This window comes from Rhinolophus sinicus, linkage group LG09, assembly GCF_036562045.2.
Source record: "Rhinolophus sinicus isolate RSC01 linkage group LG09, ASM3656204v1, whole genome shotgun sequence".
NCBI classification, from domain to species: Eukaryota; Metazoa; Chordata; class Mammalia; order Chiroptera; family Rhinolophidae; genus Rhinolophus; species Rhinolophus sinicus.
In genome coordinates this window covers 56,554,379-56,667,711 of record NC_133758.1, presented here as the reverse complement: position 1 = coordinate 56,667,711, position 113,333 = coordinate 56,554,379, and the positions used below count along the sequence as shown (strand labels likewise).

General features: G+C 38.4%; 1 protein-coding gene and 2 pseudogenes across 6 annotated transcripts; 2 read left to right on the top strand and 1 right to left on the bottom strand.

Annotated features, from left to right (window-relative positions):
- Nucleotides 1-337: 337 nt before the first annotated feature.
- On the top strand, nucleotides 338-461 carry LOC141567025 (U2 spliceosomal RNA; annotated as a pseudogene).
- Nucleotides 462-15,289: 14,828 nt separating this feature from the next.
- On the top strand, nucleotides 15,290-98,736 carry TXNRD3 (thioredoxin reductase 3). 6 transcript variants are annotated; one of them, XR_012498834.1, is made up of 16 exons: nucleotides 15,290-15,420; nucleotides 36,057-36,117; nucleotides 37,964-38,073; nucleotides 39,801-39,905; nucleotides 40,160-40,232; nucleotides 41,700-41,819; nucleotides 50,301-50,443; nucleotides 51,884-51,999; nucleotides 53,176-53,401; nucleotides 54,608-54,700; nucleotides 73,439-73,515; nucleotides 75,417-75,573; nucleotides 79,819-79,926; nucleotides 83,649-83,744; nucleotides 89,958-90,076; nucleotides 92,478-92,599. XR_012498834.1 is itself a non-coding variant. In XM_074340460.1 (16 exons), exons 1-16 carry the CDS (start codon nucleotides 15,382-15,384, stop codon nucleotides 92,873-92,875), a joined length of 1,722 nt encoding a protein of 573 aa, XP_074196561.1. In that variant the 5' UTR covers nucleotides 15,290-15,381; the 3' UTR covers nucleotides 92,876-98,736. The 6 variants fall into 6 exon arrangements, 5 of the variants coding, with proteins under 5 accessions (XP_074196561.1, XP_074196564.1, XP_074196565.1 ...); XM_074340460.1 differs by lacking the exon at nucleotides 89,958-90,076 and adding an exon at nucleotides 92,813-98,736 and having other exon boundaries at nucleotides 92,478-92,612; XM_074340465.1 differs by lacking the exons at nucleotides 15,290-15,420; nucleotides 89,958-90,076 and adding exons at nucleotides 15,478-15,638; nucleotides 92,813-98,736 and having other exon boundaries at nucleotides 92,478-92,612.
- Nucleotides 31,176-32,042, bottom strand: LOC109439159 (nucleophosmin; annotated as a pseudogene).
- Nucleotides 98,737-113,333: the final 14,597 nt, after the last annotated feature.

Here is a 113,333-nt window from a genome sequence, read left to right as displayed (position 1 = left end):
GGATCATTACACTAATACAAACCATGGTACAGCATACCTTCTTGTACTTGTGTCTTTGTGCACAAGTGCACGTGTTTATGAAGAATAGATTCCTAGAAGTGGAACTGCAAGTTCAAACCTTTAATACTACTACGTTGCACTGTATAAATACTCCTATCTGTCATTGATGTATGAGAATGTTCATTTTCCCCACACTTTTGCCAGCACTGGGTGTTACAATTTAGTTTTTGCCAGTGTGATAGAGGGGAAAAAAAATGTTTTTGTTTTAACTTTAATTGCAATTGCCTGAATATTATATCTGAAGTTAAGCATCTTCAAATATATTTGTTGCTCATTGACCAATTCTCAGCCTTTCGGCTAAGATCAAGTGTAGTATCTGTTCTTATCAGCTTAATTATTTGGTTCAATTTGATATTTCTTTTATTTGTGAATTACTTTTTCATGTATTTTGCCCACTTTGCTTTGTTTTCGTGGGGTTTTTTGATCTTTTTGTTATTCATTTGTAGGAATTCTGTATATGCTCTCGCTGTTACTCCTCTTTTTTAGACGCTGTATTTTCTTCTAGTCCACCACTTGTATCTTCACTTGATTTACATTATTTGTAACAAACTGGTTTTCACTTTTTTGTGCAGATCTCTAATTCAGGCCCTTTTTTGGCGTGTAGATTTTAGGTATTAGTAAGAAAGTATTTCCTACGAAGATTGTAAAATTGGTATCCTTTTTGTATACCTTTTAAAATAATTTATAATCTATTTTTGATTATGCTATGAGATTATACTATATAGGGTATTTTTTACATAGATAGCCAATCCCCCCCTTATCATTTATTGAATATTTCATTGTTTTGCCCACCACTGAATTTAAAAAGTCGACTTCATGGTAAACTATTTTCCAGATGTACACAATATACTTCTGGGTTTGTTTCTTTATTCTTTGGCTATTTCTATGGCAATTCACCACTGATTTAACTGCTATAATTTTATATTTGGATTACTGACAAGGGAAGTTACCCCTTGTTGTTTTTCTTTTTTCAAATTTTCTTGACTACCTCTAGAAATTTCCCTTCCAGGGAGGAAAAAAATCATCTTGTCGTGTATCATTAACAGTCTTACTGAGATTTCAATTGGGATTCCATTGAATTTATAGATTAATTTATGGGAGAACTGATACATCTAACTTTTACGGAAGGCCATTCAGTAAATGTTGGTAGCTTTCTTTACATAGTTCTTAGGAATTTTTATTGGGCTAATTTCTAGATATTTTATGAAATTTGTTGCTTTTAAGAACGAGTTCATTTTTCATTTCATTTTCTAATTGGTTTCTGCTAACACGTAATTAAGCTATTGATTTTTCCATGCTGATCTTATATCTGACTACACTGCTAAACTCTCTTATTGGGTTGTCAATTGACTTGAGAATTTTCTAGGTACATGATCAAATGGTCTACAAATAATCTCAGTTTGTCCCTTTTTTCCAATATTAATACCATTTTTCCCTCATATTATAGTATTGGCTAGAATCTCAAATAAAAATGTCGAATAGAGCAATAATAGTAATATTGTTTCCTTTTATTTCATTATCAAGTATGATGACTACTGTAGAGTTCCAATGCCTTTTGTCATATTAAGAAACTAATTTGTTAGAAGTGTGTGTTTTTTTATCATGAAAGTATGTAGTATGTATGTTGAATATTTTGAAAAGTGTTTTTGTTCTCTATGAAAATAATTATGTGGTTTTTCTTGTGTTCTAGTAAAAGTGATTTAAATGGTAGATTTTTTTTTCTAAAGTTGAACACATACTGAGATGTCTTTTAATATACTGCCAAATTTAATTTGGTAATTTTAAAAAAATAACTCAATTTAATTTTAAAAGATAACACTATAAAAATGGTTGTTCATCTTAATTTAAACTTAAAATCAAGGAGAACATTCAATTAATAAAATCGTATCATTTGCTTATTTTCAGGGAGGGAAATAGAGAAGAAAAAAGATAAAAACAAAAATGGAAAAAAGACACTCACAGAAACATCTGGACACAAAGAAAGAAAAAATATAAAAACTAAAGAAAAAAGACAGATTATAGAAGAAACGCTAAGAAACTCACAGAGAAACATATTCAGAAGAGATAATCCAGAAAAGATGAAAAATAGATAGATGCATAGACAATCACAGAAAGAGGGCAAGAGGGAAGAAGAGGGAGACAGTGGGAAGGAGAGGGGGAGAGAAAGGGAGCTGGGGGAGAGAGAGAGGGATTGAGAGGGAGAGGCACGTGAAGAGGGAAAAATACATTGCGAATGAAACAAATACAGAATGATTCTTAGACAGAGAGTGACTTTGTTGGGCAACACCCCATCCTGTGTATGGCCCTTCAGGTTTCTATTCTACACAGTATTTTATTTAAGAGTGTTGTATCTATGTTTATGAGGAAGCTTGATTGGCATATCGTAGCTTTATTTTCCTGAACCGTCCTCTTTTATCTCTTGAAATACTATTTCACTGATCAACTGCATTTTTCTTTTGTATTTCATTACTTTCTATTTTAGTGTTAATTCAATTATTGTACTTTCTTGGAATTTTAAATGTTTTTTTAATAGTTTCTTGAATTGAAAGTTTATTTATCTTCACACTTTTTTTGTTTTCTAATAAATGCATGTAAGCCATACATTTTCCTTTGAGTATTGCTTTGTCAGCAAAACACAGATTTTGTGATATGATGCTTCTGTTATTGTTCAGACAGAAATAATTTGTATATTACATATTTTTATTTTAATTCAAGAGCTATTAAAACATTTTTGTTAACTTTTAACTTTATTGCATTTCAATCAGGGACTATGGCCTAAATAATAGCAGCTTTATGGAATTTATTATCATTTCCTTTATAGCCTTGCACAAGGTCAGTTTTCAGAATTTATTATGTACCATATTTTGCCACATTTTTTTTGCCCAAATTTGTGAGGGAAAAATAAGGATGTGCATTATGCGTGGGTATTTAATTCCATATCTACATAAATGTTTTAAATTTTTTAATTTATGTTATGAGTTAAAAGTGTAACTCTAGAAATCAATAACAATATCTGTATGCAAAGTAATACCCTGGAATATGATAATCGGTTTTGTTGAACTTACCATGAACTTGCAACGACAAAGAGTTCTTGCCCTTCTTTTATGCATAAATATCATAAATTTGTTAACAGTACATAAAAATTCTTGTACCTTGTATCTGTTCTTGTGTTTTGTAATTATTTGTTATATAACATTTCCTCTATTATTCTTGGAAAATTTCCTCCCTTCCATTCTCTCTATGCTCTTTTTCTAGAACTCCTATTTGATAGCTTTTGCAATTTTCCTATCTTCCTTTTCCCCTTTTATTTCATGCTTTCTATTTCTTTGTACTTTTATGGTAATTCCTCAGGTTTTCTAGATTACCAATTTGATCTTCAGCTATATTCTTTCCATTTTCAGCCCACCTATTAAGCTTTTGATTTTCCTAATTTAGCAATTGAGAGCAACTGAGTTTTTCATATCCTTATTTTTCTATGCGGGCAATATCTTTGTGCATCTCTCTGAAGACATTATTTGTATTATATACTTATTAAAAATTCCTGCCCTACTTTATCTATTAAATCTGATTCCTCAGATATATATATATATATATATATATATATATATATATATATATATATATATATATTTGTTTTTGTTGATGGAATTTGGTGACTCTCTTTCACAATGTTATGATTTAGAGAATATGACGGAAGACTTTCTCATTACTTACATTCATATTCTCAGATCATCTCACAAATTTGCAAACAGATCTGAGCAGTTAGCCACACTGGTGCTCCCATGGAAATTGATCAAAGGGGTTCACTTTGCTGTGTCTAGGGAGAATAGTGGCAGCCTTCAAGGCCTACATAACTTTCCTCTTCCACCCTCCTTTCTCTTCCCCTTCCCAGGCACCCATTCCCATTGCTCCAAAATGGTTGTTCCTTTATAAACTGGTTTAGTGGGCCCCATTAGGGAACTAGTTATTGGATCCTTGGGAGTCAAACTATGTTGAGGTATCATCTGGGGGTGGCGGGAGGGGGAGAAAGAGGAGGAGGAGAAAGCCAGGAAATGTGAAAAGTGTCAAGGGTTGATCCAAGAAAACAAGATCAGTTGAGCAATCCAATATGCAGAAGTGATCAAAAAGGTAAAACTGAGACTGGGTGAAGAATTAGCATGGACATAGGTGAATGTGGCAAGCAGGTGAGGACATCTTCCCCAGGTGGTTCCTATGGATGCTGTTGAGTGTTCATGGCTGACCTTGCAGGGCCATTGGGGGGCTGAGAGTGGATGGGTTGTGCTGGTCCAAAGGTTCTTGGTTGGATGGATGATACTTCTAGCCTCAGCCCCACTCCTACAAGACGGGTCCTGGAATCCCACTTGTTGGACTCCCAAATCTTCCCTTTTCTGCTTTTTATAAGAATCAAGCTTTGTGTCTTTTGTTGCTATGTGACTGGGATAAATACAGAATAATCCCAAACTTACAGACTTTGTAAATGGAGAAAACTTAAGATCTTCCTCCGAGCCCAGCCTTGATATCTCTGCAATTTCAGTCTCATGTGTGTTATAAACATTTTGTCTGCCAAACGTAAGAAATTCACCCATCCTCTCTGGTTGCTTGAGCTTTCTTCCCTGAGTCTATAGATATCCTTCATCATAACTTGACAACAGAGAGGTGTTTTGAGGTGCTTAATAGGTTTTCTATTCTATAGGTTGGCTACCCATTACTATCATTTGTCAGATTCATAAAGCAGCAGTACGTACACATCCCTATTGGTTGGTTTTATTTAGACACTAATTCTTGTTTTTGTGTGTGTGTGTGTGTTTGTTTTTAGAAGCCATTAGAAAAGGAAGAAAGGCAAAGGCAGGGAAGAGCACCCTCATACCTCTTCTCAGAAAACTCTTACCACAGTTTAAGGACACGAAGCAGAAATAATGCTGCAAGATACATAAATAAAGAAATAAAACCTATGAGGATTCTAACAATCAACAATTATTGTTCTCCCAAATTAGATACTGGAACTTACAGAAACTAGTCGCCTCTTCAATAACTATTACTCTGCATCTTTAACCAGCAGATGACACACCTATGGCTGAGGAATAAATAAATTCTTGTCATGAAATGATTCCTGCAAGTGAATAGGAATGAAATTGGAGAGGCCAACATGCTGGCTCCAGTCTTATGAGGCTGTTACCTAGTCCCTGGAAAAGAAGGGAAAAAGTGGAGACTCTCTAAGATGGAGTCCTAGGTGATTTCTCCCCTCCCAGGAATACAGTCAGCTCTGTCACCTAGTCATATCCATACGACAGCCATTCCAGTGAAATGGGGTGGCTTCATTTAGATATTTCACAGATGGGAAGCAGCTAAGACCGCAGCAGAAAAGATGCGGCCTCAAACAAATCATCAACCCCGTTCCCTCTTTCCCTCTGAACACTTTCTACAACCAATGAGCATCACTCCAGCTCCTATATGCTGAAAGGACACACATGCATTCAAGGAGAGAGGGCCTGAGATGGAAGAAGGGGCTGAGACCAAAGTGATGATGTGCAAACCGCACCATTAAAGTCCCTCTACCTGCACCCTCACTATGGTTGGCTTGCTGCTGTTTCACTTCATTCCTACCACTCGTGTATAAGCCATGTGCCAGCATGTACTCAGCACGGATGATACAGTGGTGAACACCTGGCGTGATCCCTGCACTTGGGGAGCTTCCAATTTGCAGGGTTAGGTGCCAGACATGAATCTGAAAATCACACCAATATAGCATTACAAACTCTGGTGAGTGCAAGGGCTCTGAGAACTTATAACATTCTGGACCGGTAGGAAAGTGTGCTCCCAAGCTATATGTAAAGGGGAAGTACAACGGGTCTTGGGCCTGGCACCCAGAGGTCACGATGCCTCCCTGCCCAGGCCTCTGGGAAGAGAGGCCATCTCATGCTGGTGGCCTCTGGTTCTGGGATCCTATACTGCCTCCAGCAGGCATCGTTCTCCTTACCTCCCCAACCCCTCTCACTTTAACTCACCTCCGTCCACTGTCTCTCCTGCCTCCTCCACCCCAATCCCTCCTTACTTCAATTCTGAATCTCCCTTGGCCACTGTCATGCAGGGTGTCATGTGGTGTTTCTGGTCCCGCTCCCCACATAAGAATTCAGGACATGGTAAGGCCAAAAAGGAACACGTAGGATTGTGAGGCGAGACCCTATAAGGGTGGAGTGTGGGGACAGAGCCAGGAGAGCAGTTTCCAGGCTCTCGGCCTCATGTGGAAAGGTGCTGGCTCAGGTAGTAAATGGTCATCAACTGTGATTGGATGGCCATCAGCTGTGGCTATTTGGCCGTCAGCTGTAATCAGTGAGACATTGGCCACTAATATAACTGCCATGGCTATGCTAGCAGAAAATGGGGGCTAGCAAGAAGATGGTGGCTGAGCTAGCAAGAGGGGTTGCAGTTAGCACGGCGGATTGCAGCTAGCAAGTGGGGTTGGTTGGCAGAGAGAAGTGGATGGCAGGTTGTGAATAGTGTGGTTCCTGCTTCCTGTGTCTCCAACCCAGCCGCCAGCAAGAATATAGTGGTATGACTCCCCTATGTATGGTTCCGTGGGTGTTCCTTTTTGGCCTCACCATATCCTGCATTCTTATGGGGGGAGCGGGAGCTTAGACCCACATGACACCCTGCATGACAGCTAGAGATTCTGCATCTCAGGTTTGGAACCTTGCTGCCCAAATTGTTCAAGAACCCCACAGGCTATACAGAGGCAGCAACTCCCACCTAGGCTCCAGGTTGAATGCACAGCAAAGGAAAAGATTACAGGCAGGAAACTGTGGCTGGCATGGCCTGGGCAAGCCACCCTCAAGCCAGACTCGGAGAGAATTATCCTCTGGGTCTGTGGCCACCCTTTCTTGCAGGGAGACCTCAGGGATGTCACACCATCTCTACGAAGGGGGTCTCGTTCCAATAAAAGGAGAGCTCAGAGTCCCTAACCCCTTTTCCTAGCAGTCTAGTGGATTCTTTATGAATCTGCCATCATCTCCTCCCTGGCTTTGTATATTAAGGACTCTTTGGAAGCGTAGACATTTCTAAGCCAAAGAAAGTAAAGGTCTGTTTACACCCTTTCTCAAAAAAAAAAAAAGCAGTGCCGACTTGCTGTCCATTTATATAACTTAAGGAAACTCAAAAGGTAAGGCAACTCTGTTACCAGATGACTTAAGATCTCCATTCATAAACAGAGGAGCAGCTGCATAATTTTAAGTTTCTGCCTGAGCGGTCACTTCCATTACCCTCAAAACCTCCATGGTTGGTTTCTGGAAAGGTCAACTACAAGAGAGAAGGGGGGCAGGCAAGCTCTTCCTTTCCTTGAGAGCCTCAGTCTGACCCTCTGCTGCTTCCCTGTGTTGGAGTGGGAGAGTGGGCCTCCCCTTCAATACTCTGCTCCCGGGTTGATGTGAATGCCTCCCTGGCTGTGAAAAACAATGGAGACTGTGGCTGAGTGAGATGGAGGGTGGCTAGAATACCAGGTGTATCTCTTAAAGGGCCCCTGTATGGACTTACTCAGGACAGACTCATTCACTCTGAGCTCCAAGGCTGGGGCAGCAGTTTGAAAGTTGCCCAGGACTACAGCAAAGAACTGAATTGTCTGGCTTCAGAGTAAGGGCTGGAGGAGCAGCTTTTTCCCAGAGAAAAGTGCTGGCAGAAGGTGAACCTACCCCCAACCCAGTGTACAGACACAGGTGGCGCCATATCTGAATCTTCATCAACCTAGCTAACACAATTTGCCCCACCCTGGTGACTCCCTGAGACCCTGCCCCACCTGACTTGCAGGCCCACGCAAGCCACTTCCAGTGGCTTTTCCCTATAGTATCTTGGCTCATGCTGTGCACTTTCTTAAAATCTTTCAAAGGTTCACAAAACCCAAGCAAGCAGCATGCCCAATATCTCTTGTTAAGCAGCCCCAAGCTGGGCACTAGTGGCAGCCAGCCTTGGTTTGCAGCTTAGTCTCTCCCTGTCACCTCCAAGCCCAGCACAATAGGCAACCATCTGCAGATCACTCTGTAACTTATATCAAGTGGCTCCAGCCAGGGCACAGGCAATGGCTGACCTTTTTTCTGCAACAAAGCCCCTCCCAGCAAGCTCTAGTACCAACACATCCAGTGGCAAGCTTCAGACTACGGCAGAGCATCACCCAACCACTTCCACAAAAGACACACCCAAAGGGCACTCTGGGCAGGGATCAGAGCCCTGCTAAAGTGAATTCTGCTCCATAGAATCAGCCCCTTACAACAGCTCCTCCAGTGTAGTCATGCCAGTCCCACAATGAATCAGTCCAAGAGCCAATCCCTCTCATTGACATGCAAACAGCAATCAAGGCTCAACTACAACAGGAGGGCACACACAACCCACACAAGGGACTCTCCTGGAGCACCTGGGTCAGATGACCAGGGAGACTGTGCCACTGGGCTCCACAGTACACCTACTACATAAAGCCACTCTATTAAGACCAAAAGACACAGCAGCTTTATCTAATACATAGAAACAAACATGGGGAGATGGCCAAAATGGGGAAACAAATAAACATGCCCCAAATGAAAGAACAAAACAAAGGTCCAGAAAAAGAACTAAACAGAATGGAGATAAACAATTTACAAGATGCAGAGTTCAAAATACTGTTTATAAGGATGCTCAGTGATCTCAGTGAGAACTTCAACAGAGATAGTAAACATATAAAGATGGAAAACATAAAAAAGAGCCAGTCAAAAGGAAGAATACAATAACTGAAGTAAAGAATACGTTGGAGGGAATCACAGTAGATGAGATGAAGCAGAGAATCGAATCAGAGACTTAGAAGATAAGGTAGCAAAAAATACCCAATCAGAACAGCAAAAATAAAAAACGATCCAGAAAAATGAGGATAGTTTAAGGGGCCTCTGGGATAACATCAAGCGTACCAACATTTGCATCATAGGGACATCAGAAGGGGAAGAGAGAGCAAGGAATTGAAAACCTATTTGAAGAAATAATGACAGAAAACTTTCCTAACCTGGTGATGGAAATAGACATACAAGCTCAGAAAGTACAGACAGTCCCAAACAAAATGAACCCAAAGAGGCCCACACCAAGACACATCATAATTAAAATGGCAAAGGTTAAAGACAAAGAAAAAAGCTTTAAAAGCAGCAAGAGAAAAGCAGCTAGTTACCTACAAGAGAGCTCCCATAAGACTATCACTGATTTCTCAACTGAAACTTTGCAGGCCAGAAGGGAGTGGTAGGAAATAGTCAAAGTGATGAAAAGCAAGGACCTACAACAAAGATTACTCTACCCAGCAAAGCTATCATTTAGAATCAAAGGACAGATAGTTTCCCAGAGAAGAAAAAGCTAAAGAAGTTTATCAACACCAAACCAGTATTACAAGGAATGTTAAAGAGACTTCTTTAAAAAGAAGGGAAAAAAAGATTAAAAATATAAATAATAAAATGGTAATAACTACATATCTATCAACAATTACTTTAAATATACATAGATTAAATGCTCCAATCAAAAGACATAGGGCAGCTGATTGGTTAATAAATCAAGACCCTTACATATGCTGCCTACAAGAAACTCAGTTCAGATTGAAAGATGCACACAGACTGACAGGAAAGGAATGAAAAAAGATATTCCATGAAAATGGAAATAAAAAACAAAAAAACAAAACTGGGGTAGCAATACTTATCCTAGACAAAATAGACTTTAAAACAAAGGCTATAACAAGAGACAAAAAAGGACCCAGTGATCCTACTTCTAGGTATTTATCCAAAGAAACCCAAAACGCTACTTTGAAGGGATATGCCCATCAATATGTTCATTCCAGCATTATTTACAATAGCTAAGATATGCCTCCATATCTGGGTGTCCATCAGTGGATAAATGGATAAAGAAAAGGTGGTACATATATACAATTGAATATTACTCAGCCATAAAAAAAGAATGAAATCTTGTCATCTGAAATCACATGGATGGACCCAGAGGATATTGTGCTGATTGGAGTATGTCAGACAGAGAAAGATAAAAATGCAATATGATTTCACTTATATGTGGAACCTAAAGAACAGCATAAATGAACAAAACAAAACAGAAACAAACTCATAGATACAGAGAACACTTTGATGATTACCAGATGGGAGAGGCTTGGGGGGTATCGGTGAAAAAGGGAAAGGATTAAGAAATACAAATTAGTTGTTACACAGTAGTCATGGGGATGTAGGGTATAGCATAAGGAATATAATCAATAATATTGTAATAACTATGTATGGTGTCAGATGTGTACTAGATTTATCATAGTGATCACTTTGTAAGTTACATAAATGTCTAATCACTGTTATACATCTGAGACTAATATAATATTGTATGTTATCTGTAATTGAAAAGTAAAAATTATTTTAAAAATGGATAAAATAGCAAAAAAATGATATGTATACAAATATCAACAAAAGAAAGTGGATTTGGCCACAGTAATATTTGGAAAAAAACAGAATTTAAGACCTGAAGAGTTATCTAGGACAAAGGAGGATATTTTGTGATAAAGGACATAATCCATAAAGAAATTACAAGTCATGAATTTTTCTGCACCTAAAATCATAATCTTGAAATATTTTTATTTGTTAGAATGCTTTTCATTGCTAATAACAGAAAACACAACTTAAGCTGGCTTAAATAATGAAGTGAATTCATTGGACCACAATAGTCCAGACAGGACAGCTTTGAGGTGAGAGATCTGGTCCAGTGGCTGAATGAAGCTCCCAAAGACTTGATTTCCTTCTTTCTCTCATTCTTGCTATCAGGGCATTTATTTCACCTAAAGCAGTCTCTTCTCATGATCAGAGGATGACTGCTACTAGCATCTGGAGACAATATTTCCTCATTAGCATCTGGTCTGAGGAGTATCTCTCCCTTTAACTACACACACACACACACACACACACACACACACACACACAGGCAAATATCCTGGGCTACACTCTTTGTGGACCAACTTAGGTCATATGATCATGTTTGAATTAGTCCATATAGCCAGAGGAGTTGTCTTAGACTTGACTTACGCACAAATTCCAAAATACTGAAGCAAGGGGGAGGGCATTCTTTAGTTATCTGAGACCATCACAATCCATCCATAGTATGATATCAATTATGTCCCCAAACCCTTGGAAGTGACACGATAGTAGAAGAAATGGGACAAATCCTGGGGAGCCAACCACATGTCCAAAACTTATATGAGCAAATGGAATGAATAATTGATGAATCTATAATCATAGGGGGATATTTTTAACTCATCTCTCTTATGAATTGACAACAAAAATAAATAAGGATGCTATGAGGTGAATTATACAATCATAAGCTTCTACGTTGTATTCAACATACTGAAACTACACATTTTTTTCAAACAGTAAAGGAGCATTGGCAAAAATTAATTGTTGTCACACCATGAAGAGAAGTACATTTCAAAAAGTAAGTATCAGAGAAGTTGTGTTTTTGACCATAACATAATCAACATTTTACAAAACTAGACAGAATATTCTGACAGGGCAAGACCCCAATCTCTCCTGTACGGCAGACTCCAGAGTGGCTAGGGGTCCTAGAGCCTTATGCAGGTTGATAGTACATTCTTCTATCAGCCACCAGACTTTCCAAAAACTCTAGTGGATCATCTGCCAGCAGAGTGAGATACTGATCAAGATATGTTATAGCCCACAGGTAGGGATCTGAAGATCTCATTAGTAGACAATGGCTGGGTGAAGGGGGCACTGGAAAGAGTGGTAATCTCACTCATTTGGAGCATGGTCTGAACCATCTCACTGCTGGTCTGGGTTTGAAAAGTGAACTGGTCCATCCTGTTGGCAACTACACTGACAAAGTACTTGATTAAAATACAGATTTTCTTGAAAATCGTGTCATTGTTCTAAAAGGCCCATTCAGTGAAGCTTTGATGGATTCACTAGATGTAAGGGAATTAGCAGGATGCAGAGTAAACCGAGAAGTACCCAGGAAGTGGTGGAGCTGAAAGAGAAATGTGTTATCCTTTCTCTCAATGACCCAGCTTCTGGCTGAGAAGATTACCAGAAGATGAAGATGTGAGAAGAAGTGGTAATGACCAAGTCACAGTACACAAAGGTTTGTAATAAAAAGGCCTGAATGTGAAGCTCTAGAATTTTGAAAACAGGTTAGATGCATCCTCAGGGCCAAGGAAATGACAGATTTGGCAAAAGGGTATTAAGAACAATAGACCTCCATTGAAGCTGTGGGCAGCCCTTTCTTGCTATAGTATTTTTCATCATAGAGCCAATTGCATAGCAAGATGTTATACTTAGAAAACTGCAAATTCCTTTGAGTAAATGGTTAACATCAGGCCTGGACTGACCTTGGCCTACCTGGGAAAATGACCTCCGGTCTTTCTTCTTTCAGTACCATTTCTTTGGAGATTACAGAGGTAAGATAAATATATAAAGTTGTATCTGTTCTCTTTGCTGTTTCTCCATTATCTGTGGGTCTGTACCTAGACTGGGGAAGCTGTGAGTTGGCATCCAGCCTTGGGCTTACATAACAAGAATAATACATATTTTAAAAATGGTGAGAAACTGAGTTACCCATGTGCATTTTGTCATCTGCAGCAGCTATCCATGTCCTATGTGTGTAAGGGAACATCAGAAGCTGTGTATCTGGTAGCTCCCCAAAGATGAAGCCATGGTGCATGTTGAATATCCTGTCCTCTATCTTTCTATAAAGCTATCTGAACATAATATTAGACTAAAGCTTATTGTGGCTTGTGAATTTGATTGTCAATCTGAATCTGTGACAACCACTGAAGGCACCGCATAAATGCTACTAAAAAGGTACGAGGAAATGAGCAAGTAAGAAATTGTAGATGAAAAGTACACATCACAGAAGAATCAACCCACAACTAGACATTGGAAGAAGTCACACAAGTAGTTCTCTATACTTTCAAAGAAGCTAGAGAAAACATGATGAGACCCTGAGCCAGAATCATCCAGCCAATCTGTTCTCAGATTTCTGACTCATAGGAACTGTGAGATAATAAGTATTTGTTCTTTTCAGCCCAGTTTTTGGGTAACCTGTTTTGGGTAATATTTAACACGTGACACAAGAAGAAAACTGTTCTCAAAATTGTCTACACTCATATTCCATTCCAGAACACAGGAAGCAAAATCCATGAAGTTCAGAGGGAAAGACAGCATGATCCAGGAATTTTAGAGCTAGCTGAGTTGTTCATGTGTCTAACAGATAGACATGCTCAAGAATGTAAAAACTCAGGGCAGACAACAACTGTGATCTTTTCGGAAAAAATATTTGAGATAATTCAAGCCAAACAATGAAGTGATTCAAATTCTAAAATTCGGGAATAAAAAAGACATGGCAAGGAGATTAGTGTTTGACATCAAATCCACTTAAATATCCACATAAAGACTAAATTATTGTGAGAGGTTTAGTGGGACACAGAATACAAAAAATGTTATAAACCTGACAACATATGAGTAAAAATAATATAGTTAATAAAATTCATGAGTAAGAAGAGATAGAAGAAAATGGAAGTGTTCTAATATCTTCATTTTTCTTACCAAGAAGTAAAAACATAGCTGAAACTTATTAAAAATTAATTAGTCTCATTGTTTATAATCATTTTTCTTTAAAAAATCTTGAGAAACTAGTATTTCACTGGGAAAAAATATCTGAATAAATAATTCCTACAATTACAAGTTAGCTTTTTTTCTTAAAATTTAATTTACATTTTACTTTAAAATTAGCGTGATCATATATTAGAAAAGTATAGTTCGCTATACTTCTACGTATTTAAACGTTTACAGAGATATCTGGAAAGATGGTCGTGATACATTAAAAATAATTTCCTTTACTAGACTTTGGGATGATTATTATCTTATATTTAGTTTTATCCTTTCTACTTTTATGTGTTGCTTGAGTGTTTTTTTAAGTAGTGAGCATATATTATTTTAGTTAAATTAATATTTATTTTTAAACAATGAAGAGATAAATGAATTAAAGGTATAACTTAAGAAACAGGAAAACATGAAAAATGAACTCCAAAAAAAACAAAGGCACCAACAAGGCAAAAGCAGTTTCTCGCCACCTGGGGCCTCCCCACAGGTTTCTTGCTGGAGGGAGAACTTCCTTGGCTGAGGAAGCAGAACATGCAAAGACCCTAAGGCCAGGAATGGGTTTGACACATCTGAGGTACAGGGTGGCTGAAGTACAACTATCCGGAGAGAGCATGTCAGGAGATGACACATAAGAGATAGAGGGACTAGACAAGGCCTTCCAGTCTTGTGGTTGAGCCCCTTTCTTTATTCGGGGTTTCATTCAGTGGTTGCAGTTAAGGAGGCCGTAAGTCACGGTGACCAAGTTCAGCCCTGAGATCCTCCACCTACCCACCCACCCAAATAATGGATACAGGATTCCTATCTGGCACAGATGATTTAAGGTCCCATTGTTAGAGGTGCCTCCAGAATTCTATGTATTGGGTAGAGACTGAGAAGTAGCAACCCAGGAAACTCATTTTTAAACTGCATGGCGATAGGGAACGTAGTAATTTTATTTAGTTTGTGAGAAATAAACTTTAAAAAAATAGACATTTTTCCTAAAGATGGCTTTATTTAGTCACAATTTCTATATGATTTAGATATTTATCCTCATTGAAGAATATATATTTAAAGGTGGCTTGTGGGGGCTGATGGAGATTACAAGGCGTGGTGGAAAATCCTTCACAGGGGGCAGTCCTGGGTGGCATCACGGAGACTGGGTGGTCCCGGGATGCGTACACAAAGCAGGGATAGGGTACCCAGCTTTGCACCCACCCCTTTGCCAAGGGTAGGTGATTCCTGCCCAACTGCCGGGCAACGACCTAGTTCGCATGCGCGGGGGCGGGGCGGCGCCGACCGGAGCGAGAGTCTTGCCGACCTGTGGGGGTGCGCGGTGTGCGCAGCGTTTGTGTTTCACCCTTCCAACCACAGTCCCGCTACCGCAGTCCCGGCGCCTCCGCCCGCTTATCCGTGTCTGAGCAGGCCCGGCCCGGCCGGAAGCGACATCGAAAACCTGGCGCAGCCGCCACCACCGACGCCGCCGCCGCCGCCGCCGCCGTCGCGGGCCCAGACGGCGCCAGGGCCAGTGAAGGTGGGCGCCGTACCCCACCGCCGTCTGGGCAGCGTCCGCGGAGTGCCAGTGTCGTCGCCGCCGGGGCGCCGGGCCCGCCTGTGGTTCCCCGGGACCAGCTGCTCGTCTGCTGAGGCCCGCGAGGAGCTACGGCGCCGCCTCCTGGGCCTCATTGAGGACAACCGAGTGATGATCTTCAGCAAGAGTTACTGCCCGCACAGCACGCGGGTAGGCGGGGCAGAGGCGGGGCAGGCGGGGTCCGGGTCCAGGCCCGATTGGGGTGGGGCGGTGGGAGCCTGGGGGAGGCGGGGTCTTCTGGGGCCCTGCTGGTCCTCCCTCCTGCCTCCCCGGACCTCCAGCCCCAGCGCTGCGGGGCTTGCCCTCGGAAGCACAGCTGGGAGGCCGAGCGATCGCTTGGCAGGCCGGGACTCGGACCCGTTCCTAAGGTGGTAACACGAATCCAGGGCCGGGGCCCTTTGCTCAGGCCCTTTGGCACCGCGGGAGAGGCGGCCACAGGCCGGCAGCCCGGAGCAACCCCCACTGCCTATACTTCTCCGACTTGTTTTGGGACTGCGGCCTGTGGGGTAAACCGCTCGTCCACTCCCTCCTGGCTGTTAGCCTGATGTTGGCTTATTTATCAAGATTTTTTCCGGAGGAATAAAAGATATTTCTAAAAAGTTTTGGCCTGAAAAAAGTAGTGCGAGGAGAGGCCACATCTTGGGAGTAGACTAAAGCTGGAGTCAGATCCTATTTCCTAACTGCGTGACCTTGACCAAGTTACAGAACTCCGCAGAACCCTGGCTTCCTCATACTGTGAAATGAACATAACGAAGGGTGTGAGGATGGTACGAGTTAATGGGTAATTTCAGCTATAATGCAAACTACCAGAACTTTGGGGGGCTAACTGGATATCCAGTAGTTTTATGGGCAAATCTGTTCTGAGTTTTAAATAGTACCCACTTAAAAATGAACATTTGGAAGATAGGGACTTTTTTGTGTGTGATAGGGACTCTTAATGTTTTTAGCATTATCAGAAAGTTGAATATGCAAAAGTATAAACTATTGGGTAGGTTCCTGAAATTATAAGCTATGTTTTTCAAATTTGTTTTCAAGTTTACGTTGCCTTATATAGTGTTTCATAAAATATGCATATCATGTATATATATATTTTAAAGGATAAATAAAGAAACTAGTACCCTGGAAGCCTCCTTGGATGTTTCTCTCGCTGATTATATTCTCCTTTCTCCCTCCAGACTTCACCACTATCCAAAATTCCTTGCTTTTCTTTACAGTTTTACCAAATACATGTATGTTCTTAAACAATATTTTGCTCTTTTTGGCCTGTTTTGATACTTTATGTAAGTAGAATCATACGTGTGTATATATAATCTCTTGGAACTTTTTTCTCAACAGTTATGTCTTATAGATTCACGTATGTTAGTTTCTGTAACTGTGGTTCTTTAATTTTCATTACTGTAACATTCCCAAGGATGAATCATTCCACAGTTTATGGATTCTGCTGTTTCTATATTTTGCTCTTAAAAGCAATACAGCTATGCCTATTCTTGCACGTGTCTCCCAGTGCACATATACAAGATTTACTTTAGATACCTTGAAGCTGAAGTCGTAGAGGATGTGTGATTGCTTTCTTAACTAGGTGATGCCAAACTGTTTTTCCAAGTGGTTATACCAGTTTACTCTCCCACTGGCAGTGGATAACAGTTCCTCTTTGCTCCATAACCTTGCCAGCAGTTGATATATTTAATGCCATTTTGGCAATTATGAAATAGTATTTAATTGTGGCTTTAATTTTGCATTTCACTTATGGAAGTTGGACATCTTTTCATATGTTTATGGGTCAATTGAATTTCCTCGTCTATGAAACATTCAGGTCTTTTGCTTTTTTCTCTATTAGGTTGTTTTATTTTTATTCTCATTTGTAGGTGTTCTTTATGTTTTTTGGATACTAATCCTTTGGTTACATGTATTGCAAAATCTCCCAGATTTGGTTTTTGTTTTCATACTCTTTATGGAATCTTTTGGCTAACTGAAGTTTGGAAGTATAATGTAGTTGAATTTATCTTTCTTTTTCTTTTATAGTTTGTGCTTTTTGTCTTATTAAAGAAATCTATTTCTACTCCAAGGTCATAAAGATACTCTCCTGTTTTAGCTCCTGAGAATTTTAGAGTGTGCTTTTCGCACTCACTTTCTTTATTCCACCTGGATTTGATACAGATGATGTGAGCGGGGATCCAGTTCATTTTCTTCTTTATGGCTTATCAGTTGTCCCTGCTTTGTTTATTGAAGAGTTCATCTTTTCCACACTAATTTGAATGCTCTCATATATGCATTGGTCTGTTTCCAGGCTCTGTCTTCTATCTCTATTGTTTAAAATTTGTCCTTTGGAGCTTATAAAAGGTCCAAGAGCTCAGAAGTATGCCTGTCACTGCTGTATCCGTGGGGCCTAGAGTGTGGGCTGGACCATGTAATGTGAGTTGAATGAATAAAATGGTCTTAGATTTGCCGATGCAGAAAATCTTAGGACAAATGTTTTTCACTCTGTGTGTATCAACACTTTCGGTAATGTGGCCACTACTTTGAGTCCCAGTACATAACTGGACAGCCCTTATTTGAATTTTTTAAAAAACTGAGCCAAAATCTGTCTCCCTGAAACATTTACTCACTTTTGGAGGTGAGTGTTGCTCCAGTGTGGACAATTAAGAACCCTGCTTTTAATTGGATGACAGATCTTTCAGTATTTTCCCTGAGCATTTTTCTTGCCTGGCCAAGCAGCTTACTTTCTTATGTGCTCATATCACCTATCTTTACACGTGACTCTTCACTAATTCTATTGTGAAGTAGTTTGACCATGAAACTCTTAAATTTATCACCTCAAATTGGGCACCACATTCCACATATGTCCTTACAGAGCCATGTAGAGAGGTTTGTTTCTTGATTGGACCACTGATGTCATTTAACAAGTGTTACTGGGTGCTTAGTGTTGTAGGGACACAAAAATGAATAAACTGTGGTCTTGCCTCCTAAGAACTAATGGTCTAATTGAGCTGTAACCAACCAGCTTTCAAGTAGAGAAAGAAGTGCCTGTGGAAAACAAGTGCAGTGGGAATGAGAGACAAAAATAATTATTCCTATGGGGGAATCAGAAAAATTTAAGGAACTGATATTTAAGTTGGTCCTTGAGAGATAAATTGTATGTCTGTAGTAAGGAACATAATTTAGCTAAAGAAGTAGTGTAAGCAAAGACAGGAACTGATGCAATAAAAATAGTGGGGTTGATCATAGGGTATATGAAAGGAAATTAGGAGAGTAAATTGGAAATTGGTTAGAAGTTTAATTTCAAAGTCATATTGAGGAGATCTTAAAATACAGTTAAATGTGGACTTAATGATTTAAGCAAAGAAAGCTCATCGCAGACTTTTTTTTTTTTTAAATAAATTTATTGGGGTGACAATTGTTAGTAAAATTACATAGATTTCGGGTGCACAATTCTGTATTACATCATCTATAAATCCCATTGTGTGTTCATCACCCAGAGTCAGTTCTCCTTCTATCACCATATATTCGATCCCCCTTACCCTCATCTCCCACCCCCCACCCCCCGCTCCCCTTACCCTCTGGCAACCACTAAACTATTGTCTGTGTCTATGAGTTTCTGTTTCTCATTTGTTTGTCTTGTTCTTTTGTTGTTTTTGGTTTATATACCACATATCAGTGAAATCACATGGTTCTCTGCTTTTTCTGTCTGACTTGTTTCGCTCAGCATTACTCTCTCAAGATCCATCCATGTTGTCACAAATGTTCCTATATCATCTTTTCTTACTGCTGAATAGTATTCCATTGTGTATATATACCACAACTTCTTTATCCATTCATCTATCGAAGGACATTTTGGTTGTTTCCATGTCTTGGCCACCGTAAACAAAGCTGCAATGAACATTGGAGCACACGTGTCTTTATCTCTAAATGTTTTCAGATTTTTTGGGTAGATACCCAGGAGAGGGATTGCTGGGTCATATGGCAATTCTATTCGTAATTTTTTGAGGAACCTCCACACTGCCTTCCATAACGGCTGCACCAGTCTGCATTCCCACCAACAGTGTATGAGGGTTCCTTTTTCTCCACAGCCTCTCCAACATTTGTTATTATTTGTCTTGTTGATGATAGCCATTCTGACTGGGGTGAGGTGATATCTCATTGTGGTTTTGATTTGCATTTCTCTGATGATTAGTGATGTTGAGCATTTTTTCATATGTCTATTTGCCATTTGTATGTCCTCTTTGGAGAAATGTCTCTTCAAGTCCTCTGCCCATTTTTCAATTGGGTTGTTTGTTTTTTTGTTGTTGAGTTGCATGAGTTCCTTGTATATTCTGGATACTAGCCCCTTATCGGAGGCACTGTTTGCAAAAATCTTCTCCCATTCAGTTGGTGGCCTCTTTATTTTGTCAATGGTTTCTTTTGCTGTGCAGAAGCTTTTAAGTTTCATATAGTCCCATTCGTTTATTTTAGCTTTTACTTCCATTGCCTTTGGAGTCAAGTTCATAAAATGCTCTTTGAACCCAAGGTCCATAAGTTTAGTACCTATGTTTTCTTCTATGCAGTTTATTGTGTCAGGTCTTATGCTTAAGTCTTTGATCCATTTTGAATTAACTTTGGTACATGGTGACAAATAGCAGTCCAGTTTCATTCTTTTGCACGTGGCTATCCAATTCTCCCAGCACCATTTATTGAAGAGGCTGTCTTTGCTCCATTGTATGTTTTAGCTTCTTTGTCAAAAATTATCTGTCCATATTTATGTGGTTTTATTTCTGGGTTCTCAATTCTATTCCATTGGTCTATGTGTCTGTTTTTCTGCCAATACCATGCTGTTTTGATTATTGTAGCCCTGTAGTACAAGCCAAAGTCAGGAAGTGTGATACCTCCATTATTGTTCTTTTTTCTTAAGATTGCTTTGGCTATTCAGGGTCTTTTGTGGTTCCAAACAAATCTGATGACTTTTTGTTCTATTTCTTTAAAATATGCCATTGGGATTTTGATGGGGATTGCATTGAATCTGTATATTGCTTTGGGTAATATGGCCATTTTAACTATGTTGATTCTTCCAATCCATGAGCACGGAATGTCTTTCCATTTCTTTGTGTCTTCTTCAATTTCTTTCAAAAATGTCTTATAGTTTTCAGCATATAGGTCTTTCACATCCTTGGTTAAGTTTATTCCTAGGTATTTTATTCTTTTTGCTGCAATTGCAAAAGGAATTGTTTTTTGTATTTCTTTCTCTGAGATTTCATTGTTAGTATATAGGAAGGCAATGGACTTTTGTGCGTTGCTTTTGTAGCCGTCAACTTTACTGTATTCGTTGATTGTTTCTAATAGCTTTTTGGTGGAGTCTTTAGGGTTTTCTATATATAGCATCATGTCATCTGCAAAGAGTGATAATTTAACTTCTTCATTCCCAATTTGGATGCCTTTTATTTCTTTCTCTTGCCTGATTGCTCTGGCAAGGACTTCCAACACTATGTTGAAAAGCAGAGGTGATAGGGGACATCCCTGTCGTGTTCCTGAACGTAGAGCAAAGGGCTTCAGTTTTTCTCCATTAATTATGAGATTAGCAGAGGGCTTGTCATATATGGCCTTTATTATGTTAAGGTATTTTCCTTCTATACCCATTTTATTAAGTGTTTTAATCATAAATGGATGTTGTATCTTGTCAAATGCTTTTTCTGCATCAATTGATATAATCATATGATTTTTGTCCTTTATTTTGTTTATGTGATGTATCACATTGATGGATTTGCATATGTTGAACCATCCTTGTGCCCCGGGGATGAACCCCACTTGGTCGTGATGAATAATCTTTTTAATGCATTGTTGTATTCGATTTGCTAGAATTTTATTTAGGATTTTTGCATCGGTATTCATTAGAGATATTGGTCTGTAGTTTTTTTTTTTTGTGCTGTCCTTACCAGGTTTTGGTATCAGGGTAATGTTGGCCACATAAAATGAGTTAGGGAGTACTGTCTCTTCTTCAATTTTTGGAAGAGTTTGTGCAGAATTGGTATTAGATCCTCTTTGAAGGTTTGGTAGAATTCACTAGTGAAGCCATCTGGTCCCGGACTTTTGCTTTTGGGAAGGTTTTGGGTGACTGATTCAATTTCGGTACTGGTGATCGGTCTGTTTAGATTTTCCAGTTCTTCATGGTTCAGCCTGGAAGTCTATATGTTTCTAAGAACTTGTCCATTTCTTCTAGGTTGTTGAATTTGGTGGCATATGGTCCTTCATAGTATTCTTGGATGATCCTTTGTATTTCTGTGGTGTCCGTGATAACTTCCCTTTTACGTTTCTGATTTTGTTAATCAGTGTCTTCTCTTTTATCTTAGTAAGTCTAGCCAAGGGTTTGTCAATTTTGTTAATCTTTTCAAAGAACCAGCTCTTTGTCACACTAATTTTTTCTATTGTCTTTTTGTTCTCTATTTCATTTAGTTCTGCTCTAATTTTTGTTATTTCCTTTCTTCTGCTGACCTTGGGTTTTACTTGTTCTTCTTTTTCTAGTTCTTTAAGGTGTAACATGAGGTTATTTATTTGGGAGTTTTCTTGTTTCTTGAGATAGGCCTGTAATGAGATAAATTTCCTCTTAAAACTGCTTTCGCTGCATCCCAAAAATTTTGGTAGGATGTATTTTCATTGTCATTTGTTTCTATGTATCTTTTGATCTCTCCTCTAATTTCTTCTTTGACCCAGTCCTTCTTTAAAAGTATGTTGTTTAATCTCCATGTATTTGTGTTTTTCCGCTTTCTTTTTACAGTTGATATCCAATTTCAAAGCCTTGTGATCAGAGAATATGCATGGTATGATTTCAATCTTCTTAAATTTGTTGAGACTGATTTTATGTCCCAATATATGGTCTATCCTTGAGAATGTTCCATGTACACTAGAAAAGAATGTATAGTCTGATGTTTTAGGATGAAGTGCTCTATAAATGTCAATTATGTCCATTTCATCTAATGTGTCATTTAGGGCTACTATTTCGTTATTTATTTTCTGTTTGGATGATCTATCCATAGCTGTCAATGATGTATTTAAGTCCCCTAGTATAATTGTGTTTTGGTCAATTTCTCCCTTCAGTTCTGTTAGTAGTTGCTTGGTGTATTTTGGTGCTCCCTGATTGGGGGCATAAATATTGATGACTGTTATGTCTTCTTGTTGTACAGTCCCTTCACCATTATGAAATGTCCATCTTTGTCTCTTGTTATCTTTTTCACCTTGAAGTCTGTTTCATCTGATATCATTATGGCTACACCTGATTTTCTCTGGGTACCATTTGCTTGGAGTGTCAATTTCCACCCTTTCACTTTGAGTCTATGCTTGTCCTTGTAGCTGAGATGTGTCTCTTGGAGACAGCATATGGTTGGGTTTAGTTTTTGATCCAATCTGCTACTCTGTGCCTTTTTATTGGTGAGTTCAGTCCATTTACATTTAGGGTGATTATTGATATGTGAGGATTTCCTGTCATTCTATCTTTAGTTTTCTGGTAAGGCTGTGTCTCCATTGTTTCTTTGCCTTTTGTTGTTGTCTATTATTTCTGTGTGGTGGTATTCTATGATGTTTCCTCTGTTTCTTCTTTTATTTCAGTATATATTTCAATTCTGGATTTATTTTGAGTGGTTACCCTTAAGTTTATGTAAAAGAAAGTTTGATATTTAGAGTATTCCATTTTCTTCAGCACGCTTACTTTCTCCATTCCCATATTCGGTTCAGGCCTTTACTTTCCCCTTTTTGAGTTGTGGTTGCCACAAATTGTCCCTGTTGATGGTGGTCGAATAGCCTCCTTTAGTATTTCTTGTAGTGCAGGTCGTGTATTAGAAAATTCCTCAGCTTCTGTATGTCTGGAAAGGTCTTTATTCCTCCTTCATATCTAAAGGATATCTTTGCTGGATATATTATTCTTGGCTCATGGTTTCTCTCTTTCAATAGTTTGAATATTTGGTTCCACTCCTCCTGGCTTGTAGAGTTTCTGCTGAAAAATCTGATGATAATCTAATGGGCTTTCCTTTGTAAGTTACCGTCTTCTTTTCCCTGGCTGCCTTGAGGATTCTTTCTTTGTCGTTGATTTTAGACAGCTTCAATACAATGTGCCTTGGAGAAGGCCTGTTGGGATTGAGGTAACTAGGTGTTCTATTTGCTTCTTGGATTCGAGGGTCCAGTTCTGTCCACAAATTTGGGAAGTTCTCATCGACAATTTGTTTGAATATATTCTCTGTTCCTTCTCTCTTTCTTCTCCTTCTGGTATGCCCATTATTCTTATATTGCTCTTTCTGATGGAGTCAGAAAGTTCTTGTAGAGTTCTTTCATTTCTTTTAAGTCTCAAGTCTCTTTCTTCTTCTATCTGTGTCATTTCCAGGTTTCTATCTTCGATGTCACTGATTCTTTCCTCCATCTGGTCAACTCTACTACCTAAGCTGGTTATTTCATTCTTAATTTCTTCTATTGAGTTCTTAATCTCCAGAAATTCTATTTGGTTCTTATTTAAGATTTCAATCTCTTTCGTAAAATGCTCATGCTGTTCTTTGATTGAGTTTCTGAGTTCCTTTAACTGCCTATCTGTGTTTTCTTGTATCTCGTTGAGTTTTTCAGAACTGCAATCTTGAATTCTCTGTCATTTAAGTCACATATTTCTGTATCTTTAAGTGCCTTCTCTGGAGATTTTTCACTTTCTTTCTGAGCTATCTTGTTGCCTTGGTTATTCATGGCGATTACTGGTTTACTATTTCTCTTCCTAGACATCTACAGGAGTGACTTCTGCAACAGGTTGATAGAAAGCGGTCTTTCTTTTGTTTGCCAGTACTTGTTGGTAGAATGTTTTATTATTTCTCCAACTGCAACTTATTTTTCTTCTCCCACACGGTAGTGCTATGTTTTCTCTGCACTATTCCAACTTCTCACACAATGGGGGGATTCCCTGGGAGACGGGCTTCTCCTCTGTTAATAGTTCGTCTAGGTCACAGGGCGCAGTGTCCCGGTGGGTATGCAGAGAGCTTTTGATGTCCCAAAGCTCTTCCAGTTCCTGATTCAGAGCCCGTATATTTCAGCAGTTCTGTTTACTCCTGCAGGGATCCGCCCAGATAGGTGGGGCCAGGGGCGGGGTGAGCTGTGAGAGGTGGCCCAGAGCAATGGCGGCGACCACCACCACAGCTGGTCCTGCTTCCACAGCTCTGTCCCCTTGCCGGAACTAGTTTGGCTGTGAATTTTTGTTTGCGGTCCACAGTTTTCAAAACAGCGAATTTTCTGTTGTTTTGATCTGACACTGCTACTGTTTCGCTTCTAGCACCGGGCAGGTGGGGGTGGGGCGAGCTCTGGGAGGGGTGGGAGGGGGCGGCTAGTCTCAGTGCCTAAGGCTCCGTTCTCTGCTCGGCAGTGCGGGCTTAAACCACCGTTTTCAGCCTTTTTCCCTCAGTCTTTTCTCCGAGGTCTCTGTCGTGAGCGTTGGGTTCAGCCGTGTTATATGCTGTCCCCTCAGCCCTGTGGGCCATAAGCGGAGCCCTAGCAGTCCGAGTTCTTCCCTCTCCCGCAGCTGCGGTAGTTCCGGGAAGCAGCGAGCTCGGCGCACTGAGCTAGGTCTGCGTCCTGAGCCCGCGCGGCTCCGTATCCGCGCACTTCTCCCTTTCCTCCTCCCTCCACTCGCGCGAATCTCTCACCTGTAGGTGATTTCAGTCGGTAGTGGGCCTCTTCGTCTTGCCTGTCTGCTGTGCAGGGAGTCCTTTGTGGAGTTTTTGTTGTTCGATTCTTTGTAAATTCCAGGGGAGCTTTACAGAGGCTCACCTCACGCCGCCATTTTTCCAGAAGTCCAGACTTTTTTTTTAATTAAAGTTTATTGGGGTGACAATTATTAGCAAAGTTACATAGGTTTCCGGTGTACAATTCTGTCATACATCATCTATATATCACATTGTGTGTTCACGACCCAGAGTCAGTTCTCTTTCTATCACCATATATTTGATCCCTTTTACCCTCATCTACCACTCGCCCACCCCTTTTACCCTCTGGTCACCACTAAACTATTGTCTGTGTCTATGAGTTTTTGTTTCTTCATTTGTTTGTCTTGTTCCTTTGTTGATTTCAGTTTTATATACTACATTATCAGTGAAATCATGTGGTTCTCTACTTTTTCTGTCTGACTTATTTCGCTTCGCATAATAATCTTAAGATCCATCCGTGTTGTCGCAAATGGCACTATTTCATCTTTTATTATGATAGAGTAGTATTCCTTTATGTATATATACCACATCTTCTTTCTCCAATCATCTATCGAAGGACACTTTGGTTGTTTCCTTGCTTGGCCACCATAAATAAAGCTGCAGTGAACATCGGAGCACATACATCTTTACGGATGTGAAGAAAGATCTTCATCCTCCTTCATATCTAAAGGATATCTTTGCTGGATATTATGAGTTATTGGCTAATAATTTTTCTCTTTCAATAGCTTGAATATTTGATTCCACTTCCTCCATGGTTTGTTGAGTTTCTGCTGAAAAAAAATCTGATAATAACCTAATGGGCTTTGCTTTGTAGGTTACTGTCTTCTTTTCCCTGGCTGCCTTGAGGATTCTTTCTTTGTCGTTAATTTTTGACAGCTTCAATACAGTGTGCCTTGGAGAAGGCCTGTTGGGATTGACGCAATTAGGTGTTCTATTTGCTTTTTGGATTCAAGGGTCCAGTTCTTTCCACAAGTTTGGGGAGTTTCTATCAACTCTTTATTTGAATATACTCTCTGTTCTCTTCTCCCTTTCTTCTCCTTTTGGTATAGCCATTATTTTCATATTGCTCTTTCTGAAGGAGTCAAAAAGTTCTTGCAGAGTTCTTTCATTTCTTTTAACTCTCAAGTATCTCTCTTCCATCTGTGTCATTTCCAGATTTCTATCTTGGATTCACTGATTCTTTCCTCCATCTGGTCAGCTCTATTACCTAAGCTGGCTGTTTCATTCTTCATTTCTTTTATGAGTTGTTAATCTCCAGAAATTCTGTTTGGTTTTTTTTGAAAATTTCAATCTGTTTGGTAAATCTTCTTTTTGTTCTTTGGTTGTTTTCTGAGTTCATTAAACTGCCTGTCTGGGTTTTCTCGCATCTCGTTGAACTTTTAAAAATTGCAGTCTTGAATTCTCTGTCATTTAAATCACGTTTCCATGTCTTTAAGTTCATTTTCTGGAAATTTTTCATTTTCTTTCTGAGCTGACTTGTTACCTTAGTTATTCATGGTAATTAATGAATTATTATTTCTCTTCCTAGGCATCTACAGGAATGGGCTCTGTAACGGGTTGTTAGGAAGAGGTCTTTCTTTTGCTTTCCAGTAGGTGTTGGTAGAATGTTTTATTTTCTCTCCGACTGCAGCCTTTTATTCTCTCTCACGCTGTAGTGTTATATTTTCTCTGCACTGTTTTGGCTTCTCACACAATGTCGGGGAGGGGGGTTCCCTGGAAGGTGGTCTTCTCCGTGAGCAGGTCACCTGGGTCTCAGGGCACCACCTCTGTGGGGGGTTATGGAGAGCTTCTGAAGTTTTAAAGCTCTTCCTGCACCAGTTTCAGAGCCTGTGTGTTTCAGCGCTCTGTTTATATCTTCAGGGATCTGTACAGATAGGTGGGGGCAGGGGCAGGGTGGGTTGTGAGAGGTGGCTCTGAGCGATGGCAGCAACCACCAGCACAGCCAATGCTTTACCCAAGGTTCACTCCCCTTTACCAGATCTATTTAGGCCAAGAGTCAGTGGCTGCAGGCCTGCAGTTCTCAGAACTGAACAGTAGCAGTATCAGAACAAAAGAACAGCAAATAACTCTGTTCTTTTGTTCTGATACTGCTACTGTTCAGTTTCTAGCACTGAGAGGGTAGGGAGGGATCAGCTAGGCTCTGTGCCTAGCCTTCCGTCCTCTGCTTGGCAGTAAAACCACCGTTTTCACCCTTCCCTCAGTCTTTGCTCCGAGGTCTCTGCTTTGAACGTCAGGTCAGCCATGTTATATACAGATCCATCAGGCGGGACTGTGGGCCATAAGGGGAGTGCTAGCAGTCCGAATTCTTCCCTGTCCCGTGGCTATAGTAGTTCTGGAATGCAGGGAACTTGGAGCTCCGTCTCTGCACTTCTCCCTTCCCTCCTCCCCTGCGTGCCCAGTTTGCCTACCTTTAGATGATTCCAATTGCACGTCTCTTAGTCTTGCCTGTCTGCTGCACAGGGAGTCCTTTGTGGAATTACAGTTGTTCAATTTGTTGTAAATTCCAGGGGAGATTTCAAGAGGCTTACCTCATGCTGCCATTTCTATGGTGTAATATACTGAGACTGTTGAGAAGAGGAGTGAAAGTGTCTGGTCTGTGATTTGAAATCTGGCAGTAGTATAAAGACTAGATTACATGGGGCGGCAACTAGAGTAGTCAGAAAACTACCGTTAAAGTCAGATATAAAATAATGGCCCAAACTGAATATTGAAGACAATGTCCTGATTTTTTTTTAAACCTCTTCCCCACGTTAATTTTAAACCATGTTTCCCCAATCCTGATTCATACATTTTTGGGTTAAAAATTTATACTTCCATTGATCAGCTTTTTTTCTGTTGTAAAATGAACCTAACTCAGTTTACTGTTTTAACCATTTTAAAGTTCGGTAGCATTAGTACATTTACATTGTTTTGCAACCATCACCACTGTCTATCCACAGAACTCTTTTCATCTTCCCCGTATCCATTGAACAGTATTTCCCCGTTCCCCCTTCCTCAGCCCCTGGAAACCATCATTCTCCTTTCTGTCTCTCTGAATTTGATTGCTTTAGTTGCCTCATATATGTGCAATCATGCAATATTTGTGTGTTTTTTTTGTGATAGGCTTATTTCACTGAGCATAGTGTCCTCTAGGCTTATCTATCTTGTAGCCTGTGTGAGAATTTCTTCCATTTTAAGGCCGAATAATATTCCATTGTATGTATGTATATACTACATGTTCTTTATCCATTCATCCATTCGTGAATACTTAGGTGGCTTCCACCTTTTGGCAATTATGGGTATTGCTGCTGTGAACATGTGTACAGATATCTGTTTGAGGCCGTCTTTTCAATTGTTTTTGGTATATACCTGATGGTGGAATTGCTGTATCGTATGGTATTTTTAATTTTTTGAGGAATCATCATATCGTTTTTCGCAGTGGTCATACTCTTTGAGATTTCCACCAACAGTGCGCAAAAGTCCGTGTTTCTCCACATCCCTGTCAACACTTGTTATTTTGTGTTTTTTGTTTAGATAATAGTTATCCTAAATGGGTATGAAATGGTATCTCTGTAGTTTTATTATTTCCGTGATGGCTAGTGATGGTGAGTATCTTTTCATGTCCTTATTTGCCATTTGTTACTGGCTAATATCTTCCTTACAGAAATGTCATTGCAATTGTTTTGTCAATTTTTTAATTGGGTTATTTTGTTGTTGTTGAGGTTTAGGAGTTCTTTATATATTCTATATATGAATCCCTTATCAGATATGTGATTTGCAAATATTCTATCCAATTCTGGGGTTGCTTTTTTATTCAGTTGATGCTTTTTATTCAGTTGATAATTCAGTTTCCTTTGATGCTCAAAAGTTTTTAATTTTTATGATGTCCAACTTGTCTGTTTTCTTTGTTACTTGTGCCTTTGGTGTCATATCAAAAAAGTCATTGCCAAATCCAATGTTGTGAAGTTTTGGCCTATTTTCTTCTTAGAGTTTTATAGTTTTAGCTCCCACCTTTACATATATGATCCATTTTGAGTTAATTTTTGTATATGGTATTGGCTAAGGATTTAAATTGAGTTCTCTGTATGTGGATATCCATCCAGTTTTGTCATCACCATTTGTTGAAAAGACTGTCCTTTCCCCATTGGCCTTGGCATCATTGTCCAAAGTCATTTGACCTGATATGTGAGGCTTTATTTCTGGGCTCTCTGTTCTCTTCAATTGATCTATGTCTATCTTTATGCCAGTACCACCCTGTTTGCTCTGTTGCAAGTTCTGAAATTGGGAAATGTGAGACCTCCAACTTTGTTCTTCTTTTGCAAGATTTTTGGCTGTTCGGGTTCTCTTGAGATTCCATATGAATTTTAGGATGGGTTTTTCTATTCAAAATTTGTTTTGAGGATTCTAATAGAGATTACAATGAATCTGTAGATCGCTTTGAGTAATAATTGGCATTTTAACAATATTAAGTCTTCTAATCCATGACCACGGGGTTTTCTTTCCACTTATTTGTATCTTCTTTAATTCTTTCAGCAACATTTTGTAGTTTTTCAGTGTACAAATCTTTGCCTCCTTGTTAAGTTTATTTTTAAATATTCTTCTTCATGCTATTGTAAGTAGAATTCTTCTCTTCTTTTTTTTTTATTTATTCATTGTTAGTAGAAAAGTAACTGATTTTTGTTTATTCATTTTGTATCTTACAACTTTGCTGAATTTGTTTATTAGTTAACAATCTTAGGGTTTTATACATAGCGTCACGTTAGCAGTGAACAGAGGTAATTTTACTTCTTTTCCAACTTGGAAGTGCCTTTCCAATTTGGATGCCTTTCTTTTCTTATCTTGCCTTAATTCTCTGGCTAGGACTTCCAGTCCTATGTTGAACAGAAATAGTGAAAGTGGGCATCTTTATCTTGTTCTTAATCTTGGAGAAGACCCTTTCACCATCAAGTATGATGTTAGTTGTCGGCTTTTCGTATTTGGTCTTTAGTGTTTTGAGGAGTTTACTTCTGTTCTTAGTTTGTTGAGTGTTTTTAATGAAAGATGTTGAAGTTTCTTAAAAAAAATGAAAGATGTTGAATTTTCTTTTTCTGCATGCATTGAGATAATCATAGGGTTTTTCTCCCCCCTTCATTCTGTTAATGTGGTATATTACATTATGTTTGTATGTTAAACACCCTTACATTTTAGGGATAAATCCCACTTGGTCATTGCGTATGATAATTTTAATATGCTGTTGAATTTGTATTGCTAGTGTTTTATTGTGGATTTTTATGTCATATTCATCAGAGATATTGGTCGGTAGATTTCTTGCAGTATCTTTGGCTGGCTTTGGTTCAGGGTAATGATAGTCTCATAGGGTGAGTTTAGAAGTGTTCACTCTTCAATTTTTTTGGAAGAGTTTGAGGAGGATTGGTGTTCATTCTTCGTTATATGTTTGGTAGAATTGACTAGTGAAGCCATCTGGTCCTGGACTTTTTTTGTTGGGAGGCTTTTGATTACTGATTCAGTCTCCTTACTAGTTATAGGTTGATTCACATTCTCTATTCATGATTCAGTCTTAGTGGGTTGTGTGTTTCTAGGAATTTATACATTTCATCTGGATTATGCACTTCGTTACCGTACAGTTGTTCATAATACTCCTATAATCCTTTTTATTTATGTAAAAACAGTAGTAATGGTCGCTCTTTCATTTCTGGTTTTAGTTATTTGAGTCTTCTTTATTTTTTTCTTAGTCAGTATGGGTAGATTTTTTCCAAAGAAGCAACTCTTGGTTTTGTTGATTTTCTGTATGATTTTTCTGTTCTCTATTTTGTTCATTTGTGCCCTAGTCTTTATTTCCTCTCTATTGCTAGCTTTGAGTTTAGTTATGTTCTCTTTCTAGTTCCTTAAGGTGTAAAGTTAAATTTTTGATTTAAGATCTTTGTTATTAAAATATTGAGTTTATTGAACATTTATATTTTTGTCTCTCCACCATTTCCCTGACCTCCACTACTACTACTGTTTCCTATCATAACATTCCATACATACTTAAAACCAGCCAAAGGATGGAGTTCCATCTTTAAGAACTCAACAAGCATTTTGGGCAACACATTCTTGGCGATGGAACCTGGACAACATTTATCAGACATGGTAGGGAAAGTTCTCACTCTATGTTATGAAAAGGACAGGTTTAGATATCAACTTACAAAAATGAAATAAGACGGAAAATTTTAACAAACTGTTTAGACTATTTTCTTAAAGAGACTTCCTCCACTGCCAGAGATCTTGAATAGCCTCCCTGGTAAGTTATCTGGAAGCAATTAACATGATTGATAAACTTGGCTTTCACTTTGGGAAGAGAACCACCTTTTTCTATACTTACTTGCATTTTTGCTTTAATGTCTTTTACAGAACTAGGTCCTTTCGGTGTTTCAGGAGTTTTTTCCTGTTTTTCAAAGGGTTCTTGACCTTTTGATCTTGGTGTTGATGGCTTTGAGTCTTTTCCATTTTGGTTTCATTTTTGTGCATTTTTGGCTGGAGTATCTCATACAGATATCTTTATTGGAGCTTTTTCTTCAGCTTCCTCCTCATCAAAATCATCCTCATCATTGTCGTCGTCATCATTTTCATAGTCACCTTCAGCAGCAGCAAGTTTTACTTTTTTTCTGTGGAACCTTGCTACCACTTCTAGGGGCAGAATGCTTTCCAGATACACATAGGAGTTTCACATCCTCCTCGTCGTCATCTTCTGACTGTATCTTCCTCCACAGCTACCAAGTGCTGTCCACTAATACGTATAGGCCCTGAACCACACTTTAACCATAAGACCACAGGTGGTGGTATTTTAATGTCCCCAAGGGAAATTATTGGCTATGCAGACATTTTCAAAATTGCCAGGGTTACTGTAATTGGACTACCTTCATAATTCATTACCTCTACTTCAACAATGTACAATTCATCCTTTTCACCAGCCCCTAGACTGACTGTTCTTAAAGATAATTGGTAATGATCTCATTTTCATCATTATCCACCTTAAATTGATAAGGTGGCCTTTAGTTCATAACTGAAAAGATAGTTCTGGGGCCTCAGGGGGCTCATGTCCATGTCCATCAAATCTTTCATGGGGTGGTGAAATGGCTTAAAGACTCATTTCTTAGAATGTATCCTTGTCATTAAGCGGCACATGACTGTATTTGTGAATTTTCTAGTTTTCCTTCTGCTGTTGATTTCTCGTTTCATTCTTCTGTGATAAGAAAAGATACTTTGTGTGATTTCAGTCTTTTCACTCTTTTTATTGAGACTTGTTTGCTTTTTCGGGGATGGTGTCTACAGGCATTCAGAATGGTCCAGCATTTGACATACCAGTCTTAAACCCCCAGTAATAGAATTGTTTACCTTTATACCAAGAAGGTTGGGAAAGCACCAAAATCTGCATGTGGCGTGTGTGCAGCCCGACTTCGCGGAGTTTGTGCTGTGAGACCTAAAGTTCTAATGAGGTTGTCTAAAGTGAAAAACATGTCAGCAGGGCCTGTGGTAGATTCATGTGTGCTAAATGTGTCCATGACAGGATCAAGTGTGTTTTCCTTATCAAGGAGCAGAAAATTGTTGTGAGTGTTGAAGGCACAAGCACAGAGTCAGAAAGCTAAATAAAAAAAGTGAAGCTTTTTTGAGTAATAAAAAAATTAAAAGGCTTGTTCTGTTGTTAAAAAAAAAAAAAAAGACTTGTTTTGTAGCCTAGCATATGGTCTATCCTGGAGAATGTTCCATGTGTACTTGAGAAAAATGTATATTCTGCTTTTGTTGGGTGGGTTGTTATGTAATATGTCTGTTAGGTACAGTTGGTCTGTAGTGTTCTTCTAATCCTCTAGTTCTTTACTGATCTTATGCCTGGTGGTTTTACCATTTTTGAAAGTGGACTATTTAAATGTCCTGCTATAATTGTAATTAAGTCAGTTTCTTCAGTTTGGTCAGTGTTTGCTTCATATATTTGTAGCTCTGATTTTTGTTGGATATATTTTTATAATTCTTGTGTCTTCTGGGAATATTGACCCTTTTATAAATACATAATGTCCTTTTTAGTCTCTTACAACAGTTTGACTTGAAATCTATTTTGTCTCATATCAATATAGCCATCCCTGCTCTCTTTTGGTTACTCTTTGCATGGTATCTTTTTTGTACTTTCACTTTCAACCTATGTGTGTCCTTAGCTCAAAAATGAATCTCTTCAGCATAATGTTGGATCCTGTTTTTTTTAATACATTCTACCAATCTATGTCTTTTGATTGGGTTGTTTAATCTATTTACATTTAAAGTATTGCTAGGGAATGACTTCCGTTTTCCATTTTAAAATTTGTTTTCTGTATATCTTATAGTTTTTTGCCCCTCATTTCCTCTCTTACTGTCTTTCTTTGTGTTTAGTTGATTCTTTGTAGTGACATTTTTTTGATTCCCTTCTCATTTCCTTTTGTGAATATTTGCTAGATATTTTTGTGGCTACCATGGGGATTACATATAACATCCTAAAGATAAGATAAATTTAAACTGATACCAGTTTAACTTCTATCACATACAAAAACTCTACTCTCTTACAGTTGTGCCCCCTCTTATGTTATCAGTGTTACAAATTACATCTGTTGTTGTGCTTAATGGTGTTCCATGTTTCTCTGAGACTCTATCCGTTTTTCTTCTTTCTTCTCTGTCTCTTCAGGTTTCATCTCTGCTGATCTGTCTCCCAAGTTTGTTAATTCTTTCTTCTGCCAGTTCAAATCAACTGTTAAGACACTCCAGTGAACTTTTAATTTTATTGTACTTTTCAACTTCATAATGTCCATTTGGTTTTTTTTTTTATCATTTCTATCTTTATACTGATATTCTCTATTGGATTAGACATTATCATCATACCTTCCTTCATTTCTTCAAACATAGTTTTCTTTAATTCTTTGAACATATTTACAATGCTACTTTGTTTATTCGGTATGATATCTGGGCCCTCTGAGAGGTAGTTTCTCTTGCCTGCTTTTTTCCCCTATGCATAGATCTGCTTACCTGTTTCTTTGTATGTCTGGTAATTTCTTGTTGAAACCTGGACATTGTAGGTAATACTATTGTAGCAAGTCCCGATAGATACGGGACCTCTCCTTCTCTGTGCCTTTTGGTTTGCTTCTTTATTTCTTTATAATAAATTGGCTGGATTATTTTAGGGGAGTTTATTTCCATCCAAGATGTCACTCCTCAGAGGGTCCAGCCTTGGTGTCTGCATAGTCACCCTGGGATGAGAGGGATTTTAGCAGGTCTGTTGTTGACTGTGTTATGTTGTTTTTGTTCTTCGTTTTGTCTCTGTTGGTATCATACCCAGATGTTAGGCGCCACTAATTGCAGGCTAGTTGTGCTATTGTGTTTGACAATGCCCCGGAGTGTAAATTGTTCCATACTCATCCAATTGAATCTGGGCCCCTTTGCAGGGATAGTTTTTGAGGCAAGTTTGAAGCTTATTCTGACCCTAGAAGGACTATTCTTAGCTATCGCTTTTCCTGGTATTCTCTGGTAAAGTTGCTGACTTGCAGGTTAGCTTGTTGCTCTCATGGAGCTACCAACCTCCTCTTAATTGCTGACCACCAAAATCTGCATTGTTTTCAAGAGCACCTGTAGACTTGAACTTCCCCACAGTTAATTTAAAAATTTCCTTTGGGTAGAATTTCGGAGCTCTCTGATCTATGGCCACCTCTTTCCCCAGTAAAATCTCTGAGACGTTGCTCTAGAGCTGGTGGTGGGGTCAATGACCTGATTTTCTTGGAGTAACATTTCTGCTTTATGAGCAGGGCACTGGGTGGGGCATTAGCCTCTGATCTTCTTGGCTTACCTCTTCTAGCCTGGAACCTCTCTCTACAAGTGGGCTGAGGCAAGGGTGATCAGTGCCCCAGTATTTTCAGACTGGGGTAAAGCCTTTGATCTCCGAGTGCAGGCTGGGTAGAGGAAGGGAGCCCCCGTGTTGTTGGCCACACTTACCAGGAATGTAGCCTCAGAGCTGTTGGGAGACCAAGAAATGCTGGTGGTCAGCCCCTTCTGGTGACCAGATTTCAGGGACTAGGGAGCCTCATTTTCTTGGCTGCTCACTTGAGGTGGAGTCTCCATCAAGTTGACCTAGGGCCGGGGAGCGAGGGTGTAGGTTGTGGCTGAAGTGCCTCGGACTCGTTCTCCCTGTTCTTATTGACATCTAGTAGGTTTTCTTGAATACATGTTTCTTCATTTGCTGTGTGCTCTCAGGACAATTTCCAGAGACTTTAAATGGTTGTTTTAAAAATAATTTCCATCAGTTGTGGGTATTTTGTCAAGGAGCAGGTCTCCCAGGGTCCTCATGCCAACATCCTGGAATTGTAACCTTTGGATTTTATCTTGAGGGCTGAGGGCATTGAAGGGTTTAAGTAATGGTGAAAAGAGGGCTTTAAAAGACTACTTTGGTTGCCATTTAGAAAACTGGAGGGGACAAAGCTAGATGCAGAGAGAACTAGAATGCTGCTGAGAAATTGCAGTAATTGATGTCGGTGGCTCAAATTAAGAGAGTAACTGTAGAGAACTAGTCCAACATAGAGAATTGTTAAGACTTAGTAATTAATTGGATGGATGGGGAATTTAGTGCAGAGTAGGAAGATGTTTTAAGAGAGGAAGTCATTAAAATGACTCCTAATCAGTGCTCACAAAGTTGTCAAAATGCGGGTTCTGATCCAGGGCCTGATTCTGCACAGGTGATGCCTGTGCTGCTGGGCCTCTGTCCCCTACATGAGTAGCAAGGCCCTAGGGTTTCTTGTTCAGGCAACTGGTGACAGCTGGCAGTGTGAATTGTCAGTTTACTTGCCTGTACATGCAGGTGAAGAAATAATATTGCCTGTCTTGAGTTCAGAAAAGGGGTTTTAGCAAAAGTTATAGAGTTGAAAGTCAAGGATTCAAATGGTAAAAGAAGGGAAGAGATAGGCTGAGATCATTCTAGGAAGATGTATAGAGGAAGGGCAAAAAACTACCCATAGGCCAGCGCTCATATTACTGAAGAACATTTATTTTGAACATCCCTTATTACTATGTCCATATTTCATAACTGTTGAATCTTTGTGAGAGTAAAACTTAAGCAAATTTTTGTTACAGGTTAAAGAACTCTTTTCTTCTTTGGGAGTTCAATATAATATCTTGGAACTTGATCAAGTTGGTAAGTAGAATGGTTAGTACATACTGTTTGCAATAAATGTCAATAAGATTGACCTCTTTTCATTTGTTTTGTTCAACTTACTCTTGTCTCTTTGAGGTAGATGAGCTATTTTTGCTCTATATTCAACCATGCAGAAAATGAACTTCTAAATGACAGATAATTTGGTGCAGTTTTTTATTTTTCCACACTGAATTTTTTTATTTTTCAATTACAGTTGACATTCAATATTATATTAGTTTCAGGTACACAGCACAGTGGTTAGACATTTTTTTTATAACTTACGAGATGATCCCCCCCAATAAGTCTAATACCCGTATTTGTGAGGGGTGTAAATTATTACATTGTTTTGTATACCTGGAACTAATTTAAAAAGAAAAAAGAAGTATATAGTCACATGGATAAAAGTACAGCATAGGGAATGTAGTCAATGATATTGGTGTAGATTTTTTTATGTATTATTGGTATATGAGATTGGTATTTGAGGGAGAGGGAGTGGGAGGAAGATTTATAAGCTGCTAACTTTGAAGTACTTCAGGCAATTCAGATGAGTCTGGCAACTTTCTAGCAAAGTAGGTTAAGCTGTAATAAATGAAAAGACTCTGCTCCTCATTCCTGATTGTATTACTCATGAGGGAGAATGCATTTGTCTTTTAGCTTTATACTTTTGAATTATTGTCAAACATGCATTTATTGATCTAATATTAATTGAACACTTTACGCATGCATGTGATTTGCAGGGGTGGGATACACAGTGGTGAACAGAAAAAAAACTGATGTCTGCTTTTATGGGACTTCACCAACTCCTTTTAGCCATTCACTTTAGTAAATGAAATGTTCTTGAATCTTGAGTCTTTTCTTAAGAGTATACCAAACAGTCTTAAGTAGTTATGGCCTGGTTTTATTTTTAGGGATGGAGAATACATTTTGATCTGTGATCGTAATGATTTTTCAAATATAATTGTAGAAAATATTTTCTGAGTTATTCATATTGATGCAGATATTATCTTGATATTTGCTCTTTAAAGAGGATTTTTATCTATTTGTCTGACATAGTCATTGACTTTTTATATCAATCTAATTTAGGAGTGTTTATTTTAAAAGGAATCAGTAGATTGGTCTTTATTCTCTAAGGTTTTCTTTAAAAACCTGGATGTTTTCCCCTCTTGAGTCATTATTTCATAAAGTTGTATAACACACTGACCCTTTTATGGATCTGTACATGTGAGCATCTGAGTGTTGTAACACTTCAGTTAGACTTACAAAGGTTTGGAATCCTTTCAATGTTTTTATATATTTAATTATTTATTTATTTTATTTTTTATGTTATTTACCATTTCTTTTTTTTTTAACAAATGATATAATTTACAACAATGCATTTATATCTTAGTAAAGCTTTGAATATATGGCACATAATATTTTTATATGGTGTCCCTTCATTATATAGTTTAAATAATCTATTGAGACTTAATTATTTCTTTGACCAAAACAGTTTTTGACTAGTATAGCTGTCCAAAAAAAAGAAATGAGTGCTTTGAATTTGTTTAGTATTTTATTATTAATGTATACTTTGGTTACTAATTCTTGTAAAATGTTATTTTTCGTCTGCTGTTTGCAGGCTTATTGAAATTTGATAGTTTCATGTCATATAATGTTATGCATTTTGGTTTTTTTTTAAATTAATTTAGACATTACCAAGAACATGGTGATATTTGAATTATAAATGTCTCGTGGATATATTGTGAGTTTATAAGATATAAAATATGACATATATTTAGTGAAACAGTTCAAATTTTTACTTTTAAAACCATCATTGTTGGCATTAATTCTTTTTATCTTTATTCCTTAGATGATGGGGCCAGTGTTCAAGAAGTGCTGTCAGAGATCACTAATCAGATAACTGTGCCCAATGTATTTGTGAATAAAATACATATAGGTGGATGTGATCGAACTTTCCAGGTAATAATGATATTATGTATTCTTTAAGTCTGTTTGTTCATTTTGTTCTTAAAAATATTTAAAAGGGGTAAAGTGGTTTATAGGAGTCTATTCATCTTTTGGAAGTTGTAAAATGAAAAAACAGATAGATTGGTTATCAGATAATCTTGATTACTTTGATGGAAATTAGCTCTTTAGATACATTAGAAACTAAGAAAGAGAAGATTTTTGTTTGAGGTTGCCAGACAACCAGGTGGGCCACCCTGCAAACCTTGGTCTCCTCCTCCTGATGGGGAGAGAAACAAGGGCTGTTCCCTCTTTCAGGTTTAATAAAATGAGGTCAACACTAGCATTTCTGGCAAGGGTAAGTAGAATTCCTGTCAGGGCTGCTAACCCTGGGAGCTTTGCAAAGGTCTATCGCCTATGAATTTTTTTGATTCTTAGAATGCAAAAATAAATAGGAGTCATTCAGTTAAATAGTGATAGGTAACAATTGATGTTTATTAAATAAGGTCCTTATTTTATTACTAGTTATTTACTTTTTAAAAAATTCTGCTCTCTTGTATCTTTTATGTATGTATGCAAATGGTAGTAATCAGTGATTGATTAAATACTTGTACTTGAAATTTTAATTAAAAATTATATTTTTCTTGGGGGTGAAGATTATCTGCATTTGACGTTAATCTATGATCAGCATTGTTATCTAGGACAGTCTGTTTTATTAATCCTCGAAGTTATAACTCAATTCACATGGTGGTCAGTACCTTAATTGTCGTCCCTAAACACCTTCAGGAATGCTGGTCTTGCCAACCTTAACCTAGAAAATGATGTCAGAGGATGAATCTGGAGATGCAGAGATATCCACTCTATTTCAAGACTGAAAGGTGTTTTCTTAGATGGCAGATGCTTAGGAGACAGAGTTCTCTAAGGGCATCTAAATGGAGCCAAAGGTGTCCTTTTAGAATGTGCTGAGAGCCTTAGTGGGCACCCATCCGTCAGGGGGCCACATGGCATCTTTTGATTCCTGTAGTTTCATAGCACTTCTGTTGTGCTTCCCAGGATGAGCTAGTTCCAGCATCGCGTTTCTAAAGCCAACATAATTTGATTGAGCAGCTGACTTTGCATAAGGAAAATGGTTGCAAAATCACATACTGAACCTCTAACCTCATCTAAACTACTTCTGATCATGAGGGCCAAGTGAACAAAAAAATGTAGCATAGAACCAGGTTCATGGTGATTGCTGAAAGAAAAAGCAAAATGTTTGTGTTGTATAGGAAATTTATCAATGAGCTGCAAAATTTAGGTTAGTTTATGAGAAACCATGAAAAAATGTGTAGTGCATGTCCTATTGATGATGCATAAGAATTGTTTTCAGAAGGAAGCCTAACACAGGTGAACAAAATGCATAGGACCTTGAAAAATGGTAGTTGGCTATTTTATTGCACTTGGTTATGATATTTCAACGATTAGACCAAGGTAAAGGACCTCGTCTGACATAGATATAAAGCCATAACCTCTGGGTCATTTGACACATGCCTAGCAATCAGGAGATAACAAATGTGTACTTTAACATACGGTTTAGCTAGTTGGACCTTATTTTAATACCATTCAGATAAATTTACAATTCCGATTTTCATGAATTATAGATTGTTTTTTCCAAGATATTTATAAAAGAAATCCATGCAGGGGTGCAAAGAAACAGTTTTAAAACAAGTCATACCATACTCTCTCCTTTCATTAAACCATAGGCACATCAGAGTGGTTTATTACAGAAGCTTCTTCAGGAAGAGTCAGCATATGATTATGACCTCATTGTCATTGGTGGCGGTTCTGGTGGCCTTGCATGTGCTCAGGTATGAAAAAATGAAACTTGAAGATAATTTCCCTGGTGATTGCCATAAGAATTTCTTCTGCTATTTAAAAAAAACAAAAAAAACCAAAGCCAATGTTGATGTTACTGTCTAAGTTTTTATTGTAATTAGTTGGTTGAATAAAGAGAAAAGACTGTGTTATGACACAAGCACAGCCTTTTTATTTAGGGAAACGAAAAATTGGGGGAGTATTAGGAAGATGAAAAGATCTTTATTTGTGGCTTTTTTCTTTGTAGGAAGCTGCCATTTTGGGAAAGAAAGTTATGGTGCTAGACTTTGTGGTCCCATCACCTCAGGGCACATCCTGGGGTAAGCTGTTTTTCTTTATTGTTCTCTGCTCTTCACATACGTTTTTGGCTTTGTTAAGTCTCATTTAATCCTCACAACAATCTCTGGAGTTATAACTAGGCTGCTTCATAGATGAGGAAACTGAGACTCAGTGAGGTGAAGTAACTGGCCTAAGATTGCATATTTAACAAGTGCTGATTAAGAAAGATTTTGCAAAAAAATTTCATGAGCTTAGTATTCCAACACTTCTGCCATAATAATTTTTGTACACATGCTGCAATATTTTCACATAGTCGTATTTGCTGTTTATACTGTGTCGTGCTCACTTAAGCTTGCCATAGCATTTTTCTTTGTTTTTGCATTGATTTCATAATGGACTTTCATGGCTGGATGATGGCCAGTCGAATTAGTGTGTGTGTGATCATTCCAGGTCAGTCTAATAAAGTGTATAGTGAGCTTCCAGCCCTGTGACTTTGCTATAAATGAGAGTACTCACCTTTCCATGTTCTTTTCACTATAAAAGAGAACACATAGATTTTGTGCTGGATATTTTCTGTTTATGCTTCAAATTCATCCTCCATTGTCTCTACCCTGCTCTATGCCCCAGAAGTCTGATGAATTGGTAGCCTTGCCCTCTGGCTTCTGATTGGACTTGGCCAGTTGGAGTAATGGGAAGAGAACAGAATGGAGGAGAATGGGGATGGGTCTTCATCCCCATTCAAATATCTTCATTTCCCTGACTCCCACCCTGCCGGTTGCTGCAGGCTGGCTCCATCTCCCTATAGCTCCACAGCCCCTGTCATTGCCACCCCGCTTTGGGCTATGGTGCCTGCTCAGTGTGTTTGCCCCTTCATGTGGAGTTGGTGATGGGCCCGCTATTACTAGTTGTCACTACCTCTCTATCCCTCCTTGCTCTCTTGCCCATACCCTAATAATCATTTCCCTATAAAATCTCCTTAGTTATGCAGCTTGAGAGTGTCATCTGTTTCCTGCCAGAACCCTGACAAAATATGAAAATCATTTTTAAAAATTCAAAACTACTCAAAAAATTTTAGCCAAGAATTTAATATTAGTAAAGCTGATTTACCTTGCATTGGACCTACTATTTACTCAGAGGAGTGAGAGTTACAAAGAGTAAAAGCTGGAAGCTGGGGTTCTGGCCCTTGATATTGTATCTGTCTAATTAATCTGGTACAGTTATGATCTCTTTGTAGGTCAGACTCAAATGAAAGTTTTGGACTCTGTCTCCAGAAAACTGTTGAAATGCAATTCATATTTTTGCTTATCAGTGGGCCTCTTTCACAAACCCTTGGTTAAAAAGTTTGGGTTAATCATTTGTGTGTTGTTGTGAAGTATGAGGTTGACCCTACAATCATTAGAGTTTGTTATTTCCACGTTTTTAATAACACTCACTCTGCACATGTGTAAACCCACACATACACAAACACAAACACACACACGAAACATTAAAACTGTTTTCTTTCTCAGGTCTTGGCGGTACTTGTGTAAATGTAGGCTGTGTTCCTAAGAAACTGATGCATCAAGCTGCCCTTTTGGGGCAGGCATTAAGTGACTCAAGGAAATTTGGCTGGGAATATAATCAACAAGGTGGGTAATGGTATATAAAAATATAGACTGGGAGAAAAAAACGAGTTTCTTAGAGAAAGACTTGCTATAATATTTATATTTCTGTAGCTGAGTTTGAACTTTATTAATAAACACTGATTATAAACTTCCTATGTGTCAGGCAAGCACAGAGAACTCAACGGTGATCATTTAAAACTGGCCCTGCTCTCATGGGCCTTACTGCCTAGAAGGGAATAGCCATTCCAAACCCTTAGTAGAATGTGAGAGAGAATAATTCCTATTTTTGTATTTCTTTCAAGTATAAGGAAAATAGAATTGCAAGAGCCATTATTTGGATTTTTTCCATTATTGTGATAACATTTTCTTTTTTATCAACTGGTTATGTATGTATGTCTTTGGTTAATGAAAAATGGAAAACAAAATCATCCAATAAACTCTTACTGGTTAGGCTCTGTGGATTTAGAATTGAGGAAAATACAGTCCCTGTCCTTATGCAGCACACAGTCTGTTGAAAGAGAAGAGAAGAGAAGTCATTTAGTATACTATAGTTCGTGGTGCTGTTTTGAGTGTCAAATTGAGGGGCACTTAGTGGAGCCTTGAGGGTCAGAGGTAGGGGGAGGTGACCCTTGAGCTGCATCTTGAAGTAGGACATTTACGACACGAAGCAGCTTGATCCAAACTATGGGGATGTGAGAAAACATAGAATATTTGGGGGATAGTGAGCAGGTGAAGTAAAGAACGGGGGAGGGATGTTGGGAGAAATGAGATTAGAGAGAGAAGCAGGTCACGAAGGCTCTTAAATGACATTTTGAGGAGTTAAAATTTACCCCAAAGGTAGCAAGAGCTGTTGAGGAGTTTCAGCAGGAGAGGAACATAAACCACAGTTTGGATTCTGGATCCCTCTGATGGCACCAAGGAACTTAGAAGGCTAGAGGTGGCTAGGGGAGGGGTCAAGTCCAAAGACAAAGAAGTGAGGTGGGGTGCTGTTGCATAACCCAAAGGAGAAATCGTGAGGCCTGGACAAAGACTGTGAAGTTGGAGAGAGTACGAGATGGACTTAGAGGATTTAAGGCATGGAATTGGCAGATTAGATGTGGAATGATGATCTTGTATTATTAAAATAACGTGGAGTTTTTAGAAAAGTACAGCTTGTCTTTTTCCCCAGAGGTTTTGATCCAGTAGATCTGTACATGTCATGTTTAAAGTTTCATAGATGATTCTGATACTTACAGGTGATTCTGCCAGGCCATCTCGGTCATTGGTAGGGCAGAGGGTGAGGGAGGAGAAGGACTGTGTGAAAATGTAGTTCATTTCATTGGGATAAAAAATACAGGCAGGTTTGCAGCATAATGAGTTACAACTGGACATATTCCCTATGGACAAATTTCCCCAGTCAATTCAGTGAAGAGCTGTTGGTCAAGCTATAGTATCAATTGATAAAAGGAAGTCTTTCCATTTAGCAGTTTAACTTCTGGGTAGTCTTCACTTTTAAGAATCCTTCACCTTGAATCCTTCATCTTGCATAGGTATTCCACTTACGGTCCTTTCGGAACATTCCGGTGGAATAGATACCTGGGGATAGTTTGTACTCGAGAGAGGTCTGGGCAAGGCCTGGTTTTATAGTTACAGCATTGTAGGTGATAGTGGAAGTCTTAGGAATTGCTGAGATGGTCTGGGGAGAATATATGGATGGAAAAGAATAAAAGACAGACAGAATCCTGAGATATGTTAATACCTAATGTGAGTGAGGAAGAGGAGGAAAACCAGGAGAGTTGTGTCACAGAAACCAGGAGGGGTTAAATTTTTAAGGGCAAGATTTAGAGCTTAGGGAGTCTTCAAAGAGAACTAACTTGAATGAAATGCTACAGAAAGGCTAAATGGAATAGAATTTGAATTATGCACATTTTAGATTGGTAGTTTAGGTAGTAAAGCAGTTTCTTTTTAAAATTAAAAATGTTCATACCCTGTTTCTATAATAATAAAGTCCAAATGGGGAGAAAATACTGAATGCCTCCTTGGTGGGACAAAAGGCCGCAAAGAATGGAACTGCACCCTGGGCCTGTGACAAAGGAGACAGCCAGCCAGGCAGGGTGGTGTGTGGATGATACCAGAAGGCAGGCTTCCCCCGCGAGCTGATGACTTCTTGACCTGTCACCCTTGTTTGTGCCCACTGCCTCAAACTGTTACGGCTCCTCAATTTCAAGGAGGAGACAGCAAGCAGGGTGTTTGCTCGCACCACTTTGCCTCCCCTGAGAGGCCAGTTGATGTTCTCGAACTCTTCTAAGTGCTTAATATTTCTAAATAATTTCTAATTTCCTTGAGTGGGTAAAATTTTAGATTCCTCAAACTTCCCTATATACAAAATACTTCGAGGTTAATTTTGAGGTGCTATATTAAGAAATACCTAGTTAGTCATCACATGGAAATTGGGGCTTAGAAATTTTTAGGCATAGGTTCAATGAATGACCAAGAGAGGTCAAGAGAATCTGAGAGGTAAGAGAAAAGAAGTAAAGCATGCTGAAATCTTGTTCGGGGAGATGTTCTAGGTACGTTCATTCTTACTGTTGATAGAGAAATATATATTACAATAAATTAAAAATGTATACATAATCTCCAGATTAGAAATTGAATGTAGAATTTCCAAGTAAAAGAAAGGAAAGAGGAAAATGTGCAAAAAAACAACATGAAACTGCAATTTGAAACAAACAAAACAACGGAAAATAAGATGCCCCACATAAGAGCAATCTTTTACATATTAGAATAAAGCTGAATGAGTCAGATTTTCAGGTTGAGTAAATAGGAAAATTCTTTCAAATGCTATTTACAAGACACACCTAAAACCAAAAGAGATAATTGTTAAAAATATAGGAATATTTAAATAGATTGGAAATTTTTTAATAGGTAAGAAAAGATATCAGGGAAATGCAAAGCAAAGCAATAGCCGTTAATATCAAATAGGTAGACTACAAGGCAAAAACAACTACAACAAAAATAAAATTTAGGAATTAATGAGTTAACACCCTCCCCAAAATAGAAGTGATAAAAGAGTATATTTGAAAATACAAATAAAGTAATCCTGTGGCAAGTCCAGTCAAGGAAATAAGTAGAGAAAATTCGTACAAATATGCAACATTTAGGTGTGAAAAAAGAAATACAACTACAGATAAGAGATAAAACAAATTCAGTATGCAAATTATTGGTAAGAATTTTAAATATCTTGATGAAAAGGAATATCTTCTAAGGAAATATAAATGACCAGAATTGACTTGAATTATCAGAGAAAACATTGTCCAAGAAGAATCCATTCCCCAAGACACCGTAGATATACAAGTAAAATTTCTTCAGATCTTCAAGGAACAGATACTTTGTAATTTAAACTGTATAGAACTTAGAAAAAGATGGAGAGGGTTACTTTTTAAATTTTTTTTTTTTTGAGGCTGACATGATAATACAGAAAAATAATGTGGAAATAGAAAACTATAGCTCATAGAGGTGCCAAAATTCTAGAAAAAGCGTTAGCAAATCCTCTCCAGCGGTGTACTAAAAAAATGCACTGTGACTTAATGAGGGTTCATTCTGGGGGTGCAAAAATGATCAGCATTAGGAAATCATAGTAGGAATACATAAAATCGTTAGTAAAATAAGCAAAGACATGGACACTTCCTTTACATGATGAAGACAAGTCAAAAGCAGATATTTAATGGAAAAGAGCTTGAGGCACTTGCATTAAAGTCAAGAATAAGACAGAGCTGTACACTTCCATTACTAATCTCCACATTGTTTTGGTGTTTCTGGCCAATGCACACAAGGAAGAATAGGAAAGAGAAAGTGTGCATATTTGAAAAGGAGGAAGAAAAAGATATTGTGAATTTGTAGTATGAATTATATACAACATAGCTAGAATGTGCAAGAGATTGAGCTAAAAATATTAGAACTAATAAGAGATCAGTAAATTGCTCATAAATGTGCAAAAATAAATAGCTGTCTTACATATCAGCAATAATGTTAAGTACATAATGGAAAATTACAACAAAAATGATAGAATAACTTGAAATAAATTTAACTAGGAATGTATGAAATATACAGAGGGTGCCAAAAAAATGTACACGCATTTTTTTTGGCATAACTATTTTTTAATTAATTTCAGGTGTACAAAACAACATAGACATTATATACCTTACAATGTGATAACACTAAGAAATCTATTACCCCTCTGACACCGTACACACCTATTACTATGTTATTTATGCTGTACTTTACATCCCATGACTACATGTTTTTTTAATTATAGTTAACATTCAATATTATATTAGTTTCAGGTGTACAGTATAGTGTTTTGGTTTTTTTTATTATTAGTTTCAGGTGTACAAAACAATGTAATAGACATTTCACCCCTCACAAAGTGATAATCCCCCTCCCCCAATCTATTGCCCCTCTGACATTAGATATATCTATTACAGTTCCTTTGACTCTATTCCCTATGTTGTATTCCACATCCTGTGACTATATCTATATTAAATTATAGTTGACATACAATGTTATTCAGCATTAGCTTCAGGTGTACAGTGCAGTAGTCAAGCATCTACACCGTCCATTAAGAAACTATGGTACATTTGTACAATGGAGTATTAGTCAGCTATAAAGAAGAATGAAATTTTACCATTTGCAACAATATGGATGGACCTAGAGAACATAATGCTAAGTGAAATAAGTCAGACAGAGAAAGACAAATACCATATGATCTCACTTATATGTGGAATCTAAAGAACTGAATAAATGAGCAAAGTAATCAGAAATAGTCTCATAGTCTCAGATATATAGAGGAAAACCTGACGGTTGCTAGATGGGAGGGGGGTGAAGATGAGGGAGAAGGGGAGGGGATTAGAAAGCACAAATTGGTAACTACAATATTGCCACAGGATATGAAAGACAATTTAGGGAATACAATCAATAATGTTGTAAAGATTATGTAGGGTGTCAGATGGGCACATGTCTTATTAGGGAGACCACTTCATGGATGCTGTAAATGCTTGATCACTACACACATTTTAAGAAAGGAAAAAAGTGTATTAAAATTGTAATACTCAATTTATACTGCTAATAAAAGATGAAGACAAGTCACGTTTGACTTTTGCAATTACAAGAGGTGCTCAAAGTGGTTACCATCAGTGTCTAGACACTTCTGATTATGGTGAACTACTGCTTGAGCAACGTTGACCAAAGTGTCCACTTGTATAGCTGCGCATGCCATTTCTTCACATAATACCGTGCGTCTCAAACTTATCACGAATGCATGCAGTTGTTAGGCGTGCTGGAGGTTCTGTTGCACACTCACACCTCCACTGTCGTACTTCCACAACATTTTCAAATTTCAAAGAACACTTCAAAGTGGCCTTGCGCTCCTCAAACGACAACTGTGCTTCCGCCATTTTCTTTGACTGTCCTGCCTCCTGCATGGTGATGCTAGCATTCATTTGATTAGCGCTATCTTTTGAGCGAACATCATACTATACATTGCTACCATAATTTCAACTTCAAAAAGTAGTACAGAGATAATGTCTCTTAAAATGTGTACAGGTAACCCCCGTATAACACAGTTGTTAGGTTCCTAAAAAATGCCATGTTATGTGAATCCATGTTACACGAAGCAAAGAACTAGTACAAAAAAGGGAGTTAGGTTCCAAAAATTAAAAAAACATACTATTATATTTTTATAATTAAGAGAAATATCTTTATTAAAGCAATTTTCACCAAAAGTATACATGTTAATATGTATTAAATAATGTTTTATTCATCATCACTGCTAAGCTTTTATTACGTTCTTTGTTGTTTGGGGATTTCCCTAATTTTGAATGAGATATTTTTTGCTCTTAAAAACTCTTATTATGCTCCGTGTTGTTCGGGGATTTCTCTGATTCTCAAACCGTGTTAGAATGAAACCGTGTTCTAGGATGCCGTGTTGTACAAGGGTTTCCCCTCATTCTCGAACTGTGTTAGAGCGAGACCGTGCTATAGACGTGCCGTGTTATACGGGGGTTACCTGTATACGTTTTTGTGGCACCCCCAGTATAAGAAAATAATATAAAAGTATAACAAAAAAATACTCTGACTTTGGAGGGGATTTCTCAATATAATGTAAAGACATTATTTCCAATTTAATTTGTAAATTTTATGTTAAGTTCAGGAAATAACATCTCGATAAATTTTTTTCTTTTTAGAACTTGACAGATGATTCTAAAGTTCACATTGAAACATGTGTGAGGATAGCTATGCAGTCTTTGAGAAAGTATAGAGAGTGACTTTTCCTATCAGTATTTAGAATTGTAATACTGTTGTAGGACTAAACAGATTAATAAAATTATAGAGCAAGTGATTCCAAAATGCCAGTCCATGGACTTGCCATATCAAAATCTCCTGGGGGAGCTTTTTAACTGTACAGATTCTGAGGTCCTGCTCTTGAAGGTGGGTCCCAGGATCCCCAGGATCTGTATATTTCAACATGATTCCCAAGGGGTCCTGATGTTTGGGAACCACTAGTAAAGAATAGAATGTCTTTACAACAAGAACCAAAAACAAAAGGTATGTGAAGTGTGAGTTTAACTGACAAGGTCCTTGGGACAAATGGTTCTTTAAGGGTTGGAAGGATAGCTTTTCCAACTATTGGGGGAGTAAGGCAGAGGTATCTTAGGATATGAGGCATCTTAGGATATGAGGGTATGTTCTATTGTGGAGAGGGTCATCACTGTTGGGCTGTAACCTCCTGGGATCATGGGGTGAGGGTCAGGTAATGTAGTAACCAAAATGACCCTCTGGATTGCAAAATCTTAGTTGACATGTTATATACTGGCATCCTAGAAAGGGTGATGTGACTTCTGAGCCATTAACATTTATACTGGCCAAGTCTCTCTATGCGTTGTGACCTCTTCCCTTGCCTATACTCTAATATCCTATGTTCCTGATGAGTAGTGGAGCCTTTCTTTTTTTTTTCCTTTAAAAAAAATTTCAATTACAGTTGACATTCAATATTATATTAGTTTCATGTGTACAGCATAGTGGTTAGACACTTATATAACTTAGGAAGTGATCCCCTAGTCAGTCTCTTACCCCCCAGCACCATACATAATTATTATAATATTATTGACTATATGCCCTATGCTGTACTTGACATCCCTGTGACTGTTTTGTAACTGCCAATTTGTACTTCTTAATCCCTTCATCTTTTTCACTTAGCCCCCCAACCTCCCTCCCATCTAGCAAATATCATTTTGTTCTCTGTATCTATGAGTTTGTTTCTGTTTTGTTTGTTCATTTATTTTGTTTTTTAAATCCCACATATACGTGAAATCATATGGTATTTGTCTTCTTTTGTCTGTCTTATTTCATTTAGCATAATAACCTCTGGGTCCATCCATGTTGTTGCAAATGCTCTCTTTTTTATGACTGAGTAATATTCCGTCATATATGTAACACATCTTCTTTATTATCTACCAATGGACACTTAAGTTGCTTCCATATCTTGGCTATTGTAAATAATGCTGCAGTGAACATACGGGTGCATATATCTTTTTGAAGTAGCGTTTTGGATTTCTTCGGATAAATACCCAGAAGTGGGATTGCTGGGTCATAAGGCAGTTCTACTTGTAATTTTTTGAGGAACCTCTATATTGTTTTCCATAGTGGCTGCATCAATTTGCAATTGCAGGGGGGGCTTTTCTGAGAGTGCTAGATGGGGGTAAGTCTCCAAATGTGACCAAGGGGCAAACCCTCGGTTGGGTTTATCTTCAGGAATCTCATCCAGTTTGACAGGAGCTCTGGGCTGGCCTCTGTGTCTTATAAACAGTGCTGCATGGTGACAGTGGCTCCCTGCGAACAAGCATCAGCAGACGAGGTGAATGCCCAGAAATAAATCCCACCTAGAAGATACAGGGATGATGAGAAATCAGATTCCATCAACTCCCACCCCAACTTCACCAGGAAGTAGGTAAACTCTGTATGACAAATGGTGTGCAACGGTGAACACTAACCACATGTATCGTAAGGAATTGTAGGATATTCACTATCATAAAACCACCACCAGATGAACCAAATAGGAGTAGCCTGGCCCCGTCTGGGGAGGTGAGTGTGCAGTGCCCACTGACCTGAGAACTGCTTCCCTTCACATGCAGGAGGCTGTGGTGCAACAGGCCCTTACAGGATGTGAAAGTGTCATTGGGTGCTCCCGAGTAGAGATTATCTTCCTGCCTCATATCTTTGCGGGCACAACCATAGAAGGGCCAATTTTCCCCGTTCTCTCTATGGATTTTTTTTTCCAGTTTTCTTATTTTCAGAATTATGCTTTTTTGCATGTTTCGTAATATAAACCATAACTGGTATGAAAAAGATTTAAGTTGCTAATTCTTGATTCTTAAAGCAGTATATCATGTGGCTCATGTGTGGTTATATATAATTTACCATTTACAGTAAAATTGACTTTATGCCCTCACCCTGATTATTTATTTTCAGCGAAGCACAACTGGGAGACCATGACAGAAGCGATTCAGAACCACATCGGCTCTCTCAATTGGAGCTATAGGATGTCTTTGAGGGAGAAGGCTGTGACTTATGTAAATTCCTATGGAGAATTTGTCGAACATCATAAAATAAAGGTACAGTTTGAATATTTTACCTTGTTCATTTCTTTTCCTTACTAGTGTTTATACTTGCCTTGAACTAAAATTCCATGTCACGTGTTAAGGACTATAGCTAGTGCTTTTGCATGTACGGCAATGCATGCACATGTATTTCCCCTGCTGTGGATTGCATACATCTGGCTAAATTAAAGAAATTGCCTTTTAAAGAACTTTTAATTTAAAGTTATTTGCCTTTTGATTTCATTACCATCTTGAAAGAGAAAATGTTTAAACAGTTCAAAGTTTAAATAGTAAAGAGATCAAAATTTAAGCCATTAGTTCTTTTTTAAAATTACCTAGAATTCCAATATATTACTCATAGAAACATTAATAAAAGTAGTATCAGAATTAGTATATTTCATAAATTTATATTTGTAAGTTTATGTATTATAAAGTCAATATGTAAGAAAAATGAGACCATTTTGATGAACACAAAAATTTTAAATTGGAGTTATGAAAGACAGTCAAATACTATCCTCAACACCTAGTTCATTTTTTTTCTTTGTCTTTTTCATAGTTCATTTTTGTACTCTGCTTTCGTAGCACACTATGTGATGACCTTGACAGGATTTGAGGTTATTTTGTAATCATTTGTTGTCTCTAGAAAGGTATGAGGTGGTCCATTTAAAGCTGCCCCTTTGGACTATGTCTGGGCTAATTCGAATTACATCATCTACATGAAACATAGTAGAAATACAAGTCAGTCAGTTTTATTCCTCAAGCTGTCATGTGCCTGGCAGAGTCCGTTGAATAAGCCGATCTTTTCGAGAAACTTCAGGTTCCTCCTACTTCACCTTCACAGTCAGCACTTTTGGTCTGTTTCAGGTCTCTTTTTATACCACCCCCTTGTTTAAATACCTTTATTACTTTTTGAATTTTTAAAATGCAAATGTATTTATGATTTACTTGTAAAATGGAAAATAAACAATGACCAGCCTTTATTGATTCTCCATAGCTTGGAGTTTTAGAATGGCACAGAAGGGTCTACATTTGGCGCTAATCTGTGTGACTCTACCTCTGATATCTACCCTCCTCTCCTGGCACTCTGGCCACTTGCTGTTTCCCGTACACCAGCTGCTTTCAGGCCTGTGTGCATTTCTATATGTACTGTTCTGTCTTTAGGTTTCCATTCCTCTCAAATCTTTTCACTTTCCTCATCTCCACTTGAAATGTCACCACCTTTGAAGCCATTCTTGAGGCTTTCCAATCCCCTATTCAACCCCCAGTGTGGTCTTTTGGTTAATATTTTGTAAAGACTTCTGTTTTCTGTGGTGGTGCTTGTCACACTGCATTATTGTTTTTGCATATTGTTCCTGTTGATGGGAAGCTCCATAGAGGGTAGTAATTAGTTTGTCCATGGTGTTTGGTACTCTATGGTGTTTGTTGAAAAATGAAATTTACTTTTTTCTTTTTAAGGCAACCAATAGAAAAGGACAGGAAACTTGTTATACTGCTGCAAAATTTGTCATAGCAACAGGTGAAAGGCCACGGTATTTAGGAATCCAAGGAGACAAAGAATACTGTATTACTAGGTAAGATTAAATAGGTCATTTTAACTGTAAATTGTATTATATTTTATGTGTTCCGATTTATTTATTCCCTGTCTTATTTCACAAAGATTTGAATTGATGAATGATATATACAGTGCAAGAAGCTAAGTAGTTAACATAATGGAACAAAGAGAAAATAAGGTTAGGTAAATAATAAGGTCAAATTTATACATAAAAATATGCTATATGTTACTAGGTAATTGCTATGGGAATTTAGCTCTAAACTTCCTAGAGGCCAAAACAAAGAAGTGAATGCAATTAGCTTTAGGTTTTAGTGTCTATATAATAATAATCTGGAGAATCATGGCTTTTCCTTATACTAAGATTTAATAGGAATCTTCCCTAGATGGTCATAAAGAGGACAATGTATAATGTAGAACACAACTCTCAAACTTTTTTGACCAGATGCACATTAAGAAATACATTTTCGGGTTGGGGCCAAATGGTTCAGTTGGTTAGAGCACGAGCTCTGAACAACAATGTTGCCGGTTTGATTCCCACGTGGGCCACTGAGCTATGCCCTCCACAACTAGATTGAAGACAACGAGCTGCCACTGAGATTCTGGAGGGGTGGCCGGATGGTTCAGTTGGTTAGAGCACGAGCTCTCAACTACAAGATTGCCGGTTCAATTCCTGCATGGGATGGTGGGCTACACCCCCTGCAACTAAAGATTGAAAACGGCGACTGGACTTAGAGCTGAGCTGCGCTCTCCACAACTAGATTTAAGGACAGTGATTTGGAGATGATGGGCCCTGGAGAAACACACTGTTCCCCAATGTTCCCCAATAAATTTAAAAAAAAGAGAGAGAAAAACATTTTCGTTGCACTGTTGTTCAGGTGAACACACACACACACACACACACACACACACACACCAGTATTTCTTCTTATTACGTATAACATAGTCTTATATTTTCTGTTCTGTTTTTTTCTTAAACTTTGCTGTGATCCATTAATTTGATTTTGAAAAATCTAAAGTATACTTCTTACTCCACAGGAGACACTTTACGAACTCCAAAAGGCTGTTTCTTTTAGTGTTTCTTCATTTAAGCCCCCAAATACAATTTAGCCAACAAAAGACCATTACATATTGAAACCTAAACAACCCACTTCATTTTTATTGCCTACATATTCTTTTTTGTATTTTTCTTTTTCAGTGATGACCTTTTTTCTCTGCCTTATTGCCCTGGCAAAACGTTAGTAGTTGGTGCATCTTATGTGGCTCTGGAATGTGCAGGATTTCTTGCTGGCATTGGCTTAGATGTCACAGTTATGGTGCGTTCAATACTTCTTCGTGGATTTGATCAAGAAATGGCAGAGAAAGTGGGTTCCTACATGGAACAACATGGTGTTAAGTTCTTAAGAAAATTTATACCAGTGATGGTGAGTCTGAATGACATTTGGAATTTCTTTTTACTCTCTCTTTAGCCTTTTATAATTTTACCCCTCCTTAATTGGTCTGTACTCAATATGAAACCTTAAAGATAGTGTTCCCACCCCAAATCTACAAAACTGGCCCCCATTTGTCCCTGTCTTTTCTTCCTCTCATATGGAGGTGTCCTTGCTCCTCTCAGCCCAGGTCCTTCTTCTCTCACTGTTCTTCTCACCTTTTCAAGGGATATCCCACCTTCAGCCTAGTCATCATCTTTCTCCCTCTATCATGCCCTTTAGTGTCTCTGATCTTTAAACACATAAGCCCTCCTTCCCCTCTCTGCCTTTCTGGGTGGGTCCCCATGTTTCTTTTCCCCTTTACAAGAAAACTTCCATTCACGCTACTTCATTTTTTACCTCATTTCACACTTCCGACGATTCTCAGCTGCTTCCATTCCTGCCACTTCTTTGAAATTGCTTGTTGAGATCTATAGCAAATTCCCTTTTGTCAAAGTCAATGACCACATCTCTTTTCTTACCTTACTGAGCCTCTGGCAACATTTTTTCCATTTGAAACACTCTCCTTTCTCAACTTTTCTGGACCCACAGCTTATGGTTCCACATATATGTAAATATCAAGAGTACCTGGTCCCTCTTCACTTCACTACCCTTTTTACCTGGTAAGTCTTCTTTAGGTCCATACTTTGTTATCTCAATGCTAATAGCTCTCAAATTTATATATCTTGCGCAGGCATCTTTCCCGAACTCCACACTGATTTGTACAGCTGCCTACTGGATGTCTTCACTTGAATTCCTCATAAGCATTTCAAATTTAACAAGACAAAAATGAAACTCTTAATTTTCTATCTAAATATATTACCCTGCTAATCTTTCTGGCCGATCTCAGTACTCAATAAATGATATATAGCCCACACAATTTATTAAGCCAACACCTAGAAAGCATCCCTTCATTCTTCCTTTTATCCTACCTCCACCTAATCCATTAATTTATTTCTACTTCCAGAATATACCTTGTGACAGTCCTTTTTTCTCTGTCTACGTAGTCCAAAACCCTAAGTACATACACACTTGTATACACACACACACACACACACACACACACACACACACACACACACACATTCACATGTATACCCTATGACCCATTTATTTTCTGTCCCCTTTTGATAAAATCATTACATTATTTATCCTTACTAGGTTCAACAATTGGAGAAAGGTCCACCTGGAAAGCTGAAAGTGGTGGCTAAATCCACTGAAGGACCAGAAACTGTGGAAGGAGTATATAACACAGTGAGTTTTTATTTTATAAACAGTAAGTGGTTGAACACACTCATAAGTTACCACAGATGAAGCTTATGGGAAAATTATACCAGGCTTAACGTTTTTCTGTTTTGTTTTGATTCTTTGTAAGAATATAAAAAATATAGAAGGTAGTTGGTCTGTTGCTATTTGATAGTAGTACATGAAGAATACTATGGTCAAATGCAGGTATATGTATAAGTATGCATAGAACAAAATCTGGAAGATATACCTGACTGTACTTACTTCATGAGCATTAGATATACATTTCTGAATTTGAACATTTTTACAGTCAACATTAAATCTATTTTATAATAAAATTTCACTTTCAAAAAATAAACAATGTAAAATCTCCAAAAAGTCTGAATAGTCCATGGACTATTCTGGATGGCAACAATTCTAATTTAAACTGATGATGTTTGGATGCCAATATTTCTTTTATAAATTGTAGTTTATAGTTTTAACATAAACTGTATATTTATGTTTTATTATGTTGGTGCAAAAGTAATTGCGATTTGAAAGGTTAAAAATCATTTTTTTTACTTAGACGTTTATCATTTATATCCCTCACACTGTGTGAACCCCCTCCCCCCATCCACTATCCCTCTGACATCGCACAGAGCCATTACATTTCTACTGTCTCTATTCCTAATGCTGTACTCCGCTTCCTGTAACCATATACATATATATAAATAAAATTATAGATGGCATTCATTATTGTTCAGCTTCAGGTGTACAGTGCAGAGATCAGGCATCTACGTCATCCCTGAGGTGGTCTCTGAAATGGGACATGTGTCTATCGGATACCCTACAAAATCTTTACATTATTGATTATGTTCCCCAAATTAATTTTCAAAACCCCGTGGCCATCTTGTGGTTACTGACTATTTTCTAAACCCCTCACCTTCCCCCTTATCCCCAACCCCCCCGCCCATCTAGCAACCCTCAGTTTTTTCTCTATGTCTCCAAAACTGTTTCTGATTAGTTCATTCACTTATTTTTTTCTTTAGATTCCGCATATAAGGGAGATCATATGGTATTTGTCTTTCTCTGTCTGATTTATTTCACTTAACATAATGTTCTCTAGGTCCATCCATGTTGTTGCAAATGGTAAGATTTCTTTCTTCTTTATGGCTGTGTAATACTCCATTGTATAAATGTACCACAGTTTCTTAATCCAGTCATCTACCAATGGGCATTTCGGTTGTTTCCATGTCTTAGCTATTGTATATAGTGCTGCAATAAACATAAGAGTGCATAAAGATTTTTGAATTGGAGTTTTGGATTTCTCCGGATAGCTACCTAGGAGTGGGACTGCTGGATCATAAGGTAGTTCCATTTTTCAGATTTTTGAGATACCTCCGTACTATTTTCCATAGTGGCTGCACCAATCTGCATTCCCACCAACAGTGCACAAGTGTTCCCTTTTCTCTACATCCGCGCCAGCACTTGTTGTTTGTTGATTTATTGATGACAGCCATTTTGACTGGGGTGAGGTGGTATCTCATTGTGATTTTTATTTGCATTTCTCTGATGGTTAGTGAGGTTGAGCATTTCTTCATATGTCTGTTTGCCATCTGTATGTCCTTTTTAGAAAAATGTCTCTTCATGTCCTCTGCCCATTTTTTAATTGGGTTGTTTGTTTTTTTGGAGTTGAGTTGAGTGAGTTTTTTATAAATTTGTGATATTAACCCCTTATCAGATATATCATTGGCAAATATCTTTTCCCATACAGTAGGATCCCTTTTTTGTTTTATTGATGGTTTCCTTTGCTGTGAAAAAACTTTTTAGTTTGATGTAATCCCACGTGTTTATTTTTCTCTTACTTCCCTCGTGCGAGGGGATATATCAGTAAAAATCTTACTCCGGGTATTGTCTGTGAAGTTTCTTCCTGTATTTTCTTCTAGGAATTTTATGGTTTCATATCTCACATTTAAGTCTTTAAGCCATTTTGAATTTATTTTTGTATATGGTGTAAGGAGGTGGTCAGCTTCATTTTTTTGCATGTGTCTGTCCAGGTTTCCCAGCACCATTTATTGAATAGACTGCCTTTACCCCACCGTACATTCTTGCTTCCATTGTCGTAAATTAGATGGTCATATAGGCATGGATTTATTTCTGGAATCTCTATTCTCTTCCATTGATCTATGTGTCTGTTTTATGCCAGTACCATGCTGTTTTGATTACTGTAGCCTTGTAGTATAATTTGATGTCAGGTATTGTTGTACCTCCCACTTTGTTCTTATTTCTCAAGATTGCTGAGGCTATCGGGGTCTTTTATGGTCCCATATAAATTTTAGGATTATTGTTCTATTTCTGTGAAAAACGTCATTGGTAGTTTGCTGGGAATTGTGTTGAATATGTATATTGCCTTAGGCAGTATGGACATTTTAACTAGATTAATTCTTCCTATCCATGAACATGGTATGTGTTTGCATCTATTTGTATCTTCTTTCATTTCTTTCTTCAGTGTCTTATAATTTTCTGAGTACAGATGTTTTACTTCTTTGGTTAAATTTATTCCCAGGTATTTTATAGTCTTTGAAGCAATTGTAAATGAGATTGCTTTTTTAATTTCTCCTTCTGATGTTTTATTATTGGTATATACAAATGCAACTGATTTCTGAATAGTAAATTTGTATCCTGCTACTTTACTAAATTCATCTATCAGCTCTAATAGTTTCTTGGTGGAGTCTTTAGGGTTCTCCATATATAGATCATATCATCTGCATATAATGACAATTTTACTTCCTCCTTACTGATTTGGATGCCTTTTATTTCTTTTTCTTGTCTGATTGCTGTGGCTAGAACTTCCAGCACTATGTTGAATAGAAGTGGAGAAAGTGGGCAACCTTATCTTTTTCCTGATCTTAAGGGGAATGGTTTTAGCTTTTCCCCATTGAGTATGATGTTAGCTGTGGGTTTATCATATACGGCCTTTATTATGTTGAGATATGATCCCTCTATTCCCACTTTCATAAGGGTTTTTATCATAAATGGCTGCTGAATTTTATCAAATTTCTGCGTCTATTGAGATGATCATGTGATTTTTATTTTTCATTTTATTAACGTGGTGTATCGCGTTAACTGATTTGCAGATGTTGAACCACCCTTGCATACCAGGGATGAATCCCACTTGATCATGGTGTGTGATTTTTTTAATGTATTGCTGAATTCTGTTTGCTAATATTTTGTGGAGGATTTTTGCATCTATGTTCATTAGCGATATCGGCCTGCAGTTTTCTTTTTTTGTGGTGTCTTTGTCTGATTTTGGGATCAGGGTGATAGTGGCTTCGTAAAAAGTGTTTGGGAGTCTTCCCTTCCTCTGGATTTTTTGGAAGAGTTTGAGGAGAATAGGTGACAATTCTTTTTGGAACGTTCTGTAAAATTCACCTGTAAAGCCATCTGGTCCAGGGCTTTTGTTTGTTGGGAGATTGTTGATTACTGATTCAATTTCCCTGGTGGTAATCAGTCTATTCAGGTTTTCTGTTTCTTCTTGAGTTAGCCTTGGAAGGTTGTATGCCTCTAGAAAATTGTTCATTTCTTCCAGATTGTCAAATTTGTTGGCATATAGTTGCTCATAGTAATTTCTTAAAATTTTTTGTATTTCTGCCGTGTCTGTTGTCACTTCTCCTCTTTTATTTCTGATTTTATTAATTTGGGTCCTTTTTTTTTTTTAATGAGTCTGGCTAAAGGTTTGTCAATTTTGTTTATCTTCTCTAAGAACCAACTCTTGGATTCATTGATCTTTTGTATGGTTTTCCTGGTTTCTATTTCATTTATTTCTGCTCTGATCTTTATTATCTCCTTCGTTTACTCCCTTTGGGCTTATTTTGCTGTTCTTTTTCCAGCTCCCTTAAGTGTGAAGATAAACTGTTGATTAGTGATGTTTCTTGTTTCTTTAGGTAGGCCTGCAATGTTACGAATTTCCCTCTTAGGACTGCTTTCACGGCATCCCATAGATTTTGGGTCATGGTGTTTTCATGTTCGTTTGTCTTGAGATATCTTTTGATTTCTTCCTTGATCTCCTGCTTGACCCATTCATTATTTAGTAACATGTTATTCAGCCTCCATGAATTTGTGTGTCTTCCATTGTTTTTCCTGTAGTTGATTTCTAATTTCATAGCACTGTTGTCAGAGAAGACAATTGGTATGATTTCAATTTTCTTAAATTTATCAAGACTTGTTTTGTGGCCTAACATATGGTCTATCTTGGAAAATGTTCCATGTGCGCTTGAGAAGAACGTGTATTCTGCAGCATTGGGGTGAAATGCTCTGAAAATATCGATTAAATCCAAGTTGTCCAATGTATCATTTAAGGCTGTCGTTTCCATATTGATTTTCTGTCTGGAAGACCTGTCCCTTGTTGTCAGAGGTGTGTTGAAGTCCCCTACTATGATAGTGTTACTGTTGATCTCTGTCTTTATGTCAGTCAATATCTGTTTTATATATTTAGGTGCTCCTATGTGGGGTGCATAGATATTTACTAGGGTTATGTCGTCTTTTCGGATCGATCCCTTTATTATTATATAGTGCCCATCTTTGTCTTTTAATATGTTCTTCATTTTAAAGTCTATTTTGTCAGAAGTAAGTATTGCAACTCCAGCTTTTTTCTCATTTCCATTTGCATGAAATATCTTACTCCAACCCTTCACTTTCAGCCTGTGTGTGTCTTTTGATCTGAGGATAGTCTCTTGTATACAACATATACAAGGGTCTTGCTTTCTTATCTACTCAGCTACCCTATGTCTCTTGATTGAAGCATTTAATCCATTTACATTTAAAGTGATTATTAATAGGTACTTAGTTATTGCCATTTTTAAATTTGTAGTTCGATTGTTTTCATCTTTCTTCTATTTACAGATGTCCTTTTAGTATTTCTTGCAATGCTGGCTTGGTGGTAATAAATTCCTTTAGCTTCTTCTTTTCTGGGAAGCTCTTTATCACTCCATCAACTTTAAATGATAGCCTTGCTGGATAAAGCAATCTAGGTTGTAGGCCTTTGTTTTCCAACACTTTGAGTATCTCCTGCCATTCCCTCCTGGCCTTCAATGTTTCTGTAGAAAAGTCATTTGATAGTCTTATGGGAGTTCCCTTGTACGTAACCCTCTGTGTTTCTCTTGCTGCCCTTAGGATTCTCTCTGTCTTTAACCTTTGCCATTTTAACTATAATGTGTCTTGGTGTGGACCAGTTTGGGTTTATCCTGGTTGGAACTCTCTGCACTTCCTGGGCTTGTATGTTGGTTTCCTTCATCAGATTAGGGAAGTTTTCGGACATTATTACTTCAAATATGTTCTCAATCCCTTGCTTCCTCTCTTCACCTTCTGGTATTCCTATGATGCTCATGTTGTTGTGGTTGATGTTATACCAGAGGTCTCTTAAACCATCTTCATTGTTTTTTATTCTTTTTTCTTTCTGTTGTTCTGTTTGGGTGATCTCTGCTAACTTGTCTCCTAAATCACTGATTCAATCCTCTGCTTCATCTAACCTGCTGTTAATTCCTTAAAGTGAGTTCTTTATTTCGGTAATTGTGTTCTTTAGTTCTAACTAGTTGTTCGTTATGATTTCTACATCCTTCTTGATGTTGTCTCTAAGCTCCTTAAACATTCTTATCATCAGTGTTCTGAACTCTGTCTCTGATAGGTTGGTTACCTCTGTTTCATTTGGTTCCATTTCTGGAGGTTTCTTCTGTTCTTTTATTTGGGACATGTTTCTTTGTTTCCCCATTCTGCTGACTCTCTGTGTTTGCTTCGATGTATTAGGTAGATCCCCTAGAATTCTTAGTTCTTGCTGGGTTATCTTATGTAGTATGTGCCCTTTATATTTGACTTGCGCTACTTCGTTCTTCTCCTCTGCGTGTGCTCCAAAGGTGACTCTTGTGTTGTGTATATTGTCCTGTTAAACAAGATCTTTAATTGCTTTTCGCTTTTGAGTAGGTGGGGTTAACTCCTAGGCTGACTAGTGAGACGTGGCTCTGCCCACTGCAGGGTGTTCTGCTGCATGAGGGTTGACCACTTAAATGTGGTTTGGCCTCCATGGGCTCTTTTACCTGTAGAGAATTCCCTCTGGGTGTGTCACTTGTAGGTCAAACCGGGTAGTACTCTGGTTTGGTCTGGAGTTGGCCTCTGGGTGTGTTGAATCTGTGCCTCTTAAGCTGGGCCCTGGTAGGGCAATTTCAGAACAAAGCAGATCACCAAGCGCAACAACAAAGAAAAAATCAAATACATTCACATGTAAAAACAACCGACAACCCCACTCAACACAGGCAAAGATATCAAAGATATAAAGACAAAACAAAACAAAACAAAAAGCAGCGCCAGTCTTGGCTTAAGACCATCAAGTAAACTCCAGGTTGGCCTCTGCTGTACCAAAGAGTCCCCTGCGTATTGTGCAGGCAGAGCCGGTCACCTGGTGCCCAGAGTGACGTTCGGACTGCAGATTACGTGTGTGGGGCTGAGGGATCTGGATGGTAGTTTTTACAAAGCCAGTGCAGTTTCTGCCCTTGCCTGCACTTATGCACACTGAGAGTAGCACCACCAGCCCTGTGTCCAGTTCTCCTGAGTCTTAGGGCACTTCTTTCGTGTGTGTGTGTGTGTGTGTGTGTGTGTGTGTGTGTGTGGCGGGCAGGAGATTTCTGAGTTGTTGAAAGTTGGGAGCTGTGTCTGCCGCTTACTGCTGATCCCTGGGAGTGTCTCCGCAGATGTAATTGCCTGGTCCTAGGCAGGCCAGAAAGGGTGGGGTTGGGGTTGGGGGGGGGTCTTCTCTCTCCCAGCCCAGCCGTATCACACTCTTCCCGCAGGCCAGAAAAGGTGGTGCCTGGGGATGGAGGGGTCTTCTCTCTCCCTGCCCAGCAAAAACCACACTCCTCCCAGCCTCCTCCCTGGGCCAGAGCCGCCCGCCAGTCTTCCCAGAGCCGGAGCACCAAGGCTCCTCTGCAATCTGACACCACTCCTCAGTTCAGGGCCAGTTCAAGTGTCTTGAAGGGCGGGGGTAGGATTGGAAGAGCTGGGGGAGGGGCCCAGGTATGGAGTTTGTGTCCTTTGTCCGGCCTAGGGTTTAACTGGACGTATCAGGTAAGGTTATTGCCTCAAATGCTGGATATGCTGCACCCTCGGCGGGAGAGATCAGCTGTGGGACGCAGGGAAAGAGCCCACCTTCTGGCTTTTGTGTTTTCTGTTTTGTCCTTGGATCCCCTGCGTCTCTGCAGCTGTGGATGTCGTCCGCGTTTCCACCGCAGCCATTGTGGGCCGCGCCTCCACAGCTGAAGATGCGGACGGCATTTCCACAGCTGCAGATGCGGACTGTGTATCCACAGCCACAGATGCGGGCCGCGTCTCCACTCTGCTCCCTTCCCTCTTCCCCTCTGTTACTTCTTTTTCTTGCATAAGTGCACTACCTTCTTCCCCGAAAATACGACCTAGCCAGACAATCAACTCAAATACGTCTTTCGGACCAAAAATTAATATAAGACCCGGTATTGTATTGTATTGCATTATATTATATTATATTGTATTGTATTATATTATTTTACTCGGTGTTATAGTATAATTTTTGCTCCATTTTCCTCTGGGAAATTTCTTTTTTTGCTCCAAAAGACTCATTAGATGTGATTGTCTGGCTAGGTCTTATTTTCGGGGAAACATGGTAGCAAGCCCTCCAGCACAGTATTAACCAGAAATGGCCGTGGCAGACATTCTTGTCTTGTTCTCCATATCAAAGGAAAGTATTCAGTATTTCATAATTTAAAGAATAATGTTATCTGTAGGGTTTTGGTAGATATTCTTAATCAGGTTAAAGAAATTATTTTCTATTTCTTGTTTGCTAAGGGTTTTTTCATTATTTGGGTTTTCTTTGTTTTTTTTTTAAATCTTGAGTGGAGCAATTGAGATCTCGCTTCACGGCAATTGTTACCAGTTTGGCTCAAATAAATTCTTACAAAAATTCTCAAAAGAAAACAAAAAAATGAGACAAAATAAAAAATATCATGAGTGGATGAGTTCAGTTGTAACAATGTTCCTTTTGTACCTGTTGTTGATCAAGATTGTTTTTCTTTAATTTGTTAATGTCTTGAGTTACATTGATTTTCTAATCTTCATTCAACTTTATATTCCTGGTATAAACCCAACTTGGTAAAGGTCCTTTTTATATATTGTTGAATTTGTTTATTAAGAATTTTTGCATTATATTCATTGGCTTATAATTTCCTTTCACATACTAAACTTTTCAGATTTTGGTATCAAGGTTATTCTAGCTCATGAAAGAACTTTTGGAGTATGTTCCTTTTATGTTCTCTGGAAGCATTTATATAAAGTAATATGAGAGCATTGTTTGTATGTTTGATTGAATTTACTGATGCAAGCATCTGGGTCTAGAATTTTCTATCTATCCATCTATCTATCTATCATTCTGTCTATTGAGAGAGACAGAGAAAGAGATATTTGACCACTAATTCATTTTTTTTAATAATTGAAGGAATTTTAAGGCTTTCTGTTTTTTTCTTCATTACTTTTGAATAGTTACATTTTTTAGGAATTAGTCTATTTCATCTAAGTTGTCAAACATTGGTATAAAGTTGTTCACAATATCTAAATTTGTAAATTATTTTTTTTTGTAATCAGGTGTAATTTACATGTAGTAAAATGCACAGATCGTAGATGTTCTATCAGTTTGACAAATACACGTTTCTGTAATCCACACTCCTTTGAAGGTAACAAAACATTTCTGTGAGTTTAGAAAGCTCTCATGTTTCTTTCCACTCCCTGACCCTAAGGAACGCTATTCTGATTTTGTCATCATAGACTAGTTTTGCCTATTCTTGACATCAAAGAAATGGAACTGTATAGTAGGAACTCCTTGATATCTGGCTTCTTTTATTGAGAATGATGTTTTTAAGATTCATCTATGTTGTTGTGTGTATCAGTAGTTCTTTTTATTGTATGAATTGTATGAATATGCACTTGTATGATTATACCACAGTTTATTCATTTTCCTGTGGGTAGTCACCTAGGATGTTTTCAGTTTAGGCTAATTGTGACTTAAACTCCTATGAAGATTTCTAGTGTAAAGTCTTTTGTGGTCATATACTTTCATTTCTCATGGGTAAGAAACTCTCATCACCTCAGAGTGAAACTGCTTGATCCTAACATAATTCCTATGTTTAACTTTTTGAGAAACTGCCAAACAACTTCTAAATGATTGTGTCATTTTACATTTCTGTCAGCCATGCATAAGAGTTTTGGTTGTTCCATACCCTTACTAACATTTTGGGTTGGCTGGCTTTTTCATTATAAGTATTCTAGTACATGTGTAGTGATATCTTAGGGTTTCCATTTGCATCTTTCTGATGACTAATGATATTGAGCAATTTTTTATGTGTTTATTGGCCATTTATATAGTTTCCCTTATGAAGTGTCTGTTTGAATCTTTGTGTTATTATTTGTTGGGTTATTTGAACTTTTGTTCTTGAACTGCAGGAGTTCTGTATATATATTGGATATATTCCTTTTTCAGATATATGTATTGTGAATATTTTCTTCCTACCTATGACATGCCTACTTACTTTTTATGACATCTTTTGATGAATAATAGTTTGAAATTTTTTATACAGTCCAGTTTATCAATTTTTTATTTTATGGTTAATGCTTTCTGTGTGCTCCAAGAATTCTTTGCTTACTCAAAGATTGTGAAGATATTCTATATTTTCTTCTTGAAGCTTTATAGTTTTATGCTTGGGTCTGTAATCCATGTTGAATTAATTTTTGTTTATGGTGTGAGGTAGGAATTGAGGTCCTTTTTCTTCCATATGGGTATTCAGTACCATTTGTTGAAAACACTTCCCTTTCTCCATTAAATTGTTTTGGTGCCTTTGTTGAAATCATTTGACAGTTTAACCGTCAGTCTGTTTTTGCACTCTTTACTCCATTGACCATTTGTCTCCTTTATCCAGCACCACATTGTTTCATTGTGTGTGTGAGTGTGTGTGTGTGTGTGTTTTAAAAAACAATAATGTTTTATTGCGACCAGCAGGAGAGTGCCCTGCATGAGGTGGTGGGTGCGCCAAGCGTAAGGGTGGTCTGGAGGCCAGCTCCGAGGCCTCCTCAGATATACTTCTGGGAACCGGTAAAGAAGTCATGGCAAGCTACTGCCAAGTCACCAATAAGATTAAGAAATTATGGAAGACGTCATCAAAATGGCGGCGTTAGGTGAGCCTCTTGAAAGCTCCCCTGGAATTTACAACTAACCGAACAACAATAACTCCACAAAGGACTCCCTGCACAGCAGACAGACAAGACGAAGAGGCCCATTACTGAACTCACCTAAAGGTGGGCGAATCACACGGGCGGGGGAGGAGAGAAGGGAGAAGTGCGGAGATGGAGCCGCGTGGGCGCAGGACGCAGACCTAGCTCAGTGCTCCGAGCTCGCTGCATCCTGGAACTACAGCAGAAACTACCGTACCTACGGGAGAGGGAAGAACTCGGCCTGCTAGGGCTCTGCTTATAGCCCACAGGGCTGAGGGGGCAGCATATACCACGGCTGAAACCAATGCTCACGGCAGAGACCTTGGAGAAAAGACTGAGGGAAGAAGGCTGAAAACGGTGGTTTAAGCCCTCACTGCTGAGCAGAGAACGGAAGCCTTAGGCACTGAGACTAGACGCCCCCTCCCTACCCTTCCAGAGTTCGCCCCGTCCCCACCTGCCCGGTGCTAGAAGTGGAACACTAGCAGTGTCAGATCAAAAGAACAGAATATTTGCTGTTCTGAGAACTGTGGACCACAGACACAGATTCGCAGCCCAACTAGTTCCGGCAAAGGGGAGGGAACTGTGGAAGCAGGACCGGCTATGGTGGTGGTTGCCACCATTTCTCTGGGCCACCTCAGATAACTCACCCGGCCCCTGGCCCCACCTATCTGGGAGGATCCCTGCAGGAGTAAACAGAAATGCTGAAACATACGGGCTCTGAGTCTGGTCCAGGAAGAGCTTTGGAACTTCAAAAGCTCTCCGCCTACCCACCGGGAAACTGCGCCCTGTGACCAGGGCGACCTATTAACAGAGGAGAAGCCCATCTCCCAGGGAATCCCCCCATTGTGTGAGAAGCTGGACTAGTGCAGAGAAAACATAGCACTACCATGTGAGAGAGAGAAAAAAAGGCTGCAGTCAGAGAGAAAATAAAACATTCTACCAACAAGTACTGGAAAACAAAAGAAAGACCTCTTCCTATCAATCTGTTGCAGAAGCCACTCCTATAGATGTCTAGGAAGAGAAATAATAAATCAGCAATTGCCATGAATAACCAAGGCTGCGAGACAGCTCAGAAAGAAAGTGAAAAGTCTCCAGAAAAAGAACTTAAAGATATGGAAAGATGTGACTTAAATGACAGAGAATTCAAGATTGCAGTTCGGGAAAACTCAATGAGATGCAAGAAAACACAGAAAGGCAGTTTAATGAACTCAGAAACACAATCAAAGAACAACATGAGCATTTTACGAAAGAGATTGAAATTTTAAAAAAGAACCAAATAGAATTTCTGGAGATTAAGAACGCAATGGAAGAAATTAAGAATGAAATAGCCAGCTAGGTAGTAGAGTTGACCACATGGAGGAAAGAATCAGTGACATCGAAGATAGAAACCTGGAAATGACACAGATGGAAGAAAGAGACTTGAGACTTAAAAGAAATGAAAGAACTCTACAAGAACTTTCAGACTCCATCAGAAAGAGCAATATAAGAATAATGGGCATAACAGAAGGAGAAGAAAGAGAGAAGGGAACAGAGAATATATTCAAACAAATTGTCGATGAGAACTTCCAAAACTTGTGGACAGAACTGGATCCTCGAATCCAAGAAGCAAATAAGACACCTACTTACCTCAATCCCAACAGGCCTTCTCCAAGGCACATTGTATTGAAGCTGTCTAAAATCAACGACAAAGAAAGAATCCTCAAGGCAGCCAGGGAAAAGAAGACGGTATCCTACAAAAGAAAGCCCTTTAGATTATCATCAGATTTTTCAGCAGAAACTCTACAAGCCAGGAGTGAGTGGGACCAAATATTCAAACTATTGAAAGAGAGAAATTATGAGCCAAGAATAGTATATCCAGCAAAGATATCCTTTAGATATGAAGGAGGAATAAAGACCTTTCCAGACATACAGAGGCTGAGGGAATTTTCTACTACATGACCTGCACTACAAGAAATACTAAAGGAGGCTATTCGACCACCATCAACAGGGACAATTTGTGGCAACCAAAACATAAAAAAGGGGGAGAGTAAAGGCCTGAACTAGAATATAGGAATGGAGAAAGTAAGCGTGCTGAAGAAAATGGAATACTCTAAATATCAAACTTTCTTTTACGTAAACTTAAGGGTAACCACTCAAAAAAAAATCCAGAACTGAAATATATACTGTAATAAAAGAAGAAACAGTGGGAAACATCATAGAATACCACCACACAGGAATCATAGACAGCAACAAAAAGGCAAACAAACAATGGAGACACAGCCATACCAGAAAACTAAAGATGGAATGACAGGACATCCTCACATATCAATAATCACCCTAAATGTAAATGGACTGAACTCACCAATAAAAAGGCACAGAGTAGCAGATTGGATCAAAAAACTAAACCCAACCATATGCTGTCTCCAAGAGACACATCTCAGCTACAAGGACAAGCATAGACTCAAAGTGAAAGGGTGGAAATTGACACTCCAAGCAAATGGTACCCAGAGAAAATCAGGTGTAGCCATACTCATATCAGATGAAACAGACTTCAGGGTGAAAAAGGTAACAAGAGACAAAGATGGACATTTCATAACGGTAAAGGGGACTATACAACAAGAAGACATAACAGTCATCAATATCTGTGCCCCCAATCAAGGAGCACCAAAACATACCAAGCAACTACTAACAGAACTAAAGGGAGAAATTGACCAAAACACAATTATACTAGGGGACTTAAATACATCATTGACAGCTATGGATAGATCATCCAAACAGAAAATAAATAGCGAAATAGCCGCCGTAAATGACACATTAGATGAAATGGACATAATTGACATATATAGAGCACTTCGTCCTAAAACAACAGACTATACATTTTTTAGCAGTTTTAAGAGGGAGATTTCTATCATTACAGGCCTATCTCAAGAAACAAGAAAAATCCCAAATAAATAACCTTACATTACACCTTACAGAACTAGAAAAAGAAGAACAAATGAAACCCAAGGTCAGCAGACGAAAGGAAATAACAAAAATCAGAGCAGAACTAAATGAAATAGAGAACAAAAAGACAGTAGAAAAAACTAATGTGACAAAGAGGTGATTCTTTGAAAAGATGAACAAATCGAGAAACCCTTGGCTAGACTGACTAAGATAAAAAGAGAGAAGACACTAATTAACAAAATCAGAAATGAAAAGGGAAGTTTCATGGACACCACAGAAATACAAAGGATCATCCAAGAATACAATGAAGGACTATATGCCACCAAATTCAATAACCTAGAAGAAATCGACAAGTTCTGAGAAACATATAGCCTTCCTAGGCTGAACTATGAAGAGCTGGAAAATCTAACCAGACTGATCACCAGTAACGAAATTGAATCAGTCATCCAAAACCTTCCCAAAAGCAAAAGTCCGGGACCAGATGGCTTCACTAGTGAATTCTACCAAACCTTCAAAGAGGATCTAATACCAATTCTGCACAAACTCTTCCAAAAAATTGAAGAAGAGACAGTACTCCGTAACTCATTTTATGAGGCCAACATTACCCTGATACCAAAACCTGGTAAGGACAATACAAAAAAGAAAACTACAGACCAATATCTCTGATGAATACGGATGCAAAAATCCTAAACAAAATTCTAGCAAATCGAATACAAAAATGCATTAAAAAGATAATTCATCACGATCAAGTGGGGTTCATCCCCGGGGCACAAGGATGGTTCAATATCCGCAAATCTATCAATGTGATACATCACATAAACAAAATAAAGGACAAAAATCATGTGATTTTATCAATTGATGCAGAAAAAGTATTTGACAAGATACAACATCCATTTATGATTAAAACGCTTAATAAAATAGTTATAGAAGGAAAATACCTTAACATCATAAAGGCCATATATGACAAGGCCTCAGCTAATCTCATAATTAATGGTGAAAAACTGAAGCTCTTTGCTCTATGTTCAGGAACACGACAGGGCTGTCCCCTATCACCTCTGCTTTTCAGTAGTGTTGGACGTCCTTGCCAGAGCAATCAGGCAAGGGAAAGAAATAAAAGGCAACTAAATTGGGAATGAAAAAGTTAAATTATCACTCTTTGCAAATGACATGATGCTATATATAGAAAATCCTAAATACTCCACCAAAAAGCTATTAGGAACAATCAACGAATACAGTAAAGTTGCTGGCTACAAAATCAATGTACAAAAGTCCATTGCATTTTTATATACTAACAATGTAATCTCAGAAAAAGAAATACAAAAAAACAATTCCTTTTGCAATTGCAGCAAAAAGAATTAAATACCTAGGAATAAAGTTAACCAAGGATGTGAAGTACTTATATGCTGAAAACTATAAGACATTTTTGAAAGAAATTGTGAAGAAGACACAAAGAAATGGAAATACATTCCGTGCTCATGGATTGGAAGAATCAACATAGTTAAAATGGCCATATTACCCAAAGCAATATATAGATTTAATGCAATCCTCATCAAAATCCCAATGGCATTTTTTTAAAAGAAATAGAACAAAAAATTATCAGATTTGTTTGGAACCACAATAGACCCCGAATAGCCAAAGCAATCTTAAGAGAAAAAAAAACAATACTGGAGGTATCACACTCCCTAACTTTAGCTTGTACTACAGGGTTACAATAATCAAAACAGCATGGTATTGGCAGAAAAACAGACATATAGACCAATGGAATAGAATTGAGAACCCAGAGGTAAAACCACATAATTATGGACAGACAATTTTTGACAAAGAAGCTAAAAACATGCAATGGAGGAAAGACAGCCTCTTCAATAAATGGTGCTGGGTCAATTGGATAGCCACATGCTAAAGAATGAAACTGGACTTCTATCTGTCACCATGTACCAAAATTAATTCAAAATGGATCAAAGACTTAAGCATAAGACCTGACACAATAAACTGCATAGAAGAAAACATAGGTACTAAACTTATGGACCTTGGGTTCAAAGAGCATTTTATGAATTTGACTCCAGAAGCAATGGAAGTAAAAGCTAAAATAAACAAATGGGACTATATGAAACTTAAAAGTTTCTACACATCAAAAGAAACCATCGCCAAAATAAAGAGGCAAACAACTGAATGGGAGAAGATTTTTGCAAACAGTGCCTCCGATAAGGGGCTAATATCCAAAATATATAAGGAACTCATGCAACTCAACAACAGAAAAACAAATAACCCAATTGCAAAATGGGCAGACGACCTGAAGAGAGATGTCTCCAACGAGGACATACAAATGGCAAATAGACATATGATAAAATGCTCAACATCACTAATCATCAGAGAAATGCAAATGAAAACCACAATGAGATATCACCTCACCCCAGTCAGAATGGCTATCGCCAACAAGACAAATAGTAACAAGTTTTGGAGAGGCTGTGGAGAAAAAGGAACCCTCATACACTGTTGGTGGGAATGCAGAGTGGTGCAGCCTTTATGGAAGGCAGTGTGGAGGTTCCTCAAAAAATTACGAATAGAATTACCATATGACCCAGCAATCCCTTTCCTGGGTATCTACCCAAAAATCTGACAACATTTGTACATAAAGACACGTGTGCTCCAATGTTCATTGCAGCTTTGTTTACGGTGGCCAAGACATGGAAACAAACAAAATGTCCTTCGATGATGAATGGATAAAGAAGTTGTGGTATATTTACACATGGAATACTATTCAGTGGTAAGAAAAGATGATATGGGAACATTTGGCACAACATGGATGGATCTTGAGAGTATAATGCTAAGCATATAAGTCAGACAGAAAAAGCAAAGAACCATATGATTTCACTGATATGTGGTATATGAACCAAAAAGAACAAAAGAACAAGACAAACAAATGAGAAACAAAACTCATAGACATAGACAATAATTTAGTGGTTACCAGAGGTAAGGGGGGCGGGGGTGGGAGATGAGGATAAGGGGGATCAAATATATGATGATGGAAGGAGAACTGACTCTGGGTGGTGAACACACAATGGGATTTATAGATGATGTAATACAGAATTGTACACCTGAAATCTATGTAATTTCACTAACAGTTGTCACCACAATAAATTGAAGAAAAAAAAGATTAAGACATTCTTGGAAATCTAGCTGCCCTTCACAGTTGAGGTCCAGTTTCTTCATCATGTAGTCAAGGACACCAGGGTCCTTCTGGCTCTTTGTGAAGGCAGCATAGTTCTATATTCATGAAGGTTAGGAACTTAGGTTAAAGAAACAGAAGGTTAGGAACTTAGGTTAAAGAAATGTAGCTTAACTGACTTGAATAAATTGCACTTGTTCCTGATCTTTCCTGCATACTTTTGGAAAACAGCAATCAGAGACTTGATGCACTGCTCTGTCTCTGTAGGGGTGGACATTTTTGCCATGTGAGTGTGGAGAGAGGCACGGAGGCCGTGTGCTGGGAGTGGTGTGGTGAGCTCTGCCTAGTGGCTCCACATTGTTTTGATTATCGAAACTTATAGTAAATTGTAGACCAGGTAAAGTCCTCCAAGTTCCGTTCCTTTACATTTCCATATAAATTTTTAAAATAGCTTGCCAATTTTTATTTTTTTAAAGCCTGCCAAGATTTTGAGTGGGATTGTATGGTATAGATCAGTTTAGAAGAACTAACACGTTAATAATATTTATATTTCCAGTACATGAACTTCTTATATCGTTGCTTATTTACGTGTTCTTTAGTTTCTTTCAGCAATATATTATTTTGCTCTAGGGGTCTTTCATATATTTTGCTGAATTTATTGTGAATATTGATGTTTTTTAAGCTATTGTAAGTGGTATTTTTTAAGTTTTTAACTTTCAGTGGTTAGTTGGTAGTATTTGAAAATACAAATGAGTTTTGTATATTGACCTTGTAGATTTTTAGGATTTATGTCTGCATATAAAACCAGTTTTGTTTCTTCTTTCCAATCTGCATGCTTTTTATTTCTTTTTCTTGCTTTATTGCACTGGTCACGACCTCCAGTGTAGTGCTGAACAGAAATTGTGAGTGTGCATCCTCATCTTGTTGAAATCTTATGGGTGATCTTAGGCATTCAGTCTTTCATGATTGCTAGGGCGTAAGCTTTTTTACAAATGCCTTATAACAGGTTGGGGACGTTTTCTTTTATTCTTAGTGTGCTGAGAAGATTGAGGATTTAATTAATATCCTCAAAGAATGTTAAGTTTTGTCAAATGCTTTTTTCACATCTGGGATGATTAAATTATTTTCTCTTTTATTCTGTTAATATGGTGAATTAAATTGATTGATTTTTGCATGTTAAACCAAATTTGTATTTTTGGGACAAACTTCACTTGGTCATGATCAGTATTCCTTTATACATGTTGTTATGTTTGATTTGCTAAGATTTTGTTAAGGATTTTGCATCTATATTCATGAGGATATTGGCTTATAATTTTATTTAAATATCCTTGTTGATTTTGGTGTCAGATGTTATGCTCGCCTCATAAAAAGGAGTTTGGGAAGGTTCCCTCCTTTTTTTCCAGAAGAATTTGTGGACCAGTATTATTTCTTACTTCCGTGTTCAGTAGACTTTACCAGTGAAGTCATCTTTGTCTGGAGTTAATTTATGGGAAGTTTATAAACTGTGAATTCAGTTTCCTTGATGAGTATAGAGGATATTAGTCTAATAGTGCTGCCATAACCAAATACTACAGACTGGGTGCTTTAGGCAAAGGGAATTTCATTTCTCACAGTTCTGGAGGCTAGAAGTCTGAAATCAAGGTGTCAGCAGATTTGGTTTCTTCTGAGGCCTCATTGGATTGCAGATGGTCGCCTTCTCTCTGTGTCCTCACATGATCACTCCTCAGTCTGTGTTATGTGTGTCTGAATTACTCTTTCTATAAGGACACTAGTCACATTGGGTCAGGGTCTACCCTAATGGCCTCATTTTACCTTAATTACCTCTTTATAGGTTCTTTCTCCAAATACAGTCACTTTCTGAGGTATTGGGGGTTAGGACTTCAATATATGAATTTGGGGGCGGGCATGATTTAGCACACAACATAGGGTTATTCAGATTTGTGTGTAAGTTTGGTAAATTGTGTCTTTCAAGGAGTCTATTTCGGGAATGTAATGTACAGCATGGTGACTCTAGTTAACAATACTGTATTATATATTTGAAAGTTGCTAAGAGAGTAGATCTTAAAAGTTCTCATCATAAGACAAAAAATGTAATTGTGTATGGTGATAGATGTTGACTGGACTTACTGTGGTGATCGTTTTGCAATATATACAAAGATCGACTCATTATGTTATACACCTGAAACTAACATAATGTTATATATCAACTATACCTCAATTTAAAAAAACATGTTTTGACCTCAAAAAAATAAGGGATCTATTTCATCTAAGCTGTCAAATTTATTGGCATGGGGCATTCGTAATAGTTACTAGCCTTTTAATGTCTGAAGGATCTATAGAGATGGTACCGCTTTCATTCTTTATACTGCTGATTTGTATTTTTGATCTCTCTCTAAATACAGGTTTTATTAGCAATTGGTCGTGACTCCTGTACAAGGAAAATAGGCTTGGAGAAGATCGGTGTCAAAATCAATGAGAAGTATGTACATGTGGGGTCATTGCACTATTGTTGCACAAAGCAATATATTTCTACAGATCACCTCTTAGAAATTTTCATTTAATTGCTAAGATGCAAATTTGTAATGCTTTAAATTTAGTTTACATTTTTTTATTAGTTTCACGTCTACAAAGAAACATAATAGTTAGACATTTATACCCGTCACTAAGTGATAACCCCCCTTCCTCAAGCTACTACCCCTCTGACATCTTATGTAACTGTTACAATGTCACTGACTGTCTTCTTTATGCTATACTCCACCTTCCGTGACCACACACACACACACACACACACACACACACACACACACACATATTTAATTATAGTTGACACACAATATTATTCTACTTCAACTTTAGGTGTACAGCACATTGGTCATGCATCTATAGTCTATGAAGTGATCCCCTTGATAAGTCCAGTGCCCATCTGGCACCTTACATAATCTTTACAACATTGTTTATTTCCCATACTGTATTTCATATCCCCATGACTATATTCTGTCTACTAATTTGCACTTTCTAATCCCTTCACCTTCTTCTCCATCCCCGTCCTCCTCCCATCTAGCAACCAACAGTTTCCTTTTCTGTATCTCTGAGTCTATTTCCATTTTGTTTGCTCATTTATTCTGTTCTTTAGATTTCACATATAAGTGAGATCATATGGTATTTGCCTTTCTCAGTCTGACTTATTTCACTTAGCATAATATTCTCAGGGTCCATCCATGTTGTTGCAAATGGTAAGATTTCATTCTTTTTTATGGCCAAGTAATACTCCCTGAAACTGATTTTTAAAGAAGATAGACTAAAAAAAGAAAAAGAAATGAACAAAAGATACATGAAAAACATGGATGAATCTCAAAATAATCATTCTGAGTAAAGGAAGCCAGGCCAAAAAAGAGGACATATACTAAAAGATTCCAATTATATAACACTGTAGACAATGAAAATTAACAGTAACAGAAAGTAAATAAGTGGTTGTCTGAGGAGAGGACCTAGGAAGGGCAGAGGGAGGGATTACCAAGGGTAAAAGGAAACTTTGGGAATGATAGATGGTTTCACAGGTGTGTGCATACACATGTCAAAACTCACCAAATTGTACCAATTATACTTCAATAAAACTGTTAAAATTAAAAAATATAAATTTATTTTACAGTAAATACAGATCTAGTTCTGTGTTATCAACTTTTCATGAATCAGTAACTCTTTATTTATTGTATGTCTTAAAGAGTTCATGCATGATTTAAAAAAATAATTGTGGAAATTTATTCACCTACTATCTGATTTAGAGTAAATTTTTATGTCTTTGTTGAAGCAAGGAGAAAAATTTCAAAGCTCTAAGTGCAGTCCTGGGGGAAATCTGGCGATCTCATCATTCAAGAAAACGAGCATGGCTTCATCAGCCAGCAATGTGTTTTCTTTTGGAACTAAAGAAAACCTTGTTATTGTAAGCCATTGATCTTACAGACAGTTGATGACCTGAGGTGCATGAGTTCTTAGAGAGAGATCTTTTCTCTGTGTATTTAGTCTCTGTCTCTTGGAATAGTGTTAGTCATCTAGCAGTATACCGTTTCCCCAAAAATAAGACCTCGCTGGACAATCAGCTCTAATGTGTCTTTTGGAGCAAAATTAATATAAGACCCAGTATTATATTATATTATATTATATTATATTATATTATATTATATTATATATTATATTATATTATATTATATTATATTATATTATATTATATTATACCGGGTCTTATAGTAAAATAAGACCGGGTCTTATATTAATTTTTGCTCCAAAAGTCACATTAGAGCTGATTGTCTGGCTAGGTCTTATTTTCGGGGAAACTTGGTAGAGTTAGTCATAATGTATTTGTTCCCTTCCAAAATCTACTAGGAGTGGCAAGATACCAGTAAACGATATGGAACAGACAAATGTGCCCTATGTTTATGCTATCGGGGATGTTCTGGAGGGTAAACTTGAACTCACTCCTGTCGCCATTCAGGCGGGCAAGCTGTTGGCTCGAAGACTTTTTGGGGATTGTTTAGAAAAGGTAAATTTCTTGCTATTGTTTTTGAGATAATATCTAAATAAAAATTATGACTTTAAACAATCAGTACAAATAATACTTGTGTGCTTGTTTTGCAAGTTAAGGCTTCTTCACAGATAAATCATTTACAGTTGACTTACTATTTACTAATGGTTTTCAATCAATACTTTAAAAATATCTGCTATGTGTAAGATGTTGTGTTGGGTGATATACAAAAGACAGACATGGTTCCAGCACGTGGGGTGCTGAGTAAGGCAAAGAGCAGTTAATTCTGAATGTTGGAATTAGCAGAGGCCTCCCAGGTGGATGGTTGCACTGTCACAGATTAAGAGGGGCACTCAGACTGGATCAGGGTGCTGGCCTTGGCTTCATTGCCTACTTGGTGTGTGAACCTGGTCAAATCGTTTCACTGCAAAACTGATGGTGTGAATCGGTGATTTCTTCAGTCTCCTCCACTTTTCATAGTCTGATCAAAGATTTGGGGTGGACTTTGTAGAATAGTTCAAAATTGAGGAGGCAAAGGGCTTTTTGGATAAGTAGATAACACATATAAAATCCCCACGCTCAGCGTGCTTGGTTTGTTCTAGGCGTCGGAGGAGACTCAGGAGTTCACAGCTGAGGGGGTCATAGTCTGCTGTACCCAGAGCACTGCAGACATGGACATGTGGAGGTGTTGGCGGGTGATGAACAACAGCTAGGGAGATGGTTTTACTGGGTAGGTGTCGGAAACACTGAATGTTCTGTTGCACACAAAGGATTGTCCCATCCACAATACTTACAGCATTCTGGGGTGTATGCAGGCAGAGCAGTTGGTCATAGAGGAGTACGGTTGGGAATGAGGCTGGAAATTGATTTGATGCCAGATCATAAGAAATCTTTGATGGCACAGTAAAGAATTAGTAGGGCCTTCTCTAAGCAGTAGGAGCTGTTGAAGACCTTTATTTCCCCCAACTATTCTGTCAAATCATACAAAGGATAGTAACAATCACCCATATTACCCTTTCACCCCAGTTCCCCAGTTATTCACACTGCCATTTTTGTTCTCTCCTTTGGTGAAGATGTATATATGCATGTACATAAATGCATGTACATTTTTTGGGCTCAGCTTTTTGAAATAAGTCACAGACATCAATGATGGTTTTGCTCCTAAATACTTTAGCATGTATCTCCTAAGAACAAGGATATTCACCTGCATAACCACAGCTACAATATGGTAGCTGAGAAATTCAATAAAAATGTAGTAATACAGTGGTACCTTGGTTTTCAAACGTCTCCGTTGATCAACATTTTGGTTTATGAACGCGGTAAATTTTATGGATCTATGGTATCAGTAGATAGTAAAATTCATGCTAAATTTGCAATTTTAGGGGTTGATTTTAAGGTCTGGAACAAATCCATCCATTTTGCATTAGTTTCTATGGGGAAACCATGCCTCGGTTTTCGAACGTTTCAGAACTCGGTCTTCTGGAACGAATTACGTTTGAAAACTGAGGTACCACTGTATAGGGACAGAGTCCCAGAGAGCAGTTTCCAGGCTCTTGGCCTCACGTGGAAAGGTGCTGGCTTGGGTAGTAGATGGCCATCAGCTGTGGCTAATTGAACATCAGCTGTTACCAGTTAGCCAGTTAGCCCCTGATATAACTGCCTCGATCGGTTGGCAGGCAGAGAAGCAGACAGCAGGTTGCAGGTCGTGTGACTCCAGCCTCCAGTGAGACTAGTGGTATGACTCCTCTATCTATGGCTCTGTGGGTGTTCCTTTTTGGCCTGGCCACATCCTGCGTTCTTATGTGGGGAGCGGGAAGAGGCCCCGCAGGCTGCCCTGCATTACAAATGGCGCAGCGAGCAGGGTCTCCCGCACGACACACTGTATTCAGTTCCTCAGTTGTCCATTAAGTGTGTGTATGCACGTGGTTTGATACACAGTACGTGGCTCTTCTAATTCCTAAGTCTCTCTTACTCTGATACAGCCCCTGCTTTTATTTACCTGTTTGTTTGCTTGTTTTACTTTTCATGACTTTGACTTTTGATGAATCCAGATGTCTCACATTTTGAATTTCTCTGATTGTTTTTGCATGATTAGGGTCAGATGAAAAGTTTTAGGCACATATAATTCATAAGGGATTCTGTGCACTGCTTATTTAATCACCCCAGGTGCCTTGTAAGGTCGTGAATGAAGATCTGGTGTACATGTGGAGGTTTTGGTGGATGAGGGTCAGCTGGGCATGTGGCTCTGCTGACATCAATGGGTGGGGGCAGGAATACTAAAGGTTTAAAGAAGAAGTATCCCATCCAAAGTGCAATAGTATTTCAAGGGATGTGGAAGCAGAGTAGTTGCCTAATGCTTTAAGAAGTGAGTCAGGGTAGCCATGGGGTGGAGAGATTAGAAGACAGACCAGTGTGTATGTAGAAAGAGAGGTTAAAGAAAGGACTGAAAGGAAGGCTACAGGTAGGGAGAGATGAAGTGAAGTTCGAGTGGAGGAGATAGTGTAAGATGTAGAGAAAGTGTTTTAGGTGAAAGGTAGGAAAGTTGAGAAATGGACTGTTGATTTTTCTTAATTGATATGAAACAGGAAACAAAGACATCTGCTGAAAATGAGGCTTCCACTGTAAGCCATGGATTAGGGGGTCAGCTGCTGGTCAATAAATAAATTGATGAGCATTTGAGGGACTAAGAGAAGTCAGAAAATACTAAGGCAGTCCACGTGGTTATGTGATTTTTGTCTAGCCACGTTGGGAAAAAAGAACACAAATGCTTGGCTGACCCATGGTTTGCAGGTTAGCAAACGTGATATGGGATTACAGCATTTTAAGTGAAAGACTCTAGGCTGGTGTATATTGTACACAAATCACCTTGTTGATGCAGGGATCCTTGGTGGTGTTTCGTTGTGTTTTCCTTCTGGGTAAAATAGAAACTCACTCAAACTAGGCAAACTGAGGGAGATTATTATAAGGATCACACAGATGAGTAAGTCAAATCACATAGTGACTTAGAACAATGACCATGCTAGGGCTGGGCTTCACTATAGCTGGAGCAGGGCTGGATCTGGGGTCATGGCTGCTCTGGGGCCCCAGCACAAGGGTCTAGGCTTCACTGGGTTCCTTTCCGTTAGCCTAACTTGTCTACAACTCTGAAAGCATGTTTATTTCTGTCCCACTACCACCTGGGGGAATGCTTCCTTTGCTCCTAGTTCATTTTCCTGCAAAAGAATTTGATTGACTCAGCTCACCTTTTCCTGCATGGATTTCTGGCTAGCTTATGCATTATCTTTCTTTGGGTTAGATGTCACCCCTGACCTAATCACCTATAACTTATTGGTAGAGGTTGGGGGGACATGTAGTGCTGTGGGCAGTGTCATCCCACAATAGTGCATGGGGGGCTGTGGATGGGCAGACACAGAGAGCTTCATCTCTGGTTATACTCTCCACTCTTTCTCTGGCCCTGCACACTGCTTTCTCTCCATACATACAGTTTTAATGATGCTTCTGCCAATGTGTTCCAACTCTTCTCCACACAGTCACAAACACACTCTCTCCTCCAGGCAGGGATGCCACCTGTGGGCTCGCTTTCCCACAGGCAGGCGCACACAGCTGCTGGAAGATAATGTGTAGGGTTCAGAGTCTGCAGTCTTCCTGTGCAATTCACTTGTGCTGTGCCTCAGTCTGATAAAGCCTCTGAAGGGAATCCGTCATACCCACAGGACTCATGAGATCCTGGCCCCCTGTTAGCTCCCCAGTATACATATGCCATTTCCCCTGGATACTCCAGGGCAGCCACTCAGTCCCACACTATTGAGCTGCTGCTTTGCTCAGCATTTCAGTGGCACTGTTAAATGAAACGACTAAGGGTGATCTCAGCTTCCAGTGAAATAGTGTAATTTTCGGTCATCTGGTACTCCAGGAAAGTAGCTTCCAGAATCATGGGGATGGAAAAAAACATTTTAGAAAGTGTGTAGGGACAAAGAAGTGCACCACCTCCACCTCTACTACATGGTTGTCAAACTGAAAGTCTGAGGTTGGGGCTCTGAGAGAGCTAGACCCATGCAGTGGTCGTTGGCCAGCCCGGAGTCTGTAACATGGAGTCGGGCTCACCCCGTCTCCTTTAGTGTAACTGAGAGTTCCCTGAAATGGTTATGTTTCAGAATCAGTTATACTGAACTGGACTTACTTATTTCCTTTTATGAATGTATGCAATACAGATTTTATTAAAAATGTCACAAAATAAAAACATGTGATTTGTTTATCTTGCAGTGTGATTATATTAATGTTCCAACTACAGTGTTTACTCCTCTGGAATATGGCTGCTGTGGATTATCTGAAGAGAAAGCTATTGAAGTATATAAAAAAGAGAATCTGGAAGTAAGATTGTGTTTTATTGTTCGCTTTCTAAGAATTTCTCTTTTAATCAACTGTCTTCTCAGTCACTTTTTATTTTATCATTTTGCAAGTTATAATGGTTACATTGTAGGAAATCATCTTATTTTAGGATATTAGAAATTAATTTAAACCCTGTCTCTCTTATACTAATAATACAACTAATAATACAGTTGGGGAAAGAGAGATGTATAATGTATACATTAGGACTTTTGAATTGCAAATAACAAACATCTACTTGAGTAAATTTATACAAGGAAGCACAAGTTATTATGAGATCCTTTGGGAATACAGGAATGTATCTAGTCCTTAGGAACAGAAAAGCACCAGGAATTCGAAGACTATCTCAATTCTTTCTTTTACTTGCTTGAGGTTTGTGTGTATGCTTGTGTGTATACATGTGCTTCATTCTGTTCCTGCAGACAGACTTTATTTGCCCCTGGAATACACATATGCACATAGCAGCCAAAATACAGCCTTTTTTCTGCTTCCAAATTTATCTGATAGTTCTGGTCTTACTAGGAAGAACTGACTGACTCACCATTTTCAGTCTCAATTCTAAATTATGAGAGAGGACCTTTGATTGGTCCGAGTTGGGTCAGCCATCCAACCATTTCCATTTGGTATGTTGGTAGCCAGACTCATGGCTTGTCAACATGGCTCTGGGAGTCTACACTATCAATGGACTCTAGATAGGGAAGGTGGGAAGTTCCCAGGGTTGTCAGCTTTATGTGGGCTGTGGGCCATTCAGACTTTCACAGAGATGTCTTCTACACGTTTATTTCCACCTACCCTTTACCCCCACCCCGTTCAATCACAAGAAACTTACAAATATTTTCTTACATTTTCGTGGGTGGTTTGAGTGGCTTTTTTCTGCACACCCTACCAAAGTATGAGGGATGGGGGGGATAAAGAGTTGGAGGATTATTACTACTTGAGGTTTTAAGAAAAAGAGAATCGAAATCTCGAGTCCTCTCCCAGACATTTTATTACTGGGAGTTACTTTAAACCATGGCACTGATACTTACCTAGTTAAATACACGTAGTCTGATGACTTACTGAAACTCTTCTTACGCTTCTGGTGTAGGGAGAATGTATGAGTAAAACTTTATAATGTTATTGTAGGTGATTGTCTTCAGTGAAACACTTAAATGTCTTAGAGGACATTGTGTGATCAGTGTCTATAACTCCTTGTGATAATGAGCCATCTTTTCTTCAGCGGTGAATGTCCATTTGGGTGTCAGAAAATTGATGGCAATAATTGTGAGTTTACCACTTAGTTGTAAAACTTTTTGAAGTTAATGAGAAATTAAAATAGAAAGACAGGAAGAATATAGAAGGCCATACCTCAGTTAAAGAAATATCTTTATATTAATAGTAAAAAACGTCCCCAAGTTTGTGGGACTTGTTTAAAGTCTTCAGCCTAAGGTTCATTGCACATCAACTCACCTACTATATATATATAAGCTTCCTACTACCTGACTACAAGAGGGAGAATTGAGATATATTTTTCACATTCTCATAAAAGGGTCATTGACATATGGTGAATAACTGAGATGTGAATATATATATATATATATATATATATATATATATATATATATATATATATATATATATATATATGTAAATATAAATATAAATATATATATATATATAAAAGGTAGGTTGATTATATGTATGTGTGTGTGTGTGTGTGTGTGTGTGTATATATATATATATATATACACACACACACACACTCAGGTATGCCTGTATATATATGTATATATCTATATCTATCTATCTATCTATAGATATATATATATGCATTTGACAGGACCAAATATTTGATGTATTAGTATTTTTTAAAAATTCCTATTATAAAGAAATTTGAAGAAGCCTCTCAAAAAATATATATATATATATATGATATTTTTTAAATGAGGAAATCAAAGGTAAAAAGAGAATGAGGGTAGAAAGAATAAAATGGTGTTAGAAGAAAGGTTAATTTGTTGGTTCAGAAAATCAATGCTATAAAGTCCTATAGACTTACTTTAGGATTAAGCTGAAAATTGAATTTAACTCTTAAGCTTCCTACTAGCTGACTACAAGAGGGAGAATTGAGAGATATTTTTCACATTCTCATAAAAGGGGCATTGAGATGTGATGAATAATATCCTCAAAATATCCCTTTAGTGAATACCATAATGGATTTTATAGAACTGTTTCTTATTAGATCAAGAACTGTAGTCCCATGGCATAATGCCAAAGCCAGTAAAATAAAAAAATAAATCTTAAAAGGGCCAGAATAGGGCTGTGCTCTCTGGTGGCCTGACTTAATACAAAATTTTAGCATACAGGCATGCCTCAGAGGTATTGTGGGTTCGGTTCCAGACCTCCACAATAAAGCAAGTATGTATTGCAACAAAGCCAATCACATGAATTTTTTGGTTTCCCAGTGCATATAAAAGTTATGTTTACACTATAATGTAGTCTATTAAGTGTGCAGTAGCATTTGTATCTTAGGGAATAGGAGGCCCAAGGAGAGGGAGAGAGATGGGGGGAACAGCCAGTCAGTGGAGCAGTGAGAACACACACATTTATCAAATAAGTTTGCCATCTTATATGGGAGCAGTCCGTGGTGCAACAAAACAATTAGAATGGTAATATCAGAGATCACTGATCTCAGATGACCATAACAAATATAATAATGAAAAAGTTCAAAATATGCGAGAATTACCAAAATGTGACAGAGGCAAAGTGAACAAATGCTGTTAGAAAAATGGCACCAATAGACGCTCCACGCAGGGTTGCCACAAACCTTCATGTAAAAAATGCAGTATCTCTGCAGTGCTATGAAGCGAAGCAAAATAAAATAAGGTATGCCTGTACAGTTGGCCAAAATCGTCTCGCTCCTGCTGTCCAGCATCACAAGAGAATATCTTGCCCCATATTACTAGCTCGGGAAAAAATCAAAATTCAAAGTTGGAATTACCATTTCTACTGAAAGCATATCACATTCACACCATTGTAAAGTCGGGAAATCTTAAGTCGAACTGTTGTAAGTCAGGGACCATCTGCAGTTTAGAAAACATTTCTTATCTTGGCACCAAATATTAATTTGTTGCCTTCTGTGTGAAGTGATTACGAGGAACAATACTGGGAAAATGTAGCTACCGCAAGCAGGATGGGGGGCACATTGTGTTTTGTTCTTGTTCTTAGGTGATTGAGCCAGATTGAGGAGACTGAGTGGTGCTAGAGTGAAGGCTTTCAAGTAGCATAGGTAATGTTCTTAATATCTTTCAATGGGTTGAACTGTGTCTCCTCTGCTTTTCCTACATTTGGTTTGAAAATTGAACCTTGTGAGCAGATTGTAAGCTTGTCAAAGGCAGGATGTAAGTCTTTATTTATTTTTTCAGCCTACACAGAGCCTAATGTATTGCCCTGGATTGTAGTACTCTGTAAATGTTTGAAAATTGTATTTAGTTAATAGATTTTTTTGGACTAACAGCAGAGGAAAACAAAGGTCAGCATACTTGTGGGGCTGGCATTTTAGTAGCTGTGGCTGAGGTGCTCCCATTGGATACATAAGGTTGGGGTCATGAAAATTTAAATTTATGAAAGCTGTTATAGAGGTTATTGTGTTTATATAATTAAAAAGCATATCAAGGAGTGGTTTTCATATATACTAATCTTGGCCTCTTTCTGTCTCTTCTTTTCTCCAGGTATATCATACTTTTTTCTGGCCTCTTGAGTGGACAGTAGCTGGCAGAGACAACAATACTTGCTATGCAAAGATAATTTGCAATAAATTTAACAATGTACGTAATGTGATTGGAAGCTGAAAACCTATAATTTTAAGATGTAGCTTTTATTCTAGTATTTGGGTTTTTATAATCTCTTTAAAAGTAGTTTTCAGGGCAAGGCATAAGTCCTTCAAACTGTTGCCCAGTTAATGTGTTTGCAGAGGTTGAGCAAGTGATAGATTGTAATTGAAGCTTACCAATACCTTCTCAAAAATAGTCATTGAAACTTGTCTGTTCCCAAATCTGTCTAACTTAGTAGTTTAGAACTAAATGATCTGTGAAAATTTTGATCATTAACTAATAAAATATAAGATGTACCTTTATGTGCATTTGGTAAATTGAATGTGTGTCAAAAAGCCTTTAGAAGGAAACACTTCCACAAACTGAAAACTAGTTAATTACCTAATTCCTAATGATTCATTAAAGAATCTTCGGGTGGAGAGCCCATTGTTGGAGGCTACTGCCTTCCCCGTCAGCATGAAACTGATAAACTCTGACAATAATTGTCAGAGTTTAAAGAGCAGCTTATTTATAACTTCTTTTATAAAGAACACTGAGTATAGAAAGCAGCGTTAACACTTGGTTCCTCCCTTTTTTTTTTTTTTAAGTTTATTGGGGTAACAATTGTTAAAGTTACATAGATTTCAGGTGTATAATTCTGTATCATCTATAACTTCTATATCATCTGTATCTCACATTATGTGTTCACCATCCAGAGTCAGTTCTCTTTCCATCACCATATATTTGACCCTGTTTACCCTCTTAAATCCACTGCCCCACTTACCCTCTGGTAACCACTAAACTGTTGTCTATGTCTATGAGTTTTTGTTTCTTCATTTGTTTGTCTTGTTCTTTTTTTTTTTCCAGTTATATATACCACATATCAGTGAAATCATATGGTTTTCTACACTTTCTGTCTGACTTATTTCGCTTAGCATTACACTCTCAAGATCCATCCATGTTGTCACAAATGGTCCTATTTCATCTTTTCTTACTGCCGAATAGTATTCCATTGTGAATATATACCACATCTTCTTTACCCATTCATCTATCGAAGGACACTTTGGTTGTTTCCATGTCTTGGCCACCGTAAGTATAGCTGTAGTGAACATTGGAGCACCTATGCCTTTATGTATAAATATTTTCAGATTTTTTGGGGTAGATACCCAGGAGAGGGATTTCTGGGTCATATGGTAATTCTATTCTTAATTTTTTGAGGAACCTCCACACTGCCTTCCATAGCAGCTGCACCAGTCTGCATTCCGACCAACAGTATATGAGGGTTCCTTTTTCTCCACAGCCTCTCCAACACTTGTTGCTATTTGTCTTGTTAATGATAGCCATTCTGATTGGTGTGAGGTGATATCTCATTGTGGTTTTTATTTGCATTTCTCCAGTGATTAGTGATGTTGAGCATTTTCTCATATGTCTATATTGGCCATTTGTATGTCCTCTTTGGAGAAATGTCTCTTCACATCCTCTACCCATTTTTCAATTGGGTTGTTTGTTTTTTCGTTGTTGAGTTGCATGAGTTCCTTGTATATTTTGGATATTAGCCCCTTATCGGAGGCACTGTTTGCAAAAATCTTCACCCATTCAGTTGGTTGCCTCTTTATTTTGTCGATGGTTTCTTTTGCTGTGCAGAAGCTTTTAAGTTTCATGTAGTCCCATTCGTTTATTTTAGCTTTTACTTCCATTGCCTTTGGAGTCAAATTCATAAAATGCTCTCTGAACCCAAGGTCCATAAGTTTAGTACCTATGTTTTCTTCTATGCAGTTTATTGTGTCAGGTCTTATGCTTAAGTCTTTGATCCATTTTGAATTAATTTTGGTACATGGTGACAGATAGCAGTCCAGTCTCATTCTTTTGCACGTGGCTTTCCAATTTTTCTAGCACCATTTATTGAAGAGACTGCCTTTTCTCCATTGTATGGTTTTGGCTTCTTTGTCAGAAATAATCTGTCCATATTATGTGGGTTTATTTCTGGGTTCTCAATTCTATTGCATTTTCTGTGTGACTGTTTTTCTACCAAAGCCATACTGTTTGAATTATTTTTGCCCTGTATTACAAGCTGAAGTCAGGGAGTGTGATACCTCCAGCATTCTTCTTTTTTCTTAGGATTGCTTTGGCTATTTGGGGTCTTTTGTGGTTACATACAAATCTGGTGATTTTTTGTTTTGTTTCTTTAAAGAATGGCATTGGGATTTTGATGGGGATTGCATTAAATCTGTATATTGCTTTAGGTAATATGGCCATTTTAACTATGTTGATTCTTCCAATCCATGAACATGGAATGTCTTTCCATTTCTTTGTGTCTTCTTCAATTTCTTTTAGCAATGTCTTATTTTTTTTCATTATAGACGTCTTTTACATCCTTGGTTAAGTTTATTCCTAGGTATTTTATTCTTTTTGTTGTAATTGCAAAAGGAATTTTTTTTCCCACTTATTTTTCTGAGATTTCATTGTTAGTATTTAGGAATGCAGTGGATTTTTGTGCATTGATTTTGTAGCCAGTAACTTTACTGTATTCGTTTAATGTTTCTAATAGCTTTTTCATGGATTCTTTAGGACTTTCTATATATAGCATCATGTCATCTTCAAGGAGTGACAGTTTAAGTTCTTCATTCCCCATTTGCATGCCTTTTATTTCTTTCTGTTGCCTGATTGCTCTGGCTAAGACTTCCAACTATGTTGAAAAGCAGAGGTGATAAGGGACAGGCCTGTCGTGTTTCTCAACATAGAGCAAAAGGCTTCAGTTTTCCACTATTAATTATTTTTATTATGTTTATTATAATTATGTATTTGTAGTTAATTATTATAATTATTGATTATTAATTATTAATTATTTATTATACTTATTATAATTATTTGGTTTTGTCATATATAGCCTTTATTATGTTAAGGTATTTTCCTTCTATACCTATTTTATTAAGTGTTTGAATATTTAGTGGATGTTACATCTTTCAAACGCTTATTATTCATCTATTTATATAATCATATGATTTTTGTCCTTTAATTTGTTTATGTGATGTATCACATTGATGGATGTGCATATGTTGAACCATCCTTGCAGCCTTGGCATGAACCCCACTTGGTCGTGATGTATAATCTTTTTAATGCATTGTTGCATTTGATTTGCTAGAATTTTGTTTAGGATTTTGCATCTGTATTCATCAGAGATATTGGTCTCTAATTTTCTTTATTTTTTTTTTTATCCTTATCAGGTTTTGGTATCAGAATGAGTTAGAGAGTATTGTTGTCTACTCATAAAATGAGTTAGAGAGTATTGTTGTCTCTTGTTCAATGTTTTGGAAGAGTTTGAGTAGGACAGGTTAGGTCCTCTTTGAATGTTTGGTAGAATTCACTAGTGAAGTCATCTGGTCCTGGACTTTTGCTTTTGGGAAGGTTTCAGATTACTGATTCAATTTCCTTACTGGTTATCTGTCCATTTACATTTTCCAATTCTTCATGACTCAGCCTAGAAGGTTATATGTTTCTAAGAACTTGTCCATTTCTTCTAGGTTATTGAATTTGGTGGCATATAGTCCTTCGTAATATTCTTGGATGATCCTTTGTATTTCTGTGGCATCTATGATAACTTCCCCTCTTTCATTTCTGATTTTGTTTATTTTTGTCTTTTCTCTTTTTATCTTAGTGAGTCTAGCCAAGGGTTTGTCAATTTTATTAATCTCTTCAAAGTTTCACTTCCTTCTTCCATTAATTTTTTCTATTGTCATTTTGTTTTCTATATCATTTAGTTGTGTTCTGATTTTTATTATTTCCTTCCTTCTGCTTAATTTGGGTTTCATTTATTCTTCTTTTTCTAGTTCTTTAAGGTGAAATGTGTGGTTATTTATCTGGGATTTTTCTTATTTCTGGAGATAGGCCTGTAATGATACAAATTTCCCTCTTATAACTGCATTTGCTGCCTCCCAAAAATTTTGGTAGGATGTAGTTTCATTCTCATTTGTTTCTAGGTATTTTTTGATCTCTCCCCTTACTTCTTCTTTGCCCAAGTCGTTCTTTAAAAGTATGTTGTTTAATCTTCAAGTATTTGTAGTTTTTCCTGATTTCTTCTTGCAGTTGATATCTGATTTCAAAGACTTGTGATCAGAGAATAGGCTAGATATAATTTCAATCTTCTTAAATTTGCCGAAGCTACTTTTATGTTTCATATATCATCTATGCTTGAGAATGTTCCATGTACACTAGAAAAGAATGTATAGTCTGATGTTCTAGGAAAAAATGCTCTATAAATGTCAATTATGTCCATTTCATCTAATATGTCATTTAGAGCTGATTTTTCTTTCTGTATTTTCTGTTTGGATGATCTATCCATAGCTGTTAATGATGTGTTTAGGTCCCCTAGTTTAGTTGTGTCTTGGTCAATTTCTCCCTTTAGTTCTGTTAGTAGTTGCTTGGTATATTTTGGTGCTCCCTGATTGGGGCATAAATATTGATGACTGTTATGTCTTCTTGGGTATAGTCCCCTTTATCATTATGAAATGTCCATCTTTGTGTTGTGTTATCTTTTTTATCCTGAAGTCTGTTTCATCTGATATCAGTGGCTACACCTGCGTTTTGCTGGATACCATTTGTTTGGAGTGTCAGTTTCCACCCTTTCACTTGGAGTCTATATTTGTCCTTGTACCTGTATCCTGGAGGCAGCAGAAGGTTGCGTTTAGTTTTCTGATCCAATCTGCTACTCTGTTCCTTTTTATTGGTGAGTTCAGTCCATTTACATTTAGGGTGATTATAGATATATGAGGATTTCCTACCATTCTATCTTTGGTTTTCTGGTAAGACTGTATCTCCATTGTTTCTTTTCCCTTTTTTTGCTGTCTGTTATTTCAGCATGGTGGTATTCTATGATTTTTCCATCTGTTTTTTCTTTTATTATGTTATATATTTTAGTTCTGGATTTTTTTTTTTTGAGTGGTTACCATTGAGATTATGTAAAAGAAAATTTCGTATTTAGACTATTCTATTTTCTTCCATATCCTTACTTTGTCCATTCCCATATTCTGGTTCAGGTCTTTACTCTCCCTCTTTATATGTTTTTGTTGTTACAAACTATCCCTATTTATGCTGGTCGAATAGCCTCCTTCAGTATTTCTTGTAGTGCAGGACATGTGTTAGAAAATTCCCTCAGCTTCCGTATGTCTGGAAAGGTCTCTATTCCTCCTTTATGTCTAAAGGCTATGTTTGCTGGATATATTATTCTTGGCTCATAATTTCTCTCTTTCAATAGTTTGAATATTTGGTTCCACTCCCTCCTGGCTTGTATAGTTTCTGCTGAGAAATCTGATGATAATCAAATGGGCTTTCCTTTGTAAGTTACCGTCTTCTTTTCCCTGGCTGCCTTGAGGATTCTTTCTTTGTCATTGATTTAGACAGCTTCAATGCAATGTGCCTTGGAGAAGGCCTGTTGGGGTTGAGGTAACTAGGTGTTCTATTTGCTTCTGGGATTCAAGGATCCAGTTCTGTCCACAAGTTTGGATAGTTCTTGTCGACTGTTGTTTGAATATACTCTCTCCCTTCTCCCTTTCTTCTCCTTCTGGTATGCCCATTATTCTTATATTGCTCTTTCTGTTGGAGTCAGAAAGTTCTTGTAGATTTCTATCATTTCTTTTAACTCTCAAGTGTCTCTCCTTTTCCATCTGTGTCATTTCCAGATTTTCGTCTCCTATGTCATTGATTCTTTCCTCCATCTGGTCAGCTCTATTACCTATTTCATTCTTCATTTCTTTTACTGAGTTCTTAATCTCCAGAAATTCTATTTGGTTCTTTTTTTTAAAAATCATTCTGTTTGATAAAATGTTCATTTTGTTCTTTGATTGTGTTTCTGAATTCATTAAACTGTCTGTGTTTTCTTGCCTCTCGTTGAGTTTTTTAAGAATTATAATCTTGAATTCTCTGTCATTTAAGTCACATATTTCCATGTCTTTAAGTTCATTTTCTGGAGAGTTTTCATTCTCTTTCTGAGCTGCATTGTTACCTTGGTTATTCATGGCAGTTAAGGAATTATTGTTTCTCTTCCTAGGCATCCTCAGGAGTGGGTTCTGCAACAGGCTGATAGAAAGAGGTCTTTCTTTTGTTTTTCTGTAGATGTTGGTTGAATGTTTTATTTTCTCTGTGATACTGTAGTGTTACATTTTCTCTGCACTGTTCCGGCTTCTCACGCATTGGAGGGATTCCCTGGAAAATGGTCTTCTTCTCTGTTAACAGTTCGCCTGGGTCACAGGGCACCACTTTCGTGGTGGGATGCGGACAGCTTTGAAGTTCTAACGTCTTCGTGCACCAGATTCAGAGCCTGTGTGTTTCAGAGGCTCTGTTTACTTCTGCAGGTATTCCTCCATATAGGTGGGGACAGGGGCAAGGTGGGTTGTGAGAGGTGGCCCAGAGCAATGGCGGCGACCACCACCACAGCCAGTCCTGCACCCAAGGCTCCCTCACATTCGCTGGAACTAGATGGGCTACGAGTCCATTGCTGCAGGCCACAATTCTCAGATTCTGTCGTTTTGATCTGACACTGCTACCCTTCCGCTTCTGGCACTAGGAGGGTGGGGAGAGGCCTGCTAGACTCAGTGCCTAAGGTTTCCGTTCTCTGCTGGGCAGTGAGGGCTTAAACCGTCGTTTTCACCCTTCTTCCCTCAGTCTTTGCTCTGAGGTCTCTGCCGTGAGCATTGGGTTCAGCCGTGTTATATGCTGATTCCTCAGGTGGGATTGTGGGCCATAAGCAGAGCCCCAGCAATCCGAGTTCTTTCCTCTCCCCTGGGTGCTGTAGTTCCAGAATGCAGGGACCTCAGAACTCTGAGCTCCAGTCTGTATCCTTTGCCGGCGCTTCCCGCGTCTCGCCTCTCCGCACTTCCCGGTTCCCCGCTTGCCCTATATACCCACCTTTAGGTGATCTCAGTTGCACACCTCTTAGTAGTCTTCCCTGTCTGCTGCGCAGGGAGTCCTCTGTGGAGTTATAGTTGTTCCATTTCTTGTAAATTCCAGGGGAGATTTCAAGAGGCTCACCTCATGTTCCCATTTTTATGACATGATCGTAGGTTCCTCCCTTTTTAAGAGTTTATAATCTATCTGGGGAGATAAAACACAAAATTAGTTAAATATGAACAGCAATAGCTACATTTATATAAAGTTTACAGAATAACCTGAGGTTACTGTCATGAAATTGTGTGTGCCTTTCCAAAGGGAGCAGCCAGAATGTTGGGAGATGCAAGGCACATGTGATGAGCAGACTACTGAAATAGGAAGCAATATTTGCAGTGTTATTTCCAAAGTACACTGCATTTAGGCTGTCCTTTTGTCAGGTTTTTTTTTTTTTTTAAATCAGACTCTAGTCTTTGTTTCGATCTTCAATAGTAAGTGTACAAAAGATGGAATGTAAAAATGGCAGCATAGGTCTCGGGCTGGGAGAAATTTTTGCCCCCACACTACACACACTGTAGCCCCCTAAAGTGAGCGGGAATGGGGTTTGATTTAGCAGTTGCAGAAACCAAGATTTGCAGCTTTCATATTATTTCTAACCTCTTGACAGAGGTGGCTGTCAGGCATGAGGTAGAATTTCTAGGTCTCTTTGCTCCTCTTTGGACCCCATCTCTGTCCCTCCATTTGCCCTCACCTGTCCCCACGATCCCCGTTTGCCCACTGTCTTCAGTAGAGCTTGTCCCTGTCTTCTACTTTTGTCCAAATATCTGTTTCCAGGGGATTATCTTAGTATTAATATATTTTACTGTAGCCGTGTGGTAAAAATTGTGAGTGAAGTTTTTCCTCTCATAGAACCTGCCTTCGTTTTCATTTTTAAATGGTGGTTTTCATCAGATGCCCTTACTATGTCTCAGTTGTCTGCGTTTTCCCCGTTTGCTATATATACAATGCACCACCTCAGGGATTCCAAGTCAGTCTTCTTCTGTGGGGCCCTGGGAACTCCACTTTTCACTCACAGCCCCCATGGCCTGTGACTACCCTGAGTTCCCCATTTGAACACCCACTAGTAGATGCGTGAGTTGGCTGCATTGAACCATTGTTCTTTCTCTAGAATGTGACTAGGCAAAAATGTCTCCTAGCCGGAGACCTCTGCTGCCCTTTTACGTTCCATCTGTTGTACATTTCCTGTTGAAGATCAAAACAAAGACTAGAGTCTGATTTAAAAAACACACACAAACAAACACAGACAAAAGGACAGCCTAAATGCAGTGCACCTTGGAATATTGCTTCCTATCTCAGTAGTCTGCTCGTCACATGTGCCTCGTACCTCCCAACATTCTGTCTCGGGGAAAAACCTCCCCACCAGCCACTTCTTGATCTCCACTTAATTATGTTAGGAGCTGGGCAATTTGTTTCCTAGGCCAAGAATCACTGCAATGCCAGTGAAACCTGCTGCCTTAGAATTATTCCAATGTTGGATTTTAATTCAGATTTGTATGTTACTGTTTTGCACTATCTCAGCATAATTCGGAAATTTCCATCATACATACTAAATGGAAATGCCCTCCTTCATGCAGTAGGTAAATTGCTTGTTTCTAGTAAAGTTGAGATTATGCTGAATATGCGTTTATTGGCTTATTTAACAGATTCTTATAGTTGCTCAGTTTCATAGTAATGTTTTCTACTGAGTTCAAAGTTAGTTCTTTTTCTGTAGGAGATGCTGTCATTTTGAATTGTGAACTTGAAAGGAATAGATTCCTATTCAGACCATTAACCTACTGGGCTTCCCTTTGTTTTATTTCTGTATTAAAGAATCGGGTGATAGGATTTCATATTCTTGGACCGAATGCCGGTGAGGTTACCCAAGGATTTGCAGTTGCAATGAAATGTGGGCTCACGAAGCAGCTACTTGATGACACTATTGGAATTCACCCTACATGTGGTGAGGTACAGAAACGGGAGGTTTTTTAAATTGACTTCAATTGGTATAGTTTGTAAACCTATTATAAAATACATTGTCGGAAAGTTTTGTATTGTAACTATGTTGTATATTTTAAAGGACAATAGATGCAATATTCAGAATGTGTTTCCTTAAATTAATATTGAACATAAACATAAATTTATTTTGTTTTCTTTCTTTCCAACAGGTATTCACCACTTTGGAAATCACAAAGTCATCGGGACTAGACATCGCCCAGAAAGGCTGCTGAGGCTAGACCTGCTGCTGTCTGGTCTCCCTTATCTATTCCTATTTCTTTCAAAGATAAGAACGCTCTTGGTTAGTGAGTCTGTGCTCAGGGCACCTGTTCTGTTGCATAGGGCCCAGTGCAGGGCTTCCTTCACAAACACATGAGCATGTAGACAAGGAGACAGGTGGCAGCGGGCATCTACTCAGCAGTCCCAGCTGACTGGGAGAGGCAGTTACACTGCTTACTTGACATCTTAGCTCAGAACCCCATGTGAGGTGAGCTAAGATTGACACTCTTCCAACTCAGAACTGAGCTTCCCTCTGAAAGATCTTTTAATCGCACAACTAATCTAAGTTAACTTTTCTGGTTGCTAATGTTTTTATCCCCTTGCTTCCTTGTTTCTATGAAAATAATTTCTCAGTTATGAAACTAAAATAGCAGTCTTCCAGTGTGTGGACATGGGATTCACATGTGGTCACTGGTGAGTGGTATCTGTGGAAATGCCCTCGAGTAGCTGGCTGCAGAGGACTGGGGTGCATTAGTAGAAAGGTTCATGCACTGAATAGAGTTTAGTTAGCTGTTTTCTCCATTGAGTACATTTTTACCCACCATCAGAAACCTGCCTCGTGCTTCACCTTCTCCTGGTTTTCTGATGGTACCCACCTTGGAGTCATTCTCCTCTTAGTGTCTTTAGACTAAGCAGAATATCTCATGTCAGAGAGAGCTTGAATTTTTTTTTCTCATGTAATCTTAAGAATAATATTAAAAAGTTTTCAATACTGTATTATGTGAACTCTAATTTAAAACTTTAAAATGACTCAGTCCACAAACTATTTTAAAGTCAAGTTCAGTAAATAGGTGATTCAGTAAATAGGAGATTCCATTTGAATTTACAAATCTGTCAGCATCTAACAGGCCCTTGCAGTGAGAGGCCTATCCAACGTTCTTGGAAAATTATTTTCTTGAGAAACAGCACACAGTCGAACTCAAGGCTTTTTTAGATAGCACTTGCTCTCTTGACTAGTACACTAGCCATTAGCCCACTGCCATAATATTGGATAGTTCTATGGTCAGAATTTCTAAGCATATTTTTTTTTTTTTAAAGATTTTATTGGGGAAGGGTAACAGGACTTTATTGGGGAACAGTGTGTACTTCCAGGACTTTTTTCCAAGTCGAGTTGTTGTCCTTTCAGTCTTAGTTGTGGAGGGCACAGCTCAGCTCCAGGTCCAGTTGCCGTTTTCTAGTTGCAGGGGGCACAGCCCACTATCCCTTGCGGGAGTTGAACTGGCAACCTTGTGGTTGAGAGGACGCATTCCAGCCAACTGGGCCATCCGGGAGCTCAGTGGCAGCTCAGCTCAAGGTGCCATGTTCAATTTTAGTGGCAGGGGGTGCTCCCCACCATTCCTTGTGGGAGTCGAGAAATCGAACTGGCAACCTTGTGGTTGAGAGCCCACTGGCCCATGTGGGAATCGAACCGGCAGCCTTCGGAGTTAGGAGCATAGAGCTCTAACCGCCTGAGCTACCGGGCCAGCCCTCTAAGCATATTTTTTAAGAGAAAAATTTGAAGCCAGTAAACAATTATGGAACTCCATCTGTATATGGAAAATTTTGCTACTCTCTCTGGAGGCAGGAAGTGGAGTGGGGATGGGGACCCAAGGATAACTGACATAGGATCCCATTATTGAGTTGCTGTTTTACTGGGTTGTTGTACTTTTACTGAGAAAAGTACAAATGTAACTGTCAAAAAAGTAAAGCAGGAGTAGCAATTGCTTCAACTGAGGTAGAAACAATGCAGTGGGAAAGAGGAAAATGTTATTAATTTCTATTGTATGTGGGGAAGTGTGGGATAATTGAACAGAGTTTAATGGAAGCAGCGATATTTGAGCTGAATCATGAAGGATGAATAGGATTTCAAAGATATGGGGAAGGCTCTGAATAATACTTTCAACAAATTCAACAAAAATACTAGATAAAATAATTTTAAAAAGTTTTTTTGTTCCTGTATTGCTGAGCACCACATGCACATATACACACACAGGTCTGACAATTAAGTTCGCGAACTTATCTTAGAAAAAGTGCTACATACCTCATTGCTGAATATCACTACAGTCACCTTCGAAGTACTCCCCTTGGGAACTTATGACCAACGCCAGCACCTAGTCCACCCTTCAAAGCTATTTTGGAACTCTTTTTCTAGAATGGCCATCAGAGCTGTCATCATATTATTCTTGATGTCCTGAATGTCATCAAAATATTTTCCTTTCAATATTTCCTTTATCTTTGGGTAAAGAAAAGTCATTAGGGGTTAGATCAGGTGAGTAGGGAGGGAGTTCCAATACAATTATTTGTTTACTGGTTAAAAACTCCTTCACAGACAGTGCTGTGTGAGCTGGTGCATTGTCATGATGCAAGAGCCAAAAAAGTTCAGGTCGTTTTCATCTAACTTTTTCATGCAGCCTTTTCAGCACTTCCAAATAATAAACTTCCAGTTGTACAAATGCATAATGAATAATCCCTCTGATATCAAAAACGGTTAGCAACATCACATTTTGACTCTTGATTTGGACTGATGGAACTTTTTCGGTCGTGGAGAATTGGCTGATTTCCATTGTGTACTTTGACGCTTTGTTCCAGGGTCATATTGGTACATCCATGTTTCATCAGTGATAACATGGCCTGAAACATCGTCTTGCCGCTCCAAAAGTTCTTGGTAAACTTTGACTCTCCTTTACTTTTGTTCATCGGTGAGCTCCTTTGGGACCATTTTTGCACATATCTTTCTCATGCCAAGATTTTCAGTTAAGATTTTCCTGCTTTTCTATCGTTGTTTCCTTGGTCTACTATGCTTCTCAGTCAGCCAATGATTTGGATGCACAATTTGATGAATTTTTTCAATGTTTTCATCAGTTCTGTTTGTTAACTTGCCACCCTGACCTCTCTTCATCAGTGACGTGTTCTCTCCCCTCAGAAAAACTTTTAATCCATTTGTGCACTGCCATTTCTTTCATGGCATTATCCCCATAAACTTGGACTAACATGTCCTTGATTGCATTTCCACTCTTGCCAAGTTTAATAAATTTAATGTTTGTTCGTTTCTCTAATTCAAGCTCATTCTCACGACGACAAACAAACACACAATAGTGAACACCACTCAGCAAGACACCGCTACACGTTGACATGAACACAGCTGTGCAACACTGATATACCAAGGTTGTGAAACCTTACTGAGCTGTTTGTACAGTGCTGCCAATGTAAGTGCACGGTGGCAAGTTCGCGAACTTAATTGACAGACCTCATACACAACGAAGGGTTTCCAAAGGTACCCCAAATGAAGTGAAACCAGGAACTGTGGAAGTCTTGAGTTCTGCTTTGCACTGAGCATAGGACAGTAAACTTAAAGCCCAGTCCTGCCTCAGGTGAGTTTCTAATAAGACCTTTGCATAAATCTGGGACCCCAGTGGACTATACCCCTAGTGGATTGGTGAGTGAAAAGCACTCTGCCTTAAAGAAAGCAACAGCAAAGAAACTTGCCAGTCTTTTCAATGGCTTGAATGGAATAAATAATCCACCCGAAGAATTTGTAACCGCTGTGCTGGTTACAGACCACTGGAAAGGCTAGTTATCTCCCCTTAGCAAGGGAGGGAGAAGACTTGGATACAAACCTATCTGTAACTTGCTCCTTCACACCCTTCTCTCCCTGCCTGTCTCTTAATCTCTTTCTCTATGTCTCCTCTCCTGGGGTAAAGACTGGCCGTACATTATATCATGGTGAGAGATCAGTTTTTTCTAGAAGATAAGCCTTGTATGCATCTAATAGCATACAGATGCATGTAGATCTGCAAGGAAAAATAAGTATCCTCCATTATAGCAGAGATTATTTTTTTAATTGTGGTTGTTTTCTTTTTTTTAAGATTTTTTTGTTGGGGAAGGGGTACAAGACTTTATTGGGGAACAGTGTATACTTCCAGGACTTTTTTCCAAGTCAAGTTGTTGTCCTTTCAATCTTAGTTGTGGAGGGCGCAGCTCAGCTCCAGGTCCAGTTGCCATTGCTAGTTGCAGGGGGCACTGCCCACCATCCCTTGTGGAAGTCGAACCGGCAACCTTGTGGTTGAGAGGATGCGCTCCAACCAACCGAGCCATCCAGGAGCTCAGCAGCAGCTCAGCTCAAGGTGCCGTGTTCAATCTTAGTTGCAGGGGGCGCTGCCCACCATCCCTTGTGGGACTTGAGGAATTGAACTGGCAACCCTGTGGTTGAGAGCCCACGCTCCAACCAACGGAGCCATCTGGGAGGCAGCTCAGCTCAAGGTGCCGTGTTCAATTTTAGTTGCAGAGGACGGAGTCCACCATCCCTTGCGGGATTCGAGGAGTCGAACCGGCAACCTTGTGGTTGAGAGCCCACTGGCCCATGTGGGAATCGAACTGGCAGCCTTTGGAGTTAGGAGCATGGAGCTCTAACTGCCTGAGCCACCGGGTTGGCCCCAGCAGAGATTTTAATACCTCACTAATTTATTAGATCAAACACAAAAACAATAAAAATAACAAATTTGAATAGCACAATTAACAAGCTTGATTTAATGAACTTATATAGACTAACATGAATACTTACTCATTTCACGCACACGTGGAATATTTATAAAATTTGCCATGTGCTAACTCAACAAATTTCAAAAGACTGATATATAGGGTGGGAGAAAAGGATTTTAGCTGTGGGACTGACACTAAGAACCCAGAGACCTTAAAATTTATGCAGTATCTATAAATCCCATTGTGTGTTCACCACCCAGAGTCAGTTCTCCTTCCATCACCATATATTTGATCCCCCTTACCCTCTTCTCCCACCCCCACCCCCTTACCCTCTGGTAACCACTAAACTATGTAATTTTACTAACAATTGTCACCCCAATAAATTTAAAAAATAAATTAAAAGAAAAATGAGTGATACTCGTAAAAACATAAAAAAAAAATTTATGCAGTATGGTGGAAAGTAGAGTATGGGGGTATTATGAGGTAAGTGAGGGGTTAATGGGAGATCAAGCTGGAAAGATCCAAGTTAGAGCCAAGAACTGTCACAAGAAGCAGGGAATTATGAAAAGATCCTACACTTTGAAGAATAACACATTTGGGAATGCCTGGTCCCTTGACTTACTAGATGTATGAGAAATTACTTAACTCTTGTTATTCTTTATTAAGTGTAGACAGTATTTCCTGTTTCACAGACTTATAATAATTGAATAAATGTATTAAATTTCCAGTGTCGGTGTAGAGTATCTTGACTTCCGTGATGATGAATTGAGGCCTTATTTAAGGAAGTTCTTATAGACACAACAGTATAGCCAATAGACAGATAAGAAAACTATTGACAAATCAGTGCTTTGGCATTCTTCCCTGTGATAGCCAGCCTCCAAGTTGGCCCTCAAACTGGATTCTCTAGCTATGGGTAGTCACATCCTTGTGTGGGCCCCTCCTATAATTTACTAAAGTTGGTCTGTGTGACCAGTAGCATGCAGCAGAAGTGATGGTTTCTCACTTCTAATACTAGATCATGAAAGGACCGCAGCTTAAGTGTTGGTCACTCGCATGCACATTCTCTCTTGGATCACTTGTTCTGAGAGAAGGCAGCTGCCATATCATGAAGATTCTCAGGAAGGCCATGGAGAGGCCCAGATCGTGAGGAACTGAAGTCTCCAGTCAACAGCAAGAAACAGGTCTGCCAGCATCCATGTGAATGAGCTCAGAAGTGAATACTTCCTCAGGCAAGCCTTCTAGCCAACAGCTCGACTGCGATTTCTTGAAAGACTTTGGGCCAGAACAATCCAGTTAGGCCACTCCCAGAGTCCTGATCATGAGAAACTGAGATAATAAATACTTATTTTTCAAGTTACTAAGTTTTGGAGTAATTTGTTACACAGCAATAGATAACTAATATGTTCACTAAGGAAAATTAAAATTAGTACAAATTTCATCAAATGACAAATGTCTTGGGGGACTTTTTTCCTAGGGCAGACAAATTACAGGTTTGAGATTTTAACAGAAAGGGATTGGAGCTCAGGTTTAGCACTGAACTTCCCTCATAATCGCAGACAAGGAAACCCCAAGCAGGGAAGCTCAAGGTGCCTTAGTGGGGAGCCTCTGGAGTCTGTGATCTTGGGCCTTGCCTGGGCTGAGTCCTTGCTGAACTTTCTTGGAATATCCATGATTGTCAAAATTCACAAAATATTACTTGAGAAACCATTCAAACTTAGCAAGGGAGAGCAATACTTGAAAGAGTCTCATCACAAATGGGAGTTAAGGAACGGTATTTAGAGTATTTTGGGGGTTAGAGTTAGTCAAAGAATGGTTGTATGGCAGAGGTTAGTAAGTGGTCTGGGCAGCAATTGGTCAGAATCTGGAAACTAGTCTAGTTGCTGGAACAGCAAATTTGGTATATATGAGACCATATTGAGAACCTGTTATGGTGGTCTTCTCTTGGAACATATCGGTCTAAATGAGCTAGTGTTAAAATAGTTAAAGCTTTGATAATAGCTTGTATGATGTGCTTTAGTATACTTTGTATGTATTTGAGTAATAATACAGTTTTTCAAGTTTTCGTTTGTTTTATTTCCCAGTGGAGAGCCATCAAGTGTTCTCCATTTCAGGGAGTCCCATGACCATTACCTAGTTTGGTGATTTGCTGGAAGAACTCACATGACTCAACATAAAGTCATACTCGTGCCTATGGTTTATTACTATAAAGGGTAAAGTGTAGGGACAGGAAAAATATATAGGCAAATGTTAGGTCACATGCAGGTTTCCAAGTCTTATGTCTCTGTGAGATTCATACAGATACACTTTTCAACGGTGAATCGCAAAGACACATGTGATATGTCTCCACCCAGGGAAGTCTACTCAAGTCTTGGAGTTCAGAGTTCTTAATGGGAACTAGTGATTTCTATGATGTGGACCAGAAATCAGACACCAAGTGCACATCATAAATCTTCATGTTTAAAAACTTACGGTCTGGAGCATCCTGAGCTGTTGCTTCAGGCATATGTAATAATATCATTAATCAGTAACTATGTGAGTATTCTATGAATTTAGTTCTCAGGGCTTAGCCAGAGATCACTGCCTTCGCTGCAGAGATAAGTAAAACTGAGTAAAATAGACCTACTTTATTAACTCTTCACAATGCCCAAAAATATTTCATTGGATATGATCAACAGCAGATTAGGCACTATAGAAGAAAACAGTAATGAATTAAAGACATGATAGAAACTATCCAAAGTGAAGGACAGAAAAGAGACTGGAAAATAGTAAATGAACTTAGATTCAGTAAACTCTGGAACAATACCAAATAGTTTAACATGTGTAATTAGACTCCCAGAAAGAGAAAGGAGGCAACAGGCAGAACAATATTTGGAGAATAATTTTATAAATTTGATAAAAACTATAAGCCCACAGATCAAAACCTTATAATTATAAAACCTCACATTAAAAGCCTATTTGCCCTGAAATCTATGTAATTTTACTAACAATTGTCACCCCAATAAATTTAATTAAAAAAAAAAACAACAAAGGGAAAAGAAAAGAAAAAAAAGCCTGTTTGCTTCAGTTCTTTTTACTCAGTATATCATGCCTGGCCTCCAACTTACAAGCCATATTTAAAAAGTTTAAAGAGACAGCACACATCAGAATCAGACTCAGATATGGCAGAGATGTTGGAATTACTACACCAGAAATTTAAAACAACTAATATGCTAAGGGCTCTAATGGAAAAAGTGGACAATAGCAAGAACAAATAGGTAAAATAAGCAAAAAGGTAAAACTAAGAAACCGAAGGAAGTAGTAGGAATCAAAAACACTAACTGAAATGAGGAATGCTTTTGATGGACTCATCAGTAGCATGGACATGGCCAAGGAAAGAATCAGCGAGGCCGAAGATGGGTTGATAGAAACGTCCCAAACTGCAGTACAAAGAGAAAAAATAATGCACAAAAAATTTTAAAAATCCAAGAACTGTAGGACAATTTCAAAACATATAACGTAATTTAATACCAGAAAGAAAAGTGAGAATGAAGCAGAAGAAACAAAGTAATACTGTATGTGAACTTTCCAAAATAATTACACCAAACTACAGATCTAGGAAGCTCTGAGAACATCAAAGATGGTAAATACCCTGTACACAAAATACCTAGGCATATATTCAAACTAGGAAATCAAAGACAAGGAGAAAATCTTGAAAGAAGCCAGAGGGGAGGAAAACCCTTATCTATAGAGGAGCAAGGATAAGAATTACAGCAGACTTTCTTTTTGTCAAAAACCATAAAAACAAGAAGAGAGTGAAGTGAAATGGTTTACGGAAAACCCTCAAACCTAAAATTCCGTATCAAAATTATCCTTCAAATATGAAGGAGAAATAAAGAATTCTTAGTGTAAATCGATATAGTGTTATTTGAAAGTTAAAAATCTGTATTGGAAACTTAGGGCAACCACTAAATTTCAAACAGAAGTATAACTGATATGTGAAAAGAGCTAAGATGGAATCATAAAATGTCAAAACCAGAGAAAACAGGAAAAGGGGAAAATGCAAGAAAAAGAAAAGGTACAAATGGTAGGTATTAATCCAAGTATATCAGTAATGACTGAAAATGTGAATGGTCTAAATACACTAATTGTAATAAAATGCCTCCACTTTTTGATGTTTGCTGATGGCTACTAAGCTTCACCCCTCTGTCTTTCCAGAGCTTCTACCTACATCTAGAAAACTGATAAGAAAGCCCAGGTGTTCTCTTTGTTGCCAGTGGGAAGTTCAAACAGAAAGTCCTAACCTACTGGTGGGAATCTTCACCCTAATCCACAGTCTAATCACCATAAAAACCCCAATTTCCATCTCCTTTCATTGCTTTCTCAAGCCATTTTTGGACCAGCTTTGGAAGTCTGCCTTGGTTTCCCAGAAAACCTCAGTATGTGAGTAATAAAGCTTTTTATCCCCTCTTGGGCTGTGTGCAAGGTCAGTCAACAACCAGGATGAGTGAGGGTCCATCCTGTCTCTTTGAGGTAGCCACCATAATTGATGCAGGAAGCAGCGTGTCTAGACAGTGACTACCACCACCGTGAGTTCTTTTCCTTTGGCTTGCTAACCGGTTTTGTTAACCTGTTGGTAAGCATGTACGTTGAGTTTCTCCTTGCTGGTAAGCTTGCACTTTGAGCTATGCTACTTTGTGCTGCATTTGCTTAGTTTTCCTAGCCTCTGTTAAAGATTTAACTGACCTACGTCAGAATTTTTGACAATTGGCATTTAGGGCCAGGAGTATGGGATTGGGACTCTACTTAAAGTGGCCGTGGGTCAAGTGTCTTGATCTGGATCTGTGTATCGCATGGTTTCTAATGACAAATACGCCATACTTGAACTGTTCCTCTCTAGGTAATGTGATTTTCTCTGGCTGCTTTTAAGACTTTGTCTTTAGTTTTCAGAATTTTGATAATAATGCATTTAGATGTGGATTTCTTTGGGTTTAAACTGTCTGGGGTTCACAGATTTAAATTTTATTTAAATTTTATTTTCAGTTACAGTTGACATTAAATATTGCATTAGTTTTAGTTGTACAGCATAGTGGTTAGAATTCTATATAACATACAATAAGTCTTGCACCCACCTGACACCATGAAGTTATTACAACATTATTGACTATATTCCCTATGCTGTACTTTACATCCCCATAACTATTTTGTAATTACCAATTTGAACTTAATTCCTTTGTCCTTTTCACCCAGGCCCTGAACCCCCCTCCCATCTGGCCAACTATCGGTTTGTTCTTTGCATCTATGAGTTTCTTTCTGTCTTGCTTGTTCATTTATTTTGTTTTTTAGATTCCACATATAAGTGAAACTATATGGTATTTGTCTTTCTCTGTCCAACCTTTCTCACTCAGGATAATACCCTTTAGGTCCATCCATGTTCTCACAAATGGTAAGACTTCATTCTTTTTTATGGCCGAGTAGTATTCCATTGTATATAAGTACGTTTTTTTGTCCATGCATATTTTTAATCCATTTACATTTGAAGTAATTATTGATAGGTATGCAGTTGTTACCATTTTATTGTTTCCTGATTGTTTTTGTACTTCTCTGTTCCTTTCTTATTCTGTTGCTCTCTTTGTATGTTGTTGACTCACTGTAGTCTTGTATTTGGATTCCATTCTCTTTATTTCTTGTATATCTCTCGTATAGTTTTGGTTTGTGGTTACCATGTGAATCATATATGCAAAGCTATGTTTATAGCAGTCTATATTAAGTTGATGGTTGCTTAAGTTCAAACACATTCTATAATCACTATCATATTTACTCGTCCCCTTCACGATTATGTTTTATCATTATTTTTTACTTCGTGTGTGTGTGTGTATCCCTTAATTTACTGTTGTAATTACACATGGTTGTCCTACTTTTGCCTTTTAACCTTTATACTAAGTTTACTGTTCATTGATCCACTGCTTTTATTATGTTTGCCTTTGTCAGTGAAAATTTTTTTCTTTGCGATTTTTCTTATTCATAGTTGTAATACTTCTTCTTCTTAAAGAAGTCCCTTTAACATTCCTTTACATTTTTTTTTTTTTTTTTTTTGGAATGCTGATTTGGTGGTGACGTACTCCTTCAGCTATTTCTTGTTTGGGAAATTATCTCTCCTTTGATTCTAAACAATAGCCTTCCTGGGTGGAGTAAACTTGGTTGTACACCCTTATTTTTCATTACTTCGAATATTTCGTGCCACTCCCTTCTGGCCTGCAAACTTTCTGTTGAGAAATAAGCTGACATTCTTATGGGAGCTCCCTTGTTGGTAACCATCAGCTTCTCTCTTGCTGTTTTTAGAGTCTCTCTTTGTCTTTAAACTTTGATGTTTTAATTATGATGTATCTTGCTGTGAGCCTCTTTGGGTTCATCTTGTTTGGGACTCTCTGCACTTCCTGAACTTGTATGTCTATATCCTTCACCAGGTTAGGAAAGTTTTCTGTTATTATTTTTTCAAGTAGGTTTTCAGTCCCTTACTCTCTCTCTTCTCCTGGTACCCCTATAATGCAAATATTGTTATGTTTTATGTTGTCCCAGAGGTCCCTTAAACTATCCTCATTATTTAAAATTCATTTTTCTTTTTGCTGTTCTGATTGGGTATTTTCCACTACCTTGTATACCAAATGGCTGATTTGGCCCTCTGCTTCATCTAATCTGCTATTCTATTTAATGTTCTCTTCATTTCTGACTGGTTTATTTTTATGTTTTCTATCTCTTTTATGTTTCCTATCTCTTTGTTGAAGTTCTCACTGAGATCATCTATTCTTCCTTTAAGTTCATTGAGCATCCTTAAAACCAGTGTTGTTGTTTTTTTTTAATTATAGCTTATTGGGGTGACAATGATTAGTAAAGTTACATAGGTTTCAAGTGTACAATTCTGTAATATGTCATCTATACATATACATTGTGTGTTCACCACCCAGAGTCAGTTCTCCTTCCATTACCATGAATTTGATCCTGTTTACCCTCATCTGTCACACCCCTCCACCCTTACCCTTTGGTTACCACTAAACTATTGCCTTTGTCTATGAAAAAACAGTGTCTTGAAGTCTGCATCTGGAAGATTGCTTGCTTCTATTATATTTAGTTCTTTTTCTGGGGTTTTGTCCTGTTTTTCATTTGGGATGTGTTTCTTTGTTTCATCATTTTGGCTGCCTGCCTGCGTTTGTTTCTATGTATTAGTTAGATCTGCTATGTCTCCCAGTCTTGGTAGAGTAGCCTTATGTAGTAGGTGTCCTGTGGAGCCCAGTGGTGCAGTCTCCTTGTTCACCTGAGCTGAGTGTGAGGTGTCCCTTGTGTGGGTTGTGTGTGCATTATTTCTTCAAATATATTTTAATCGCTGTACTGATTCTCCTCTCCCCTGGTATTCTGACGACACAAATGTTAGGTCTTTTATTATTGTCCCAGTTTCCTGGGGCTCTGTTAATTAAAAAAAAAAAAATGTTTCCCCTCTCAGTTGTTTAGATCTGATAATTTCTATTAATCTTTCTTCAAGTTCACAGACTCATTTCTATGTCATCTCCATTTTGCTATTGAGTCTAATAATTTTTTATATTGGTTTTTGTATTTTCAGTTATAGCATTTCCATTTATTCTTATTTTGTCTTTTTTTACTTTCTTGAGAATTTTTATCTTTTTATTCATTTCAAGTGTTTTTCTTAATAGTTGGAGCATTTTTATAACAGTTGTTTTAACATCGAATGTCAGCTAATCTGTCTTAACAGCATTGGCATCTATTTATTGTCTTTTCTCATGCAAATAGAGACTTTCCTGTCTTTTCATATACCAAGTTATTTTGTATTGTATCCCAGAAATTTTGAGTATTATGTTATGAGTCTCTTGGTCTTGTTTAAATGTTACAGAGATGGTTGTCTTTTTTGTTTTATCAGGCAATTGACCTGATTGGGTTCAGTCTGCTTGAACCAGAATTTTGTGTTGTAGTTTCAATGTCAGTTCCTTTGCTAATTCTTCTGCTACCGTTTACTTTCCAGAGGTCTCAAATTGCTACTCTGCATTCAGATTTTATAGTTGTGTTCAGTGGAAAGACAGGGTAGAGTTTGCTATCTTTTTCTTGCACAAAACTGGAACCTCCCAGCAGTCTTAAAAATAAATAAATTGTGAAAAACTGAATTAAAGGTTTATGTGATGATGCAGTAGATCTCTAGATAACTGAAATTATCTTGGAAAATCACACTTAGAGGAATTGCATGTCCTCATTTCTTTATCAACAATAAAGCCACAGTAATCAAGAAAATCTGGTATTGGCGCAAGGATAGATAAATAGATCATTGGAACAGAGCAGTCCAGAAATAGACCCACGTATATTGGGTAATTGATTTTTAACAAATGTACTAAGGTAAATCAATGGTAAAGGGGTCATCTTTTTAACAAAATTAAATGTGCTCTAAAACAATTGGGCATCCATAAGGAAAAAAAGTGAGCTTTGACCCTTTCCTCAAATCACAAACAAAAATGAACTAAAGTGGATTGTAGTAAAAGCTAAAACTGTAAAACTTCTAGAAGAAATCACAGGAGAAAACCTTCATGATCTTGGGATAGACAAAGATTTCTTAGCATATAAAAAGTTTGAACCATAAAAGAAAATCATGACTAATTGTACGATGTCTGACAATTAAGTTCACGAACTTCCCACCATGCACTTACATTAGCAGCACTATACAAACAGCTCGGAAGGTTTCATATCCTTGGTATATCAGTGTCTCACAGCAGTGTCCGTGTCAATGTGTGGTGGTGTCTTGCTGAGTGGAATTCATTATTGTTGTGTTTTTTTGTCTGCCATCACGAGAATGTCTGAGCTTGAACTAGAGCAACAAACAAACATTAAATTTCTTGTTAAACTTGGCAAGCGTGGAAGTGCAATCAGGGACATGTTAGTCCAAGTTTATGGGGATAATGCCATGAAGAAAACAGCAGTGTACAAATGGATTAAATGTTTTTCTGAGGGGAGAGAATGTGTCATTGGTGAAGAGAGGTGAGGGTGGCCAGTAATGAGCAGAACTGATGAAAACATTGCAAAAATTCATCGAATTGTGTGTCAAAATCGTAGGCTGACTGTGAGAAGACCAAGGAAGCATCGATAGAGAAACAGTTAGGAAAATCTTAATTGAAAATCTTGGCATGAGAAAGATATGTGCAAAAATGGTCCCGAAGGAGCTCACCAATGAATAAAAGCAAAGGAGAGTCGAAGTTTATACCAAGATCTTTTGGAGAGGCAAGATGATGTTTTGGGCCATGTTATCACTCGTGATGAAACATGGATATACCAATATGACCCTGAAACAAAGTGTCAAAGTACACAATGGAAGTCAGCCAATTCTCCATGACCAAAACAGTTCCATCAGTCCAAATCAACAGTCCAAATGATGTTGCTAACCTTTTTTGATATCAGAGGGATTTTTCATATGAATTTGTACCAACTGCACACACAGTTAACCAAGTTTACTATTTGGAAGTGCTGAAAAAGCTGCATGAAAAAGATGAAAATGACCTGAACTTTTCGCCAACAATTCATGGCTCTTGCATCACGACAATGCACCAGCTCACACAGTACTGTCTGTGAGGGAGGTTTTAGCCAGTAAACAAATAACTGTATTGGAACACCCTCCCTACTCACCTGATCTGGCCTCTAATGACTTCTTTCTTTAACCAAAGATAAAGGAAATATTGAAAGGAAGACATTTTGATATTCAGGACATCAAGGGTAATACATGACAGCTCTGATGGCCATTCCAGAAAAAGAGTTCCAAAATTGCTTTGAAGAGTGGACTAGGTGCTGGCTTCAGTGCATGGCTTCCCAAGGGGAATATTTCAAAGGTGACCATAGTGATATTCATGAATGAGGTATGTAGCACATTTTCTAGGATGAGTTCACGAACTTAACTGTCAAGACTCATATGCACTAAAATATTACTTGGCTAGAAAATAGATTGAAATCTTACCACTGTCAACAACATGGGTGGACCTAGCTGGTGTTATTCTAAGTGAAATCAGTCAGACAGAGGAAAGACAAATAGCGTATGATTTCACTTATTTGTGAAATCTAAAAGACAATAAATAAACAACGAAAATGAAAAACAAATTCATAGAGACGGAGAACAAACTGATCATGGCCAGGTATGAGGGGTGTTGGGGGGCTGGGTGAAAAAGGTAAAAGGATTAAGAATTGCAAATTGGCAGTTACAAAATATTCATGAAAATGTAAAGTACTGCGCCAATAATACTGTGAATAATATTGTAGTAACTATGTATGGGGCTAAAGGATACTAGATTTATTGGGGGATCACTTTGTAAGGTATATAAATGCCTGACCTCTATGGTGTACACCTGAAGCTAACATAATACTGAATGTGAACTGAAATGGAAAAAAAGAAAATTTAAAAACAACAATAAAAAATGTCTGAAATTTGACATTTTACCATATGGTTATTAAGAATCTGTGCTTCTAGAATTATTATTTTATGCAGAACATGTACTCTTCCATTAGATGAAGACATTTAAATATATTCACAATGCAATGATTTAGAGCACAGGGGAATCCCTTTGTAATATGGGTTTTGAGAAGAAGAACTTAAATTATAATTTCCACAATTTCTACTATTATTTTAGTCTAAATGATGGACCCAGTACACGTGCAACTAATATAAAAAATATCAAATGTTAACTGAATGTAACTGAAGAACAAAAGTAACAGAAACGAGAGAAAACATTTCCTAACAACTATAAGATAGCAAAATGCAAAGTGTTAAAACAAAAACAAAAATCTATGTATTATATGCTATGTAGTTTTAAAACTGAAAGGTTCCAGGAAGATTTCCTGACTATTACAATAAGTAATTGGATCCATTAAAGATTTCATTTAGGCAAGTGTATAAAAGTCATGCTGGTATAATTTAAATGTCACATTAAGAATCCTTCCCCTTGAATGTAATGAATAATGTTGTAAAGATTTTGTAGGGTATCTGATGGACACTTGTCTCGTTAGGGAGACCACCTCAGGGAAGATGTAGATGCCTGATCACTGCACTGTACACCTGAAGCTGAAACTGAACAATACTGAACAATAATGAATGTCAACTACAAGTTTATATATATATATATATATATATATATATATATATATATATATATATATGGAAATGCATATACAGTGGAAATGCAATGGCTGTGTGCGATGTCAGAGGGATAGTGGATGGGGGAGGGGAGTTGACACAGTGAGGGATATAAATGATAAATGTCTAACTATTACATTGTTTTGTGCATCTGAAACTGAAAAAAAAAATATAAAGAATCCTCAGCCATTACCTCCTCAAATATTTCTTCTATCCATCTCTTTCCCTTTCTTCTAGAATTTCAATTACAGGGTCATTAGACTTTTTATTGTCCTATAGATCTCAGACATCCAGTATTTTTCCTCCCTCTGTTCTGTTTGGATTATTTTAATTAAATTTGGATACTGACTTGTCCTCAGGTTCACTGGTTCTTTATTCTGTTATGTCCAATCTATTGTTAAACCCATTGAATAAATTTTTAATTTATGGTAATTTTCATCTGTTTACACATAACATCCACTTTTTCCTTTAGGCCATTAAACATATTTACCATAGTTTTAAGGCTCCAACACCTGAGCCATCTCTGTGTCTGCACTCATTTAGTCTAGCTTATCTTAGATGTGCCCAGCTGCAAGCTAATGTAAGTATTCTGAGCAGATTTAAGGTAGACTAGACTAAGCTATGATGTTTAGTAAGTTAGGTGTATTAAATGCATTTTCAAAGAACAATATTTTCAACTTATAATGGGTTTATCAAGATGTAACCCTATTGTAGGTTGAAGAGCATCTGTATTTTAGCTCTTTTTCATTCTCGGCTATCTGGTGGGTTAAAAACTCAAAATAATCATTTTGTAGCTCAAACAGATTTTTCTTGTTGTTAGGGAAAGAGCAGTGGTTTTTGTTACTTCCTCCATTCAACAAATATTTATTTGCCAAAAATATCCTATTTCACATAAATTGCTCCTTACAGAGCAATGGATTTGATAGCTGAATCTTAGCCCTTTGATTTTCCAGCTGTGCGTCCATTGCAACTCATTGCTTCTCTGAGTTCTGTTGTCCCCTTCTGAGGAAGTCAGGCAATAACCACTAACAAGCACAAGGTGCTATCCTCTTAGACGTTACTCTGTCAGTGGACAGAAGTGGCCTGGTCACCTGCTCACACTCCAAGTGACCTGGTCAGTGCCCCTCCACTAGCTTACGTGGTGGATGGGGCATACTACCTGTATTTCCTCATCATGGTCAAACAAGAATGGATGACAATAGTCAAAATGCTTTAGAGTGAAATGCTAGGGAAATTCCTATCAAATCAACAACAACAATAATAGCTAGTATTTATGGAGCTCTGTGCCAGATGTTTTATATGCTTATCTCATTTAAGTTCACCACAACACTATGAGGTAGGTACTCATAGTGTTTATCATCCCCATGAGACACAAAAATTTTAAAAACTTGCTCAAAGCTCAGAGGTATTAACTGTAAGTGATGGAACTGGGATTTGAACCCAAGCAGTATGTCTTCTGATTCCATGTTGCCAATGCTTGGTCAAGGGCTGTCCCCCCTTAGTTCTGAAACTTGGTTTGAGGGAGGGCAGGAGATGTCATCATCAAAGGCGGTGAGGGTGAATGAAGAGGAGGAGGATTCTGAGTGATTCCAGAGCCAGAGGTGACTGTGGAGCAGAGTGACAGTGGCCAGGCCTGGCCTACGGAATGGCAGCGCTGGTGGGAGAGGCAATAGAGCCCTCTGCAGCCACCTTCTCCCTGGTTGGTCCCTTGCCTTATAAAGAGTCACGTGATTGACTCTTCTTAAGACTACAAGGAAAAGACTTTAGAGAAAACAATATCAACACCAACTGTGAACACCTGGAGAGGGTGGTCACAGGCTAAATAAACCTTTTCTACAACTCTTTTCCCACCCCCGCCCAGTGCCTGAGCCGGACTCTCCTGAAGGCTGAGGGACCTTCCTGAGTACAGGTATTGGGGTCACTGGGGATGACCACTCATGTACTGAGACCCAGTGTGGAAATGATGTTATGAAAATTTGCCTTCATTGGCTGATGTGAGCTTTTGTCTGTTAGCTTTTTGTTCCTTTGTTCCCCCACATGAGAGACTGCATGCGGGTTCCCTCACATGAGAGACTGCATGTGAAGACCTGGTTAGCTTTTGATTAGCTTTCTTTTGTTTCCCACATGAGAGACTGCATGTGAGGAGCTGGTTAGCTTTTTGTTCCCCTACCTGAGAGACTGCATGTGGGGTTCCCTCACAAGAGAGACTGCATGTGAGGTATTGATTAGCTTAGTGTTAGAATTTCTCCCTTGTTTCTTTCCCAGCAGGGGAAATATGGGATGATGTCGCTTTCTGTCTGTTTTGCCTGCATCAGCAGATGAGGTAGTGAAAGTAACTAAGTTATATGAGAATGACATAACAGACGTTGCCAGGCTTTGGAAGGCCTTGGGCAGATGATCCCAGGCAAAAACAGTAAGTATTGTTTGTCAGAATAAACTGGCCCTTTAGCCAGATACACAATATGTTTATCACAGTAACTGCCAGACCCTCCCAGAACTGGCCATTCCCTGAAGGGGAGGCAGGAACAAGGAGCTTGGCTCTAATGTACATCTGAAAAAATATATAAGACAGACCTCAGTTGGTAGTGTAATTTCATAATTTAATCATTTTGTCATTGGTCATTGGTGATTCTTTGTCATTGTATCATTTTGGAAACTCGTATACAACATGCAGCTTACAACACCAGGAGACGCCCTGACTTCCAGCCGCTGATCTGGTAAGGTCTGGCTAGTTCCTGACCTCTCCAGTGTTGTTCCCCACGGTTAGCCTTCTTTAGAACTTGTTAGCATCTAAGAAACTTGTATACAGCTTGCAGCTTACAGCATCAGGAGACAGCCCTAACTTCCAACAACAACAAGAGCAACAATGACAGACAACAGCAGCAACATTCTTGGGAACTAGCAAGCAGCAGTGAGAGATGTCTCAGCTTTCTCAGCTGCAGACCTGGCAAGGTTTTGATTCTTGACCTTTCCACTGTTGTTTTTCCTACGGTTTGCTGAGCTTTCGGCATCTACTGTAATAGTTGCTATGCTATAGCGTTTACTGGTTTTGGATACTCCTTATTGATGTTATTTGTGTATTTAGCCAAGTGATTTTTGATCAATGGTAAACATGTTGAGATCTTTTAAACTTATATGTATGTATACTCCTTTGACATGAGACTGTTATCAATGTATATAGTTTAATCACCTTTACTTTTTGTCATTAGCACATTCTTTTAAGTGCCTTTGTCTTTTGCTATTGCATATTGCTAAATAAATTGATTAGATATTGCTAAATAAATTAATTAGCCCTTCTCTAGCATGTCCTCCCCCTTTTTCCCCCTGCTCATCATTACACCCAGTGAGAGCAGTGTTCTCGCCTTCCTTGTGTTGCTGAAGGACTAGGCTAGCAGGCACTGGGCCTGGGAACCACTCTTATCCCCTTTAACCCCACAGTAGTCCTGCATATTTGCAATCTCCATTTGAGGAAACAGATTAGGCAGATGAAGGACTTGCCGAAGGTCACACAGTATGCAAGTGGCAATGCAGCAGCAGACCCAGGGCAGGCCCAAGCCCAGGTCTCACCTTCCAGCTTGCCCTCTCTCCTGGGGTGCATCTATCGGAAGGCCCATCTGGCCCTGGAGCTGGATTTTGTGTTTAGTGTTTTATGCAGAACCTTTGCTTCTGACCAGACCAGGTGGGGAAGGCCTGCTTGCATGGCCATGGTGGGATGGGACCTGGGAGAAAAGGGTGAGGATGTGGGTGTGGGCTGCCCTTTGTGGACTGGTGCTCCTGGCTTATAGCTGAGGATTTGGGTGTTGGGGGAGTGGAGGGCAGCATAAGAGCACAATAACCGGGGAGGGCGTAATGGGCAGATTGTGCTTTGGGGATTGACTTCTGAAGTCAGGGCCAAGAAGCTGGTGGGGTTCAGCCACAGCGTCTGTGGACGAGGGTGGGCTCAGAGTGTAGGGCACCCCATGAATGTTGGGCCAACTTCCAATCCTAGAGCAGTGCTTCCCATCTGGTGGAGGGGAGGGGTGGTGATGTTGCCCCTGGGGGACATTTAACAATGTCTGGAGACATTTTGATGGTCACAACTGGTAATTTGGGAGCTGCTATTGGCGTTTGGTTGGTAGAGGTCATGGATGCTGCTAAATACCCTACAAGCACAGGGCGGTCCCCATACAAAAGTCTCATCTGGCCCAAATGTCAGCAGAGTAATGGCACGAAGGCCCTGACTCCTCCGGCCCTGACCCCTCCTCACCCCTTCAGTCCTCTATGCACCACCCTCTCTGAACCACACATCCATGCCACAGCTCCTAAAGCCCATCTGTTTCAATCTCCAGAGCTGAGCCAGGAACTACTATCGTGAACTTACATTGAATGTCTATAAAGAGATACACCATTTGTAACAGCTATATAATATGTCAGAGGAATAGTAGATTGGGGCAAAAGGGTTATCACTTTGTGAGAGGTGTAAATGTCTAACTATTACATTGTTTTGTATACCTGAAACTAATAAATCAATTTAAAAAAAAGAAATATACCATGTTAACAACTCCCCCTTTGACCTCCTCTCCCTCCACCTCCCTCTCCTCTTCTGCCTCCCGCTTCCCCCTCCCTCTACTTCCCATTCCATGAGTGGGTGCTGAGATGCTGCATCAGACATTGGGCCAGCACTATCTAATTGAGCCCTCCCGGCAGCCTGGGAGGGAGGGCCTGCTCTGACTGAAGCTTTTACAAAGAGGAACCTGGGGTACCGAGGAGGTAAGGAACACATCCAAGGGTAGGACCACACAGCAGGGTTGAGTCCAGTACGTCACTCC

Excerpts from the sequence above, each read along its gene's own strand:
- TXNRD3 (XM_074340460.1), top strand. The coding sequence starts at position 15,382 with ATGATCTTCAGCAAGAGTTACTGCCCGCACAGCACGCGG. Across the intron at positions 40,233-41,699 it reads ACCTCAGGGCACATCCTGGG|GTCTTGGCGGTACTTGTGTA; the intron begins GTAAGCTGTTTT and ends TTTCTTTCTCAG. Across the intron at positions 53,402-54,607 it reads GAAAATTTATACCAGTGATG|GTTCAACAATTGGAGAAAGG; the intron begins GTGAGTCTGAAT and ends TATCCTTACTAG.